This window comes from Rutilus rutilus (genome assembly GCF_951802725.1).
Source record: "Rutilus rutilus genome assembly, chromosome: 1".
NCBI classification, from domain to species: domain Eukaryota; kingdom Metazoa; phylum Chordata; class Actinopteri; order Cypriniformes; family Leuciscidae; genus Rutilus; species Rutilus rutilus.
In genome coordinates, this window is record NC_140209.1 from 56,295,959 (window position 1) to 56,440,137 (window position 144,179).

At 38.7% G+C, this 144,179-nt stretch overlaps 5 protein-coding genes across 7 annotated transcripts in view; 2 read left to right on the forward strand and 3 right to left on the reverse strand.

Moving 5' to 3' along the window:
• Positions 1-6,601: 6,601 nt before the first annotated feature.
• On the reverse strand, positions 6,602-16,615 carry LOC311290038 (uncharacterized protein). Of its 2 annotated transcripts, none has more exons than XM_084408330.1 (3): positions 16,506-16,615; positions 11,001-12,717; positions 6,602-7,343 (listed from the first exon to the last, which is right to left on the reverse strand). In XM_084408330.1, the coding sequence occupies exons 2-3, from the start codon at positions 11,389-11,391 to the stop codon at positions 7,147-7,149; spliced, it is 588 nt and encodes a 195-aa protein (XP_084264456.1). In that variant the 5' UTR covers positions 11,392-12,717; positions 16,506-16,615; the 3' UTR covers positions 6,602-7,146. The 2 variants fall into 2 exon arrangements, with proteins under 2 accessions (XP_084264456.1, XP_084264455.1); XM_084408329.1 differs by lacking the exon at positions 16,506-16,615 and adding an exon at positions 10,736-10,889 and having other exon boundaries at positions 11,001-12,167.
• A 4,192-nt stretch (positions 16,616-20,807) lies between these two features.
• On the reverse strand, positions 20,808-49,088 carry LOC311304861 (dynein regulatory complex subunit 3-like). Its single transcript, XM_084432207.1, has 12 exons — positions 48,357-49,088; positions 47,154-47,270; positions 46,905-47,071; positions 46,605-46,751; positions 23,371-23,490; positions 23,076-23,174; positions 21,951-22,121; positions 21,725-21,856; positions 21,556-21,628; positions 21,361-21,482; positions 21,084-21,215; positions 20,808-20,942 (listed from the first exon to the last, which is right to left on the reverse strand). Exons 1-12 carry the CDS (start codon positions 48,508-48,510, stop codon positions 20,832-20,834), a joined length of 1,545 nt encoding a protein of 514 aa, XP_084288333.1. The 5' UTR covers positions 48,511-49,088; the 3' UTR covers positions 20,808-20,831.
• Positions 49,089-49,223: 135 nt separating this feature from the next.
• Positions 49,224-97,309, forward strand: tom1l2a (target of myb1 like 2 membrane trafficking protein a). The gene is made up of 14 exons (XM_084405852.1): positions 49,224-49,299; positions 69,724-69,808; positions 74,030-74,108; positions 74,387-74,536; positions 77,441-77,575; positions 77,656-77,817; positions 78,751-78,867; positions 79,318-79,451; positions 79,660-79,702; positions 80,941-81,133; positions 81,674-81,791; positions 82,189-82,264; positions 92,566-92,617; positions 93,873-97,309. Exons 1-14 carry the CDS (start codon positions 49,248-49,250, stop codon positions 94,019-94,021), a joined length of 1,545 nt encoding a protein of 514 aa, XP_084261978.1. The 5' UTR covers positions 49,224-49,247; the 3' UTR covers positions 94,022-97,309.
• Positions 97,310-99,817: 2,508 nt separating this feature from the next.
• Positions 99,818-125,963, forward strand: srebf1 (sterol regulatory element binding transcription factor 1). 2 transcript variants are annotated; one of them, XM_084428958.1, is made up of 19 exons: positions 99,818-100,236; positions 104,087-104,563; positions 110,097-110,287; positions 110,396-110,542; positions 112,110-112,328; positions 112,527-112,644; positions 113,537-113,691; positions 113,865-114,042; positions 114,465-114,649; positions 114,757-115,018; positions 116,747-116,913; positions 118,164-118,332; positions 118,424-118,532; positions 119,959-120,068; positions 121,178-121,310; positions 121,584-121,749; positions 122,730-122,912; positions 123,371-123,479; positions 124,481-125,963. In XM_084428958.1, the coding sequence occupies exons 1-19, from the start codon at positions 100,134-100,136 to the stop codon at positions 124,699-124,701; spliced, it is 3,402 nt and encodes a 1,133-aa protein (XP_084285084.1). In that variant the 5' UTR covers positions 99,818-100,133; the 3' UTR covers positions 124,702-125,963. The 2 variants fall into 2 exon arrangements, with proteins under 2 accessions (XP_084285084.1, XP_084285085.1); XM_084428959.1 differs by having other exon boundaries at positions 99,909-100,236; positions 112,530-112,644.
• A 3,567-nt stretch (positions 125,964-129,530) lies between these two features.
• Positions 129,531-144,179, reverse strand: part of rai1 (retinoic acid induced 1) — a 56,655-nt gene continuing 42,006 nt past the window's right edge. The window contains exons 2-5 of the mRNA XM_084430011.1: positions 138,075-143,819; positions 137,412-137,505; positions 134,366-134,415; positions 129,531-129,973 (exon numbers count right to left, since the gene is read on the reverse strand). Of these exons, the coding sequence (XP_084286137.1) occupies positions 129,965-129,973; positions 134,366-134,415; positions 137,412-137,505; positions 138,075-143,801 (5,880 nt within the window). The 5' untranslated portion in view covers positions 143,802-143,819 and the 3' untranslated portion in view covers positions 129,531-129,964. The remainder of the gene's footprint in view (positions 129,974-134,365; positions 134,416-137,411; positions 137,506-138,074; positions 143,820-144,179) is intronic.

The following is a 144,179-nucleotide window of genomic DNA, read 5'->3' on the forward strand; positions in this document are numbered from 1 at the left end:
TGCCGGCCCAGATATGGCCCACATCTCCTTTGCCAGAACTGAACCAAAGGACTGCCATAACTCCACCAAGCATGAGCCAAATACAACAAATTCATGTGGCCCATATGTGGGCCTGGTATGCAACTTTAGTATGGTTGAGTTCTGTTAAAATCTAACGGCCCTTATGTGGCCCACATGCAGCTGACAGTATTTAAAGGGACACCAGGCAAGTCTGAGTGTTTTTTTCTCTACGAAGCTCCCCCTAGTGTCTGGTAGTAAATGCTTTCAAACACTCTGTCGTAAAAACGAACTGTTGTCCCTCCCCCCTCGCCACGAGCAACCCAGCTGATCAGCTGTCAATCCAGCTGAGCAGAGGAACCGGCTATTTCAAAACCAGTTATGTCTACCGAGGCAAGTAAGGCAATATTTTATTTCCAACTGATGGCGATTTTTATTTTATTTTATTGTGTTGTCATCATAGACTGTAAAAAATAGGTTGTCATGCATACTAACTTTAGTATTTTTACTGGGAACGAACGAAGAGTGAGAGAGTTTTGGGAGAGTGGGCATGAGCATAATATATATATATATATATATATATATATATATATATATATATCGGAGGCTAATATTTGTCTAAAGTTATATTAGCAAGGTCTATAAGTTCATCTGGTAGAATGACAGTTTACCTTTGCTTGTCTAAGAAAACATCAGAACGTTTTTTCTAGCTCGATCATGATATGTGCTACATGTTTATTGCCTATTATCAGACGCGTTGACTTAGTGACATAAAATAAAAGTGCAAGTTACACAAATAAAACCTACAGAGGAACGGCCAAACTACTACAGAAACCAAACGTGTTTGCTAATGACAATGCCTAACATCAAAGTTATAGTATCAAACGAAGCGTACTAGTAAGCCCGTAACAGACAGCGATCATAATAAAAACATTTACAGACAATAGCAAACATCCTGAGGTCACAATTACTTGAAGTTTAACACAGTTTATTCCAAAGATACTTACAAGTGCAACAGCAGCCAGGTCAGCATCCGTTTTGCAGGCTTCTGTTTCTCTCAGTTCTCACCATTCTGAAAAAGCTGGTCCGATATATTTACTCGAGTCTGACTTATTGCTCGGTCAGTGTCCCGATTCCTCTTTCGTTGGTCCTCCGACAAAGATTTCCTAGCTTTCTGCTTCTTTTTTACAGGCTCAGCCATAACTCAATCTATCGTTGCCCTTTGCTTATACATAGCCGGTGCTTGAATGGGGGCGTGTACGTGTGCAGTGCCGTCAAGCAATTCGTTGCATCGCGAGACCTGATATCACGCGATACTTCCTGGAACACGACCCGCGTCCCAAAGTTGCAAGTGAGTTTTTTCCGCTCTCGGGCACCAGGGGGGTGCGAAACCACCACCATTCAACCCGAAATAAGTAATATAACCATTCCACTGACTCCGAAGCTGTTCAGTTAAGGTAAAAAAGTTACATAGCTTCCCTTTAAAGTCTTAACTCACAGGTAAATTAAACACTCAACAACAAATGTACTCAAAACTATTTATTTTGACAAGCATTTAAATAATTACAGCTAAAGTGTTGTACTTAATTACAGCAGTATTCAGTTGAAAACATTTCATAAAAATAAATATAATTACAGCAAGAGTTGAATAATAACAGTAGTATTCAGTTGAAAACATTTATCAAAATAAATATAATTACAGCAACAGAGTTGAATTTAATAATTACAGTAGTATTCAGTTGAAAACATTTAAGAAAACATAATTACAGCTACTCAGTTGTACTTATTTTAAGTAGAATTCAGTTGAAAACATTCAATACAAATTAATAATATAAATAGCATTCAAAGCTAATTTTTTACTCCAAAGTTCAAAACACTCGATCAAAGCTTGTATTAATGTTATGTTTAATTAGTCCAATGAGAGTAATACAAATAAATCACAGTTGGTAAAGAGAACTTTAAAGAGAAATTGAGAAAGTTAAAGCAAACTTGAAAGGTAAAGAGTTGAGAAGTGTGTTGATGTGCAGAGAAGTCTCCAATGAGGGTCGGCAATGTGTTGGCCTTCTCCAGTAAGGGGATTCTGCCTGACTGCACCTGCAATAAAGAAGAATTTAAATAATGTTAGCAGCAATACAACCTGGAAGCTAGAGCTGCAGGAGAGTGAAAAAAATCATTAATGTAAATATCCTTTAATATTTTAATTGCAATTATTAACAAATTAAACACCTCTGAATTACCAGTGTATGAAAGTTTTTTTCCAGTAAATTTTCAAAAGGAATTGCAAATTGTATTTTTCAATATGTGGGCCAGAATTATACCGTAATTCCTTATGACAAATTATTTCGATTATTATTTCGATTTCGATTATGCACAAACAACCGGTTAAAATTTACAGCACTGCATGTATTCTGCTTCTTTTTTTAAAAAAAAGACATGCACACTCTAATGTAAAAACACACCAACACAGATAGTATTAATGTCATGTTTTAGTCCAAAGACAGAGTCTACAAAAATAAGTGTTTTTACTAACAAAAAATAAACTCAAGATAATCTGCAATGATGCGAGACAATTTGGAAGCAGAAACACACAAACAATAATGGGCCAAGTACTGAATGCAAGGAGGAACATAAAGGGTTAGTTTGCCCAAAAATGAAAATTCTATCTGTAATTACCCTCAAGTTTTTCCCACTTCTGGGTTGTACGTCAGAGCGTAGACTCACTATTGGCCGACGCTGGTCATGTGTGGGATGCTGGCCAGTCGTGAGCCTACGTTCTGACGTACAACACAGAAGCGCTGTGCTGTTACACTACGTTGAATAAAGTCTTTATTTTAGCTTGTTTTGCGCACAAAAAGTATTTTCGACACTTGATAAACTTAAGGTTCAGCCACTGTATTCTTGGACTATTTTAACAATGTCTTTACTAACTTTCTGGGCTGGCAAGTTTCAATAACAGAGAAGCCTATGGAGGAGTGAGACAGTTCTCAGATTTCATCATAAATATCTTAATTTGTGTTCCGAAGATAAACGAAGGTCTTACGGGGGTTGGAACAACATGGGTGAGTAATTACTGACAGAATTTTCATTTTTGGGCAAACTAACCTTTTAAATACACAGTGATAATGAACTAAATACAGATAGTTGTAGGCATGCGCTGGTATGAGACTTTGACAGAATGATAATCTTATATTGTGATTACAGCTTTAAAATGTATGATTGAAACAATATGATTCGCAAAATATAAAAAATAACTTTCTTTAAAAACAAAACATAAAACTTCTAAATAAAAAAATGCAGTCACTTAAGTGAGCCACGGATGTGATCAGGTAATGACAAAAAAAGTTGTTTGGTTCGATACTGAGATAACAGAAATAAAAATACAATGTTCTGTAAAGCGGTTTTGAAAAGTTGTGAATTGTGCAAAGTGCAATACAAATAAAAGTGACTTCTAAAAAAGGTCTCACCAATGACAACTTCCTTTACGACCAGGCGTTGGACACCAATCTTCCCATTGACTTCTCTCCGATTCATAACGTGCCACAGCAGTTGTAAAAGTGCCTTTCAGCACTCTCCACACGGTGTTATCCAGGTCAAAGCCACCAACCAAACCCACATAGGTAATCTGATAGGAAAAAAAACATTGTGTAAGTGGTTGAAATATGCATTTAAATAGACCACCCTAAAATGAAAGTGCTTTTATATTCAAAAATGAACTATAAACTATTATTTACTCCATCTCAAACCATATTTTCTAGGTTTTTAATATGGAAATTATTGTCATTGTCCCACCCATACCAGTACCACACATTAGGGCTGGGTGGTATGACAGTATACCATAGCATGGTATATAAACTATATCGTGAGAAATTAGAGTAATTATAAAAATGTCCTGCCTCTTCCAAGCTTTATAATGGCAGTGAATGGCTGCTCAATTCATTGATAGTTAACAGAAATACAGCAATTCATTGTTTGTTCATGTTAGTTCACAGTGCATACTAAAGTTAACAAGTACAATTTTTTATATTGAATGTGTTAGTAAATGTTGAAATTAACATTAACACATATTAATATATGCAGTAGAAGTGCAGTTCATTATTAGTTCATGTTAATGTTCAGGTATTGTATCGAAAGTCATAATTTTGGTATTGTGACTTGACACTAATAGCCTACATTAACATTAGCCTACAACTTTAATTTTAAAGAGGGAAAGGTCATGAGAAAAAGTCTTTGTTGAATATCATTTCAGAGTTAAATAAAGATACAATACTGCACACGTATTAATGTGTTTATTCTTGGCATTTTTATATTATTATGATTAGTTGAATGATTGTGAACACAAATTAGGATTTAACGTTAGGTTTTCTGACAAACAGTAACACCGACATTGGACCGCGTCGCCTTAATTCACAAATAGGCTACTACACAATGACAAACTATACTATTTTATTGTGTACGACAGTGAGCTGTTGATTTATAAACAAAAACATCTTAATTTAAAACGGCAAACCAGCGAACTGCTATAGCCTAAGTTAACGGTTAAGTTACATTAAACTTTATTGTAAGTTATAGCAGTAAACTGAGGAAAATATTAGCTAGTTCAACCCCTTCCTCGATGGAACGAATAACTAAACGCATAATAACATGCAATATTGACACATAATGCTGCATATTTCATTTATATGACTTTAAAATGCCAAAACATCACTTACCTGAATGTACACAGTCGTGAGGAAAGCAGAGTAAAAGGCGTCAGCTGGCCAGCGTCGCAGTTAAACTCGCGCCGTAGTCTCACTCCACCAATAGGAGGGAAGATGCAGAGCAGCCTGAGGTGTGGAACGGCGGATGTTTGCCGCACTTGATTTCAGGATTCCTGTGTTTTTCCACGTATAAGCCAAATGTTTACCACAAGTCGGTGTTTCTCACTGTGTGCCATAGCTCAACCACATATGGTCCTCATGTGTTCGTTGTTATCTGGGCCATATACCTCAAAATCAGTTGTGAACCAAGAGAGCATTTCCCGCAGATTTTAAAGTCATGGCAAAACAAATATGGCTACGATTTGGCCCATATCTGTTCAGCCATGCCACATCTAGGCCATATGTGCCAGATAATACCCACATGTGGCCCACATGTAATTGCTATCTGGGATGTGGAGTCCTCGGATTTAATAAATCGAAATAAATAAATCGGATCGAAATAAATAAATGTTCTTCCTTAAAATACAGGGTGCATAAGTTTGGACACCCCTATGTTAAATTCCCATAGAGGCAGGCAGATTTTTATTTTTAAAGGCCAGTTACTTCATGGATCCAGGATACTATGCATCCTGATAAAGTTCCCTTGGCCTTTGGAATTAAAATAGCCCCACATCATCACATAGCCTTCACCATACCTAGAGATTGGCATGGTTTTATTTCAGTTAGCCTAATAGCTAGTTTGATTTGCATTGAGAGATGATCTTATGGAAAGTACCCCATGCCAATCTCTAGGTATGGTGAAGGCTATGTGATGATGTGGGGCTATTTTAATTCCAAAGGCCAAGGGAACTTTATCAGGATGCATAGTATCCTAAAAAATAAATAAAAATAAATACTTAAAAATAAAAATCTGCCTGTCTCTATGGGAATTTAACATAGGGGTGTCCAAACTTATGCACCCTGTATTTTAAGGAAGAACATTTATTTATTTACGATACATTATTCATTCACAAAGAAAATTGGTGTCCTTAAAGGTTGGATTTTTCCTAATTTTTTAAATTAAGGCATTAAGTTCAATTTCCAAAAGATGATTTTTTATTCCTCTTTTTAGTCAACTTTAGCATGGGTGTCTAAACTTATGCATAGCACTGTGTATATATATATATATATATATATATATATATATATATATATATATATATATATATTGCTTAATGTCATGCTAACATCATAAGGTGTGACAGGGTTTTCTTGTCACACCATATGATTATTTTGTCACACTATATGATATGAACTGCATTTAAATACATAAATAATGCTATTAGATACATATTTTATAGATAGCTATAGAATATATATTTATAGAAGCTAACAGTTAAGTTTATTGAATATTTCATCCTTTTAACACATTTTGATACTATATTATTCACACATTTAATATCTATACACCATCTCAATTTGGTGAATCCCTACTTCCCGCCTATCCCATTTTCAAGCTGAATCAGTGTTAAACTACAGCATTTTGTCACTCAAATGTTTCTCTTTATTTATTTTTTAAAATATTTTTTAAAATATTTTTTTCAGTTTGAGGTAGATTTCAGTAGATGGCGAGATATGGCGAATACAGAAAGAACAAGGAAATGATACATCATCATCTTGCTGTCGGTCATTGTTTTACTCATCCTCATTTTGAAATGAATTTATGCATTAAATAAAAAAAAATGTTCAATGATTAACTAAAGATTATTAGAATTCATGTAGTTAATATTCAGCAGATTAAAATAAAAAGTGCAACATCAAATGAATACAGTAAGTGGATTAATGAATGTTATAAACATATGATTCTTTGCTACTTTGAGTAGAACTCAGTGTTTTAAACAATTTTGTGATTTTTGCTGTAACTGAAACAATGATTCACTTGTCAAACTACGTTTGGTTGATTGTTAAAGGTGCCATTGCATGGATTATTTTATTATTTTAGAATGTTTCCTGGGGTGCCCTTATAATGTTAGTAATACTTACTATGTTAATACTTAAGCCTGAGCCAATTCACGTCATGCCCACTTTAATGTTGGCAACTCCAGTGCTCACACCGCTGGCCAGCGCATTCATGCCAGAGCCTCATCCTGTCATGGCCGTTGCCGAGCCTGAGCTTCTCCTCGTCAGCCCTGCCGAGCCTGAGCTTCTCCACGCAGCCCTGGCGAGCCTGAGCTTCACCTCGTCAGTCCTGCCGAGCCTGCGCTCCACGTCAGCCCTCACGAGCCTACGCTTCACGCCAGTCCTGCCGAGCCAGAGCTTCACGACGTTACGTCTGCCGATCCTCGGACAAGATGGTCTCCGCCGAGCCAGTGTCTCAGGACAAGATGGTCGCCGCCGAGCCAGTGTCTCAGGACAAGATGGTCTCCGCCGAGCCAGTGTCTACGAACAAGATGGTCGCCGCCGAGCCAGTGTCTCAGGACAAGATGGTCTCCGCCGAGCCAGTGTCTTCGGACAAGATGGCCGCCGCCACGTCGCCAGAGCCCTCAGCAGAGATGGCCGCCGACATGCCTGAACCTGAGCCCTCGGCAGAGATAGCCGAAGCCACGGTGTTCCTGAGCCGGTGTCTGTTCCTGAGCCGGTGTCTGTTCCACCCTGGCCCTTTTGTAAGTACTGTTGATAAGAAACAAATGGCGCTTTTCCACTACACAGTACCAGCTCGCCTCGGCTCGGCTCGACTCGACTCGGCTTTGTTTGGTTTTCCACTGTGTAAAAGTTGTGCCTGTACCTGCTTCCAGGTACTTTTTTTCGTACCACCTCCGGCGAGGTTCTAAGCGAGCTGAGGCGATACTAAAATGTGACGTGAAAACACGGCAGACTGCTGATTGGTCAGAGAGAATCGTCACTATTCACGCGCCAGACGGAGTATCCTGAATAAAAAACAGCAAAAACAAAAACATCCAAAAACAGCATACACTCGATTTCCTCCATTGTCCTGTGTGTGTGGCAGCGGATGTATCTCACGGAGAAGATTAAGTCACGGCAGTTTCCTGCGGCGTCGCTATGACGACCAGGTACTATTGTGGAGGTACTATCTGCAATGGAAAACGGAGCGAAAAGCAAAGCGAGCCGAGCCGAGTCGAGTTGAGTTGAGCTGGTACTGGTAATGGAAAAGCGCCAAAAGTCTCACTTTTCAAATGTAGTCATTTTTTAGAGACATTTAAACAATAAATACCGTTTTGTGACTCTTTAATGTGTCTGACAGATCGCTGTAGACTCGAGGCTCAGTTAAAGCTGCTCGTGAACCGATCATCTCTTCCTTCTAGTTAATTTATAGCATTAAAGGAATGTTGTTTTAAAGTGCTAAGACGTCAGTACACTTTGTTTTTCAAATTTAAATCCTCCAATGTTAATCTACTAACTCTCCTGACTGCTTTGTGGGACAAAATGGCGGATTATGATTAGTCAGATCGCCTGTCAATCAAACTCCCTGCGAAGGGTCAATTGAGAATGCCTGTGCACACAATCCTGATCTAATCGACAACTTTGCAGTCCTAGGCCTAACAATGTGTTATGGTGCGCTGTCACCAGTGTTTTTTTTTTTTTTTTTTTTTTGGTGAGCGTAGGCTCCTCCTGATTTTGTTAGTCATCTCATCTCTTATATGCTGTGTATGATCATATCCTGCCCTATTCATGGTAGCCTACTCACGGACATTGCGTCATCAATTGCGTCATCAAGGGGCCCGCCTTGATAATCCTACTTAAGGGCCCGGTGTTGGCTCGTTACGCCACTGAATATAATTGTCTAAACTCCTTATCAAAATGACATATTTACAACAAATTTGACACATATATATAGGCACACTTTGAGTACTACTAATAAAAGTGTTGGAGATCAGGCAAGACTGTAAGAAGACTTAGGCAAAAAGGTGCTATAACTGTAAAAACGCTTTAAAACCATATATTTCCTATGGCAAACTGCCTGTATTGGCTGTAAATTGACTTTTTCATCTATGATGGCAGTTGTTAAATGCTTGCTAAATAAAACGTAATGTCTATTGATGCTTGTGTGCTTAAAGGCCTTAACTGCTTGAACCCCGATAAATGCTGCTTGCAGCTTTAATTATTATTATTATTATTATAATAATAATAATTATTATTATTATAATAATAATAATTATTATTATTATTATTGGGTCATTTCACCTGAGATTTGGAGCCAAATTACAGGGGTGTAAAATGATTTTCGGTAGGACAATTAAATTAAAATCTGTTGACTTTAGCAATCTTATGCTATATGCTAACAGTGATAACCTAGTTCAAAAAGGTAAAAAAGCCGAAGGGCATGACCAAGTATTCAAAGTGCCCCCTGGGGGTGTTAAAAGCAGTCTTCTATTCATCCCCCCTCCTGATGCGGACCAAATGATAAGCATTACGTAAGTCCAATTTAGTGAAGATCGACGCTCCCTGCAACCTCTCGAAGGCCGAAGACATCAGCGGCAAAGGATAAGTATTCTTTACCGTGATGCTGCAGGGTCCCCGCGGATCCTTAAAAAGTCTTAAAAGGTCTTAAATTAGATTTTTTAAATTTAAGGCCATAAAAAGTCTTAAAAATATATATATTTTTTAAAATGTCTTATTTTTACTTATGAAAGGTCTTAAATTTTAGATGACACTTTGACTTAGACTTATCTAAATGCTTTCGAAATTAAAACTATCTAATTAGCGTAGGCCTACTTATTATTTTTTAAATTCTATCTTTGTGGATTTGCTTGTTCACGTGACAATTCGCGTCACTTACGGCAGCATATTAGCCTACGTCTGTCTCCTGCACGCGAGAGGAGAGAAGAAAACGAGTAAATGTCAGTTCAGTTGTAAGTTCATTCTTTATGTGCTTAGGAGTGTGCGATATTGTCTATGAACTATGATGATATTGTAATCATTGTTTTAACTATGTATGAGGCACTGCGAGTGCGAGCTGACATCGCGTTTCTCTCATGCTTACTTTCATTGCGTGATGTGTCAGTGCAGTTATAGATGTCCCCAAATGAGTTTTTGTCTTATATTTATATCATATGTTGTTGTATTAGAATATCACATGAGCAAGAGTGCCGTTTTTCCTGTGCACAATTGCAAATGTGCTATTTATTTTATACAGCAGTTAAATTAACAATAAAGTTAACATTGTGAGTTACTTTTTGGACACAATACTGTCAATTTTCACTTTATATCGCCGACGAGAATTTCATAATGAAGCCGTAGTCCAACAGACAGCGATGATTTTTTGTTTTTGTTTCACTGAAATCCGCGGTTTGAACGAATCATTTTAACGATTCAATGAACAATCACTTGTTTTTCTGAATGAATCAGCCATTTGAACAAATTGGTTGAATAAATGACTTCGCTTATTCTTGCCGCCACCTACTGGTGGTTTTAGTTTCATATTTAAAGTATCCTTTAATTAAAACGTTAAAATTATAAATCATTTCATATTTAAACATTGAATAGCTTTATTTATGCAATTGTAAATTAAGTGTAAATAGGCTAATGCCAATTTTGATGCCGCTTCTGTGTCACCTCTGCACTGCAAGGATGGATTTTAAATTAATGATTTATTTTGACATTGGTACTGTGTTATTCTAATATAATTTAATTTGAATGTTAGAATTTGACATAAAAGGTGATGCATACCTCTAAATACGTTTAGAAACAATGTCCATATATAGGTGAAAATGCCCCTGGAAATCAATTTAAGATAGCAAATATTGCCCCTTAATAAAAATGTTAATTTCGGTCACTACTGTGAACTGACCACTGCATAGAATATAAAAAATATGAATATCGTGGGTTTGCTGTCAACAACAGGCCTAAACCAGCCAGGGTACCAGTACAAAAACACAATCAGTAAAATATCATCTAATTATTATCAACAAAACTTAGAAAATATCGAGACATATTTTTGTCAATATTGCGCACCCCTAATGTACGGTATTAATTTTGATTTCTTCAGGTCTTAAAAAGGTCTTAAAAAGCCTTAAATTTGACTTTAAAAATTGTGCAGATACCCTGTGCTGTTCAGCCCCCGGTAGTCAATACAAGGTCGCAGGGATCCTTCCTTCTTCCCCACAAAAAAGAACCCCGCCCCCGCTGGAGAAGAGGAGGGACGGATGAACCCCGCTGCTAGAGAATCAGAAATATATTTCTCCATAGCCTCTCTTTCTGGAACAGAAAGTTAATATAACTTGCCCTTAGGCGGAGACGTACCTGGCAGTAACTCTATAGCACAGTCATAGGGACGATGCGGAGGGAGAGAAGCAGCACGAGACTTACTGAACACCTCCTTCAGGTCTTGATACTCCGTGGGCACGTTTGACAAATCCACTGCTTCCTCCTGAAACGCAGAAACAGAGACAGACGAACAAGCAGACACAAGACAGGACTCATGACATTTACTGCTCCACTCCAACACTGATTTCTGCTGCCAGTCTATCTTGGGATTGTGTTCAATGAGCCAGGGGTGTTCTAAAACAATGGGTGCAAGGGGGGAGTCCAGAATGTAGAAGGAAGTGGTTTCAATGTGGTTGCCAGATACGATGAGTGTGATGGGTCCAGTGGTGAATGAAATGGTGGGAAGAGCTTGGCCGTTGAGAGCGTGAACTGCGATGGTACGGGTGAGGGGTAGAAGAGGAGCCTGAATCTTGAGTGCAAATGTGTAGTCCATGAAGTTACCTTCTGCCCCGGAGTCCAGTAGTGCTCGACAGTCGTGAGTGTGGGCTGACCATCTTAGTCTTACCGGGAGGAGCGTAGATGTTGATGAGGTCTTCTCAGCGGAGATCCCACCCGACAGTAGCCTCAGATTTACTGCCGGGCTTTCCCTTTTACCGGGCAGTTATAAGCAAAATGTCCTGCTGCACCACAGTAAAGGCAAAGGCCCTGGGATCTCCGCCTTTCCTTCTCCTCCCGGGAAAGCCGAGCTCGCCCGACCTGCATGGGCTCGTGATCGTAGACGGGGCTGACCGCGTCCCCTCCGCTGGCTCGCAAAGTCTCAGCCACTCCAGAAACACGAGCGGGTAACATCCGACGTTCGACTCGGGAGAGTCGGGAATCCACACGAAGCGCCAGTTCAATCAACTCATTGAGTGTAGTGGGTAAGTCCAGAGCATAAATCTCTCTCTGGACGCGGTCAGCCAGCCCATGCAGGAACATATCCCACTGCGCCTCCTCGTTCCACTGACACTCTGCCGCCAAAGTCCGGAACTCGATAGAGTAATCAGATACAGAATCCGTGCCGCTTCTCTTCCCGCGACCACGCGGTCAAATACTCTCTTCATTTCGGCGGAGAGTGTCTGAAACGAGGCACAGCATGGATCTTGGTTCTCCCACACCGCCGTCCCCCATAGCGCTGCCCTCCCAGTCAGTAGCGTGAGCACAAACGCCACTTTGCTCCGTTCACTGGCAAAGGTCCTGGGCTGCAGAGTAAAGTGCATCGAACAGCGTGTTAAGAATGCTCTGCAATAGTTTGGCTCACCGTTGTATGGCTCGGGAACAGGTAGGCGGGGCTCTGACTGGGAGACGCTCTCTGGTGGTACGGGGGGAGCGGGCGGTGTGGGTGGCGCAGTGGGAACTCGGGCACCTGCGCCACAAGAGCTTGAATAGCCCGACCCGACTCATTCATATTCCTCTCCTGGGTATCCATCCGTGAAATGCTGGACTTGATGAATTCTTCCAGAGGAGAAGAGGGTCCGCTTGCTGCTTCCATCGCTTGGTCAGATCGTTCTGTCATAATACACAAAGCGGAAGCAAGGATGCAAGTAAACTCTTTATTTGGTTGGTCAAAAGACACGAATACAGTTCAGAAATTTGGTTGGGCTGGTGGCACAGGGACAAGATGGTCAGTGTGCTGGTGAAGAGTGGTGACGGTGAATCCAGTGCTGGTGAACATCCAGACGAGACGAAAACCATGAAGACACCGAACAGGAACTCGAACCAGGAACAGGACTGAAGACGGCACACGATGGACACACACTGAGGACACCAAAACAACGATCTGACAAAGAGAGGAGAGTGCGATGAGAACTTATAGGTGAATGAATTGGCAGCAGCTGGTGCGGGGAATGAGATCAGCTGGCGCACTGATCAGCTCGAACGAGCGGTAACACCCACTCACACACACCCACACACACAGAACAACAAATACACGAGACACGAAGAAACCAGTGAATTCATGAACCGTGACATTTGTATTAATTTTTTTTTAAGAGGAATATCTGAATAACAAATAATGTTAAGATTAGAAATGTATCTCGTGTTTTTCTATCAGCTCAATTGCACATACCTGTCTGATAGCCATAAATATTATTTTTCTAAAGTTGTCATGGCTGTAACTAAAAGTATTCAAGATATAATAATATCCTTCTAGATTTTCATTCTTAATAAACTTTTCTTTTGAAATCTTCATTTTTAAGGCCCTATATAGTTCAGTCCCATAGACATGGGGATCTCAAAGCAGCTCCATGTTCAAATTGTAAAATTTTACCCGTTTTTAATTTTTACACATTATATATATATTTTTATATAACTTTATTTCCCAATTATATATAACTGCCCACACCCCATTTGAGAAATGCCCTTTTATGTAATGTACCGCTCTCTCTCTGGGGAATGTGAGCGTCTCACGGGTGAGAGGAGCGTTTCTGGGGGTAGTTTTTCTTTACTATGCTCGTTTTCTTTTCCTTATAGGTTTATTTCGATTTTTTTAGAATTGAGGAAAAATAGTCGCCAGGTAAAAGGTTTTGCCTCGTGGCGGAGGGCTGAGATGGAGGTTTCACCTGTGTCGCTCCGCCATGGAGTCAGGTGTATGCCTGACACCAGTGTGACAGTCGAGGACGTGCTTGTGGCGATTGGGGAACAGACAGGATTCGAAAATATTGTATCCTCTTCCAGAATGAATGGTGGTGTTTTTGAAGGATCAAAGTTTTGTGAGTAAACTCATCGTGAGCGGCGTTTGGGTAAGTGGAGCGCTTGTTATTGTTTCACCTTTGGTATCGCAGTCGACAAGAGTGAACATTTCTAACTGTCCACCATATATACCTAATGCATGCATTGAAAATGAACTGCAGAGGTTCGGGAAAATAGTAAGCGGAATGACATTAATTCCAATTTTACTACTTTAAAATTTTACTAAGTAAAATACAATTTTACTTTAATAATTTTACTCCTGAAATCTGAGGCAGCCGCTAAAGACTAAGTGGAATTATTTTGTTTTCAAAGAACATGCTCCCTCAACTCTACCGAAATTCGTTTATGTACTTACGGACTTCTTATACTGTGTTTACTCAGCTCTTACGGTGATTTTCTGGAGTAAAACTGACGCTTCATCTTTTGTGTTATGTACAATAAACTTTATTAAACTCATCAGTATATTTTTGATCATCATTTGGACCTGGTCCGAAACAGCAGACTTGTAGGCTAATAGTGGATACATACAAGCAGATGACAAATACGTTATAACCATAATTAAACTAAACTATACATGTTCCATCTCCATATGCACTCTGACTCTGTAGGCATTATTGTCCGACACGTTACTAAACGTTACACGTTAGAGTTTCTGATATCATCATCATCATCATTCCATGAGATGAAATTGTCCTTAGACTGAGCTCATGAAACTCCGCCCCCTGTGCGTGCAGCAGCAGCTTATTTGCATTTAAAGGGCACACACTAAAACAGCGCGTTTTTCTGAGCACCAAAAAGTGACAATTTAAACATGCTTGCATGCATCTGTTGGGTATTTTGAGCTAAAACTTCACATACACACTCTGGGGACATCAGAGACTTATTTTATATCTTGTGAAAAGGGGTATAATAGGTCCCCTTTAAAACATGTGCTGTCATTTAGGCCCCGTTTACACGATGGGAAAACGCAGATATTTCCCTGCGTTTTGGCCTGTCATTTACACGAAAACGCCGTTTTTATCCCTGAAAACGATTATTTCTAAAAACTCCGGCCAAAGTGGAGATTTCTGAAAACGCCGGTTATGTGTTGCCGTGTCAACTGGGAGAAACGGGGTTTTAGGTTCTCAAACATCACATTATGCGCCAGAAAATGCTTATGTCATGTGAGCGCCCTATGTTTAGAGTTTGTTTGGCTACTGTTTGATCATGGATGCTGTTAAGGTGGTGATTTTGTGAAAAAAAAAGAAAAGAAAAAAATACTTTTGTGCAAACGCTTTTGGCCTGTTTGCATTTGCAAAACACAACTGCTGAACTATATCGAGGAGCAGAGGCGAAGGAGTACACGAAAATCAGCATTTTTACAGCAGCTTTTCCTTCCAAGACGCCGGTACATTGCCTCCCAACGTCTGTTGTTTTGAAAGGAACTGGAAGTCGCTCGTGCTATTTGTTGTTGTCGATTTTGAGGATTCTGATTGGCTTGCATGGCTTTATCCTTCTCCCTACGCTCCCTCCCTCCGCTGCCCATATGTTATGATGGCGCTCGAAGGCGAATTTATGCGGGTTGATGTAAACGACAACTTTTTTGAAAACGATGTTGTGTGCACTATGTTATTTTTGAAAACGGAGGGGGGGAAATATTCGTTTCTCTAAATACCCAGCTATGTGTAAATGTGGCCTTAGGCGGCAGCTGTTTATGGTTTTAGAATCGCCAGCGTTAGATATCTCGTTTCGGGTTAAACATTAAGACAAATCATATATGATCTATGCGAACACCAATCATTTGAAATGCTTCAAGTGTGGTAATATCGGACATAAAAAAATGGAATGCCCGCAGAAAACACAAGCTGAAGATGATATCAACAAAACAAATGAGAACAGGTGGTCGATGGTGCAGTAAGTTAGGCCAGTAGTCAGTAGTTAGTCTACTGAAAATATAGGCCAAAAGGAATCGGGTGAAAAGAAATCAGGGGGGAAAAAAAGGAAAAAAATAATAGTTGTGATGGAGGAAAAAAAAAGGAATTTTGAAGAGGCAGGGACAAGTGATGCAAAAAAAATCTGAAAGTTCGGATGATACAGATACTGTTGAGAATCGATTCGATAATATACCTCTGTCTCAGCTCTCTGAAAGCACTGATGTGACTGAAGAGATGGATGATGATGATTGTCTTTCTGAAATCTCAGATATTCCCTCAAACTATGATGAGGATCAGTTGAGGATCAGACAAAAATGTTTACAATGTTAAAATTTTTGCATTAGTTCCAGAAATGCATTTTTTTTTTAATCCTTCCAAGTATTCATTAATTGCAGGTCTCCGTTGTTGTATTTTGCGCTTCATAATGCGCCACATATTTTCAATGCATGTATTCTGGTTTTATTTACGTTTTACACAACGTCTCTACTTCATTGGTATTGGGGTTGTATTTCTCATGTTCATTTTAACCATAAAATAGTGTCCCACTTTCCCTAACAAAGTGTCCCACTCAACCTGATTGCTTCCAGTTTGCTGAAGAGGGTGTCAAATGGTGTTTAAAGATGAACAGTTTGTTAATAAATGCATAAATTGAGAAAATTTCACCATAGTGGCCTTCATTACAATCTATTTAAACAAAACACTTACAATTTTAATACATTCTAACTAATTTAGGTTGTTTAAAATGCAATTTACCAAAAAGTGTCCCACTTTACCTGACTTCACCATACTGTAAAAGAGATTCACGCTTTCCTTGATGAAACATTTGGAAGAAAAGCTGAAGTAAAGGAATTTTTTCCTGATGTGAAAAAAGTTTTTGGCTTCAGTGATCAAGATACAAAAGACTGCCGGTTATGAAGAGTTAAGTTGAAGAAAGAGATTCAGATTGAAAAAAATGGTAACAAACCTGAGAAAAGAAAAAAGTTCTTGAAAATTCTTTATAGTTTAGTTATGAAAGAAGCACAAGTGGTGAACTATCTGTCCCTTTTTGTCTTGTCCTCACTTTTTTCTCTTCTTCTGTCCTCTTTTTTCATGGAGAGCCTTAGAATAGGATCCAATAAATATCAGTGGGGGAAGAGATTACAGGAAAAGAGCATGTTTAAATGAAGATATACAAAACAAGAATATTGATGTAATATATTTTGTACAAGAGACACATAGTGTTGTGAAGAATGAAATGGGAAATGGTGATTTATATATGACTCATGGTACAAATGTTAGTGGAGGAGTTGCTATTTTATTTTCAAAGATGATTAATATAACCAATGTGTCTGTTAATGAAATAGAAAGAGGAAGAATTTTGGCTGTTAAAGCAAGTATAAATGGTTTTGTTTTTGTTTTTATTAACATTCACGCATCAAATACTGGAGCAGAGAGAATACAAATATTTAAAAAGTGAGTTTTTAAAACAAAATTGTGATGAAAATGTATGGTTGATCTTAGGGGGGTGATTTCTTAGATAGAAATGGAGAAGAACCTCATCCCTCTTCTGCCAAATTTTTACATGATGTTATTAGTAATTCTAATTTAGTTGATGTATGGAGACAGCAACACCCTTCAGTTAAACAGTATACGTGGGTAAAGGTTTCTCATGGTCATATTAGTACTGCCAGATTAGACCGATTTTATGTTAATAAGAGTAAAAGTAATAGAATTTTAAAATCTACAATTTGTCCAAAAGGGTTCTCTGATCATCATTTATGTATAATTGAAATAAATGTAAGAAAGTCACAAAGTCATAGCTACTATTGGCATTTTAATGTGAAATTGTTACATTATGTGCTTTTTTGTGAAAAGTTTAATGTGTTTTGGATGGAGTGGAAAAAACTAAAAAGTAATTATGATGATATAGTTCAGTGGTGGGATATAGAAAAAGCACAAATTAGAATATTTTGTCAAAATTATAAATATAACAAATGGTAGGATAAAAAAAAAACTGTTTTTGAACTAGAAGGAGAGATAAAACAGATTGAAAGAGAGTTAATTGTTGGAGATGTGACAGTTGGGAGATGTGACCTTTCCAACCTGATGACGTAATACCTGGCGCATCTCAGAGATGGTACACGATGAGCATTTGTGGTTAAAAAGTTATATATATATTTTTTTATAATTTTTTTTTTGAAAATGGCCGTTCGTTTCGCTAGATAAGATCCTTATTTCTCAACTGGGATCGTGTAGAGACTTTGAAGCTGCATTGAGACGGACATTTGAACCTTCTTTGAACATTGGTATAGTTGGTTGCCATTGAAGTCCATTCTGTGTAGAAAAATCCTGGAATGTTTTCCTCAAAAACCTTAATTTCTTTTCGACTGAAGAAAGAAAGACATGGATATCTTGGATGACATCGGGGTGAGTAAATTTATCAGCAATTTTTGAAAGTGAACTAATCCTTTAAGTTTGTTGCATATGCTAATGATGTTACAATATTTATTAAGAATGAGAGAGATGTGTCTGGTTTAATAGAAACACTGAAGATTTATGAAAATGCATCAACAACTAGAGTGAACTGGGAAAAGTGTGAAGGGTTTTATTGTGGAGAAAATAAAAATCCACCAGTGCTTCCAGGTGTTGTTAAGTGGAGTAAAGAAGGGTTTAAATGTTTAGGGGTTTATTTTGGGACTGAAACATTTAAGATGAAAAATTGGGAAGGAATGGTGGTGAAGATGTGTAGCCGGTTGTCTAAGTGGTCATGGGTGCTACCACAGCTATCCTAGGGGAAGAGTTTTGGTGACAAACAATCTAGCAGCTTCGGCACTGTGGCATAAAATGAACGTCTTGGACCCGCCAGATGACATCATTCATGAATTGCAAAAAAGATTAGTGGATTTTTTTTTGGACTGGACAGCATTGGACTAAAGCTGCCATTCTTTTCTTACCAGTAAATGAAGGTGGACAAGGATTAACAGACATTAAAAGCAGAATTTAAAAGCAGCACAGAAGTTGCTATATTCAAAGAGGTGCTGGACTGAAACCGCTAAAGCCCTGGTACATAAAGTTGATGTTTTTTAAATAGTGATTTACATTTGTTTTTAATTAATCTGACAGAAATGGACTTGAAAGACACTTCTGCTTTTTTAAACAATGTTGAAAACATGGACATCAAATTTTCGAGTGAAAAGAAAATGGTCTGATTCTGAATTCTCAGCAGAAATGAGTAATCTGACAGGAATTAAGTCCGTCAGATTTATGAAATATGTAATGGATGGGTTTTTTTATCATCTTTTCCTTCTGCATATCATCAGAAGTCAAGAGAAGAGATTTTTAACGAAGAGGAGAATTTTCCTGATCTTATTGTTTCAGCTTTTGTGGAAGAAGAACCACGAGAGGAATCAATGCTCACTTTTAAGACTCCAGCCATGCATGGTTTCAAAGAGACTTCAAAGAAAAGTTTGTATTGGACTTGTGTAAAAGTCGCTCACCAATCAGCTCTGAAGGAAAGTAGAGAAACAAAGTGGACAGATGTGCTAGGGCCAAACTCTTCTCCTAGAACAGTGGTTCTCAACGAGTAGGCTACAGGATTAAAAAATAAAAATCAGAAAAAATAGAAGAAAAAAAATTCCCCCCATTTTGAAATGCAAGTGGTTGGACTATTATAACTAAGGTTGGGTACCGAAACCGGGTACCGAAATCAGGCACCGATATAGAACCGGTACGTAATTGGACCGAATCAAAACGCCGGTTTCGGTGCCTCATTTCGGTGTCACTTAAATGCCTCAGCTCGTCAGCTGTCGGTTGAAATATTTGCCATCTGGTTCTCCAAAACGAACATAAGAAGCATCATCACCACATGTGATCGCTAGTTAACCATTGGACGCGTACGATTGATCACACTGATTAGAACGTTCAGATCGCGTGTTCATCGACTTCTAAATTCAAATCTGCGTTCGCGCGTTAGTTGGCGCTGAGCCAGAGAGAGACGCGCTCAGCGCTGTCATATATCACAACTATTCAGTTTTTTGGCCCAGCCTTTGCAAAAGGTTGAGAACCCCTGTCCTAGAAGAACCAATCAGATTGTTATCTCACATTCCCTTTAAAAGCAGGCGCGCTTGTTCCATGGCGGTTTGCTATTATAACGGCGGTTTTGCCAGGCGCGTGCCAGTAGCGGTTCACAGCCGAGGAGACCGACGTTCTCGTCAGGGCCATAAAACACAGAGAAGTGACATTGTATGGGGATGGGAGAAACCCACCCAAATTAGCTTCGGTTAAACAGGCGTATAATAATTTGGGTAAATGTGTAAGCTAGATTTATGCCTATTTTTTCACATCTTCATGGACACAACAATGATTTCCCTCGTGTGTTAATATTTTTCCTTGTAATTATGTATGATTTGCAAAAATGAAAACTGCTGCTTCTGTGTAGATGAGAGAATCAAAGTGCATGCGCGTTGTGCACACGCTACATTGATTATGGCCAAGCATGCGCCCTTAAAATAGCATATGAATAACATGTTTTTCCTGGTCAGTGGCGGAATTGTTTTCTAAACCTGCAAAATAGTAAATTTTTTAACTTGCAGCGCAAGTTAATTTCCTAATATACCGACGTGCGTCTGTGGAGGGAAAAGTCCGCTGTGCGCAGGTGCAAAATAGGAATGATACATGCGTCGGTGTACAAAGTCAATTGCGCTGGGTGCAAGATAGGGCCCATGGGGTTTAAGTGGAGTGTTGTGCACTATAGATCATGAGGAAAACCTATTTCTGAATGTTTAAAAATGGTGGTAGGTAATTTTTAAATATGTTGTGAAGCAATATATGCACGTAAAATTATTGTATTTTTTTGAGTGTCTTGGAAATTATTTTTTATGTGAGATGTTTTGTTCAATTGTAAAAAAAAAAAAAAAAAAGGGGGACATTTTTAAAAACCAAAAACTTTTGGTTAAAAAAAGGAAAAAAAAGAAAGGTTTTTTTTTTTTTTTTCGTAAATAAAGAGATTCAAACAACTCTCTCTCTCTCTCTTTCTCTCTATCTCTCTCTTTCTCTCAACAAATGGAATTGCTGCAGCACTCTTTACTCGTCTGTAGATGGAAGCATTGCATAAAGTACAAAAACAAACCCTACAACATTCTTGTAAAACTGATGATCTCAAAATGTAATAAACAAAACAAAGTTAATTCAGCTGCATACTTATCAACATCTAACAACAAAATTAGCAAAAATAGTTTATTATATATACATACAATAGCTATATATATATATATATATATATATATATTCTGGATCTGACAAGAGAAACATTTTAATTGTCCTCAGATGATGCCATGTCCTCCAGCTCATCCTTTACAAAACGAATGTAGTTCTGGATCTCTGAGATGCGCTTGCGATTCCTCTTCACCTCATCATTGTGTATCTATTAACACAAACAAAAAAGATTTACATTTTATTTAATAATAAAAGGTTGTTCTGATCCTGGACAGCTGCACGGTAGGACACAACGTAATATAATAATATTGTTAAGCAGTTCACAGGAAGCGTGTTCATAATCAAGTACCGATTTCAGCAGATCGCTCATCCAGCTTTTGACCCGTGCCAGTAGCTCATCCTCCCTGTTATCAATCTTCTGAAGGGCTGAGTCGTGAGAAGCACTGACTGCATTGGTCACTGTGTCTTTATCTACCAGGAGCTACAGGGCAGCATAGGAAATGAGGACGAAGGATCAGTCAATACTAAAAATAAGTGTCTGGCATGTAGTTACGATGGCTTTTGACTTCTTAATTATTCATAATTATACACAAATTAAGTGATCATGAAGACAGTTTTCCACTGACCATTAACAGATCATCCGGTATTTTCTCCTCTAGCTCGCCTTTAACCACCTTCTCCAGTGTTGCCAAGGCAATCACAAGCTGGTGTTCATGGTACCGGTTCTCCAGGTCTCGACACAGTGCGAATGTGTGTCAGAGTTAAAGAAGCCTTACCAATAAAATAAAAGTATTTTTGTTTTGCTTTGTTAGATAAAGGATATATCCCTTGCACATTTTCAATGAACCCTCCAACCATGTCTGAGATGTTCCTCTCAAAGTCTTTGAAGATGTCCTTTAAAAAAAAAAAAAGCATTGTGAAACTTCCACTCATTTAGGTGATATGCTCCGTAATTAATATTACATTAACAATAGGTATTTTTATTCTGACCTCCAGCTGGTCCACCAGTCGCAGTTCAAGACTCATGAGGGTTTCATTCAACTGGTCAGCCTGTTCATGGCAGGAAGTGATGTGAGCTTCAAGAAGCTCGGCGTCTGTGATCTGTTGCATTTCTGCAATCTTCTGCAATAGAACAGAATTTAATTTGTGAGCGTTTTAATGTATTCAACTGGTGAGAAACAGGTTGTCTTGTGTGACTGAGGGAGAAGAAACCAACCTGTCTCCTGGAGTTTTCAAAGTCAGCTGTTATTTGCGCTGCTTTGCGCTGATTGTCAGCCACTGCCTCATGGGAACAGGTTAAAAAGGATTCCACCTCAGCCGTTCTCTGAGCAAGCTGAGCCAAACCCGCATCAAATATCTGCACACATAGAACTTCCATTTTGCTCCTAAATGTAAATGGATTGTCAAGGTAAATGGATTATTCTGAGTCATTTTTAACAGCTGTTCCCTCATCTGCACTCTTAAAGAGGCCATTTTACAGTCTTGATGTTGCTTTTGGGCTCTACTAGAATAGGTTTTCATGCTTGGAAGTTCAAAAAACACATTTTTTAAAACATATTTGACATTGTTTCAGCACCTCTCTTCCGTGTCTGTCAGCAACACACTAGGATGTGTTTCCCGAACAACGACATAACTCGCTGTTTAACTACCAGAGTACGATGCATTGTTGAAGAAATCAACTAGATCGTCTCGACAGTTTCCCTGAAACTGTATTGTCGCAAATTTGTCATTCAACCACGTTTTTAATGATGTCACGAACATGGTGGAATAATAACGTTTTTTAATTAATCCACTTGAGATCGAATCAATGCTAGATTTGTTCTATAAATTACAGACATGGCATCTGAGGACAAATATTGAAACTAAGTTTCAGATTCAGTCATAGGCTCCTTCTTACGTACTAGAGCACGTTCGCACATGTGCACACTTCAAAAACGGCACTTTGACAAACTAAAAGACGTAAATTATATTTTTGATATTTGCCCTAAAAGTTATTATCACAAGGAGCTCAAAATATAAAAAGCATAATAGGTCCTCTTTAAAAATAAAGGTTCCAAAAGTTTGCAGTGATGCCATAGAAGAACCATTTTTCAATGGTTGGTCAACGTTTCAGGAAACAGTTCTTAAAATAACATTTTTTTTCTTAGTTTGAAGAGCTTTTTAAAAATCTAAAGAACATCTAATCTAAAGAAAAGCTCCATGAATGTTAGAGGTTCTTCAGGGAAACTTCAATGCCAAAAAAGAACCCTATGTTTAAGAGTGTATTATAATGTATTGCTTTCATTTGTGGTTTGATTTGTATATTTTGCTATTCATAATAAGGATATGTCTGCAGCAGTGCTTCAATTTCGGGGAGGAGAGCCAGTTTCTCTGCATCAGGATCCTCAGCAAACATGCTGTCGAAAAGTTGAGGTCCATTTAAGAACTCCACGAATGCGTCCTGTGAAAGAAGGAAGCAATATTTATTCACTACTGTCAAGAAGAGTATATATTAAGTTTGTATGTTCAGTAGAAAGAAGATTTTAATACAGTGCTGCGTTTCAAACACTGTAGTGTAAATCTGACTTATTAAACCTCGAGTATTTAAGATCAGTGTTGTACTTGAATGAGATGGATGGCATGGTGATGTTGGTTACCTTGTGTAGTTGAAGCTCCTCGTCGCTGTTCTTCTGAGCCTCAATTGCCTCCTGCTCCTGGAGCTCATTGTGTTGCACTTCTTCTACAGCATACTGATACTTTGCAAAGGCAGTTTCACGCTTTATATGTAGGCGCAAAAAATATGAATTATAAATTCATAAAAAAAATAAAAAAGATGCTATTGAATGTGCACTTGTATGTGTAATTCGAATCTCATATATTTTACAAAACTGTACTTGCAGATAATTTAACATAAATGCATGAAAAAATTCATGAATGTTTCTTAAGTCAACTTCTAAAAAGTGCACTTTGCAATAATGTAAAGTGAAAACTTTACTTTGAAGTTCATTTTAAAACATTTTTTTGGTCATGCTTTAAATAAGTATGCTTATTTTGATGTGTTGACTAACATTTTAAAGCTCATGCAAAGTAATTTAAACTGTGTTATTCAATATGACATTTTAAAGTTAACATATTTTAAATGTACTAAATTGCAACTTCAACATTACAAGTGTGTAATTCCAAATATATTTAAATGCGTTTTTCAATAGAAATTACTGTAACGACAATGGGTAGAAACCAACCACCAACTAATCTTCTTCCAGAAAATTAGTTCAAACTTCCCACTTCCTGCCGCACAAAGAGGAAGATTTGTTCAGAACACCTCATGATCGTCATCAATCTTGCCATCGGGTCCGGCATCACCGGTCTGACTAATTAAAGGAGCCCCCAGCACTAACTAAATAATGAATGGACAATGCTAGATTTGTGCCAAAACACTGACTGGTCAAGAGATGACGTGAGACCCAAGGTCCCACGAGAGACAAACAGATTTCAGCAGGAAATACCCGTGACCCCAGGGCTGTCTTAAGCCCATAAACGTTACACACAAAGAGACGTTAACCTATCAAAATCCTTGAAACTCAACCCAGAGCCATGAATCATTCACAGTCTCCAGCTAGTCTATGCTAACCAACGAAAACCCCCAACAAAGAACTTTTATGAGCCCAGCTAAAGGAAGAACTTGTCAATGTGAGATAGCTTGGAAAAGAATGATTGGTTCAGAGATGACACAACTCGAGCCCACAACATTCCAGACCCCCTCCTCCTTAAGGACCTCTGAACGAACAAACCAATTCTCTTCTTTTCAAACCAGAGAACTGAGATTTTACCTAACTATACATAAAATCATTCAAGAACAATTTTCAACGGACTTATAAATCAAACATCATGCAACTACAATGATTCGATTTTGTGTCTACAATAAATGTGTGTCTAATATGCTTAGATCCCATATAATTCATGTAATTGTTATAACTGTTAGATGTTTGAATGAAAGTGTGTTGTGTTTCATATCAATATGATCGTATGCTCATGATTCAGAAGATGGCTTGATTGAAATCTGTGCAAAATGTTTCGTATTCTTATAATACTGACAATGTCTAAACTGTGGCCTCTGTTCTCTCTGTTAGTAAGGAGAGCACAGATAAGCATGATTTACGATCAGAACTGAAAAGAACGCCACCTCCTAAATTTAGCCAGTGTCTAATTGGCCAGAACTCATCCTGGAGGTTGGACAAACTTTGAGTTTAAAGTCTTAAGACCCAAACAAAGTTTTAGAAGAAGAACTCTCTCAACAAAGGCAGAACAAAGATGGGCAGAAAAAGATGAAGATCTAAAGCAAGACTAGTAACCATGTAACTGAGGAGCAGACCAACCCAAATTAAGATCAGATGGGTTAGATTCATTTCCAGTCATCAAACTACTCTCCATATCTCATTTCATTTCTTTCTTTGTGTTATTTTTCTTTTCCGATTGAAAGTCTCGGTTTTAAGTAAAGTTTTGCGGCAAAGTTTCGGTCAACTATTCACGGCTGCAACGAACACTTTCAACTTCAAAGACTTTTCATTCAGCAGCTCCAGCACACCACGTGACTGGAACGCCACAGACATTTATCCAAGCACGAGGAGGCCAGCCGACGAAGGAACAAAGGGAAACCCCCCTTTTATGCAACAAAAGGAATTCCCAAAAGGAAAAGCAAAGACGCAAGTACCTCCAGGCTAAAATCTTAACTGGTGCATTGATACATTTAATAACCTGTCTTAAAACGATAGAAGGGTTAAATTAATGTTTGATGGTTCATTCAGATTGTGTCTTATTAGTGCATAGAAACTTGGGATTTAATCATCTCATCTCTTAAAACTCTCTCTCTCTCTCTCTCTCTCTCTCTTTCTTTCTGCAACTCGTATGAATGTGTATGCGTGTGTTTGTGTTAGATATTAGCTTTATGTGTTAGTAGCCTATATAATCAATAAAGTATTGTTTGTATTTAAAAGAGATTACTCATGTGTGCTTATCAGATTTATTGTCTTGAACTTCGATTTAAGTTACCTATGCTGTTACCCTTAATTTACTTCGTAATTTATTGTTAGCTGGGGATTAATTCTTTCTTGGCCAGGAAGATATTATATTTCCTAGAGTTAATACTTGTTTATGCTTTCTGTTCATTGGATGAACTGATAAAATGATCATACTATTGATTCTGCTACAGTAAATTCTGAAAATAATTAAAAATAATTAAAATATTAATTATTGGTCATATTCCGTTATGAATAATACTTAATAATATTTATACGTGGGCGTATAAACGCTACATTTTATGGTGGAGAGAATGCGGGAAGTTTAACCTAAATTGTAAGCATATTACCAAGTCATTTATCTTTTCATATTGTGCGGATAAGGGATCCGAACCTCTGAGAGTCTGTGTGTGACGTATGGAGAGCGCGCTGTGCGCGCGCCCTGTTTGAATGCTGTTGCCTGCTACTCGAGCTGTTTAGTCTAGTCTAGTTTGCCTCCCTATTTTTATTTCTATTTTCAACTGCAGTAAAATAACCCAAGATATAAAATCTCACACAACAATAAGGTAAGAATTGGGCGTGTTCCCTCAATCTCTGAAATACTTTGATTATAGCTTAGGCTACTGACGTCTGCGTGTTCCAGCGTCTTTCAAAGCTGTAACTTATGTGTGTTTGTATCAGCCAGAGAGCTTAACGAAATTAAAACTGCAGTAATTAAAATAACCATGTAAAGAACGGATGAGCGTGTTCCTCGTCTAACGTTAACGTTAACTTAGTCCTTATTTATCTGATTGTCACTCAGTGCGTGTTCCACTGCAAGGACGAATATTCTCCTCACAGATTAGTCTTTATTTCTCAGGTTGTCCGTGCGTGTCCCACGGCAATCCCCGTGATAAACTATAAACTTATCTGTGTCTGTTCAATTCATTCTCGTGTAAACACTGCGTATGTCCGAATGTAGTTGAATAGGAGTTATTTAAAGTTGTGTCAAGTAAAGCTTGACGTTGAAACTTAACCAACAGTTTACAACCCTGTTGTTTTCGTGTGCTCAGATAACATTGCACAGAGACGATCCGCCGAGATCGCTATTGTTCCATCTATTACAGCGCAAAGCTGCCCTTTAAAGCTAATCTCACTCTTAAACAACTGAGTGAAGCCCCACATCGTAAAAACGACTTTACTCGTAACTGTACTTTAGTTGTACAGTTTGAAATGCGCCGACATTTCACGTAATATGATCGACTGTACGTGCATATTCTTTGAACAGTGTTGAAATCATACTGTCTATGGTTGAAATGTGCCGCCAGTTCATGTAACATGCTTAAACAGTTTACAAACTGCAATTCACGTGTTTGCCCACTAGCGTTTGTTTTGTCGCCATAGTTACAATCGTGACACGGAAGTCTTAACCAACGCTTCCGGGGGAACTCTGACCCTCGTGTGACGTAGTGATTCTAGATAGGCCTGTAACCCCAATCACGCTTCACAGAACAATACAAATGCCAAAATAAGCTCACTTTTACAATTGAAAAACGTTCTTTTTTAATTTAACTCAAAATGGGGACTCGTTTCCTTTTTTCCTACATCTTGCTTATTCAAAGCATATCAAAGTGCAAAAACAATTACGAGAACACATTTTTTTATCTTATGACATAATCATCAAATGACCAATCATTAGATCACAATCATCTTTCAGAACAGATAGAAGAATTTACGAGTCTTCAAAGATAAGTGACCTAAACAAATCTAAACAATGTCGATCAATATTCAGACACAATGCTTGTGAAGGTATCAAGTCATTTTTCAAGCAAACCAAACAAAATGCATTTGAAAGTTTTGTCCTTAAGCAAAGCGTTCAAGAGAAGGATGCTCGATGTTTGTGGGCTTGTGTAGATGTGTGTGAATGTGCTGTGTGAAGTATGGGATAAAAGTCCGCTAAACCCATCTTTTCCAAGAGTCAGTTGTGATTTAAGGCTCCGTTTCGGAGTGAGGATGAACTGTTCAAGGCCTACCTGAAGTCCAATGTGCAATCAGAATATCTGAGGCCTGTCCAAAACTAGATGAAATTCACTCACGGTCACAGCATTCCAACCCCACGCAGTTCAAAACACAGCCGATAAACGAATGGCATCGCGAACATCCGAACACTCGTTCACTGTGTAGCTGGCGCAAGTCTTGTGACACATAAACTTTCAGTCTCGTTGGTTCATGATCGGCATCATACTTCACAGTGCTTACTGTCTGTTGATTAAGCATTTGTATATTCCAAACACTGCTATGGAAAGGAGCAGCTCGCTGGAACCTTTGTAGTCGAAACTCTTCCGCAGTGCAGCAACAAAGCTTTTAAAACACAGTAATCTCAAGTCTTGACTAAATTCTGGCACATTTTAAACGTCTGAAGACTCCAGGCAGTTCAAATTGCTTCAACTTTGGCTCTTGGTGTACTGGGAAAAAGCCTTCAACCACATGCACATACACCTGCATCTAAATTAACCTGATTCCATTTCCTTCTGGCTACTGACTCCTCCTACTTGTTGCAGTGCATTATGGGTTCTGTAGTTTTTTTCCGTCACACTCCCCCTTCATTGGACAAAACATCTCATGGTTCCTTATGAGATGTTGAAACATTAAAATCCTAAGAATTCTTCGTCCTCATCAGAGGATTCTTGAAAGAGGTCGACAAGCTTTTGTCTGTTTTGTGCTTCTAATTCAGTGGATGTTGGATAACAGGGTTTTAAATTACAAACATGAACAACACGAACATCTTCGCCAGTAGACTCCAGTGCTATTCTGTAATTTACTGGCCCCATTTGTTGGATTACCCTGTAGGGTCCTTTCCATTTTAGTGCAAGTTTGGCTGTGAAATGGTCCTTTGCACTGGACTGTGGGAAATGCCTCATCCATACCCTGTCTCTTTCATTGAATAGAATGTCCCTTCGATTCTTGTTGTAATTTCGAAGCTGTCTTAGATGGGCTTTCTTACAGTTCTCTTGTGCTCTTGCCTGCAGTTGCTTTAAATGATATACAGTGTCATAGCGGGGTGCATTTGGTGACAGATCATGGCTTCTACCTTTCAGAATCTTATCCATTGGCCCCTGTAGCTTCCTTCCTATGTGGAGTTCTGCAGGAGACATTCCTGTGGTTTCCTGCACTGCAGAATTTATAGTCAACCTGATTTCTGGCAGGTATTGGTCCCATCGTTTATGACTGTCCTCTACATATGCCGCAATCATACTTTTAAGAGTTCGATTTACCCGTTCGGTCATGTTTGTTTGCGGATGATGAGCGGTTGTCAATTTTGGCGTGACATTCCAATTCTCACATAGTTCTTTAAATATTGCAGATACGAATTGGGTACCTCTGTCGGATATAAGAAAGTCCGGTACTCCCCATCTTGTTAGTATCTCTTTTCTGAATACAGTTGCAACACTCCTTGCTGTAGCTGTACGTATAGGAAACAGTTCGATCCAACGGGTGAAGTAGTCAACAAATACTAAAAGGTATTCATTTTGATTGGTGCTACGGGGTAGTGGTCCCATGATGTCCACACCCATTATTTGATTTGGTCGTGTGCTGTTAATCTTCTGCATTTTTCCAGCAGGTTTCCGTTGGTCTGTTTTTAGGGTTTGGCACTTTACACATCTCTTTACAAATTGTTTTATATCGGACCACATCCCCGGCCAGAATGCGACATCCTGAATTCTTTTGTAAGTTTTAAAGATGCCAGCATGCCCACTTGTGGGGTCACTGTGATAGTGTTCCAGTATAGGTGAAATAAGATCCCTAGGGAGGAAGATACGGTAGTGTGACTGCTTGTCGGACAGCGTTTTTAGGTACAGCTTGTCTTCGATGACTTCATATTTTGTCTGCTGACTCCCTTTATCAACAGCCAAAGTTTGGAGTATTTTCACAATCACTGTGCTGTTTCTCCCATATTAGTTCATCTGTAACTGGAAGAGTATTCACATCCTTTTGATTTGAATACAAATTACAACTTGCATGGGGGGTAATTCGTGAAAGAGCATCCGGTGCTGTATTTAATTTCCCTTTCCGATATTCAACAATGAAATCGTACTTCTGTAACTGCAGAGCCCATCGAATGAGACGGCTGGTGGTTTTTGGAGAATTCATCACCCACTGCAGAGCAGAGTGATCTGTAACGACAGTGAACATTCTATGTTCAAGATAGTGCTGCCACTTATCTAATGCCCATATTACGGCTAAGCATTCTTTTTCTGTTGCAGAGTAGTTTGACTCAGCAGGATTAAGATTTCGGCTGGCATAGGCGATTACCTCCTCTGTACCTTGTCCTCTTTTTTGGGTCAAGACCGCACCCAGTCCAGTCTCACTGGCATCTGTATACACAATGAAGGGATGCTCAAAATTGGGATGTCCGAGGATGGGTGGAGTCATCAAGCAGGTTTTCAGTTCTTCGAAGGCTTGTTGGCACTGTGGTGTCCATTGAAAAGATCTGCCTTTTTTCTTTAATGAATTAAGTGGTTCGGCAATTCTGGAAAAGTTTGCAACAAACCGGTGGTACCACCCGGCTAGTCCAAGAAATCGTTGGACTTCCTTCAGATTTCTTGGAACTGGATAGTTTCGAATAGCTTCCACCTTACTCGGGTCAGCTGTAATGCCGTGGATGTTAATTACATGACCTAGGAATGTCACTTCAGGCAAGCAAAACTTACTTTTCCGAAGATTTATGGTTAAGCCAGCTTCTTGTAACTTATGGAAAACAGCTTGGAGGTCAAGGAAATGCTGAGTAACAGACGAAGAATAGACGATAATATCGTCGATATACACAAAACAAATACTTCCTCGTAGTTCTCCCAAGACAGTCTCCATAAGACGTTGGAAGGTGGCTGGGGCGTTTTTAAGCCCAAAGGGCATTACATTGAAGTGAAATAGCCCAGCAGAGGTGGTAAAGGCAGTCTTTGCTTTACTGGAAGCATCCATAGTAACTTGCCAGTACCCACTATTAAGGTCTAGAGTGGAGAAGATAGTAGATCCTGAAAGTGATTCCAAGATTTCAGTAAGGTTTGGTAGTGGGTATGCATCACTGTCAGTTATAGCATTTAATCTGCGATAATCAACGCAGAATCGAAGTTGTCCATTTTTTTTCGGTACTAGAACTACCGGGGAAGACCATCCTGATTTTGAAGGTTCCACAATGCCGGTCTTCAACATTTCCTGGAGCTGCTGGTTCACAATGGCTTGTTTGGAAGGAGACATACGATAAGGTCGTTGCTTTATAGGTATTTGATGATGTGTGTAGATTTGATGTTGGAGTACATCCGTCCGTCCCAGACGAAGGGTGCACACCTGAGGATTTGTTTGTAGGATGTGACTTAACTGTTGCTTATGATCAATTGGTAAGTAAGCTGCATCCACTGCTTGATTGATGAGTGTTAGGTCATCCTCATTGCCACTATCATTCAAGGATAAGGGTAACATTAAGGGTGGAACAGAACTTAATAATGAAATACTTGGTATAGAACGATGAGCTGTATTTCCACCTGGCAGACATGGAGACCCCATTGGTGAAGGTAAAGGCACACTGGCATGACCAGGCTGAAAAAAGTAGTCCACGTCTGGATCAGAGATAAATGAATACTGTCCCTGAGAGACGTTTATCTGCATTCCACTAAAGAAGATAAAGTCTAGTCCCAAAACAATACAATAAGCAAAAACTTTGGTTGTCAGCACAGCAACAGGTAAGGGGCAAATTTGATCATGTAATTTAAGTGAAATATTCAACCATCCCAAAGGCACTTCAGCCTTTCCATTGGCCAAATATAAAGGTCCAAGAGTCCATGGACTCAGGCTTTGTTCTGTGGGATCTAGATCTTTCCATAAGCTTTCATGGATTAGGGTATAGCTTGCCCCCGTGTCGACGATGGCTTTACCTATCCAAGTACCAATACTGACAGGTACAATTAATTGTTGCAGTACAACAAAATTTTTTTGTCCAGGTGTGGAACTGACTTTTGTAGGTAAGGCATTTGCAATAGCTACAGAATTGTTACTAGGTCTACCTCTGAATTTTGAAGGAAAGGTTGGTTGCGTATTAATAGCATGTTGGCTAGACGGTGGAGCAGACTGTGAGGACAAGGTAAACCGTGGGCAATTACCAGGAGCATGATGGCCCTTACACCTCCAGCACTGCACTTGGGGTTTGTCTGCAGGTCTGTTGACATTTGGACCTTTAGACCCAGCTTGACTGTGTTTGGAACTCAAACGGTAGTCATACTGTAACTGTTGAAGATGATCCTTTTCCAGTTGTTGTCCAAGTCGTACCATTTCTTCCACAGATGACACCCGACCACGCAGCTGGCTGGCCAAGTAGGGTTTTAGGTTTTTTAGAATCATCTTAACTAATTCAGGCTCTGTTAAACTAGGGTTCCACCTTTTACAAAGTGCTCTGTACGTAAAGGCAAAGTCCCTTACCGACTCTCTCTCACCTTGAGTTCGAATTCGGACACGTTCAGCGAGTTCATCCTCATAGTCTTCAGAAAGAAAAGCAGTAAGGAATGCCGATTCAAACTCACCCCAGGTAGTTATCGTAGCTCTGGCTACCTCCCACCAATCTCGGGCCGTGCCATATAGGACTGTTCTGAAAGTAGCTAGAATTTCTGGATCAGACAGAGGATGTAAAGCAAGAAAATCCTTACATTTGATTATATACAACAAAGGATCTGAGTCATCTGACGGTCTTCCAAACGTAGGGAATGTTAACTTGAGATGGTCACTCTTGACAGCAACAGCATTTAGTGGAGGTGATACAGCAATGGAAGGCTGTGACAATTCAGCTCCCTTCGGAGGGTTCAGAGTAGTTTTGTGTTCGGGACTCACTGGCAGTTCATTTACTTTATCACTTAGGCGGTCAAGCTGAAGGGTCCAATGTGAAAAATCTTTAACAAATTCGTCGTGACTTTTTTGAAAGTTTTTTTGGACAGCTTTAATGCCTGAGAAATCTTTAACAAGTCCATCATGACTTTTTTGAAAGTTTTGCTGGACAGCTTTGATGTCTTCTTGGACTTCCTTTTGAAGTTGCTCTACCATGAATCGAATATCGGATAGCAGGGACTTTTTACTTTCTTGAAGTTCATCGGTTGTTAACAACTTCATTGTCTTCACCATTTGGTCAGTCTCAGATTCAGTCTGTTGTTTGTTATCTGACAAAATCTTTGAAATTTGTTGTGTATGGTTGTCCACTTTATCAGCGAGACTTTTTAATTGACTTTCATGTTGTGAAGAACTCTGTTTCAATTCACTAGTAAGCGCACTTACAGCTGCCTCTTGTTTCTCCAGGAGATCAAACAATTTGTCCCAGTTAACCTGGACCTGGGTGGTAAGATGTCCAATCTCCCTTGCAGGTGTGGGAAACGTCCCAGGTAATTCATACTGGGCCCCTGAAGACACTTGAGAACCATCCCCTACTGTCCCTGCTGGAGAAGGAGTACACAGTTGCATTTGGTCTTGGTTTCCATCCCATACAAGAGGTTGCACTGACGTATTAGGGGAAAAGGTTGAGGGAGCGAACTGTACATGGGTTCTTGATTGTAATGCAGTGGATTGAATGGGGGTATAGGGATAGTTGGACACCTGAGTTTGCAGGCCAGGCATCCAGACTGGAGTGGCAACATCTGGAACATCAATATCCACAAAGGTTGATGATGGGTGAAAAGCATCTGCCATTATGTATTGTGTAAGAGAGAGATGGGATATTGTATATGTTATCAGTATATGAAGTGCAAAACAAATAAACAATTGATCACTTCACAATAATACCACTCACATATAAACACTTGTGATAACCCATAGTTCACAACTGAGATTACACCCTCCTTGGTTATTAATTACAAGCTTAACTCCACAAATTCAAAGACTTGAGTTAGTTTCTACACAATTCACATCTAGTAAATGCACTTAAATAAGTTTCAGTTACATCTTACAACTTAGTTCATCACGGTTAGACTCAAGCAGATAAATAAACAAAAAAGCATTTCATCAAAATAAGGATCATCCTATACTTTGCTTCAAATACTATAAGGTTTACAAATTTTCAAGTTTTCAAGTCCCTGTTCGGGCGCCATTTTCTGTGACGTAGTGATTCTAGATAGGCCTGTAACCCCAATCACGCTTCACAGAACAATACAAATGCCAAAATAAGCTCACTTTTACAATTAAAAAACGTTCTTTTTTAATTTAACTCAAAATGGGGACTCGTTTCCTTTTTTCCTACATCTTGCTTATTCAAAGCATATCAAAGTGCAAAAACAATTACGAGAACAAAAAAAAAATTATCTTATGACATAATCATCAAATGAACAATCATTAGATCACAATCATCTTTCAGAACAGATAGAAGAATTTACGAGTCTTCAAAGATAAGTGACCTAAACAAATCTAAACAATGTCGATCAATATTCAGACACAATGCTTGTGAAGCTATCAAGTCATTTTCAGTTCAAAGTCCATAAGGGAAGCAAACCAAACAAAATGCATTGGAAAGTTTTGTCCTTAAGCAAAGCGTTCAAGAGAAGGATGCTCGATGTTTGTGGGCTTGTGTAGATGTGTGTGAATGTGCTGTGTGAAGTATGGGATAAAAGTCCGCTAAACCAATCTTTTCCAAGAGTCAGTTGTGATTTAAGGCTCCGTTTCGGAGTGAGGATGAACTGTTCAAGGCCTACCTGAAGTCCAATGTGCAATCAGAATATCTGAGGCCTGTCCAAAACTAGATGAAATTCACTCACGGTCACAGCATTCCAACCCCACGCAGTTCACAACACAGCCGATAAACGAATGGCATCGCGAACATCCGAACACTCGTTCACTGTGTAGCTGGCGCAAGTCTTGTGACACATAAACTTTCAGTCTCGTTGGTTCATGATCGGCATCATACTTCACAGTGCTTACTGTCTGTTGATTAAGCATTTGTATATTCCAAACACTGCTATGGAAAGGAGCAGCTCGCTGGAACCTTTGTAGTCGAAACTCTTCCGCAGTGCAGCAACAAAGCTTTTAAAACACAGTAATCTCAAGTCTTGACTAAATTCTGGCACATTTTAAACGTCTGAAGACTCCAGGCAGTTCAAATTGCTTCAACTTTGGCTCTTGGTGTAGTGGGAAAAAGCCTTCAACCACATGCACACACACCTGCATCTAAATTAACCTGATTCCATTTCCTTCTGGCTACTGACTCCTCCTACTTGTTGCAGTGCATTATGGGTTCTGTAGTTTTTTTCCGTCACACTCGCATGATCAGAGCCACAGCAAAGCCCTGACCACAGTGTAAACAAACCCTTTGGTGGCTAAGCTAGCTGCTAACCCTTGGCTAAGCTAACCTAACCTAGGCAGTTGTTTACAGTGAGGCCTATATGCTAAAGCCTTAAGCATTATTTACGTTTGTCATTAGTATTAACATCAGTGGATAAATACAGTGTCTGTTTGAAGAACGTTAAAGTGATTTAACCATTTAAACACCTTGACTTTTACACCTGTTGGTCTTTTCTTCTTTCCTATTTTACCTGTCTCATTTTATACTTTACCCATATTTTTCTGTGAAAAGGAAAATTTTGGTTCACAATTATTAATTTCGTTTACCTGCATTTTACTTGAAAAAGAAAATGCTGGTTTGTGATTATTAATTGTCAAATTCTAATTTGATTTAAAACAAGGAAATTTAAAATTGAAATTTTATTTTCCTAAACATAATTTCTAATGACTTTTAGATTTATTTTAATAAATTCTAATTTCATAATTTTCCTAATTTCTAAATTTCTCTTTTAGATTTAATCACTTCAGGTGAATAAGTCTTAAACTTTGAAAGTTAAGTAAACTTATTCAACCAACATTTTCCCTATTACAAATATTGTTAGACTCCTACTTGCTCATTTATTGTTATTGCGTTGTAACCTCCTTCTCAAGTTGTGGTTATAAACTTAACCATTCTATTTTACTCATTTACCTCTTTATTTAATTTCCCTTTTTCTTATTTTGTCCTTATTACTTTCTTTCATTTTATTCTAGCTTGGGAGTGAAACACCTGAGCCTCAATAGGAGACATTGGTATCTCACTACAAGTTTCAAATAAATCAGAGATAACCCTCTCTTTACAAAGTTTTATTTTTGAATGTTTAGTTGGTTGGCAACTATCAGTTCTATACTCGTAGTTCGACAAAGGCTCCAGAGCCATTTGTGGATCCAATCTCCTTCCCTCCTTTCCTTCTTACATCTTTCCTGTTCTGTCCTGCTTTATTCCATCCCCTTTCTTCACATTTGTAGGGAACATACCTGGAAGAACCATCAATCGAGTCTAAAGGAAGAGAAAGATAATTTTTCCAAAGAAAACAATTATTAGGTATTTGATTTGTAATCAAACCCTCTCTTGTTCTCCATACTCTCTCTGTCTTTGTAAACACAATTTACAATTTAACATCTTATCCAAGATCAATTAACAGAGACAAGTGTTGAGCAACCATCGCCTTCATAGCATCTCAGCTGTAAGCGGTCCAACTGACGGTGTGTGGTGTCAATCCTGTAAAACTCGGAAAAAGGTGTCAGCATTATTATTGTATTATTTTTCCTTGTAAACATAAACAATAATATTGTTTACCTTTCTGGAAACAGATTCTCACCGATAGGCAGCATTTACGAGAAAAATAATTTTTCTCCTACTTAAGAATTTTCTTTCTTGTTTTTTATTTATTTATTGGAATTGGTTTTAACCTCTCTCTCTTTTTCCCTTTACTCAGTTGAGTGACACAGTCCTCACATCACAAGTTGAAACCAGCTTTTCCTTGATAGAAAATATTTATAAAAAAAATATTTCTCCCATTGAAAAAAAAAAAACTTTCCCTTTCAATTGAGATTTGTTTTAACCTTTTTCTCTCTCTTTCCCTCACTTAGTTGAGTGACGAAGTGTCCACATCACTAGCCTACCTATCTACACTGAGACCAACACTTAGACATTACAACACTTCACTATTGTTGTACAGTCACTGAAACGACACTTAGCTGTTCAACCACATATAGGCTTACGCCCCACACAGATCTGTGTCAGTCTCTTCACCCCAGCGTGCCAACATGTCGGGGACAACAAACCCCACTGACGTGGACGCCTGGCTCAGAGGCATTACAGACTGCCTCACACCAAAGACAATTGAACTGTTATTATTTTTAATAATAATCATAATTCTGAGAAGATTCCTGACAAATGATTCAAGCCAGAACCACAACCACGTGGAACTAACCAAGATTACCTGTTCCCTAAGCAATGCCTTCACAGCCCAGCTGAAGCTAAGCGACAAGCACATCACCCACCTGCAGGAGGAGCTGACTCGTGCCCAGAGCCGCATAGACAAGCTGGAAGTGAAAGTACAGGATGACTTCAAGCGTCAGACCACTGAGTTCCTGAGAGAGCTGATGCACACTCAACTCTGCACTGACCAGCTCAAAGTGAAAGCTCAAGTCGAACTCGAAGGGCCCGACAAAGTGAAGCAAGAAACAAAGAAACAAGGTGACAAGCTCCAAGAAGCCCTTGCAGTCACTGAACGTGACAAACAAGAATTAAAGACTGTCCAGAAGCACCTGGTAAACCAACTCCAGTCTACTGAACATCAGCTAGAGAAAGCCAAAGCTGATATTAAAGATAAGAACTCTAAAATCACTGCTCTGAAAGACCACCTGGAAAGGTGCAGTGCTGAAATCGACCATCTGACCCAACAGCGAGATGACGTCAATGACGAACTCTACGCGGTCAGAAGTGAACTCCAGCACATTTTCAAACAGAAACCAGAGCCAAGAAGCAAGAGACCTCCCTCAGCATCACCACTGCTGAGCAGAACAGAGTCCTCCGTCCAAGAACTGGCATACAGTGAAAGAAGTGAATGGCCACAACCCGAAATGTCACCAGCCTTCACCACAGAACTGTTCACTGCCAACAAACAAAGAGAGCTCATCCAGGCAGATTCTGCACAGGGGATGACCTTTAAAGATCTCAACAAGCTGGTTAAGAATATCACTCAGTTCAACCCGAACTCCACGGAGGGCCAAGACATTGAAGCCTACATCCGAGATATCAACTTCCACCTAGAGGTGAGACCACATGTGACTGACAGAGACAGGTTCTACCTCCTCAGATCGACATCCAGTCCAGAGGTACGAAGCTTCCTAGACCGACAACCTGCTCATGTCAAGTCAAACTACCAGCTGCTATGTGAGACACTGAGTAAAGAATTCACAGGCCCAGAGTCGGAACATGGTGTGTTAATCGCTTTGGAAACCAAACAAGGTCGACAGGAGACTCCTCAAGCCTACTACCACCGTTTTCGACAAGCCTTCTTTGGTGCACATAACTCACCTGAACATGAAGAGGATGTGAACTTCAAAACCCTCTTCCTGAGGAACCTGCACCCTGGATTAAGTCATCATCTTGGTCTTGTGGCCTGCGCAGACACAATGACAATTCAACAGCTACGTGACCTGACACACAAGGCCCACATCAAACAGAAGATGTCCTCAAAGAAAGGTTTGAAAACATCCACAGTTTCAAACTCCTTCAGCCAAGACACAAGCCTTGTACTTGAAGACAACCAGTGGCATGACAACACCACGGTTCTTCGTAAGAAGCACAGAGAACGTGACTCCCATGCCGATGACAGATACCACACCAACCGCATGGAAAAGTCATGGAACCAGCCATGCTTCTCAAGAAACCCACCTCGGCACCACTCAGTTAAGCACAGCACTGAGTATGCCCAAGAACAAGACAGTTTACCCTCAGAAGACATGGAGCAACTAATGAGGCAACTGAAAGTTCTCATCGGAAATGAGGTAAACATGGATGACGAACAGGATGGCGATGGAACGGAAGACCACCGATTCATCTGATACACCTTCATAATGAAGATGACAACCACTTGTTCTACAACAACACAGAACAAAGTGGTCTCTCACAGTCAACCACTGACAAACACCCAGAGGTACCAGGAAACACCATCCTGGCTACCCATCACTCATAAAGAAACCACCAAACGAGCTCCAAACTCAAGAACCATGTGTGTGCTACAGCAACAACAGTAAGCACAGAAGGCCAGAAAGTCTGTCACAACCAGAAGGCATCATCGGAGGAATGCAACAACGGAGACCAAGTCTCGCACTACAGCTTCACGCATCCATGCCAAACTACCTCCCCATGTCTGCCAGAGAACTTCCTGCCTTACTGGTTTGACCCCCAGCAGATCACAGAAGATCCTTTCTCCAAGGCAAAGAGGCAACAAGCTCATCAAAGCTAAGCCATCAAGCAAAGGGGGGAGCAAAACAGACTGAAACAGATCTGACCATACATACATACATACATGCATACATGCATACATACATGCATACACTACACAACACCCCTAACATACTCACTAACATACAGAAGTTAACCACCTCTACCATGCAAACCATGCAACAAACATGTTTTCCCACACAGGTAGAAACTAACTTCAGAAACTAGCTTAACAACTTAGCTACACTTACCATAGGAAACATGGTAACTAACTATCCATCCAACAAGTACACCTGAGAACACCTCTCATTACATTGTGATACCTTACACCTTAGCTGCGCAACAGTAGTTATAAGTCATGTCAGGAAACACTCAACTGCTTTGTTTTGTTTTACCTCTTCCTTCCTTTCCTTCTTTTATTAGGTAAAATGCCTGTCCACCCCATTAGGGTCAATGTCGCAATAATAGGATTGACACACCACGCCTAATATTTGTAAGTCACCTTAAAACGAATGTGAGCCAGAGAACTCCCTGCATCATTCGTATCACAAATTGAAAGGTAAATTGGTCCAAACCTAGAACAATTTAGAAGAGAATAAAACAAACAAATCAAATTTAATCACAAAATTGATTAATCACCGTCCCAAACCGAACTAAATTTGAACTAAACCTTGTTCAATGTGATTAACTATATTGAGAGAGTGAACCTGTTTATGCCTAGATAATCTAATGCCATGCACCAGTAAAGTGACCAGTCATGGAGGTGTTGTCTTGTTGTTTGCTGTGTGTGTTTGCTTCCTCTACCCATTTCTCCAGCGTTCACCGATGTCTTCTACTCAACACATCATTGACCGAGGGGGGATATGTAACGACAATGGGTAGAAACCAACCACCAACTAATCTTCTTCCAGAAAATTAGTTCAAACTTCCCACTTCCTGCCGAACAAAGAGGAAGATTTGTTCAGAACACCTCATGATCGTCATCAATCTTGCCATCGGGTCCGGCATCACCGGTCTGACTAATTAAAGGAGCCCCCAGCACTAACTAAATAATGAATGGACAATGCTAGATTTGTGCCGAAACACTGACTGGTCAAGAGATGACGTGAGACCCAAGGTCCCACGAGAGACAAACAGATTTCAGCAGGAAATACCCGTGACCCCAGGGCTGTCTTAAGCCCATAAATGTTACACACAAAGAGACGTTAACCTATCAAAATCCTTGAAACTCAACCCAGAGCCATGAATCATTCACAGTCTCCAGCTAGTCTACGCTAACCAACGAAAACCCCCAACTAAGAACTTTTATGAGCCCAGCTAAAGGAAGAACTTGTCAATGTGAGATAGCTTGGAAAAGAATGATTGGTTCAGAGATGACACAACTCGAGCCCACAACATTCCAGACCCCCTCCTCCTTAAGGACCTCTGAACGAACAAACCAATTCTCTTCTTTTCAAACCAGAGAACTGAGATTTTACCTAACTATACATAAAATCATTCAAGAACAATTTTCAACGGACTTATAAATCAAACATCATGCAACTACAATGATTCGATTTTGTGTCTACAATAAATGTGTGTCTAATATGCTTAGATCCCATATAATTCATGTAATTGTTATAACTGTTAGATGTTTGAATGAAAGTGTGTTGTGTTTCATATCAATATGATCGTATGCTCATGATTCAGAAGATGGCTTGATTGAAATCTGTGCAAAATGTTTCGTATTCTTATAATACTGACAATGTCTAAACTGTGGCCTCTGTTCTCTCTGTTAGTAAGGAGAGCACAGATAAGCATGATTTACGATCAGAACTGAAAAGAACGCCACCTCCTAAATTTAGCCAGTGTCTAATTGGCCAGAACTCATCCTGGAGGTTGGACAAACTTTGAGTTTAAAGTCTTAAAGGTATAGCGGAGGATTTTCTTTTTCCGGGTGGGTAGTGTAAACTATTGGTCCACCTAAGTGTCAATCATTCTGGTGATATGTTTACGTAAGGCCGTCGTACGTGCTCGTCCCTTAGTTTTCGCTTTCTGCGCATGCGCACTTTCAGGTGTTTATGTGTGGTGAGCTAGAGCTCAGCCATTCATTGAAGCTCGCCGTTTCACCGGGTCCTTTGAAAATGTCTGAGGGTCGCAAGAGAAAAAGTTTGTACGAACTGTATGAGAAGAAGAGAGAAACAAGATCAGAGTGTTTTTGGGAGATTGTTTCACACGATGGCGTGCGCTGAAAACACAGGTTGGGCTTCCCACTGATGCCTCAGTCGCGAAGTTTCTACTCGACAGGTAAAGTTTGGCATGCTATTTGGAGAAAAAGTGCAAATCTTCTTTTGGAAAGTAATCTTGTATGAGCGATGCCGACAGCAACTTGTAAACAGAGCGTGCACGAGGAGAACCTCGCACACGTTTAATAGGCGTTCCCTCTCGGGAGCAGGTAGAGCAGGGGTGTCCAAGCTCAGTCCTGGATGGCCACTGTCCTGCAGAGTTTAGCTCCAACCCCAATTAAACACACCTGAACCAGATAATCAAGGTCTGATTATCTGGTTCAGGTGTGTTTAATTGGGGTTGGAGCTAAACTCTGCAGGACAGTGGCCCTCCAGGACTGAGTTTGGACACCCCTGAGGTAGAGTGTTGCGCATGTGCATTTTTTCAAAAAGTGGAGAGGGCGGTTCTTATCTAAAATTCGGAAAGATCCTCCGCTATACCTTTAAGACCCAAACAAAGTTTTAGAAGAAGAACTCTCTCAACAAAGGCAGAACAAAGATGGGCAGAAAAAGATGAAGATCTAAAGCAAGACTAGTAACCATGTAACTGAGGAGCAGACCAACCCAAATTAAGATCAGATGGGTTAGATTCATTTCCAGTCATCAAACTACTCTCCATATCTCATTTCATTTCTTTCTATGTGTTATTTTTCTTTTCCGATTGAAAGTCTCGGTTTTAAGTAAAGTTTTGCGGCAAAGTTTCGGTCAACGATTCACGGCTGCAACGAACACTTTCAACTTCAAAGACTTTTCATTCAACAGCTCCAGCACACCACGTGACTGGAACGCCACAGACATTTATCCAAGCACGAGGAGGCCAGCCGACGAACAAACAAAGGGAAACCCCCCTTTTATGCAACAAAAGGAATTCCCAAAAGGAAAAGCAAAGACGCAAGTACCTCCAGGCTAAAATCTTAACTGGTGCATTGATACATTTAATAACCTGTCTTAAAACGATAGAAGGGTTAAATTAATGTTTGATGGTTCATTCAGGTTGTGTCTTATTAGTGCATAGAAACTTGGGATTTAATCATCTCATCTCTTAAAACTCTCTCTCTCTCTCTCTTTCTTTCTGCAACTCGTATGAATGTGTATGTGTGTGTTTGTGTTAGATATTAGCTTTATGTGTTAGTAGCCTATATAATCAATAAAGTATTGTTTGTATTTAAAAGAGATTACTCGTGTGTGCTTATCAGATTTATTGTCTTGAACTTCGATTTAAGTTACCTATGCTGTTACCCTTAATTTACTTCGTAATTTATTGTTAGCTGGGGATTAATTCTTTCTTGGCCAGGAAGATATTATATTTCCTAGAGTTAATACTTGTTTATGCTTTCTGTTCATTGGATGAACTGATAAAATGATCATACTATTGATTCTGCTACAGTAAATTCTGAAAATAATTAAAAATAATTAAAATATTAATTATTGGTCATATTCCGTTATGAATAATAATTAATAATATTTATACGTGGGCGTATAAACGCTACATTACATTAAAGTATTGTGACTGTTTCAGTGAGTAACTCGTTATTTCTGAGTTGCAGGTGATTGGCTGAAGGCAATGGTTGAACACCTGAATGTAATCATGACGCTCTATAAAAGAGATGGGAGCGTGGGGCTGTTTTTGTGCAGAGATTGGGGCTGTTTTCGCTTTGCTCTGTACCTTGGGTCTCTTGTCAAGAGGCTAACGGAGAACTCATGAGATGTGAGGGATATGGGGGATCACCGCCGCCTTTTGATCCATCTCCTTTGGGATGGTTGTTGTTTTTGGAGGTTTCATGGACTGAGAATGGTTGGACTGTTGTCTTTCATAAATGCTACACCTTTGCACATATCTGCTGACACACTGATTACCATTTATACTGATCTTTAATGTTGTTCTGTCTTATACTGAATAAATTCACTTATTAATTGGCTGTGGTGTGTGGTGACTCCCTTATTTTGTTGCGATTCAGAAGAGATTGTAACAAATAGGGGCTCGTCCTAAAGCGAAATTACATCATAAGATGAAATTTGATTAATATTTGATATTTTTATTGAGCTTTCGGTATGCACGTTGTTTTGAGACACGTACATAGATATTGGGTCTCATTCATGAAACATTCGTAAATATACGAGTAAATAGGTGAGTGATTTGCACGTAAAGAGACCTTCCCGAAAACTCTTCTCCTGATTCACAAATACTTCGTAAACGTCAGATGTGATAGTGAAATGTGTGTGTGTGTGTTAATGAATTCCAATCAGTCGTAAATGGGACGCGCGTGCACGCTCATTCTCAATTACCATAAATCCCGCCCATTAAATCCGACTGACAATTATATATGGGCATCATATTATGACACCAAACGAAAGATTTCAACGTGTCTTCTCAAAAGCGAAGGAAAAAGAGAAATTTCTCAGATGCAGAAATTGAAGTTTTATTATCAGAAGTTCATTCAAAACGCCACATTTTATTTTCAAGCGTACATAGTGGCGTATCAGGTCCTAAAAAAAGGAAGATTGGCAGCATATTACAGATGCAGTTAATGGAGTTTCATCTGTTAATCGAACAGTCCCAGAAGTGAAAAGAAAATGGTTCGACATGAAGCTTGACTGCAAAAAAACGAATTAGTTCACTTCGAAAAAATCGTATTCAAACTGGAGGAGGTCCTATTGAAAGCAATTAATTATTTGATTAAAGTGTTCCGTTTGCAGATGCTATTACTGGCTCTCGTAATAAAAGTAAAAAGAAAACCCGTATGTAATTACTATATATAATATTTTTTCAAAATGCTGTGTAAATATGTACCCGATTAAGGTGAATTAAAATTCAGCCTTATTAATGAGCAAAACGTTCGGATGTTAAACGCACTATTTACGCGTGGCTGGGAGCAGGTTTCTTTCGTACCAACTAACATTTGGAAAATAAGAACATTTTAATGAATCCCAAAATTTACGCCAGAACCACTTTACACACGATTTACACAAAAATTCGTTCTGCTCGTGTTTCATGAATGAGACCCATTGTGTTTAAACCGACTCGTGAGTTCAAAAGTAGTCATCATTAAAGGGTAAGTGCATTTTTCTTTTTTACAGGGGATACATTGTTCATTTTCTCCCAAGTAGAAATTAGCAACGCTTGGCGTTGATTTGTTATTTTGCCTTTTTAATTTTTGTGCAGGCTTTTGGGTGAAGTACACCGTCGTGGTTTCTGATTGAGCTGTTTGTTCAATTTTTAAACCATCGGTATTTTGGTGTTTAATGGCGCTTTACTCTTGAAAGCTGCATGAAGACTAGGCATATGTTAGCTTGGTGGGTTAGTAGGCAGTTTAGAAGGGGGAGAGTGAATAATTGTTTCACCTGTTTTGTTCCGAAAGGGAAATAAATGCACTTGCTTTTTGTTTAAAAGTGTAACATTTTGTGAGAACAGAATGTCGTCTATAGAAGAATTGATTAAAGATCCTACAGAGGAGATATTAAATTCTTTTGTAAAACAACAATTATGGGAACTTGTAGATCATTTTAAAATCAGTGAGGTAGACAAGAAAATATGGAAAAAGGAACTATGTTCTGTTGTGAAAAATTGGTTATGTGAAAATAGCCTTATAGTGGCTTCTCCACAGAGAAAACGCGACATTGATGTAAAAGGTTCTTTAGATATTTTCTCCGGGTTATCTTTCGAGGAAAGAAAAGAGATTTTACAAATCAAAGAGTTGATTAAAGAAACTAAACGTTATGAATTGGAGTTTGAAAGAATAAGAAACGAGAATGTGCTCAGACAACGCGAGATTGATTTTGAAAAAAAAATAAAAATAGAGGCTGAGAAGTCCGTGTGAGATCATGAGCTGTAGGTGGAGCGGTTGAGATTGGTAAAGGAAGGGAAAATTATGTCAGATGTTGGGGAGAGAGGTTTAAGTTTATCTGGAGGGTTTGACTTGGCCAGTAATTTAAGGCTGCTTCCCAAATTTAATGAACATGACCATGATGTTTTTTTTTCTTTATTCGAAACTATGTCCGAAGAAAGAAATTGGCCGAGGTCTATCCGTATGGTCATGCTTCAAACGGTGATCACAGGCAAGGCACAGGAGGCATATGCAGCGCTCACAATGGAGGACAGAAAGGATTATGACAAGGTAAAAGTAGCTATTTTGAAGGTAGCTATTCTCAAGTTGGGCTTCACCTTGCTTGTTAGTGAGGAAACTAAACATCACTAAGCCCGATGCTTTTCCACTTCCTCGAATGGAGGATTGTGTAGATCAGGTGGGTACAGCTAATTTTACCATTTAATTTTACGTCTACCAAGAAAGAACTCGTGTTTTTTGGGGATGGTCGGTTATTACCGGGGTTTCTGTTCAAATTTTTCAACCGTGGTTTCTCCTCTGACTGACTTACTTAAGAACTCAGTGAAATTTGACTGGAGCGAAAATTATTATTGACCACTGCTCCTGTTCTAGCTGCCCCGAGGCTGGATATGCCATTTAAACTACAGGTGGATGCCACTCAGATTGGTGCTGCTGGAGCTGTCTTATTACAGACAGGGGAGAATGGTTTGGACTATCCCGTAAGTTTCTTTTCTCGTAAGTTTAACACTTATTAGAAAAAATACTCTGCGATCGAGAAAGAGGCTTTATCTTTCATTTGTTTTATTGTTTGTTTAGTTGTTTCATAGACTGACTATTGTCTTTTATAAATGCTATACCTTTGCATATATCTGCTGACACACTGATTACCATTTATACTGATCTTTAATGTTGTTCTGTCTTATACTGAATAAATTCACTTATTAATTGGCTGTGGTGACTCCTTTATTTTGTTGCGATTCAGAAGAGATCGTAACAGTATATTTTAGTTTACACTCTTAAAAATAAAGGTTCTTTATTGGCATTGATGGTTCCACGAAGAAACTTTAACATCCACGCAACCTTTCCATTCCACAAAAGGTTCATTATAGTAGAAAAAGGTTCTTTAGATTTTAAAATGTTCTTTATACTATAAGAAAAAATAATGGTTATTTTAAGAGCTGATCACTTAAAGGTTATTTTAAGATATATCAGTGCAAGTTGCTTTCAGTTAAAAAAGCTCAAACATGCATTTTAGTCTGGGACTATCTTAAGCCTTGTCTGTGAAATTGGGCAATAAGCTAATTTCATTTATTATAGATTTAAATTTAAATTGCAATTAAGTGTCAGAAAACATTACATTCAGTTTGCACTAAAAATATTTTCTTCCAAAGTATAATATTTCAATAATAGGAAATATTCTCTTTCTTTTTCACAAGTGGTCAGCTGAAAAACGAAGTCAAGCAACTGCAATTATATGCGAAAATATGATATGAGAAATGTCTCACTAACCGTTTGTTCATCCAGCAGTCTGTAGTCCAAATAGACCAAGTCTGGAAGATATGCCGTCACAAATACCTTAAAGTCCTCTTCATCACAGATGGGATTTCCCGCAAGGTTGAGTGTGCGTAGATTCTTAAACTTTCTGAGGTACAGCACCTGCAGGGTCAGATATGATTTCCTTCAGCTTTATGTTTGAGTGACACTAAATTAATTAGTGGGTGGCTGCATATTTTGGAGTCAGACTCATTTCCATCCTTCTGGGATTCCACATTTTCTAAAAATGTATCCTCTAAAATATAGTTGGCTTACATTATCCAGTTGAGCAATGGCATTGTTTCCAATAGAGAGGATGTGCAGGTTCTGCAGCGTATCCAGTTTTTCAATGACAGAAATGCGGTTGTTGAACAAACTCAAGTCCTGAAGTTTCACAAGAGAGTCCAGTCCTTCAATCACTTCAATATTATTGAATGACAGATCTGAGGAATATAAGAATTCCGGCTTAGTATTTGGAGATACTCCGGATATGTTTTTGATATCAGTCGGACAGTCTGTACTCACCCAGCCAGGTCAGATTAGTGAGGTTTTCTAACCCTTCAATCCTCTCAATAACATTATTATCCAGCTGAAGTTTTGTTAGAGAGGTGAAATGCCACAGGTGGGAAATCTTTAGGATGTCTACAAAAAACATAAATATTATATTAATTATATTTTGCAAAAAAGTACAATGAACTGTTATTGAAATTATACCAATCTTGATAATGAAAATTAATGAAAAAATAAATAAAATAAAAATCCTGTCATTAATTGCTCACCTTCATGTCGTTCCAAACCGTTCATGTTCGAAACAAATATGAAAACCTTTTTGATGAAATCTGAGAGATTTCTGTCCCCGCATTGACAGCTACGCAACTACCACTTTAATGCTTCAAAAAGTTCATAAAGAGATCGTGCAACTAATCCATATGAATTGAGTGTTTTTTCCCAAATTTTCTGAAGAGACTCAATCGCTTGATATGATGAACAGAATTAATTTAGGCTTTTATTCACATATTATAAACATTTATCAGTGAACAGAAGCTCAACCGAACCTGCTTGATGCTAGAAGAAGCTCAAACATGTGTAACACTACACGAGATTGAACCTCAGTGGTTTTTGCATGTCAAGCGAACAAGCTTGAGCTTCAGTTTACCACAACTGATGTGCGAGTTAATAAATGTTTGTATGTGAATGAAAGCCTAAATTAAATCTGTCCATCATATAATGCGATCGTGTCTCTTCATAAAATTTGGACTAAACCGCTCAATTCATATGGATTAGTTTTACAATTTCTTTATGAACTTTTTAAAGTGTCAAAGTGGTAGGCCTAGTTGCGTAGACTGTCAATGGAGGGACAGAAATCGCTCAGATTTCAATAAAAAGATCTTCATTTGTGTTTCGAACATGAACAAAACTCTTATGGGTTTGAAACGACATGAGTAAACGATGACAGAATTTTAATTTTTTCTATCCCTTTAACACTGATTAAAAAACATTATCTGTGTGAGAGGGGGATGTATTTTACTTGTCATGAAAATAATGTCTAAATAAATAAATAAAGTGGTTTTCACTTTTTAAATAATTCAAAATATATTATTATTTTTCTCTTGATTTTGGGGTGAAATATGACCCAGGAAAGTTTGCATGAGATTCACCCTGAATAAAATAAAATTCAATCAGAAATGTTTAATTTTACATTAAAATTAATTCAATTACGGTTCTTACTCCTGAAGTCCAGCCGCAGCTGAAGCACCTCCTCGTACTGGATGCCCTCTTTCTTGGCTATTTTTCCAGCTTGTCCTTGAGGTCCCTGTTCAACAATTGCTTGTTGTAACATCTCCTCATCCATTACTTTGGGTTCATCCTGTTCCCTGCTCATTTTCCAACGCTTCTGATGACTGGACCCGTTTATTACCTGCAGTAACGGTGATTAGCAGTGCAATAACGCAGCATCTAGTGCAGTTGCTTATCTTATTTTGCAGACCTGTCACCATAAACTCAGTCAAAACACTGTATCAGTCACCTATTTCAAATGTTATTACTAAAAGCTCGTTCATTTGACAACAGACTTAACTTACCTGGAAATATATCACTGAAGTAACTTACTCGTGTGCTGGACGCAAACACTGTTGCTCAGCAACCACAGACTACCGCCATCAACTTCCGGAGTTTTCAGGAGCTTTGAGGCGATCTAAAGAACTTAAAATACATTTTAGTAATAATACTCAGTAATATAACCTTAGTGATATTCTTCGAGTATTTAATTTGTAAGATTCTTCGTGAAATGGAAAATTAAAGGAAACTTTGGCAATTTAGAAGAAAGAGCGAAATATTCCACATGTACTAAATGCCTCCGCTATTTCTAAACTAAATTTCGAAAAGCAAACATGTCCATAAATTCATGATTTTATAACGTAGTTTCCATACGTTTTTGCACATTAAGAGTATTTTGTAAATGAACGCTGCCGTGTTAAGACTTTGCCCATGATTGACAGCTTCCTCGATCAATAAATGAAAAGTTCCGCTTGTTTAAACCAATCAGACAGCTCTCTGGGCGGGGCTTATGCGCGCTGTCCGTCAGCCTCTCACCATCGGAGGATTGTTGTTGTCATCAAGATGGAGTTCTTGTTGGGGAATCCGTACAGCACTCCCGTTGGCCAGTGCATTGGTGAGTTAGCGGCTTATAGTAGCCTGTTCTTCAATGAAATATGTTTTAATAACAGTTAATGGACCATGTTTGTCCACTGTTCGTGTTAAAAATGCTTGAAATGTGTGTAGCATCTTACAGGAGCGTGAACAGTCATCACTGTTAGCTACATTAGACGATGTGCTAGCCAGCCTTTTTAATCTGGTTAAAACACATAACATTTATGGAAACTCTAATCATGTGTTTCTATAATGGAAAATTCATAACTAGCGAGTTAGAGTAAGTGTGTCGTCAGCAGATCTTCACTGTGACTGAGTGTGAAGCTGCTGAAGTCTCACTGGCTTTAATCAGAGCAGCATCTGTCTAATATTTACAATTTAGGAGTTACAAACTTAGTCTATACGGAGATATCACTTATCTCTGCTTATATATTTTATATCGATTACTCTCAATCATGTAAAACTTTGCTCAGTAACGTTACATCATTATAACAAAAAAAATCTGTCACATTCGTGTTCATGAATTAGCCTATGCAAAACAGTTCTATACTGTTTAAAAATAATGAAAAATAAATGACAACATGTCAATATCCAGGGCACCAAATCAAGACATATATATATATATATATGTATATACTAAATGTCTCCTGAGTTTGTATCACAACACTGTTACATTTTTCAGTATAGGATTTTTCCAGGTTAATAATTGCATTTCTTTCACAGTATTTTCACAGTAAGACTTCTCATGTATCTACTGCACTCTCAGACATTTCTTGTAAAAGACTTCAGTACTTTACTGGCAATTTTAGTCAAGGTTTTACAATTGTAATGTAAAAAAAGAAGAAAAAAAGCTTGGTTTTATTGTGAGTTTACAGTATTGGAAAATCATACTGCTTTTCTACAGTCCGTAATGTACTATGAAGTTATGAATAGATTATGCTGTGGAGTTTTTTGATTCTTGTTGGTTTTATCTGTGCTGATGAACTTATTTCTGCTTCACTTTTAGTATTTTGTGTTGTTGGTTTATTTTGTAATGTTCAGAGTTTATCTGTATTAATATTATTATTATTATTATTATTATTATTATTGGGTCATTTGACCTGAGATTTGGAGCCAAATTACAGGGGTGTAAAAATGACTTTTGGTAGGACAATTAAATGAAAATCTGGTGACTTTAGCAATCTTTGTTGCATTATATGCTAACAGTGATAGTACAAAAGCACTTCTTTTTTTTTCTTTTTCTTTTTTTGCCTCACGTTTGCATGCCTGTAATGCAAGAAGTATTAGAGATATCTTAATATCGTTTTAGATTCTGGTTCTTTCCAAACTTTTCTTTTGGTATCTTTAAAGGCCCTCAATGGTTCAGTCCCAGAGATATGGACATGTTAATGTGGCTCCATGAGTAAATTGGTAAATTTATCTTATTTTCAGTGGTCAAAACCCGAATGTGGGTCTCTTTGCAGTTTGCACACAGCTGATACTTTATTTTATTTATTTTTAAGAGGAATATCTGAATAACAAATAATGTTAAGACTAGAAATGTATCTCGTGTTTTTCTATCAGCTCAATTGCATAGAACATACCTGTCTGATTATTTTTCTAAAGTTGTCATGACTGTAACTAAAAGTATTCAAGATATATTAATATCCTTCTAGATTTTTATTCTTAATAAACTTTTCTTTTGAAAGCTTCATTTTTCAGGCCCTATATAGTTCAGTCCCATAGACATGGGGATCTCAAAGCAGCTCCATGTTCAAATTGTTGAATGTTACCCATTTTAAATTTTCACACCCCTCTAATTTGTCTCCAAATCTCAGGCGAAAATGGTCATTTTGACCCCCTCTACAAAACAGTGGATTACTCAGTAAATATACATCTGTGACATTTAATATTTTGGCTTTCATAACTATTTATGTGTGTGGTACAGAAAAAAAGCGATGTAATCGGTTGAACACCTCGTAACATCGGTAACACTGACTATCGCATCATATATTAATAATATATATATATTAATCAGATATTTTTAAATAGACAAATTAGCCTACATTTTATTTTGTTAACTTGTCTATTCAGAATTGTGGGAGAATCGTGATCTTTGTTTTTCACACGTAAGTTCAAAATATTCTAGCTTGACCCCTCAGTTTTTTAAGGCAACCGTTATTTTAGAATGTATCACCTTATTATTTCCATGGCGACTCGTCATGCTTGTCATGTGACACACCGCATCCACAATAGCGCTGTATGACAGATGCATCGCTTTTATTTTGTTTTTCCATTATTCAAAATGTTCACATGTCATCAACTACCTGATATTCCGATTCTCAAATATGTGGAAGTGAATGTGTTTTGTCATTTGTCGTGTGTCACTCATAAACATCATTTTATTTGTTGACAACTAGGACTAGTATTGAGGTTTGATTGCAATTGCTAATAGTTGAAGTGTTACATATTGATGAATCTTAAAACCAGTTTGTGTTGGCATGTCTGGTCCTAAACTTGCTTGCAACCATTTTCCAGTCACATGACTTTCCATTGGTTGCCAGTGCAGGTTTTGTGCAAACTAGTGCACATGTGGCATCTTTAACCACTCTGATTTAGCTTTCCCTTTTTTACATGAGCGGTTCTGCAAGGGAATCTATGTATGGCAGTTTATTTGCTTGCGTGTCTAAGTTGCGTGTGGTCACGGTGCATTTTCCTAGGTAGAGTTATCGCATAGCCTAGTAAAATCTCTGAGACCACAATATATTGTATTTGTGTAACTGATACAGTGGCATTCTGTATGCCCTGCATTTGCATGTTGCCTGCCTTTAGCACTGCCCTTTCAAAGGTGTCGTGACATGGATTTTCTAATGGATTATTTTAATATACCCCTTAAAGGGATAGTTCACCCAGAAATGACGATTCTTTCATCATTTAGGCTACTCAACCTCAAGTTGTTCCAAACATAAATTACATTCGTTTGCTGAACTCAAAAGAAGATATTTTGAAGAGTATGGGTAATCAAACAGCTGATGGGCCCCAGTGACCTCCAACTCTGTTGTTTTCAATCTAGTACATATTGAAATAAATAAGCTATCCCTCATGTGGACTTACACCAGGTTCACGTAAATTGATTGTTAATTATCACCCTGGTAATAAACAGGTTTAGGAAAAGACTATTAAATGAAATGTAGGCACGTGAAAGAAACGCTCTTAGCCTTCGCAGCTTCTTAAGTGGGCAAACTGCATTATCGCTACTCTGATTTGATTTGGTATTTTGCGAACAATGGCTCACTACTTTTCAGCAGCTCACTTCTCCGGCCTCGGGCCTCTAGGTCATAAGTTGATCCTGCTGGTTCAGGATCTGCTGACCACAGGACAATATCTCAGCAGATGAGCGTTTCATTATGAGGCAGATCATTATTTTGTTAAAGCAGATGTCTTCTATTAGCCGTTCAGTAGTTTGGGAATCTTACAGACCCCCAAAAAGTTATTGTAAAGCCCTATTCAGATCGATTTTTTTCTTGGAGAAATCTGTGTTTCACAGGCTAACTTTGTTATTTTAATCCTGTTTTTCTCACACAATTTTTCTGACCTACTGTTTTTCGGGCAACTCAACTCAACGGTCCTCTGAAAAATCCAATCCACTCCGAATGCAAATTGTCTGTTTGCGCAACAAGCATTCATGCTTTCCGTTCATTTCAATATGGATGTCATCCGACGAAAAAAAATGTATTACAAAATTAATAGCCTAAATATAGCCAAATTGTGGAAACTGTGAAGACTGCTGTCACTTTAAGAGCTTATGCACGGATCCAATATACTATTACACAGCATGTGTTTTCTCAACTATGTTTACCTGAATACTCGGCAAGATAATAATAATAATAATAATAATAATAATACATTTTATTTATTTGCCGCCTTTATGGACACTCAAGGTCGCCTAGAAAGATGGCCATTTTGACGTATTAGACCGCGCAATAAGCCACGTAAAAAAAGTAAATTTGGCTCTTGCGAGTTGCTTGAGAGGCGGCTTTATGTGCGCGACACTTAAATAGATCAGTGTTGCATGTGCTTTTGGTGAGAGTGTGAAACCTGAGGGAATGACTAAAATCATGCGCAATACAAGCACTATTCAACCAGAGCAAGTGAGAGGAGGCGGTGTGTGTCACTTCGCCGTCAGAGAGAATGATCTGTGTATCAATACTACAGAAAAGTTGAAACCGTTTCAGATATTTCAGTATCGAAATGAGTGAGGAAACCGACAAGCTAGTGATCGTTTGGTACCAAAATGGGCAACACAAGTTCACAGTTACTGATTCATTTCCTGTGTCATAAAAAGTTGCACCTCTGCTCTGAAATAGACATGGTTGACAATAACAAAAGTCAATGCCAGTAACCACAACAATAACTATATTAACATAAACATTACGAGATTCAATTAAATCAATGGCATCAATAGTGTTTTTCAATAAATAAGCTATGCTTTATTTATTTTAAATAAGAAATATTAATATTTCTTATGAATATTTATAATATAAGTACAGTATTCTTTAGATCCTTGCAGTTTTGTCACATGTGTCTTGAATATGGGTACCAAATTGAGTCTGTATTACTGATGCTGTGGATTCTGGTATTGCTTTTTTGTCATATTAGTTTTAGTTTTAGATTAGTACTGACGTACCAGTACCTTTTAGGTCACTTAAATAGTTACCTTAGACATTTCTGGCTGTCAATTTAATTTTAGCTACCTGCTGAAGTGACAACAAGATTATAGTGTTTGTCCAACTCCTCCGAGAGATTAAAGGATGATGGTGAAAGTGTTTCATCCCCTCCTCTCAGACCAAAGTGGACTATATTCAGGATTGATACTGGCCCACTGAGGCATGAACTTTTAAAGTCCCCCTGTGGTGAAAATCAAGCTTTTATTGTTGTTTGTAAGTCTGTGTGGTGTTTTTAATATGCTTTAAGACAAACCATGTGCAAATGCATAAGTCAACACCATTGCTGAGTATTTTCTCTTTAAAACCAAAGACAGTCTCAAAAACGCGGTTTGAAATCGCAGGTGTTCCTTACGTCACAAACTACCTTGTAACCAATCATGTCACGAGGGCGGGCTTTAGCATATCATTAACTATGACCGCTCTGAAGCAGTGGAGTCTCAAGAGTAGCCAGGTTATTCTGGTATATTTTTCTGTTATGAAAAATCATGTAGATTTAGCAATAAAGCAGGTGAATTATGTATATGATGTAAGCCTATATTACGATGCATTGATGAACTATATGGCTTTCTTAGACGGCAGCTGTCTTGACTCTGAGATCGCGAACGGGAACATGGTTTGTGTAACATTAGCAAAACATTATTAGCTGTTTGATAACGTAGTCAAGCTATAGGTTAATCATTTTAATTACTGTTATGTGTCCAATGTTAGTGGTGCAACGGATCATCATTGATCCGTGATCCGTTCGGATCAATATCTTCGGTTCGGCACACACGTGATCCGCGGATTAATTTATGAAAAAAAAAAAAAAAGTTGTGCGCATGTTCAGTCCACACACAGCGTGGTCATGGCGAGCGGAGGAACGGAGGAACTTGAACGCCCCGCGTCATATAAATCCCCTGTATGGGAGCATTTTGGCTTCCCTGGAACACGCGTCTATTTCGCTTCAAACGCTCGCTTTATCATTATACGCGCGCGGCGCGTCCTATTCGCTTTGGACGCGCGAAAGGATTCAAACTGTTCAAGCATCGAACTAGACGCGAATTTGACTCTCTATTCGCGTATGGTGTGAACCATAGACTGTAAAAAATATGAACGCGGCAAAATGAACAGGCTGCGATGTATGCTGGAGTGTGTGTGTGTGTGTGTGTGTCAGACAGAGAGACAGAGAGAGAGAGAGAGAAAAAGAGAGAAAGAGAGGGAGAGAGAGAGAGAGAAAGAGAGAGAGGCACGGGCGCGATCGAACAATCACACACACACACACACACACACACACGCTGTTTAAAAGCAAAAAATATCTCATCTTTTGGACATTATATTGCATTGGTTTTCATTTCTTGTCCTCAAACAGAGTAATCTGTTTATTTTGAAGTTACACATTCTACATTGATTAAAAAAGAAAATCAAATGTGTTTTTAATGGTAGTATCATTTTATACAGAAATAAATGATTTATAATTCAGATGAGAATAACGTTAAAGTTAATTAAAATTTTAAGGAAACAAATATATTGATCTGAAATATAGCAAATTAATTTTAAATTCATTCAGGTAGCCTACAATTACCAAACATATCTCAAGGTCATTTGAATAAAGGGTGACAGTCTTTCATTATCATCTGTTGTTGTGGACTATATACTGGAGAAGTATTTGTTCTCCATTTGAGTGAGATGTTTTTATGTGGCTAATTGAGCAAAGTGCTTCCATATATTTTATTATTAGTAGTATTAGTTCAAGAATAAAATAAAAATATCGGATTGATATCGGTATCGGCAAATAGCCGATATGCTGCGGCATCGGTATCGTATCGGAAGTGAAAAAGTAGTATCGGGACATCCGTGGAAACACATCAAGCATGGCCACGCATTTGAAGCGACATCACCTCAGTGTTTCACTGACAGGAGCTCAACGTTGCACAATCAGACCGGGCTAAAGCCATCACAAACGCTATCAGTGTGTTTATAGTCACGCTTCATGGAATGAACCCGTCGCACACCCACTGTTGATTTTATATATTTTAATTTAATATTTTAAAAATGTTAATAAACAAAAAGACAAAACTTGTGTTTATTTGTCTTGTCTTTTTTTTTTTTTTGATCCGAAAAATGATCCGATCCGTGACTCTGATCCGAGAAACGATCCGAACCGTGAGTTTTTTGATCCGTTGCACCCCTACCAATGTTGTAGAGAGCGATACATAAAACGCATTATCATTCTGATGCATCGGCTTGAAGACGAGCCTGTATGAGTGAGTGGAGGCGGGACTCATTTGCACATTCATGGGTCCACGTATATTACATGAAGCAAGGGTACATTCAAGCTATTTTAAGGCATGAATAAAAAAAAAAAAAATTCACAGTAAAAAGCGTTTAAAGGGATACTCCACTTTTTTCGGAAATATGCTCATTTTACAACTCCCCCAGAGTTAAACAGATGAGTTTTACCGTTTTAGAATCCATTCAGCCGAACTCCGGGTCTGACGGTACCACTTTTAGCATAGCTAAAAATGAGCATATTTCCGAAAAAAGTGGAGTATCCCTTTAAATATGTCATTTTGGTGATCAAAGATGAGTTTTAAGGGATAAATTTATTGACTACAGGGGGACTTTAAGGAACTCACAGAGAAGGACTTAATGAGTCTCAACATAAGTAGCTTTGGAATCTGAAGTGTTTACTAAGTGTTCAGCTTTACTAAAATATCACGCTGACAGCCAACTTTCTCATGAGATTTTGTCGTTGAACCTCTGTATGCAGTTGTTTTCCCCCCCCAATATGAAACCAATTGAGCTACATGCAGGGAAACATTTGAGACAGTAACTGGAAGTACTGTAATGACTTGTGGTTAGTATTATTTTAAACAAACTATTAAAAATAAATAACTAAAATGAAAGCTGAAAATAATTTAAAAAATACATTAAAAATAAATACTATAACCGTCAATAATAATAAAATAACTGCTTGTGGTTCAGGAAGTTCTCTGATATATTCAGTCAGTTCATTCAATGATGGATTTGTTAGTGTAACAATGGTGGCAAAGGGCAGGCGAGGATCTATATGCAGCAAAAGTTTATTAAAGCTAAACATAAACAAAGATAATCCAACCAAGAAGCGGAACATAATCCTGACCAGGAACAAGAATGCAAAACGCAAAGGCAGCGACTCCCAAACACAGACTGAAACACAGGGCTATATATTTATACACACAGGGAAATTAACAAGATGACAAGGAAACAAGAAACAACCGAGGGACTATTAAGAACTAATCAGTGTTGCTATGGTAACAAACAAGGGAACCAGGAACTAAACACAAGAGGAGAACACAGGAACAATAGAAACAGAGAACACTTAAAAGTCCTTGCAAAAGCACAACACTGGGATCGTGACAGTTTTTGACCAGTTCATTAAAAGAACCTTCTCATTGAGAATCAAGAGTCATTTGTTCATGAATCACTCTATATCCAGTAGAGTTAAAGCACTGCAACTGATTAACATTACAGCAAGCACTGATACAGGTCAGGCTGTGGTGTTAAGGTCTCCAATGTGTGTGACTGTATGGCCGTGTGGTGTTTGGCTGAGGTTGGTACGGCTGAGTCCATGTGATCCAGACTAGCACTGGAGGGCCAGCTGGACTGAGCTCTCGCTGTGTGTCTTGCCTGTTTTCCACTTGCATTCTCTACCTGTCTACCATTTTCTAGCATACAATATTGTCCAAGTTTCATTTTCCTGCTCTTGTTTGTTTACTTATTGCCTCCTTTCGTCCTCCCCACAAATCTTCTTGAAGAGATTACTGGAGGATTTTCCATTAGAAGTCGACGGATAAAGGAATATTCTGGAGAAGTTAAGCTCAGTTAACTTGACAGCATGTGTGACATTAATGCAAAAAATTATTTCATCTCCTTCCTCTTTTTCTTATAAAAATGTTATCATGAGTTACTTGAAGTGAATGAGGCTGGCTTTGGATAATTTAAAATAAGTGTGATGCTTATAATTTAAAAAAGCATACACATTCTTCTGCTAAAACTTGTGTATTATTTGAGCTGTTTAAATAATTTGTACAGTTTATAAGTTATAAAATTATAGTAAAAACAGTAATAAAGTGAAATATTACAATTTAAAATAAAAAAACAATTTAAAAATTCTTTTTTAATATATTGTAAAATAAAATTTGTTCCTTTGAACAAATGTAAATGATGTATTTTCAGCATAATTACTCTCTTCAGTGAGTCACATGATCCTTGACTTCACATGATCCTTGACTCCACATGACAGTCTTCAGTGTCACATGATCCTTCAAAAATCATTCTAATATGAACATTTTATGCTCAAGAAACATTTATTTTTATTATCAATGTTGGGGGGCACAACGAGGGACACAGTCGAATGCCTTCTCCAAATCCACAAAGCACATGTGGATTGGTTTGGCAAACTCCCATGAATCCTCCAGCAACCTGGAAAGGGTATAGAGCTGGTCCAGTGTTCCACGGCCCGGACGAAAACCACACGGTTCCTCCTGAATCCAGGGTTCGACTATCTGCCGAATTCTCCTCTCCAGTACCCTGGCATAGACTTTCACAGGGAGGCTGAGAAGTGTGATCCCCCTGTGGTTGGAACACACCCTCCGGTTCCCTTTCTTGAAAAGAGGGACAACCACCCCGGTCTGCCAGTCCAGAGGTACTGTCCCTGACTGCCACACGATGCTGCAGAGGCGTGTGAGCCAAGACAGCCCCACAACATCCAGAGACTTGAGGTACCCAGGGCGGATCTCATCCACCCCCGGTGCCTTGCCACCGAGGAGCTTATTAACTACCTCTGTGACTTCAGCTTGGTTGATGGACGAGTCCCCGTCTGAGCCCTCTGCCTCTGCTTCCTCAATGGAAGACGTGTTGGTCGGATTGAGGAGATCTGCTAAGTATTCCTTCCACCGTCCGACGATATCCCCAGTTGAGGTCAACAGCCGCCCACCTACATTGTAAACAGGTTGCTAGGAGACTGCTTCCCCCTCCTGAGGTGCCGGACGGTTTGCTAGAATCTCTTTGAGGCCAACCGATAGTCCTTTTCCATGGCTTCACTGAACTCCTCACAGCCCCGATTTATTTTATTTTTTTATTTTATTTTTTGCCTCCACGACCACCGCTTGGCCTGCCGGTACCCGTCAACTGCCTCAGGAGTCCCACAAGCCAATCAGGCCTGATAGGACTCCTTCTTCAGCTTGACGGCATCCCTTACTTCCGGTGTCCACCACCGGGTTCGGGGATTGCCGCCTCGACAGACACCGCAGACCTAACGGCCACAGCTCCGAGCGGCCACGTCGACAATGGAGGTGGAGAACATGGTCCACTCGGACTCAATGGGTCTCATTCATGAAACACGAGCAGAACGAATTTTTGTGTAAATCGTGTGTAAAGTGGTTCTGGCGTAAATTTTCGGATTCATTAAAATGTTCGTATTTTCCTGCTCCCAGCCACGCGTAAATAGTGCGTTTAACATCCGAACGTTTTGCTCGTTAATAAGGCTGCATTTTAATTCACCTTAATCGGGTACATATTTACACAGCATTTTGAAAAAAATATTATATATAGTAATTACATACGTTTTTCCTTTTCACTTCTGGGACTGTTCGATTAACAGATGAAACTCCATTAACTGCATCTGTAATATGCTGCCAAGCTTCCTTTTTTTTTAGGACCTGATACGCCACTATGTACGCTTGAAAATAAAATGTAGCGTTTTGAATGAACTTCTGATAATAAAACTTCAATTTCTGCATCTGAGAAATTTCTCTTTTTTTATTCGCTTTTGAGAAGACATGTTGAAATCCTTCGTTTGGTGTCATAATATGATGCCCATATATAGTTGTCAGTCGGATTTAATAGGCGGGATTTATGGTATTTGAGAATGAGCGTGCACGCGTGTCCCATTTACGACTGATTGGAATTCATTAACACACACACACACACACACATTTCATTATCACATCTGATGTTTACGAAGTATTTGTGAATCAGGAGAAGAGTTTTCGGGAAGGTCTCTTTACGCGCAAATCACTCACATATTTACTTGTATATTTACGAATGTTTCATGAATGAGACCCAATGTCTCCAGACTCCCTCGGGATCCGGTCGAAGCTCCGCCGGAGGTGGGAGTCGAAGATCTCTCTGACAGGGGACTCGGCCAAACATTCCCAACAGACCCTCACAGTACGTTTGGGTCTGCCGAGTCTGTCAAGCTTCCTCCCCTGCCATCGGATCCAACTCACCACCAGGTGGTGATCAGTTGACAGCTCCGCCCCTCTCTTCACCCGAGTGTCCAAGACATACAGCCGGAGGTCGGATGAAACTATCACAAAGTCGATCATCGACCTCCGGCCTAGGGTGTCCTGGTGCCATGTGCACTGATGGACACCCTTATGCTTGAACATGGTGTTCGTTATGGAAAAGCTGTGACTAGCACAGAAGTCCAATAACAGAACACAGATCGGGTTCAGATCAGGGGGGCCGTTCCTACCAATCATGCCCCTCCAGGTATCACTGTCGCTGCCCACGTGGGCATTGAAATCCCCCAGTAGAACGACGGAGTTCCCAGTCGGAGCACTTTCCAGCACCCCTCCCAGAGACTCCAAGAGGGCCTGGGTACTCTGCACTGCTGTTCGGCCCGTAGGCACACACGACAGTGAGTGACCTGTCCCCGACCCGTAGGCACAGGGAAGCAACCCTGTCGTTCACCAGAGTGAACTCCAACAAATGGCAGCTGAGCTGGGGGGCTATTAGCAAACCCACACCAGCCCGCTGTCACTCACCATGGGCAACTCCAGAGTGGTAGAGAGTCCAGCCTCTCTCAAGGAGTGTGGTTCCTGAACCCGAGCTGTGCGTGGAGGTGAGCCCGACTATCTCTAGTCGGTACCTCTCAACCTCCCGCACAAGCTCAGGCTCCTTCCCCGCCAGCGAAGTAAAGTTCCACGTCCCTAAAGCCAGTTTCCGTGTCCAGAGATCGGGTCGTCAGGGCCCTCGCCTTCGACTGCCGCCCGATCCACTATGCACCGGCCACTTAGGGTCACTGCTGCAGGTGGTGAGCCCACAGGAGGGTGGCCCCATGTCATTCCTTCGGGCTGAGCTCCAGGGTGGGGCCCCGGCTGTGCCATGCCGCACGATGTCTTTGTCCTTGATAGATTGTGTCTCATAATGGGCTTCTGAACCGCTCTTAGTCTGACCCGTCACCTAGGACCTGTTTGCCTCGGGAGACCCTACCAGGGCCATATAGCCCCAGACAAGTTAGCTCCTAGGATCATTCGGGTACTCAAACCCCTCCACCACGATAAGGTGGCAGTTCAAGGAGGAGTGTAAGAGAATTTTGTACATTTTAAAGTTGGTGCAAAGTTCACAATTAAGAGCTCCAACCCATATTCAGTGTGCAACTTGAACAAAGAAAGAGTTTGTCCATTGTGTACCTGAAAGTTAAATGGGACTCAGACATCTTTTTAGTTGTGATATAGTGTCTCAGTCTACATTACACCACATACTCCTATGACTACTACTAAAAATAATATTATAATATTATTCCTATGACAGTAATATAGCTATATTTTGTAAAACAAATGCATTGAAAAATTAAAATAAACTTTCATAATTAGTTTTGTCTATTTCTGTACATGCAGAAAATGCAGTCAAGCTTTTATTTTGGCGGAAAACAAAGTTTATAAACGTCTCATCACAAATGCTGAAATGTTTGAAAGTGTAGGCCTATACTTGCATTATCATGCTATTATATAATGATTATATATGCAGGGGCATAAAATGGTCTTAAAGTGACAATAATATACTATTTATGCGACGCTAAAGGCTACGTATGCTAACCGTTGTGATAATAAATACACATATGTTTATGGAAAATACATGTGACTGCTTGAAGAATGTAGACAAATCATATATGATTATAATCATAGTGGTTTTGTGCTTTATCGTATTATTGATACCAGACTAATGTATCCGCATATGTCATAACATTCGCTCCGGTTAACTTTTTGTCCGTGATCTCCATCTGTTGATCTGACTGAAAGGATAACAGTAAAGTGTGACGGAGAGATCGCTAAAACCTCCTCAGATCGCAATCATCACATCATTTCATGGTAAATTAATATTTTATCTTTATATAATAAGATAATAAAATATAATTTAGGCTATCTTTTTTTATGTGTAATCCTTTGGACTTAAATGCCTTGATGGAGTTGTTTTGTACATTCATGTGATAACAAATAAATGGAAGCAGGTGTGACTGAATACGTATGTTTTCTCTCCATATGTGAAATGTTCAATACCAGTTTGATTCAGCATGATTGATGTGCACTACTGACACAAATTGATAAATTATTGTCACTGTAACATTTTTTTATTGTAAAACATTGGATATTGATGCTGGAAGTCTTTAAGTAAAGACCAAATGTTCGCTCTGTCATGCTCATTTTGCAATTAGCTAGCTTTCAGTCAGCTGATGAATTGGTGGGGTTTCAAAATAAGTACCTACTCCGAGAGTATGCGATTGCGGACGCAGCCTGTGTCGTCTTAACAAAGCGTCTCACAGCCACAGCCAGCCTACAGGAACATGCTGTAGGACAGGAGTGGAAGAAGAGGGCTGGTATGAACTCTGCTCTGGTGTCTGGCAGTATCTGTAGTCTTCTCTCCGCCTCGACACATCTGTCAATTTGATAGAAGAGCAGCTCAGGGGTATGAATTAGGAATTAAGTATTTCCTGCGGCTCGGCAGACTAAAGGAAGCGGCCTCACCCATCCGTGAAAGTGGTGTTATGCTCCAGACACTTCCCAGTTTGTTGAGGGAAAGTTCACTGGCACTGGCAAGCTAATGTCCAGTGCTGTGCCATGTGTTACCGGCGTTACATGGTGTTCAGCCTTACACCAATTATATTACTTGGCCACAGCGGCACCACCCCCACTGTCATTTTGCTTTTTTTCCTAATAGAAATAAAACCCATTTAGTTCAGTTGGACAACAGACGCTACAATTATTAACTGATAGCATCTGCTTTGCTCCATAAAGCACAAGCTGCAGAGTCACAGCACAGTGCAACAGGAGTTAAGATTTCACTTATCACGTGACGACAGTATGGAGAGTTGACTGACAGGACGATGTTGGTGCACAACAGATCCTGAGCCTCATTGACAAATATCCCATCTTGTAAAATGTGTGTTCAGTACTGCCGCTCCCTGTACACAGAGTACTCGGGATCGTGAATTCGACAGTGAAAAGTGAGCATGCATTAAAAACTGATGTAAATACCCCACATATTGATAGCGGCTCCCTTATGCCTGCAAAGGGAGCTCAACGCTAAGGATTTTTTTTCTACTTGCCTGGCCGGCCCAGTTGTTCAAATTTATACTTGCCCCTCCAAAATTTTCACTGACCCACCACAAAAAATAAAGGCATAGTTATTGTCTTCGTTGTTTTTGACTCATAACCTTAATAAATAAGGTAACTTGTGACACCAACAACTACTAGACTTACTCGTATAAGTTTCAAATATTGTTAAAGACAAGCAAACTGTCAGTAATAAAATAAAAACATATAATCAAATCACGAGCAATAGCACAAATACAATAGAACAAACATACAAATAAAATAAACACCGCTTTTAATGTTTTTCAGGTAAGTCTAACAGTAATTTTCAGGTAGAGAAAATGAATAATCAAATGTAAAATAGCACTGCATAGTCTTCACTGTATAATTAAATATAGAGTAATCCTTATTAAAGTTAGAAAAGTTTTTTTTTGTTTAATTAACATTAAAACAGAGCTTTAAGAGCTGCACGGATCTAGTATACTGTTACACATGAGTTTTATTTCTGTACTTTATGTTCACTTAAGATATAACAGGCTATGTTTACTAGGACACTCGCCTAGACCAGAATTTTGTTGATGTAATTTTGTGTGAATATATCCGTTTAAGCGCAAGAAGACATGAAACAGAGCTCAATTCAGCTTTCACATATGGTTATGTGTATGGGATTTACCTGTTAGATTCATAGATGTAGTAGGCTCAAATGGATCGCTTGTACAGAATCGCTTAAAGGTGACACATTATGCCCCTTTTCACAAGAGGTAATATAAATCAACGGTGTCCCCAGAATGTGTCTGTGAAATATCAGCTCAAAATAACCCCTAGATCATTTATTATAACTTGTCAAATTCGCACCTTTTTGGGTGTGAGCAAAAACAAAACACGTGAATCTCACTCATCCAAAATCCCAGAAATAACCACTAGCGGAGTGCAGCCTTACAGGCTCAGGAAGAGGTTGCAACTTTTAGACGGCACCTGGACATTTCTGAATGGTTATTGGATACATTTATTGATATGTCACCTTTAAACTAGTCGATTTGGTGTTTGCAAAATTTCTGTTGAAATGTTATGGAAATTAGACTTGGTGCCCTTGATGTGGGGATGAATTCTACATAATCTGTGTGGAGAGATGTAACTGCTGCACCTTCCACATTTGGTCGTGGTGTTTCACTGTGGCCAAAGCACCGATCTGTGGTCAGCCACCCTTAGTGACTCAAATGTAATTGGAACTGAAACTGAAGTAGCTTTTTGGAAATGTATGTTGCCTAAACACATACTTGAAATAACACCAAATATCTAGATGAACAGAAGTTTCAATGTGTATTTCTGTTGTTTGTACGGATGTTCATTGGCGCTTTGCTGCTCATGCATGCAGCGTTGAGAGCTTTTCATGTAATAAACACACGAGCACTCTTAAGAGCAGTCCCTAAAAATAGGATCCAAATGTACTGTTTATAAAGCAATTTCCCATATTGATTTTTCATGGGTTTTATCCATATTTTGAATTATTCATTGCATTGGTTTTATGTCGTAACAGAAAATTACCAGAACTTGGTGAGGACTTTTCACGTTATTTTGGGATCAGTGCAATTGTCATGAATTTTGTCAATGCCTAAAATCCGCATGAAATGGAAGTTGTGATATTCTTTCTTCCCTATTGTGTGACGTAATATGCATATATTATTTAAAAATAATCATTTATTTAACACAATTTTTACAAATTGTACAGATTTCCCCTTAAAATCAGCACAGAAAGTGGCAAAAACAAAATCCAGATTCTACTTGTGTCTGATGGTGAAACTGACAGCACGGTTTCCAAATGTCTACAGGAAAGTGTACAGGAAACAGAAGTCATTTTGAATGTGGAATGTGCTGATGGCCAAATTGTGAGCATTTCACCTTGATCATTTCTACTTTGCCATATTTTGTCACCGGTCCCCGCCCTTATCCTGAGTCACTCACCAGGAAACAAAGCCAGCTTCATGTTGTGCCACAGTGAAATCTCACTGAAGTGTACATCCTCAATAATGTGCCATTAACGGTTCGTTCTAAAGCTTCTTGGCTTAAAGGGGACCTATTATGCCTCTTTTTACAAGATTTAATAAGCCTCAGGTGTCCTCAGAATGTGTCTGTGAAGTTTCAGGTCAAAATACCCCACAGGTTCTTTATTATAGCTTGCCCTAAATGCCCCTATTTGGGTGAGAGCAAAAACACACTGTTTTGGTGTGTGTATCTTTAAAATGCAATGAGCTGCTGCTCCCCGCCCCCATTTCCAGAAGAGGGCTGTGCCTTTACAGCACATGCTTCAGATACTCGGGTCAACAACGAAACAAAAAGTTGCGTTTATGAATTACACAGACGGTGAGCGTTTTCGGGTTAAAAATGAAAATGACAGCATAGCTCTGGGGCCGGTTTCACAAAGATAGACTTTGACTATGGCTTAGCTATAGTAGATAGTCAGACTTCAGATAGACATCTAAATCAGACCGTCGCACAAAGCACTTAAGACTCTGACTATCTTAAGTAGGACTACACTGCAATGCATTCTGGGTAAAATAAGACACTTTTCAAAACAAAAAACATGGCGGACCGAGTAAGCGCATTCAACCGCTCAGTGCAGTTTACCCCAGCGGAAAATATGTGTTTGTTGGAGGAGTATAACAGTTACAAGGACATTTTACTTGGGAAATTTAGCGGAGAATGTAGCAACAAGAAGAAATGTTTAAATTATGAGCCATTTTCCCTTTTCTTTTGGCTGTTTGTAATGTAACTGATTGTTACTGCTGGTTGCCAAGGTAACATAGAGTCTTAGACCTAAGTTAGCCTGGGGGTAAGGTGTCTAATTTTTTTGGTCTATATTAAATCAGTCTTTTTTTTGTGTGTGTGAAACAGTCTAACTTGCATTAGACTAGTCAATGAGCAAATTTTAGACTAGTCTAACACTATAGACCGGTCTAAAATAGCTTTGTGAAACCGGCTCCTGGTCTGTTCAGAGATAATGGTTACTTTAGCCACATTAGCTATACAATTTGCAAAGATTCACAAAATGTAAAATGCGATAGGTCTGGATATGAAGTTGGATCACAAGCAGTTGGTATTGATCCATTTGATCCAATCACATTCCCTCAATAAATAAAATTAATCCACTGCGTCCTCGGTCCTCAGATGTCAGGAGTTTATGGAGACTCTTATGGTCATTATTATTACAGCCAACAACAGTTATAATGTTTATGTAGCTGAGACATATCACTTGCTGCTCTAGTGGGGATATAAACACGGCAGATTGTGTGTGGCTCACTCAGGGCGGGATCTATGCTAATAGGGCAGAGATCGCCACCCATCGTGGGCGGGGCTTGCCCTAGGGAGAAAACTGGGACAGCTCATTTTGAGACACTGTTTCTGTTTCATGGGGATTATAAAAAAAAAAAAGAGTGGGTGAATTTTTACCAGTATAGGGAGGTTGTTTACACACACTGACACACATTGACGTACAAGCACCATGTAAAAGTGAGTTTTGCACAATCTGTCCCCTTTACAAAAAAGCCAGTCAGACGTGTGAAAGCACATTTTAGCTGTACCAGAATCACTCCCGAGTTACCTCACACCTGATTTCAAAAGATTGTGACACTAGATATTATTTCATCACACTCTTCCGTTTTATTATGAAACGCATAATGGGGATTTCTATTTGCTAAAAGTACAACTGTAACTCCTCACTGTCCTATTACTGTGTAAACTGACCCCTTTTGACCTGAAGAACACCAGAAGTTGAATAAGATTTAAACCTTATCTTTGTGTAAGCAATGAGGAAAATGACATCTGACAATAGAGTAATAATCCAGCCTAGGTAAATTGAGGTCAAGCCTCCCTCACAGATGGGTGGCAGTAAAGCTGACATCTCTCCTGCTAGATGCTGATCCCCTCATCGAGTGTTTCAGGTCAGCAGTGATAGGGAGTAACTGAAAGTTTCATCTCAGCTACTTTAAAGGTGCAGTGAGTGATTTCTGAGAAACGCTGTTGAAAGTGGATCAGACCGAGCAGTACAACACACTTGTAGCCAATCAGCAGTAGGGGGTGTGTCCACTCATGATGGGGCGGAGAGAGTGTGTGCCAATCAGCAGTAGGGGGCGTGTCCACTCATGATGGGGCAGAGAGAGAGTGAGCCAATCCGCAGTAGGGGGCGTGTCCACTCATGATGGGGCGGAGAGAGAGTGAGGCAATCAGCAGTAGGGGGCGTGTCCACTCATGATGGGGCAGAGAGAGAGTGAGCCAATCAGCAGTAGGGGGCGTGTCCAATTTTGATATATATTATGTCTATGTAGTATTTTACATGTTTCCCACTAGATCCATTTGTTCGACCAATGTCAGATGGGAAGTATTCTCAAAACCTTTATGAGAACAGTATATTTTGCAAGAATTTTTTATGACAGTAGTGGTGCAGAAATGACACATTTCACATTTATTTGCAATTGATTTTTTTAATAAATATTTACTCTGGTTTTTAGATATTTTAGACATTTTTGTAGGGCCCTATGATTTCTGCGATGCGGAATATAGAAAAAAGTTAATGGAAAAAATGTATTTGGAATAAAAAAAAAAAAAAAAAAAAAAATTGATTGAATGTTGGTTGCTATTGTTAGTATCTTATTTAGTCTGTCTTGACAAACTACAGTTTTGAAATAGCTTCCCCAGAATCAACTGTAAGTGCCCTGCAAAATGGACTTCCCAGGGTATTTCACCGTCTTAAAGGGATACTTCACCTCTGGGAAGATGAATGTGTATTTAAAATAGGTCATTTAAGTAGAAGAAATGTGAAGAAATTTTTGAATTTGGAGCTTTCTAGACTGAGAAAAGCCAGAAAATGTATTTTTGGCTTATGTGGATGAAAGACAACAACTCCCAGAATGCACTTGCTTCGCTGCCTTAGGAGGCCACGCCTATCGGTAAGAGTGCGCAGTTGTTGAAAACAACAAAGCTAGCCTACGTGATGAGTTTGCGAGGGATTTAGAGATCGTCCAAAATGTCCGGGATTCGGCTTTTGCGTTCTACAGTCGCCATTCATCATGTTTACTGTGGCGAGCAGGACGAGGCTGACGGCCGCGGGAGAACGGCGCGAGGCCGGTGGCATGATTACTGAGACGCGCCGGGTCTCCCATCTCTCACGGAGGAGCGGGAATGTTTCTTAGCAATGGTAAAACGCACATCAACCGATCACTTGTTTAGCGTTCATGTAAACACTACATTCAAATTCACCAATCGGAATGAATTCAGTTAGATTGAAAGGTGTGCATGTATGTAAACAATGAATGGCGACCGCAGAAAGCAAAAGCTGAATCCCGGACATTTTGAACGATCTCGCCCGCCGGACAAGTCCGGGAAAAGGAGGATGGTTACTTACTCAGCTTTCTCCTACTATTCAGCTTTCTCCACAGAACAAGAGCCTGCTAGCTTAGCTTCCAAAGAAAGGCTGACTGTGTGTAACTGTACATTCTGTGAGTGAGATCCCACCCTGTATGGGCGGGCTGAAAACATGCGGAACAACGCCATCTACTGCCTGTAGTCTTTAGCCTCTGTCCAGAAAATCCTCCGATGACGCAAAATGACGATTTTTGCGTCATCGGAGGATTTTTTCTAGACAAAAAATACATAAATCTCTTGTCTCAGGGTCATATGAGGGTGGAAAGCATGGTAATTCGAAAATACTACAGGTTTTCTACTAATACAAAGCTTAATGCTAAATCCTGAAGTAACCCTTTAAGTGACATTTCAATATGAAGGGAGCGAAGTTCAAAGGTCACTGCGAACAGCATTGGCATCATCCCAATACTGCAAGAACGTTGACTAAAGGTGGAGAAGAGTTAATGCTCCACCATATTTATAAAGTTCAATTAGTCCCAGGTGTAAGTTGCGCATTACATCACATTTACAACGCAACTATCATGATTATGGTTAATTAAGATAAAAGACTAATATCTAATATAACCAATTGCATTTATTTTAATTTCAAACATCGCAACAGACCTTTCAGATCACTCAGTTTAGCACTTTCAAATTATAACAGATTCTATTAACTGAAATTTATAATAAATTTATATTTATATAAATACACAATGATCTATACAGTACATGCATAAAAGTATGATATTTATACTATATTTATAGATGTATATTATCTCTATGTTTGATGTTGCTGCAGGGTGTTGTTCTGTATGAACACATTTGAACACAGTGAAGTGAACTCTAACAGATATGCCATGCTCAGGGAATAGTGAGCAGTGAACACTACGTAGGGACCCTGTCGATTTGAGTTCTAGACGTGGTCCTGTGTCTGGAACTCATAATTGAGTTTTCGTCAGTATTTGAGTCGGCCTGCTGATCCGTGTGTGATTTTGTTTCTCACAGAAAAAGCCACAGATGGCTCCCTGCAGAATGAAGACTGGACACTCAACATGGAGATCTGTGACATCATTAATGAGACCGAGGAAGGGTGAGAGACCAACACACACATAAACACATGCGCACAGATCTTGCTGATGACTCACAGCGACTCTCGCGGACTCATTCAGAGCAGACTGACTGGGAATGTGCTGTCGTAGCGTTGTGCTCCAGCAGTAATGGGTTCTCACAGTTCCTCTTGGCCTGTTTACAGCTGACGTTGAAAAGCATAAAACGTCTGAATTTCTTTCGAAAGAAGAATGTTTACAACTAGTTTTGTCTGCACAATGAAATTCAGTGCGATCCAAAACAATTGTTTTTCATTTGATGTAGGGATGCACGATACATCTGCCACCATATCGGTATCGGCCGATATATGTTATCGATATCGGCAGTTACCAATATAGTAAAGCCGATAAATATTAGATTATTTCCTTCAGCTGTGCACTGTCGTGATGGTTTTGAATTGCTTGAAATATGATTTGAATCACTTCAAAAAAGGAAAATACAGTTAAGTGCAACGTGCGGTGCAAGTCTGTCATATAGGCTACATAAAATTATAATGAGAAGAACATTATAATTGTGTGCTTAGGACGTGGCTTTTAATGGTGAGACTTTTGTTTTTGTGATCAGGCTCTCAAAAAAAATTCGGATTTAGATTTATCGACCAATAAATCGGTTATCGGCTTTCAAATATAGAGTTATCGATATTGGCCAAAATGTTCATATCGGTGCATCCCTAATTTGATGTATTAAATGATGTACACTACCGTTCAAAAATATGGGGGTCGGTAAGATTTTTTTTTTTTGAAAGAAAAATCAAACACATTTATTTAATCAAAAATAATACAGTAAAAATAATAATATTGTGAGATATTATTACGATTTAAAATAACTGTTTTCTATTGTAACATATATTAAAATGTAATTTATTCCTGTGATGTAAAGCAGAATTTTCAGCATTGTAACTCCAGTCTTCAGTGTCACATGATCCTTCAGAAATCATTCAGATATGATGATTTGCTGCTCAAGTAACATTTCTGATTATTATCAATGTTGAAAACAGTGCTGCTGAATATTTTTGTGTAATTCTTGCTGAATTAAAGTATAAAAAAAAAAAAAAAAAATCGTACTGACCCCAAACTTTTGAACGGTAGTGTATATACTCGTGACTGGATCACTCCAGACGAATGTTCATACCAGGTGTAAACAGGTTCTTCACACAGAGTCACGGTGCTTTTCCTGCTCCATATGATTCTTCAATTTCTCTTTTTCTCTCACACTCGTCAAACTGGCACTACAGGCTTGTCTCTGTTCTGTGTGAGGGAACACAGGACTCTGTTGTGTTCTTCTTTGTTTGGGCTGGTTGTTTCCTGTTGTATTAGAAGTTGTGGGTGTTTTCAAGAATTTAAACAATCTTTCCTGTTGTTAATTATGCATTCAATTATTTACATAAACGTCCTTTTAAGCAGATTATGCCAAAGAGTAGATTTGGACTTTGTAAGAGTAGTCAGGTCTGATATGATTGATAGAAGGTGACCATCAAGTATTTAGCATTCAATTTCCCAGTTTTAGTTTTTTCCCCCTTCAGTTTTGTTTTTCAGTTCTGCCATTTTATACTTCCCATAATGCAAGAGATTATTACTACTATAGTTCCTCTTCTCTATTTACGGCACATGATGGTTGCATCTGAAATTGCATACTTCCGTACTATATAATTGGTGATAACAGAATGTGAAATTAGTATGTCTGAATTCATAGTATAAAAAAGAGGACTGAATCAAATGGATACTTTACTTTCCGGTACTTTCCGGTAGAGAATTTGTGAATGACATTATGAATGTAGTACGTCCAGGTTACATTCATACTAAGTAGAGTAGTTAGGCAGATTAGGCAGGTAATGCGATTTTGGATGCGGCCAATTGCTTTCCTCCATTTCTCCGGTCTAAAGTTTGAGTCTGAGCAAAGTCCCTCTTAAAGCGTAACTCTCGCCATAATGCAGCCTAGGGTCTTTTTGTTAATCTATCCGAGGCAAACTTTCTGAGGCAAACATAATTAGAATGGAAACACCACTTTTAAGTTTGACTGTATTTTCGTTTTCGGTCAAATTGCCTTTTGAAAGGGAGTGCTTGGGGCACGACTTCGCTATTTTTAAAACACTAAGAAGGCTCGACACAACATGAAACTTTGCTGGAAGTATCACCAGGGGCTCTACACATGAACTCAAGCATTGAGAACATTGTTTGCAGCCTGCTGCAAAAAGTGGCTTTGGTCTATATAGCTTATTTTGCCCTTCATGACAACTGTGAGGGGGGTGAATTTTTTTATAACTCATCCGTTTAAATTATATTAAGCCTTAAAATTTCTGCATAATTAAGGGTGTCCACTTTAGAGTGAGGGTGGATTCCCGCTGCTGTGGTCATTAGTCATCATTAGCCGTTTGTCTGCTGTCTGTTAGCCGTCATGTTACCTCAGTTCATTGTCTGACTGTAAAAATAAATAAATTCGGGAGTGATGCGCTGCTAAGATGGCGACGGTCGGCCACGCCCACTTTAGGCTTCAAAAACGGTCTTCAGAAACCTACGGGTGACGGCACGGACACTACGTCCATATTTTTTTACAGTCTATGGTTAATTCGCATTCGGAGATCGACTATTTTTGACTGTCAAAATGCCGGCGGACGGAAACAACAACAGCTACAGTTGTAGCTGTAGAGTTGTTCAAAATCTTTCTTTTTAGTAAACTCTGTGTACACAAACAATGTTCTCAATACTCGAGTTCATGTGTCGAGCCCCTGGTGATACTTTGAGCAAAGTTTCATGTTGTGTCGAGCCTTCTTAGTGTTTTACAAATAGTGATTTTGATGCTATCATAGTCGTGCCCCAAGCACTCCCATTCAAAAGGCAATTTGACCGAAAACGAAAATACGGTCAAACTTAAAAGTGGCGTTTCCATTCTAATGATGCTTTTAAACGAAAGTTTGCCTCGGGTAGATTAACAAAAAGACCCTAGGTTGCATTTTGGCGAGAGTTAGGCTACCCTTTAAGACAAGTCATTTGTTGGCCATCTATGTGACACCCTGTTACAAAAATAATGGTTGGTTCTTTTAACTATGGCGCAGTGTTGAGAATAATTTATCCTTATTAATTTGTACACAAGTTAAAATGTCTTTACGTTGAGTTCAACTTTTAGTAGCTGATGTCGTTGTTCTTGCTTATAAAAAGCTCCTTAGATCTGACTTGGAAGAAATGGGAGCTTTGATCACACCACAGGAAAAACAAACCCAATTGCGGCTTTTCGTGTAAGCTTAGAGATAATGAACTTTCTGGCCCTGAATTAGAGTGTGTTTGTAAGAGGGCTTTCAGTACTGGCGCTCTGGTGGTGTCTAGTTAAATTGAGTCTTTTAATTCCTGTCCTGAGCTCACAGACTGCTCTGCTGAATTGTATGTTATAAAATGGCTTGTTGCGGTCCTGGATAATTATGGTCGATGATCCAATCGTGCTGAAATACACAGACGCAAAAAGTCTATGACACAAAACATCAGATCAACTTCAGTAGCTACAGTTGGGGATTTGTTCAAATCCCTAACCGTAAGTGGGAGCAATGCCACCAATAATTGGTTATTTGTGATATAAAGTAGGTTTAAATAAACAGCTGCTTCAGTAGAATATACTCATATCACTAGCCCTTTAAGGCCCATTCACACCAAGAACGATAATTATAAACATAAAGTTTATGCTCTAACACTAAAGGAGCAGTCACATTTATTGATGTTCGACCAATTTTTGCAGGAGAAATCAAGTCATTTCAATTAGGAATCCATGCAATTGTGAAATTCGCTTGATGACGAAAAATTCACATGTTCAGGTTGGTTTCACAGATTTGTTGCATTGACTAACAGAAAGCTGCTTGGTCATGTGAGCTGTGCTTCATACATCACTACACTATTGACTAACAGACAATGCACCTTTCTTGTTCGTGACATTTCGCCAAAATTTCGCTAATGAAATCACACCGTAACAGAATAGCGGAATCCACAGTTTCTCAGAGGATTTTTTTTTTTTAAACTGATGCATGTTAAAAACATTGAAAGCCAATTAAATCCTCCTTTCTTCAAAGTGCACACTGCAATTATGGCAGAACATGACTGAAGAATGCACTTAGAATAAACATAACGTTATCGTCCATTGGTGTGGATGGTAACATTGGCGTTTTTGGGGAGAACGGGCCTTTAAGCTGTCGTCAAGTCATCTACACTGTTTTCCCCAACAGGCCCAAAGATGCCATGCGCGCGGTGAGAAAGAGACTCAACGGCAACAGGAACTTCCGTGAAGTGATGCTGGCTCTAACTGTGAGTTCCCTCACTTTCACATAAACCCTTGTGCTCATACTGTCTAGGAACACAATCTGTTTTACAGTCTGATGCTGTACACCTTTAATAGTTAATGACGGCTGAGTACTTCTCCTCCAGGCTTGCCGGAGGCTATTTTGACATTTAAATAAGGTCTTTTGTGACTATATTTGGATGCATTATGCCAGCTGGAAGTGCTGTTTTATGCTGTCATCTGTGAGTTTTGGCATGTCTAAATGATCGATAATCTCAGCTTCTTATGTAATTGTCTTTTCTAGGTGCTGGAGACTTGCGTGAAAAACTGTGGTCACCGCTTTCACGTCCACATCGCCAACAGAGACTTCATCGAAGGTGTCATGGTGAAAATCATCACTCCGAAGAACAACCCTCCTGCTATAGTGCAGGAAAAGGTTCTGTCACTGATTCAGGTAAACTGAGTGAGGCGAATGACTCAGTCCCCCTGAGCTTTTCCTTTGTTTTAGCAATAAGGGCCTTCAGAAACCACTGTTGATGACCGTTCAGAATGGCGTGAGGTGTGTGGTAGGGCTAGAAGACTGCTTTTGATGATGGACACTTTCACTTGGGCTGGAAACTAGGTCTGGTGGTCCTGCTCTATGAGGCAGCTTGCAATTGCATTAATTCTAGTTGACTGGAAGCCATTACAGAATCAGATTGACTCAGTGTAAAGTAGATGTTTCCAGAATTGTATACAGTGCACAGGTGCATTTTGTCTGTTCTTGTGTCCTCCCAAATCCAATAGTCCAGTGGTTCTCAACTCCAGTCCTCAGGACCCGCTGCTCTGCACATTTTGTATGTCTCTCTTATCTGACACACTCAGTTCAGTTCATGGAGTCTCTCCTAATGAGCTGATGATCTGATTCAGGTGTGTTAAATAAGGGAGACATACAAAATGTGCAGAGCAGTGGGTCCTGAGGACTGGAGTTGAGAACCACTGCAATAGTCACATTGTTTTTCAGCCTGTAAAATGTCCAACCATTAGACAGCAAGCATATTCTTCCAAATTTTGTAATTACAGCCATTTTCTAACCCAGCGGTTCTCAACAAGGGAGTCGGAACCCAATCGCAAACTTCCTTATGATGACTTAAGAGCCAAACAACAAAAAATCAAGTTATTTCAAGTTAAGAACCAGGGTTCACTCAAAAAAATATAAAATCGGCCGATAAAAGCAATTATTTTCACTGTTGTTTAAAACCAGCAAATGATCAGGGCCTATTAAATCCTGTCAATCAAAAGGGAGAGACAAACATGTCAGACTGCAACCCGTACTGTGAAGAAAATCTCTCTTGTGTTGAATTTAGGGCTGTCGAAGTTAAAGCGACAATAACACATCAACAGTTAAAAAATAGCGACGTCAAATCAGGCTCTATTTGACCCTATGAATCACTCGTAGCTCAAGCAAGGGTTGCCAGGTTCATGGTTTTTCACTACACCAAACATTATTTGTAGTGCGCCTCCCATTCAATAATCACAAAGAGCTTTCTGCTTGTTTCTTCTGATATAAATAAAGTCTCAGCTTTAATATTTTGCCTATTTTTATCACGAAATTCAAACAATAAATGGCATTTTGACGTTCTTAAAGCAACACTATGTAACATTTTTTACCTTAAAATAATGTTTCCAAAATCGTTTCAGTGGTTCATCAAGTTGTAACAGGGTGAAAGGCACTTATGCCTCCACTTTGCGGTCCTTTATCTGCTATAACCACACTATGTGAGATTGCCAGATCGGGCCGCGTTTCTGTAGTTCTAATGAGACATAAGAAAACTACAAATTTGACTTGCTTTACGGCAAGCGCTGCAATAGTCATTATTTAGTTTTTCTTCGTTTCTGATGCATCATACTTTCATAAAATAATGCATCATACTCTACCTTGTCTGTGGACATCGTTCATTCCAAAGCCGGTGCTGGATAAACAGTGAGTTGGAAGAGACTTTTTTCCTCAAGAAAATCAAACTATCTGTATCAGTATCGGCAGATGTCATTATGAATAATCGGCTATTGGTATTGGCTGAGAAATTTAGTACCGGATGTGGACAATGGGGGTACTGCAGTCAAAATGGATGAGAATCACTACTTTAACCTTTTCCATCTGCTTGGATCCGAATGATTTCTACTTGTGGCTACTGTATATTTATAAAGAACGGCCATCAGCAACAGTGATTAACAAAATTAATTATGCAATGTAAAGGGATTTATAGTCAAAGAACCAGATATGATGAATGAAGACCCGGAGTCAGAATTACAATAAATTGAAGAAAAGTTTTACTGAAGATAGTTTGCAGTTTCATCAGCAGAAGTCAGCTTCAAGACTCACAAGGAGTTCGTAGGCCGCCCCGCTTACAGTTACAAAGATCACAGCACTTATACCCTTCACCGAGGTCTAAGCTACATCCTTGCTTCAGGTTGAATGATTCTGATTGGCTAAGAAATAGATAAACATAGTAATTTTCCACACATATACAGATAGACTGAAGCATATCTCCATCGATTAGGCGGCTGACACTCGGACCCTGAATTTAGGCACGTCGTGACCCTCCAGGTCGCAGATTTGGGTTGCTGGGTGCCAACATGTCCAGAACAACAACTCAGTCAATCTCCAATAATGCCAGTGGTTCCTTAACCTGTAACCAAGAAGACTTACACACACACCAACACACAGCTTTTCCAATGTTGGATTTGGCCAGGCTCTAACTATAAACAGGAGTCTTCTCAAAACATCAAGATCATTCGTTCTTTCTCTCAAGGAGAGGACACTTCAGTTAACAGTAATAACTTTAGCTAAGAAATGGACACTTAGACTATTGGTTCCAATGACCACAGTTGTCAGGGTACCCTAGAAAAGCCCTGTATGTATTGACACATGTTGAAGAAGTCCATACTTCATTTCTGGAAGCCGGGCTAAATGAGCAAACACTGTTACTGCATTCAGACATCAAATACAGACATTCGAGAATACATGAAAAGAACATTTCAGTAATCACACTGCTAACTTCTATAACAAAGTCAAATCTCACAAGCCTAGAGAAGTCATTCAACTCATGTGATGTTTAGAAGGAAAAGTATAGATTAATACCATGATTATAATCACTCATTAGATATACATTGAAGCAGCAGTGGATTCCAGAATCAACCCTCTTCAGCAAATACATGGTTCCTGTTACCTGCTATTGCCATGTATTACTAATTGCTGAAAAATAGTCGGATTTGTCCCTGATAATACCCGGTTAGGTGTAAATTTAGAGCCACTTTCTGCGGGACAGCTCTTTCAGCTCTCATCTGGTCATCTCTCTGTGTTTGTGTTTCACCCCAGTCATGGGCAGATGCGTTCAGGAGCAGCCCAGACCTCACCGGAGTAGTGCACATTTACGAGGAGCTGAAGAGGAAAGGAATCGAGTTTCCCATGGCAGACCTGGACGCCTTGTCACCCATCCATACACCTCAGCGGGTGAGAAACACGCGACACGTGCTCTTGCAGATCTGTTTTTACATTCATTTCGCTTCATCTCCTCTTGTGTGTCATTCTAGGGAGTCCCAGAGGTGGATCCAGCCATTCACAAGTACAAAGCACACACGCAGCCCAACACAGCATCTCAGGCGACCCCTAAACCTGCAGCTGCTGCGACACCCGACTTAAACCCCACCCAGATCCCAGCCGTATCGGGACCAATCACAGCAAACCCAGAGCAGGTCACAACTCACCTTAGAGTAGACTTTGCTCTATTCAGTGTTAGGGGTGTAACAACATATCGTGTCACAATATATCGCTGTACAAAAATGCATCGTGGATAGTGACAATATGTATTGTGTATAATTCACCCAAAATAAAAATTACTGTATGTGAGAAATTCAAGTTAACAGAGGTTTAGTGTCAGTACTACATTATATAATGTTGAATACAATGTATAATAATGCAATGGGGGAATATTTATGGGTCCTGATAATGCCAAATGTCTTATGTTACCAGTAAAAAGTGGCCTACATTATTTTAAATATATCTAGCCAGTGACAGTGCAAGCATAATCGTCTAAAATAATTCTGTATTTTCAGCTTCAGAATCATGAATATTTTTAGTCACCATTGTCCTGTGCTTTGGGTTTCCAGCATCCACAATGCTATATCAAATTTAGCATTTTAATCAATAGTTAATTTTTTAATTTTTTTATATAGCTTTTACCATATATCTTGGAGTATCGCAATAATATCGTATCGTGAGTTCAGTATCGTGATATGTATCGAATCGTGACATGAGGGTATCGTTACACCCCTATGTGTTAAGCTGAAATGAGGTAAACGGAGGCCTAGTGAGCTGCTTTACTGCTGAGTAAAGTTTTTAGTGAAATAAAACAGTCTATCTACACATTTTCCTATCTACACTACATTAAAAAAATAACTCTTGCTTTGATGAGCATGAAAGACTTCTTTCAAAAACACTCAAATCTTACTGACGCCAAACTTTTGACCAGTATTGTACATTTGCAGTTCTACATAAAACCATATGTCAAATATAGATCATTTAATGTGATTATGGCTAAACTGGGTACCGATTATGTTTAGTTCCAGATGTTTTCACCGCTATGTTTATCTATAGTTAATTTGGAAATGCTTTGTTTGTGCGTACAGATCGCAAGACTGAGAAGTGAGCTGGACGTTGTGCGTGGGAACATTAAAGTGATGTCAGAGATGCTGACGGAGATGGTGCCGGGCCAAGAAGAAGCCTCTGATCTCGAACTTCTCCAGGTTTGCGAGTTTTACCACTACACTCACTCCTTTACAGAGAATTTATGCTTTGGTGATGGTGTATTACATTTTACCAGGGCTCTGAACTGGTTCAAGGAACGAAAAACGAACAACGGAAACAAACGAAAATTAATTAAGAGCAATGATTATCCCATTTAATTTTACATTTATTCATGCCATTTCTAAAGTGAGGCATGTTGCAGAAAAGTTACTCTCACAGAACTTTATCACGCTTCTGAAAAGTAAATGATGAGAGAAATGTCATTTTAATACTTACTCAAGAATCCACATGCCACCACAAGGGGGTGTAACAACACAATATACCTCATTTAGCCTAATGCACGTCTATGAACCCGTGCTTTATATATTTTTTTGGGGTTGGTTCTTTCTGTACTCGTCTAGTTTAATGTTCCATAATGCATTTCATGTATTCATGTAATGCATTCTCAGGAGCTGAACCGGACATGTCGAGCCATGCAGCACAGGATAGTGGAGCTCATCTCTCGCGTGTCTAACGAAGAGGTCACCGAAGAGCTGCTACACGCCAACGATGATTTAAACAACATCTTCCTGCGCTACGAGAGGTGAGCAGAGGTGTCCGTCACTCAAAAGTTTCCCTCATCAGCCTTTATCTGACAGTCGAGGCTGACACACAACTCTGCAGTCAGCCTTTGATTTCACTCGCTTTGCTTTAGAGCAGAGCGCACAGGGTCTGAAAACACATTAGCATTTCTTTCATCTCCATCTTGACGAGTGTTTTTGATATTTCACCAGAGCTCTGTGTTCTAACAGGTACGAGAGATACAGGCTGGGCAGAGCAGCTCAAAACAATGGGGTGAGTTTGACACCGCAGGACTGCTTTCAGCATCGTTTTTGAATATTGTTTCTTGTAGGGTACATGTATGCCTTGTGGTAATATTTGTCTGTTAAGCGCCTGCTCATGTGTTTTTTGTTTTATTTTATTGTTTGCATGATGCTTAGCTGAGAGAGGCAAGTATGACGCATCGCTGTCATGTAGAAAGTGTCCTGCGTCGTCATCACATCTCTAGAGCTCTAGACCCTAGAAATAAAAATATGATTTCATGTTGTCTTCTGTTTCCTATCTTTTACACACACATTATAGGCCTTAGTTCTGTTGCAACTAATAATAAAAAAAAGATCTCAAACTCTTCAAAAAATGTGTGAATTTGGCTGTTTATTATTATGCATTTAAAATAATCCATGAATTTGTTTAAAAATGTTAAATTAGTAAATATTTAAATTATTTAAATTTGTTAGACTTGAATTCTTAAAACATGATTTTTACTTTTAATTAATGTAAATATGATAATATAGGCAACAAGCATGTATATAAAATATACAATAGTAAAATAGTATGTAATAATACATAATATTAATTATAAATGGTTTCATTATAAGCAAAAAAAATACATGCTTAAGTTTTATTATTATACTTGCATAACCAATATAACTTAAGTATAATAATATACCTTAAGCATGTATTCTTTAATTTTATTTGTATATATATATATGTGTGTGTGTGTGTGTGTGTGTATATGTGTATGTATATATATATGTGTGTGTATATATTTGTATATATATATATATATATATATATATATATATATATATATATATGTATATGTGTGTGTGTATATATTTGTATGTATGCTTAAGGTATACATTTTATAATTTCTATAATTTATTATAATTTAATAAGTTATCATTTATTCATAAGTTTAATAATCTTTTCTACCAACTATTTATATATTAATCTAAATTACTTGAACATAATGCAGTGTCCCTGAAAAATTTAAATGCAATGGTATTCAAAAACTTCTCTTCTCTTCTCTTCTCTTCTCTTCTCTTCTCTTCTCTTCTCTTCTCTTCTCTTCTCTTCTCTTCTCTTCTCTTCTCTTCTCTTCTCTTCTCTTCTCTTCTCTTCTCTTCTCTTCTCTTCTCAATTAAGCCGAATTTAATTATCCTTATGGTGCGAATTAATTTATTATGCCAGTGTATATAATAGGTAATGCTGATTGTTAATGTAGATAAGTGTGTGTTGTGAATGCACAGGTCCTGAATGAGGCTTCAGAGGAAGACAATCTCATAGATCTGGGTCCTGGTTCTCCAGCAGTGGTCAGTCCTCGGGCCAGCGCTACACCCTCTCATACGCCCGCATCCACCCTTCAGCCTCCTCCTTCTGCTTCTGCTCCTGCTCCTGCTCCTGCAAACACAGCCTCCCTCTCCACACAGCTGGCAGGACTTGGTGAGGATCTCAAACACTTCTGCATAAGGATTTTTTCAAAATCATATTGATAAAAGTATGCTAGCACTTTATTTGGTAACTTTATTTTACAGTGTCCTTGTTACATATGCCACATGTACTAACCGTAGTAAATTATGCATAATTACATGCAACTAACCATCGACCAAATCCTAATCCTACCCTAACCCTAGGGTAAGTACATGTAGTTGCTTAATATTACTCAGTACTTAAATATATAATTACACTGTAACAATGACACCTTAAAATAAAGTGTAACCCTTTATAGTGCTGTTCCACATGTACATACTATGTACTTATAGTAATTACAATAACTAGGTACTAACCCTGAACCTACCCCTAAACTTAACCGTAACCCATGTAGTTTCCTTATATTACCCAGTACTTTCTTAGGTAAGTACACTGAGAGTACACATAAGGTCACGTACTGTAAAATAAAGTGCAAACGAAAAGTATTTAACATGTTAGTTTTATTCCTCTATGAAACTTTAAGTTGACTTTAAGATGATTTCCTCCTGGTAGATGTGAGCGCAGACAGCGTCAGCGGCACTCTCAGCTCTCTGACCGTTCACAACCCTCAGGATGACTTTGACATGTTCGCCCACACCAGGTCCAGCTCTCTGGCTGACCAGCGCAAAAAGTGAGTGTCCACTACTATGACTATAGAGCTTATGAACCAGAGAAACAAGCGCACAGCCACCTTTACAATTGTGTCTTTGAACTTCAGTTTTTGCTGTATTTCTGTATATTTCTATGGCATCGCTGTTGAAGAGTGATTAGCTCGTGAGGTGGATTTACTTATTGTAGAGGTAACAAAAGTTATCAAGAGCATTGTAATGTTTGATGCGGATGTCATAACAAATGTCAGCAGACCGGGAAGATTTAAAACCGAGCGGTTCATTCATAAACCGTAAGATCTGTGGAAATACGAACCGGATTGAACACAATGAGGCCAGTGCTGAAAAGGGGCGGGGCTACATAAGGTCGATACCATATTAAAAATCAACTCTAAACTATTGTCTTTGCTTGTTTTTCAGTGTTATATACGAGGAACCTCAGGCTCTGGTTAGCCTGGCGTCTGCTTTAGACATCAGACAGCAAAATGCCACTGGGGTGAGTTTCCTAAAGCATGTTGTTTCTCTGTACTTTCATAGTGATGAAGGGTTTGGGTTTTGTGTGTTTCTGATCACTCAGTTCTTACATGTTATCACTTTTAGGCCCTGTTTACACCTGGTATTAAGATGTGGATCGGATCACATGTGGACGACACTAAATACAAGTGTAAACTGGGTCTAAAACGTTTTGAGCTTGTCCACTTTCGATCACTTCCAGAGGTAGTTGAAAACGCATTCCCCTGCATTGCTTTCATAGTGTAAACGCTCATGTGGTCGAATGTTTAAACAGCCACTAAAGACCGTCTTCAGACTGAATGCGCGAACATTAAGGGAAGCGCGCTAGCCGGACGGGATTTAAACTTTGACGACTGAAGACCCAAGTTTGGTTTGAAGATGAAAAACGCACTGTTTCTCTCACCATTCCTGATTTGTAACACACACTCACAGTGTGATCTTGTGTCTGTCAGAGCAGAAACGAAAGCTGTTGCTCTCTGTGTTTCCGTGTGTGTTCATATGTGAATTGCGCAAGCTTATTTTGTCCATTAGATTAAAAGATCTGAAAAAGCCCATAGATTTACCGACCCATAGACCCTCCTCTAAAATGAAATCAGGACAGAAGTGGTCAAAAGTGGACAAAAGAGATGGATTAAAACACCAGGTGTAAACGGGAACATGTCTCCCCGTCTACTTGTGATCCGATCAACCAAAACAGACCTTTAGTGTGCTGAAGACCTCACTGTTTCTCAGAAGATGGGAAATCGCACTCGTCTTGAATGGCAAATAGAGTGGTGCAGGGATGATGTATTTTTGTAAACCAACCCAGTTGTTAGCATCACACTAGTTCCCACGACAAAATCCCAATAGGATTTTTCTTTTGGATTACTGCCGAAAATAAGCTCTGTGACTAACAAAAGCTTATGACTCTAACAAGTTTTGTTCATCCTGATAATCTTCACAAATGAAGACAACTTTTATGAATATATGAAGCGTTTGCATGAGCACGATTATAAACACAATGAGGCTGTGAAAGCGACTGGTGAGGAGGCGAGTTTACCTGTTCGTCTGATGACGTTTCATTTCAACCTGTCTCCCATATAGACGCTTGTTAGCAACTGCCTTTTACAAGACAAATAAAAGCTTTAAAACAGTCGCGAAAGTGCACGTGTTACTGATGCATTTTATGTCATCGAATAAAACGTCACAATATCTTAAGCTTGTGTTCACTACAGACCTTTTTTCAGGCATTTCACCAAAAAAAACATCAATAAACCCATTGACTTCAGGAAGTGCTAAAATGCTAACTCGTTTTCTGGGTTTTGGCCTACCATAATATGTCCCCCCTGCAGCACTGTGACACATTTATAGTCCTCTAACTTTGCATGTCATTCATAGTCTCTTTTAGCATAAAAATGCTCCTGTTGTTGCTGACTCATATTGACACTACGAAGCCTCTGTGCCAAAACACAAAATTACATAATCACAATTAGTCTTCAACATGCCACAGCTTGTTAATGCCCAAATTGGACTGGAGAAGTGCTGGCAGATTAGCTTGGGTTTGGTTCGGCTGAAAATAGCTGTGTGCACAAGAGCGCATTGTTATAGAAATTCTTTACAAATACCACTACAGTTACTGTTGCTATAGTAAAACTGCGATGTTTGGTATTAGCCACCATTAAGCTTAATGGCAGAAAATGCTGAAAGCATCTAACACAGTTTAAGGGTCAATGACAAATAAGATAGACCACGATACAGAAAAGAAAAACCCTTTTAAAATGAATGTCAAGTTCTTTAGAAATGAACTCTTTTAATTCATGTTGCTTTGATATGGTTTAAAAAAAGAAAAGAAAAGACTTTTAAACCATTTTCAAGAAAAGTTTACATTTAATTACTATACAAATGGGATTTGGAATCATGTTTTCCTTACACCTTGAATACACAACGAAGTGTACTACGCATCTTAATCATTATTTATTAAAAAATAAAGGTAAAGTTAAAAATGAAGGTTTTAAATATTTTTTTTAATTCCATGAATTAGTAATTCATTCAAGTTTTTTGGTAGTCACACTATATTATTGAAAGGCTAAATTATCTGGATCTCTTTGAAATAATTTCCTGGGGTTTTTTCCCTGCATGTTCAAATCTTTTGAAGTTCAAGTAATTTCAAGTTTTTTCAATTATTAATAATCAGTGAAGCAGGTTTTTTTTTTTTTTTTTATATATATACATAATGATTAAGGCATACTAAAATCTTTACTATAATCTTTCAAGAATTTCATTCTTTTAATGAGCCTTTTTTCATGATGTTGTAGAGTGCATTAGTGCCCTCCCCCTTTTTTAGCGGCGCTGATTATGGACATATTTTTCCATTCATTTCTCCCATAGTGATTTCAAAAGTCTTTGTTAAAGCATTATAAGCCACGAACCAAACCAACCAGCTACAGGGTGAATCATAACAGTGCAAACTTTGATTTAAAGCAAAGAAGTATTTGAAAATATAAAGGTACAAGACTGTGTACTGTGAGGGAAAGAACTACAATCCCATGAAGCTTTGCGAAAAGCATAATTGAATTAAAAACGATGAAAAATTTCGAACTACTCTGGGAGACCGACTCGATTACATCATTCGCAGTGCTTTATTGGAGTGGAGATCTATTGATGCGTTTTGCTTGTCACTGCTCTCTGATTGGTTGAATTTCCTGTACAGCATCATGGGTAATGTAGTTTTTTATCACGAATCCTGCTGTTCAACACGATTATGTAAAAACTAAGTCGATTTACAGCTTAGTAGCTCACAGTAGGGCTGTCTTTAAAGGTTTGCAAGTTATCGTTAAAAAAATATGATTTTCCTATGGAGAAAATTAATGGAGTTTTTGCTTCCAGAACCCAAACTGTTACACTCTTTAACAACAGATCACCCTTGAACTTAATATAAAGAAGCATTATGAAATCTTCAAGAGTGCGATTAGGAAATCAATTTTAGACTGATTGGATCTCTTGTACCAGACATACTTTGTGTTGAAATCGACCAAGGTTACATAACAGTCGTGGATTAGAGGTGCAATGAATAGCGATCAGCCCATGGGTCAAAGTTTACACTTCTTTCTCCTCTCTCTTTTTGTTTGTTTTCCCACTCCATCTACCTCAGTTCATTGACTCAGAGTTACATTTCTCTTGCCTTAAACGACACCCGCTTCAGTTCTCCTGAAGATGGAGGTGGCCACATGTCTCTGTGCTTGTTTTGGGGTGGGTGCTTTGCTCTTCTTCACATGTGTACGGTGTTTTCTGTTGTTGATTTAGCCGAATGTAAAAGGTCCTAACGCTGAGTTGGAGCCCATAGACAGCTGGCTCATTACCCAAGGAATGGTGAGGATTTCACCAGAACCACTGTCCCCTCATGTCCACTCAGCCCTGACCTCAGTCTCATCCCTTACACCTCCCACCTCCACTAAAACTCACCCACAGTAAAAGGGAGAGCCGCTCTCTCAAAAGCCTGATTTGATTTGCGGAGGAGCCGACTTGAAATGTGTTAAGAGATCAACCAAAAGTTAAAATTCTGTCTTTATTTTCTCCCTCATTCCAAACTTCCATGCTGTTTTTTCCATGGAAGCAGCTCTTTCTGTACAACGAGAGTTTATAGTGACCACAAAAGCAAAATAGACCACTTTTATGGTGTTTTTTCTTTTCGTTTCGTTGTATGGAAAGAGCCTTAATGGTCAGCATCTCTGATCTCTAATAACTCTTCTATGGTTCCAGGGCCATTTCTGGGCTCTTCTCTTTGCTCTGTCCCTTTTACTGTGAATCACCTCATCTCCTCATTTCCGTCACAAGTAGGAAACACCAATGCTGCTGCATCCGAAATCGAATACTTCCCTACTATGTGGAGGAAAAAAAAGTGCACGGCAAAACAGTAGTATGTCTAAATAGATAGTATTCGACAGTAGGCGAAAAGTACCCGGATCAGCTACTACTTCCTGAAGTGTGTATTCATTGGACACTTTACTGTCCCATGAGGCTACAGGAGAGGATTTATGAATAGAAGTGAGCCGACACTGGTAGGTCACATGACAGTAACAGCATTTCGGATGTAGTACGTCCGAATTTCATTCATACTACCCATATTCATACTAGAGCGTACTTTTTTTTTAAGTCACAAAGTATATTCAAATTCAAATGTAGTACATATTCAGAAAGTATGTGATTTTGGACGCAGCACTACTTTTTTCAGGGGAAAAGCAGTAGAATTCATCTTCACACACTAGCTAGACCCTGGACTCTAACATGAATTAACACGATCATAATCTCCCCTCGGCTCGTGGAAGGTTCTGGATCTCCAAACTCCAAACTTAAGGCTTGGAGTTTCAAGAAACGTTCACACCTGACAGAGATTTGCAGGAAGAAAGTCCCCAGAAGTCATTCTTTTTCATTCACTACGTTTACATGTGCACCGATAATGTGATTATTCCCAATAATCAGAGTATGGACTTTATCACAATAAAGCAAACACATGCAATTTTCATTATTCTGATTATTCATCAAGAATTGTGGTTATTTTTATTTAAATACCCCAATGCACAACTCGCATACAGGTGTGTTACTGGCCACTGTTTTAATCTACTTGCGTCAAATGCAAAACACATTTCTATGGACGTATTGGATTTTTGCAGTGACGCACCTAAAATCTCTTCATTTAGTTGTTTTCGATCATCAATATACTGTATTATATTCGTCGCGCAACATCGTCAACATGAACTCAGACCCCAAAAATGTGATGCCATTTACGTTTACAAATCTGCACGTGAAAATGTAATTCGTGTACGTAGATGCACTCTTTGATCCAAGTGGAAGAGGTGCAATTAAAATGTTTACATGCCTGTTTATTACGATTAAAAATGCCATACGCCTCATATATTACTGAAGTCACGTGAAGGCCAAGTATGGCAACCCATACTCTAAATTTGTCCTCTGCATTTAACCCATCCAAGTTAGTGCACACACATTAGGAGCAGTGAAAACACACACACACCGCAAACCGTGAGCACAGCCGGCGCCCGGGGAGCGATTGGGGGTCAAGGGCACCTCTCCTGCCGGTATTGAGAATCAAACCCGCGACCTTCGGGTTACAAGCCTGACTCTCTAACCATTAGAACACAACTGCCCCCAATTATGGTTACAGCAATTATGAGCTTATTCGCATCAATTTGATTGAAGTACGGTAAAGTTTAATCACAATAATGCCTTAATCTCACTATAATCGCATTATGAGGGTGCATGAAAAAGTAGTCAATGAGAGCTGCTGATCCGAGGTAACAGGAGCAGCTGTGGCTGTTGGCGATGCATTGTGGGCGCATCCAGTGACGCAGCAAAGTTGAACATTATGCTAATGAGCTGCAACACGATCTGATGACTACCAATAGGAATTAAGGAGATCCTGCACTCTTTCCCCTCAAGAATCACCCCATTTGTGATCAGATTTGCCAAATTGTGAAGCCCATCAATAACTTTAGGGCATCCAGCATTATGAACACTTACTTTCACCAAAAATACACTAGTAAGATTTTTACTAAGAAAAAAACCCTAAGATTTTTAATATTCTTTTATGATTACCAAGGCTGCATTTATTTAAAACAGTAAAAACAGTAATGTTGTGAAATATTACAATTTATAAATAAAAAAATATGTTTTAAAATGTAATTATTCCTGTGATCAAAGCTGAATTTTCAGCATTTTACTCCAGTCTTCAGTGTCACATGATCCTTCTTATACGATGATTTGATGCTCGACATTTCTTATTATTATTATCAATGATGAAAGCAGTGATACGTTTTTTTTTTCAGGATTCTTTGATGAATAGAAAGTTCAAATTACAGCATTTATTTGGAATGGTAAAGACATTTATAATGTTTTCTGTCACTTTTGATACATTTCTATGCATCCTTGCTGAATACAAAAGTATTAATTTCTTTAAAAAAAAAAATCTTACAGACCTTAAACTTTTGAACAGTACTGAATATCCACTCGTAAAATCGCTGTCAGTGTGAATGGGCTTTACACTGTCCACGGTCCTCGCCTATAGAAGATCCGGTCAGAGCCTTTCCTTCATAATCTTCATCATCACTACTATTAAAACAACCCACTTCACCTATTAATTTACATCATTCTAAGCTGTTCTGTTCTAACAGATTTATCTTAACCAAAAAAAAAAAAAAAAAAAAATATTGTAATATTATATATCACCTCTTCATTCTCTATTATTACTGTTTCCTCATGTTATGATACACTTTGAAATACACTAATGGATGAATGGGAATTATGTAGTGACACATTTTTTTTATTTAATTTTACTCTTTGTCTAGAGTCCAGATTTTGCACACACTTTTTCGCACACTTTATTCTCTCGACCAACTTCATGAGGAACATCCTGAGATGGATTTGAAACATTATTGAAGGAGTTCACATGTATACTGGCTACTTCTCTTTCTCTACCTATCAAAAAAAAAACAAAAAAAAAAACATAAATTTTAGTTTTGTAAAGAAATTCATTCATTGGCACAATTTAAATTTGTCCACAAGACTAATTTATTATTTGTGTCCAAACTTTGGACTGGTAGTATTTAAAGTGCCCCTATTATGCTTTTTTCTTTCTTTTTTTTAAAGATATTGTCTTTCATGTAGTGTGTAATATAGCTGTTTGTGAGTGTAAAAGATCTGCAAAGTTTCAAAGATCAAAGTGCACGACAAATAAAGCTAGTCTCCCAAAAGAAAACGATTCTGAACTGCCTGAAACAAGTCCTCAGTAATTCAGTCTTGCTTAATAAACGGTTTGTAACACATTTGAATAATGCCAGCCTATGGTCTTTATTGGCTGCCGACGAACAACGTCTACTTTCACCCTCAAACACTAGTTGTTGCTGAGGCCTGGAAGAGATTTGGTTCGTGTTGTCGACATGTCGAGAAGACGCTGTTTTCTGCACTGCAAATCCACATTACTGCACTTCTAAAGGATGAGGACTCAGGCTAGAATTGATGCGGTAAAACCAACGCCATTGTTACTGTTCGTATCACTGTGATACAAGTGCTGAGGAAGATCCAAAGCTGAATTTCAGATTTGGTTATGGGAGTTTAGTTTCCGACATGTGGTGTAAATGGTAGACCAATCACAACAGACTGGGTCATCTGACCAATCAGAGCAGAGTAGACCAATCACACCAGACTGAACCTTATGACCAATCAGAGCAGAATAGACCAATCACACCAGACTGAACCATCTGACCAATCAGAGCAGAATAGACCAATCACACCAGACTGGGTCATCTGACCAATCAGAGCAGAGAAGACCAATCACACCAGACTGAACCATCTGACCAATCAGAGCAGAGAAGACCAATCACACCAGACTGAACATCTGACCAATCACAACAGACTGGGTCATCTGACCAATTAGAGCAGAGTAGACAAATCACACCAGACTGGGTCATCTGACCAATCAGAGCAGAGTAGACCAATCACACCAGACTGGGTCATCTGACCAATCAGAGCAGAGTAGACCAATCACAACAGAGTGGGCTCTCAGAAAGGAAAGGTTTAGAGAGACTGAATCCTTTATCGAACCATTTCAGACACTGATAGAAAAGAGGTGATGCTGCAATGTATATAATTTGAAAATTAAAGTTTTTTTGTTGTTGTTGTTGGTTGGGTGCACCTATTGTAGGAGACCTTCAAAACAAAATTAGGAACATTTAAAATAGCATAATAGGGACAATTTAAATGCTCTTCAATAAAGGCCGTCCTTTTCTGATTCTTGATCTCAACAAATACAGTAGAAGAAATGTCACTGCAAACTTCTTGTGGCTGTAATATTTGATTGCGCAATAAAGCATGCAATGTGCGAAAAGTCCAACAAACAGAGCCCTGTAGGGGGAGCCCTTGTGCCGCTGCTCTGAAGTTGATGTTAAAAAAAGCAACCATCTCTTTCATCATAATCCTATATTTCTATGGATAAAAGGCTAGTCTTATAGTCGTTCTGACGCACACATCACTGCATCTTTCCTTCAGTGTCCTTTCATTTTTCACTCTCACAGCATGTTGCTCCAGCTCTATGTGCAAGCCGTGTGTGTGTGTGTGCGCAAGTGTGTGTGTGTGTGTGTGTGAGGCGTGTGGCTCTCTTTGGCATTGATTGCATTTTTCTGTTGTTGTTGTTTTCCTCTCAGACCTTCTGGTGATTTTATTGTTTGTGTTTTTGTTTGTTCGGGATGTTTTTCGTTCTTTTGTGGCTTTCGGGGTCTTTGGTTTGTCCGTGGCTTTGCTCCATAGATCCCCGTACCGCAGTCCTCTGTCATGGATGACATTGAGGAGTGGCTCTGTGCCGATGTGGTGAGACTTCTTTACCTTGATTTCATTCTCTCTGTTTTTGTTTCCATGGTAACACCATGTCATCTTACTCACTTTCATTTATCCAAGTCCTTTTTGTTCTATTTTTGGATTTTTTTCCTCCCTACCTCAGTAGTACTAATCATTCATTTCCACCAATCATGTTGTCGGTCTACCATATGCCACCCATTCACATGATACTAATGAACATTAACTAGGGATAAATTATTACCAATTTAAGATGTCAGTTAACGTGTGTTGGTGGTGTTGGAGCGTCTTCAGATGCAGATGAGAGTGATGCCGTTGAATGTTGCAGTTCACTGGTGACGGATGCTTTCGTTCATCTGTTGGTTATTGTGTTGTGTTTGTACTGATATTCAAATAATTGTCATTAAATGTCATGTGATATATGTCCATTGAACAGAGTTGGGAAAGTTACTTTGACGAAATCTACAGGTATTCAGAACAGAGAAACAACTGAGCAATGTAGCCAATACCAATTTATTGATAACCTACAGAATTCTGAATATAACTTACAGAAGTCTACCAACAGACCTGCAGAAATGAAATAAAAATGTGGACAATATTAACTCAAAATTCATATACATCTTCGAAATGTTCAAAAACAGTTACATTTACCATCGCATTTACTGACAAAACTGAGACCGTTAGTTTCAAAATGGCCAAATAATTGATTTAATTGGCCTAGTTTTTGAAAGAGTAGTTAGCAATACTACAAGTTACTACTATGAAGATATTTAAGCGGACATTTGGCTTTGGGTAATTGTTAGATAAGAGTATATAACTATAAAATATACATAAGATTGTTTAAAAAACAGCTGGATTTTTCAGGGTTTTTTCAGGATTTCCTGGGGCAAAATCAGTCTTCAGTATAAAAAAGTGAACAACAAAGTAACACATTACATAGAAAAATTGGCGTCTATTTTTTTGCATTAACGCTCTTAAGGGCCAGATTTACTAACTTTTTTCGCCAGCGCAAACCCTCTTTTAGCATTAAAAAACTAGTTGTTAGTGTAGAGCAGAATGAAAAATATATATATATAAAAAAAAAAATTTCAGAAAGCCAGCAAAGATCACTGAAGCTGTCAATTACTTGAGTTCAATGCGAGATACACAAAGCTGAACTCTTGCGAGAACTCCCGTTATAATCAATGAAAGGATTGGCTACAAAACTCAACGCTGACAAAAAAAAAAAAAAAAAAAATTGTAAATAGAAGCCTTTGATGCTCTTCACAGTCAGAGTGCTAACTCAAGCTATCAGCAGGTACCGTTACTGCAGAACATTAAATGATCAAATGAATCTTTGGCAGGACCAAGATTCATATTAATGGCCACCAAAATATTTGACGATGCTGGAAAAATCCTGATAATCAAACTTGAACACATACCCCAGACAGCAACATAGTGTCGGCCCAGATCCGGCCCACATCTGGTACACGTTGATTCCACATCTGGGCCGACACTATGAAGTTAAAGGGATAGTTCAACCTAAAATTAAAATTAAGTCATAATAAATAACATTGATTTCCCCAATCTTCTTCTTATAGGCCATTATAGGAGAATGTTTGGTCATATTACACTTCTGATTTGTTGTAAATATTAGCATGTTAATGAAAAGGCTAGATTATTTCAAAAACAGCTGAGCGACGATCACACTGAATTTTAATGAATGTCAAGTTAGCGTCATTACGTTCAGTCAGTTTCTCCCCAACACTGATCTGTCGTCATAAATAATGTGGAAAATGCATACACATGTACTTTGTTTATAATAACGTCATGTTGTGAACTGGTTTTATTGCTGAATGGTAAGTAGTTGTTCAACTTGTTCATTCTGTGTTTGTGGCACAATGTGGTGTACAAATAAATGGTCTGACATGTAAATAATGTTGTTCTGTTTGTTTTCTGAAACAGAAAGGTGAAGAAGAGCCAGAAGAAGAGCCAGAAGAAGGAGTCACGAGTGAAGGTACAGTACAAAAGCTTAACGTTCGGATTGTAACTGTAAAAGTCTAGCCTTGCATATTTTTCACGTTTCACTCGGAAACACTCGGTTTCCTTATTACGGAAACAGAAATTGTGTTGGAAATGCCGTTTCAAATTGACCAGTTGTAGAAAAACCTGTTTTACACAATCTACTGCATGCCTTCTGTCGTGCGATTGATAGGTTATTATTGTTAAGCAAGAAAAAGGCCTTTTAGTATCATAGTAAAACGTCTCCCTTCAGGTCGTGGTTCACGTGTCTTTTTGATGTGAAATCTCTACTGATTTCTATAATGTGAAAGTAAGAATTACTTTTATATCGTTAGCACTATTTCATGATGAACACTTACTGGACTGAAGCAACCTAGGTTTACTTGATTATCCTTTTTTTTTTTTTTTTTTTTGAAAAATCTTGTTAAAATGTGATTATCAAATATGATCCATCAGGCTCTTGAATGCTCATCATCATTATATTGGATTGCATTATATGTTTAATACAAAACACCTCACTTCGGTAGCCGTTGTTTTTTTATGCTCTTGTGAAGTCAGTCACTAATTCCGCCTTCTCGCCTAAAGATGGCAAGCGATGATTGGCCGGGAATCAACGGTGTAATCTGACGTGTTTCTTGTCCGCGACACAACAAGAATTTAGGAGGCAAAATCACATAATCTGAGCAGACAAAAGGTCTCGTTGATTTACATTACATTTCATCTTACTTTTTGGTCATAGAAGAATCAGCAACTGCACCAAATTGCGTATTTTTGCTCAGTTTGGGTGTCTGAATAAAACGAGTATGAGCTCCGTATTCTCACTGTATCATCCTATATGAGCCTGATGGATCAAATATGATAATAAACAGTTCCATTTAAAGGGTTAGTTCACCCAAAAATGAAAATTCATGTCATTAATTACTCACCGTCAGACTTTCGTTGATCTTCAAAACACAAATGAAGATCTTTTTAATGAAATCTGTAATCTGTTAATCATATAAAGCTATCACGTCTCTTCAGAAAATATGGACAAAACCGCTCAATTCATATGAGTTTATGAACTTTTTGAAGCGTCAAAGTGGTAGTTGCATAGACTGTCAGTGGAGGGACAGAAATCTCTCTGATTTCATCAAAAAGATTTGTGTTTTGAAGATGAACGAAAGTTTTATGGGTTTGAAACAACATAATTTTCAGTTTTGGGGTGAACTTTCCCTTTAAAGGCACCCATTGTTTTCCTGGTGTCTCTTCAGAGTTCGACAAGTTCTTAGCGGAGCGGGCCAAAGCTGCAGACAAGGCTTTACCGTCGGCCGCTGGTGGAGAGACCAGGCCTCCCGTCAGCGTGTCTAGCAGCAGCCGCAAGAAGACCGAACAGACGGAGGACAATCTCTTTGCCCTGTAGACCACTGACGGTTCAGCCCAGTGACCGCAACCATATTCCCTCCAACTTCCAAACGCTTGCTGTACTTAACACACCTACTGATGTTACACGGCAGCAAGGCTTCTGTCTAACATCCCCCTTCTGATAGAGCACTGTGAGAATCCTGCTTCAGTACTGCTTTAACCACAACCTGTAAGCTGAACGGCGCGATCAAGCGATGGCTTAAGCCAACATGTAGCCGAAATAAGTCTCTATAGAGAGCTCATTCATTTCGATTAACAGATGTGCAGTCGAATAGAGCTGTTTGCTTTCGTATTTATTGTTCAGTAAATTAATGAACTAATGGTCTTAAAGATGGCCAGTCCATGAGGTTGAGGTTGAGGTTTCGTGTGGTGCATCCGTTCTTTTGTAGGGCTGAGTCAACTATGGATTGTGACTCAATCTGTCCCTGTGGTAAATAGAGCAGGAAAACATTAGATCTTAATCAGGCGTAGGAGCGCAGAGACAACCGTGCCAACGGTGCGCTGCTCGTGATTGGCTGTCTCGTGCTTATGAGGGTCTGGCGAGGGATAATGGCTACATTCTCGTAATCATCGTGTGCGAATTACCAAAGACAGAAGAATAAGCTTGATTTCCATCGATTTGTTCAAATACGTTGAGGTTGTCTAAGCCGTTATAGACTGGTTTAAAGGCACTATTTTAGGGCATTTTAAAGGGATCTACAGAGCCCCGCACATGATTAAGCAAAGAAAAATTGTGTATCATGGACATTAATTAACAATTCGTTCTCATGACTTACTAATATGACAGAACGTTTTATAAATTCGTTCCCTCATTTTAAGTAAATTGTGCGCAAGATATAACAATTTGTTCCCTCAATTTACTAAATTGTGGCCACGTTGTAAAAATGTCTTCCCTTGCTTTAGTTAAATACATAAAAAACGAGGGAACGAATTAGTTGGCCACGATTTAGTAAATCATTGGAATGAATTCTCAATTCATGGCCACGATAATATATATATATATATATATATATATATATATATATATATATTTGTGTCTGCATGTCATGTGCGGGGCTCTGTATAGATCTGGGGCCTGATGTATAAACGTTGCGTATGCACAAAAAAGGCATTGAAATGCGTATACGCAATTTTCCACGCAAACCGGATTTATAAAACAAGCCGTAAATATGTGCACACCGTAGGGACACGTACACACTCTTTTACTGGTGCGAGTGAATTAATAAAGTAAACAGAATGATTTTTTAAAAAGTTTTTATTTTGATATAGACATTTAGGTTAAATATGCCACTCTCATTAATGGAGTTACGCAGTCATGAAATCATTATCCAGAAGTTACAATATTTTCGTATTAATTTAAATAGAAATAAAAAGTATTTTATATAAATTTGATTTAATGACTTTAAAACAAGACAAGGATACTGAATGGTTTTTAGTAATGTAATTGGCATTTATAGTCCGTTTCTGATATTTTCCTTATGTCTTAGCGTTACACATGGCATCAGGTGGATGGGAATATTCATATGGAAATGATATGCAGATGAGGATATGTATAGTAAAACTAGCTCCTTATATGGTTATTTCGATGGGGTGGAGACGCATGTACGCACAATCTTCCGCGGAATTTTGCGCAGGTTCCGGCCTACGCACACTTTTAGGACGAAATCTACGGAAAGTTTTATACGTGAGGCCCCAGGTGTCTACAGTGATACAAAAACATATGCATCTTAATTTTGATTATGATATATGATTTCCTGGAACAGGCTCATTTTAAAAAAAGAAAAAAGAAAGAGAAATCAAGAAAGGTGTGGGTCACATTTCATCCCAAAATCAAAAGAACTTGCTTTCTGCTTTGCTAGACCTAACCAAGAATTATATTCGCCTAATGGCTTTTGTAAAATATGTATCCATACGTATACATAAATGTGTATATACAGTAGGAAAGTGTGTGTATAGTACTAAAGATTTGTATTAACTTGGTGTAAATGTTTAAAGGTACACTATGTAACTTTTTGTTTTGTTTTGTTCAACATTAACAAAATTGACAATACATCAATCCTTCTTTCATAATGTGTTTTTGTCTTACCCCGATTCACTATTGCAAGCCTATTATAAGCGTTTATATTGTAGACCTAGTGGGATGGACTTTGTGTAAAATTGCGTACATGCTAGCAAAAAGAACGGGACAGCTCGTAATAAAACAAGAATCAACATCGGCTTGGCTTTTCAGAGATGGCGAGAACTGAGGCATTTGAAATGTAAAAGCGATGCGGAGATGTCGTTTTTATTACTCGACAGGTGAATAAGGTATTTTATTGAACAGATAAATTGGCTTATGTAGCTCTCTAACAGAGTTCATTATAAAGGGTATTGTGAAGGGTCGTTTCATCCACACAGTCACGCAGAGCCGAAGCACAACCAATGACAAAAACAATGTTCTTCCGCAAAATGCGCACAGTTTTGTTCTTTAACCACTAGAGGGCCAAAAAGTTACATAGTGCACCTTTAATTGCATCCCTCTTTTTTTTTTGAGATTCGTCATGAAATATTTTCCACGTGATTTGCAGGATCGCCGTGACTCTTCATTCCAGTCGCTAACAGCTGTACCGTACAGTTTTAATCATGCTAAATGTTGCACTGCTATCTTCCCAACAAAGTGAGGTTAATGTTTCAAGGAAGATGTTCACTTCAGTCTTACATGTTTATATAAAGTAACTGCAGCTAGATGCATTTTACAGTCAAAGACCTCAAATGTTAAACGACTAATGATGGGAAGGCAAGAGCTTGAACTTCGTTAACCGAACCTCCATCATTTCCCCTAAATCTGTCAAATCAGCAGTTAAAATGTGTGAAACACTGGAGGAGTGTGTATGTGCTTTACTTGAATTGAAGGTGTAAGTCACTGGCTTTGATTGAAAGGAAATTGCGGCATGTTCAGAGCAAAATCAATAAAGGCCAGATGAGTTTCTTAACCAAGGCCATTCGAGATGTATCTATGAACAGCATTAATTCACGTTAATCTGCAGTATCTATTTGTGATCTATTTCTGATTACTTGCGAGAAGGAAAGTGTGTAATATCTGCTTGTTCTTTCATCATTATTTGGATTAACTGCTTCAATGGATGTTGCCATCGTGTGACATTAAAAGTCTTAACTATTTTGATCATTTACCTCATAATGTCTTAAATGTATTTTAGAATAATGACATGTAATGAAGTTTCCTATTGCCAGATTTATTGTTTAATCCAAACTATTTTATTAAAGTGATTCATTTGCTTAATGCAAACATTTCCCTGTGTGATTCATTTTAACGAGCGTAGCTAATAAATCTTCCATCATTTTAATGGTAGCTTTGAAAAAAAAAAAGTACATTAACTATTTATTTTTTTACAGCAAAATAATTAAAGGTTTCTTAACCTGCCTTTTATTGTGTTCAGTCTTACTGTCAGTTCAACTTTTTGTCTGACCGTTCAGTTAAAGCTTCATCGGCTGCTTCCATGAGATCAACGTGTCAAACTATAAGTTTTAAAATTAATAAATGGAAAAAGCAGTTGGCATGAGGTTGTGAAAATGACATTTTATTGGTTTATTGTTATATTTGTTGCAGTTAAGTGCATTTGAAAACAAATAAAAACTTTCAATGTCTATTCAGATTTATAATTTTATTTTAAGTGGCTCTTAAAATATAACATGATGATTAAATCACAAATAAAAATGACACATTGTCAGTGGTCATATTGGGGTAAGATGATCTCTCTCTCTCTCGATATATATATATATATATATATATATATATACACACACACACACACATTATATACTTTATTTGATACCACATTACAAGTCAAATTTCATTAGGACACACACACTACGGGTAATTTTTTTTTTTTTATGTTTTTGAAAGAAGTCTCAATGCGTTTTATCAAAAATACAGTAAAAACTGTATTACTGTGAAATATTATTACAATTCAAATGAACTGTTTTCTTTGTGAATATATGTTAAAATGTGATGTATTCCAGTGATCAAAACTGAATTTTCAGCATCATTACTCCAGTATTCAGTGTCACATGATCCTTCAGAAATCAGTCGTGTGTGTGTGTGTGTGTGTGTGTGTGTGTGTGTGTGTGTGTGTGTGTGTGTGTGTGTGTGTGTGTGTGTGTGTGTGTGTGTGTGTGTGTGTGTGTAAATCATGATACAGTGCCATTCAAATGTTTGGGTTAAGTAAGATTTAAAAAAGAAAGAAAGAGAAAAGAAATTAATAATTTTATTTAGCAAATCCACATTAAAAAAAAAAAGACTGTAAAGAAATTAATGAAATGATTAAATATTACAAAAAAGTTATATATGTATAATAAATGCTGTTCTTTTGGCCTTTCCATTCATCAAAGAATCCTGGGGGAAAAAATCTGAGTTTCCACAAAATTATTAAGCAACATGAACGTGTTTAACATTAATAATAATCAGAAATGTTTCTTTGGCACCAGCATGTTATAATGAGACATCGCTCTGGGGCATCACCATGCGCATTGTGATTCATAACTCCACACACAACTTCCCATATTATTTCAAAAACTTCCCTCTGTCTTTGATATTTTTCTGAGACAGAAAAGTGCATTAACTTAATTTTTGCTAATTTCCTGACCAGTAATTTGTGGTTAGTACACTTGGTGTTTAGCCGTTTTGGACAGCTGCTGAAGACCTCCATGGATAAATGACTGAAGCCTCAGGACTCTCTCTCTCTGTGTGTGTGTGTGTGTGTGTGTGTGTGTGTGTGTGTGTGTGTTTAACAGTCATGCAGACATGCACCTCACAAACATGCCATAATAACTACACGTATGTTCAAGCTCCATGGTTTCATCATTTTCCCTACAGTCAGTCGGTGGTGTTACTCTCGGTCATTGACCCACTTCACTTCTGTTTGTTGTTATCTATGTGTGTGAGTTCAGTTCACAGACATATAGAATGACACACATGACTTAACTTTGTAAACACTGTTGAAGTCAGCTCAATCCATCCTGCTTAATACCTTGACCAAATTGTGCATTTATATAAAGTTTTCGAGTGTAGAGCATCAATTGTGCTTAAATTGGATTTAATTTGTTTATAAAGATATACATATATATATTTTTAGTTTGTTTGTTTCAATAAAAGCTTCATTTTTATTTCAGCTTTTCATATTAATCCCCGTTCATATAGATATATTATCCTTATTCTACGAGAAATACATGATGTAATCACGGAGCCACATGTGTGACGTCACATCACCCCACTCTCTTTCTGACTCCCGATTGGTTGGTTTCTCTGGTTCTACAGGCGGAGTCATCACTGCGGCTCAGACTAACATGATGTCCTAGTGCCCACCTCTGCTCAACTCTGATTGGCTGACGGAGACAAGCCCACTAAAGCTCAGACCATGCAGTTGCCGAGTGAGATTTTGTAAACAAAAACGGGGGTGTAAATTCAGGACTTTATAGTAAAATATATCGATTTCCTATTCACGTTTAACACATATTGACTCTCAGCGTACTAATTGAACAGGTCGAAAATAACTGTTAACGTGTTTAAATAGCTTTTACACATTTGTATAAATAACATACACTAATACTAAAATAATAATACAAGTAAAAACAACAATGATACATAATAATAATCCAAACGCTACTGTATCGTAAGTTAAAAAAAATATACAGTAAAAAGTAAATCTCAAATAAGTGACTTCAGTTGCAGTTTTATTTCAATGCGAGCCATGCGAAGGAGACGCGACAACTAAAGGAGCGAGTTCTGATTGGTCGAGGGGCGTGTCAATCACCCACAGCCGTCTGGGGTTTGCCTGGCTCTCGCTGCTAGCATGCTAATGTGCAAAGCAAACTCTTAAGTCAACTTTGCCTTGTGCGGCAGTATGGAAACGAACGCGAGCAGGTTCAGCTAGAAAGTTGAGTTAGTCGAAAATCAAGTGGACGTATCCTACGAAACCTACGCCAGCAAATGCCCCGGCATATTTGCCTGCTCAATGAGTGCAAGAAGTTCCTAGTTTCCATGGAATACCGCTTGTTGTGTGAGTGAGTGATTTAATACTTCTGAAGTCAGCTTGAAAGAGCACTCGAGGACAATGAATCTGTCTTTTGACGACCCGTCACTGGAAACCCTGGACTCCAGTATGTCTTTACATGATCCGAGTGATATTGACTCGGCTCTGCTCAGCGACATTGATGGTAAGAGATCGTTTGTTTACACTTGCAGTGCTGGGTATAGGCAGGTTATATGGTTGGACGATGTGAATCGTGTGTTTGCAGACACATATTTACATTGATCGATGGTGCTGTCAGACGCATACACGTGTTTAAAATAACGATACAAGTGGGAAAACAATCATCTGCTATAAATGAGCTATTACATCTATGCACTTTGTCGTCATATATGATGCTTGTTTTGTTCCGAAACAACTGTGTCGTCTTTTAAACACACTGATATACTGTGAGCAGATCTGATCAGGTGGTGTCAGTGAAGCTCAAGCGTGGGCGTGTGTTAGTTTCCTGCATGGAGAACAAATATCACATCTATGGGTCCTTTATTTGCACGTATTGTAATGATGCTTTGTGTGTTAAATCTGATTAAAATGAGACTAAAATACAGGGTGTCATTATATTGTGGGCGTTTCATTAGAAGTTGCATTGTGAGAAGCCCCGCCCCCTCCAGCCTGGACTGGTGACGTCGCACGAGGTTACAATCGGCCATTCCCTACTAACACAATTCTCCGAGAACTGGAATATTTAAAATAAAAATATAATATAATATAAAAAAAATAAAATAAATGACAAGACAAAACAAAACAAAACGCCATCAGTCCTGTATCACATACCGAAAAGCATTTAAAAATATTTAGACACATTTTTAATGTTTGAATATATCTGAAATTGTGTTTTTTTTTTTTTTTTTTTTACATATTTATCCTTTGCGTTATTAGACCCTTTAGTAATTCACCTTTGTAATGGTTAAATGGTCCACGCACGGTGAAGTAGTCTGACCGAAAGTAAACCCTGCTGCTGAAGCGGACAGTGCCCGATAGTAACCTCTAGCGCGAGGCGCTTTCTGGGCCTCTGATTGGTCGAGCGCGATCACCTCATACAAACACACCGGCCGCCGCCATGCCTGTGCTCACTGATGGAGTCTTATGTTATATGAGGTCACATGCATGGAAAACACCACTTTTGACCACTTCACTTTTTTTACACTGTTGGGACTTTACTCTCCAGCAGAGTAATAACATCACTAACTTTATTATTATATTAGTCATATTGTTATTATACTGGTTATACTCTGATTTAAGAAAATAATATCATGAATAAAATATTAAATTGGATGTGATATTTGTGTATAAAATAAAAATTCAGATCCCAATTATATTAACGTGTTATTTTATAATTATTATTATGAAGAGACTCTGATTCTCTGACTCTTTATCTCAGTTCCCAATATTATTAATGTATTATTTATAAAAACAAATTATTATACTCTGATTTAAAAAAAAGTATATTAAATTATATAATATTTGTGCATAAAGTATTTTTTATTTCCTTATTTTATATCCCAATAATAATGTGTTATTTTATAATCTAATAAAAATTATTATACTGATTATAATCTGATTATTTTTATTTCTATATCTCAAATCCCAATATTTGTAATGTATTGTTTATTTAAAACATAATTATACTCTTATTAATAAAAAATAACATGATTAATATATGAAACTATATATTATATTTGTGCATGAAATAATTTTTTATTACATTATTTTAGATCCCAATAATAATGTATTATTTTATAATCTGATAATACTGATAATAATTATACTGCTTTTCCTCTCATTCTTTTTATTTCTTTATCTCATATCTCAATATTATCAATGAATTAGTTATTTAAAAAATTATATTTTGATTTAAGAAAATAATAACATGAACAATATATTCAGTTGTATATTTGTGCATAAAATACTTTTTACTTCCTTATTTCAGATCCCAATTATATTAATACATTATTTTATAATTATTATTATTATTATGAAGAGACTGTGACTCTTTATCTCAGTTCCCAATATTAATGTATTATTTATTTAAAAAAATTATACTCTGATTTAATAAAAATAAAAAGATGAATTGTATATTAAATTATTTTTAAATGATATAATATTTGTGCATAAAGTATTTTTTATTTCCTTATTTTATATCCCAATAATAATGTGTTATTTTATAATCTAATACAAATTATTATACTGATTATAATCTGATTATTTTTATTTCTATATCTCAAATCCCAATATTTGTAATGTATTGTTTATTTAAAGCATAATTATACTCTTATTAATACAAATTTATTACTAATAATTTTTTGTTCATTATTTTAGATCCCAATAATAATGTATTATTTTATAATCTGATAATACTGATAATAATTATACTGCTTTTCCTCTCATTCTTTTTATTTCTTTATCTCATATCTCAATATTATCAATGAATTAGTTATTTAAAAAATTATATTTTGATTTAAGAAAATAATAACATGAACAATATATTCCGTTGTATATTTGTGCATAAATACTTTTTATTTCTTTATCTCAGATCCAAATAAGTATAATGTGTTATTTAAATAAAAATTTGATGATAATAATAATAATAATAATAATAATAATAATGCTTTGTTCCGATAATAACAAACTGTAATGTACAAAACCCTTTTGCTTTCAACTCAAGATGTTGAATTAATTTGTGCCTTAGGGTGTGTCTAAAGTAAATCGCCTATTTAAAATCAGGATCATTAACGTCATTATGCCGGCATAACGTGTTAAAACGATCCCGATAAATGGTCACCTACTGTTATCATTAATTATCAATATTTTATATTAAAGACTGTTTTTGTAGCCTACAGGTTTTTGAGGTTCGTAATTAATAGTTTAAACGTGATTTCCTCTCATGCGTGTGTTTTATTCATTGGGCGCTCAGTGGCGAGGGCGGCTGTGAAGCGCAGGGTCTTGACTGGTTCTTCTGTGCGAGAGGAATGATGAAACTCTGTAATGGGTCACTCTGCAGTCAGATCACCTTCTCCATCCTACAGCTGAGTGAAATCCAGACTGAATTTGCCATGGGTTAGTGCAGGCGTTTAGGTGGAGGAGTCGCTGTGTGTGCCGATGAACTTGTGCTCTGTGGATCCACAGATCTCAGTCGCTTTGAGATCAAACTCAAAATAACAAGCAAAGTATACAGACACTGCAAACACAAATCTGATCCTTGTAGAGAATAACCAATCAGCTGTATGCAGTGTGACACTGAAAATGTGTACAATTTAAAGACCCCCTGAAATCAACATTTTAGTTTTTTAGCTTTTAGTATGAATATGTTAGCGTTAAGGTTATGAATAAGCTGGTGTGTGCCAAAACACTGACAAAATTCGCATTTAGTTGATATAAGCATTCAAAACTTACAGTGTCTCACTTCTGACTGTCGTCCTGCTCGCCACAATGACATCACCGTGGACTTCAGGTTCTCATCACATCTTCTGTCCAATCAAATTCTCTCTATAATCTAAAGCTCCGCCCCCTATGCTTTAAATAACACCTGGCAAAATCGACCGTTGACACGTCACGGAGCAATATGGGTTGGAGATGTGTGTTCGGTTGCTCAAACGCTCGAGTTTATTCCGTTTTCCAACTGTACGTTGGTTAGAAATGAAATGGCTAGACTTTATTCACACCTCTACTATTGAATGCAACGTATCATCAGCGCTCGGATTCACTTCCATGGTGCTGTCAAGTACCGACTTGCCTTCTGTGAGGTAAACTGAACGCTATTGGCTATTTGAAAAGGGGGAGGAGCCATTCAATATGTCCCGCCTTAGCTTTCTGTTTCAGTGGAAATTACATCAAGGCAACATACAAAGCTGTGCGTTCCAAGGCACTTCAGTGGGCCTTTAATAATTTAGTGTTGTTCCCCTTGGTCCGTTCACCACAAGGCCCTCTGAAGCCCCCTGTTGCTCACTGTGTCCGTCTCTTTTTCCATGTTTCAACAGATATGCTCCAGCTTATCAACAACCAGGACATGGAGTTTGTGGGTCTGTTCGATCACACTTCCTTTCCTGGTCCCGCAGCCCCCCCGCAGGATCTGTCAGCCCTGCCTCTCTCCAGCCCTTCCTCTCCTCCACCCGCCTCTTCTACGCCCATCAACACCTCCTCCATCCTCAGCAGCAGCCCGCACCTGGACGCCCTGCTGGGCCCCCCCATCACCCGCAGCTCCTCCATCCCGGACAAGGTGTTCCTCCCTCCCACTTTCCAGCAGTCTCCTCTGGCACAGGTGAGCTCCACCGCTGCCAACCCCGGGACACTGCAGACCACGCAGCCCAAAGCTCAGCCCGCTCCATCTCCCAGCCTCCACCCGTCCCCCCCGGCCGGGAAGAGCCCGGTGTTCGGCGTTACCCAGCAGGTCCTCTTCAGCTCGCCGCAGCAGCAGCAGCCTGTGGTCACTTTCCCCATCCAGAACGCTTATACTGGTGAGTTTCATTAGCTCCATGCTTCTTCAGTGTTTATGAAATATGTGCAGGAAAAATTCAGGACCCTAAGAAAAACATAATTTTCCCCTAATTATTATAGCCTATATATTTTTTTAAATTCAATTCCATTCAGTTGTAATGTTAAATAAAATGTTTGTAATTTTTTTTCTATTTAAAATTTCCTTTAATTTTCTTTTTTCTTTTTCCGGTTTATATTTTTCTGGATACCGTTTTAATGGTTAAATAAAATAATTAAATCAAATTAAATCAATTAAATATTTAGTAATCAGAAAGCATGTTTAAATAATGAATCTTAAACTTTTAATAAATAGTTAAATTGTATAAATTTTTTTATATATATATACAATTTAACAATTTATTAAAAGTTTAAGAGATATATATATATATGAATCTTAAACTTTTAATAAATGGTTAAATTGTATAATTATATATATATATATATATATATATATATATATATATATATATATATATACAATTTAACAATTTATTAAAAGTTTAAGATATATATATATATATATATATATATATATATATATATACTTATAATTATAATTTTAGGGCCCCTTGAAATCCGTTTTATTTTTTCCTAAATTCTATTTTAATGGTTTACATTTTCTTGATAATTTGTTAATCAAATAAATTGAATTATTAAAACTTGTAATCATTTATTAACATTTTCTTACAACAATGAGAAATCATTTCTCATCATCAAATGTTTTACATTTTCTAGATTTATAAGTTAATACCAATTTATTATCAAAAATGGTGGTAACAACAAAAATATTAATCTGTTAAAATGTAATCAAATGAAAATGTAGCAATTCTTTTTGATTATTTTGACAAACAAAGTGCTGCACAACAGAGATTTGCTGATAAATTTAAAACATGTTAAAAAAAAAGTGTGCAGTTCCTTAAATAAAGATTTATTTATTATTAATATTATTACTTTGAGAAGTACATTCTACTGTACAACATCAAGTTAACAAACTTTTATTTTGACGGGTTGTGGTGAAGACACTTGTCGTTTCTGTGTGTAATCTGACGATAGTTGTAATGAAATGCTGGTGAAGTGACTTCATGTGTCCATGTCCTGGTGAGACGGCAGATGCATGTGCTTCATTATGTGTAGAAGACGAAACTGTGCTGCTCATTCACACAGAGACACGCAGACTTCAGGTTTCAATAGCAGTTTAATGTTCACAGACACTAGTCCATATCGAGATTTGATTAATTAGCCCTGCTTTGGATTTATGCATCTAAAAATGGCCTAATTCTGTGATATTCCACGTCATACTGTAAATGCCATGATTATGACTGGATTACGTGATTCCGTCTGTTTTCTGCATTGTGAAAATCATAGAGCCCTACAAATGTGAAAGATCAAAACCTGTCATTCATGTGCATGAGAGGCGCCTGAGCTACTGGTAAACATAAAACTTATCTCTCTTACCATAAGTGTGTCAGTTATCTGTTGGCACTTCATCTCAAAGGGTGTAAATCACTGTTAACTGATAAGATAATTGGTCACGCTTTCTATTACGTGTCTTTAATATGTATGTAACTAAAGCATCTGATAGAATGTGGGGAAAATGACTCTAATAAGACCATCCAGATGTTTTACATGTTTTCTTAAACCAGTAGGTCTCTGAATAGTATGGAAGCTTGTTTCCGCCACAAAATAAAACATTTTAAAAGATAATTGCGACTTTTTATCTCACAATTGCGAGTTTACATCTCGCAATTCTGACTTTATTTCTCAGAATTGCGTGTTATAAAGTCAGAATTGCGTGTTATAAAGTCAGAATTGCGTGTTATAAAGTCAGAATTGCGAGATATAAAGTCAGAATTGCGTGTTATAAAGTCAGAATTCAGACTTTTTTTCTCGCAATTGCGACTTTATATCACGCAATTCTGACTTTATAACACGCAATTGCGAGTTTATATCTCGCAATTCTGACATCTTTTCTCAGAATTGTGAGATATAAACTCACAATTGTGAGATATAAAGTCCAATTCTAAGGGAAAAAAAGACGGACTTATTTTTATTTATTTTTTACCTCAGAATAGTTTATATCTCACAATTCTGACTTTATAACACACAATTGCGACTTTATTTCTCAGAATTGCGACTTTATATCACGCAATTGTGACTTTATTTCTCAGAATTGCGACTTTATATCTCGCAATTGCGACTTTATTTCCCAGAATTGCGACTTTATATCTCGCAATTGCGACTTTATTTCTCAGAATTGTGACTTTATATCTCGCAATTGCGACTTTATTTCCCAGAATTGCGACTTTATATCTCGCAATTGCGACTTTATTTCCCAGAATTGCGACTTTATATCTCGCAATTGCGACTTTATTTCTCAGAATTGTGACTTAATATCTCGCAATTGCGACTTTATTTCCCAGAATTGCGACTTTATATCTCGCAATTGCGACTTTATTTCTCAGAATTGCGACTTTATTTCTCTCAATTCTGACTTCATATCTCGCAATTGTGAGAAAAAAAGTCACAATTCTGACTTGATATATCGCAGTTGTGAGAAAAAAAGTCAGAATTGTGAGATAAAAAGTCGCAATTATTATTATTTATTTATTATTCATTGGCGGAAACAAGCTTCCATAGAATAGCCTTCAGATAAAGTGGGTATTAAATTGTCATCTACACTTTTTTAATTTTTTTATTAATTCTCTGGCCTTGTTTACAAATAACTAAACATTCAACACTGGCACCAAATAAAAATTTAAATGATTTTTAATAATGTAAAATAATTCAATTTCTCACCCCAAACCTTTGAATGATAGCATGTTAGGGGTCACTTACTGTGTTCATGATTGGTCACTCTCTTGTTGAAAAGTATATATTGATGAATGAAATCAAAACCTTTTTAAAAAATGGCTTGACAAACTGACATTTTGTTTCTCAGTCTTTAGTTGGACTACACCAGCTTAATACTTGCAGTGCCTGATTCCTATCCAATGAGACATTGATGAACAAAGTTATACTGAAAATTTCAAATAAAGTTAGTGTGTAAAAAGAAAATGTGTGGACTTGGCAATAGCGGTTAAATCAGCTTGAGCTGAGCATATGTGACCCTGGACCACAAAACCAGTCACATGTCGCACGGGTATATTTGTGGCAAAAGCCAACAATACATTTTAAGGGGCAAAATTATTGATTTTTCTTTTATGCCAAAAATCATTAGGATATTAAGTAAAGATCATGTTCCATGAAGATATTTTGTACATTTCCTACCATAAATATATGAAACATTTATTTTTGTGAGTGAATGCAACACAATCGCCAACATAAATGCACACCTTTGAAGGCGATTCTTCTCAATGTTTCGATTTTTTTTGCACCCTCAGATTCCAGATTTTCAGATATTGTCATATCCTAACAGACCATACATCAATGGAAAGCTTATTTATTCAGCTTTCAGGTGATGTATAAATCTCAAAAAAAAAAAAAAAGTACTCTTGTGACTGGTTTTGTGGTCCAGGGTCACATTTATTCTACTGTTATCATAGTTTCACAGTGATTTCACAGTGTTTATACTAGTTTTTAATCCGTTCAGTCATGACATATTGGATTGATCAGATATGTGCTTTATGGAAGTGTGTGTCTTGACTCATGAAAACTTTCTAAAAGTGTTTTGAGATTATGTAGTCTTTAAGTGTAAATGATTACTCGCATGTTATTCATGAGTAATGCACATGACGACTGCCACTATGCATCACCTTTGACCAGTCACATCATGTCAGCAGATCCTTTCAGGTAGTTGTGATTCGGTATGAAAAAGCGATTTTAAGTTCAAGGTGCAGACGGTAGTCACTGTTGTCAGTCCCTGGAAACCTAGTGACCTTTCATCGTACTTTGTGTTCATGTGTAAAAGAAGCCCAGCCCACATTCTTTCTTTGCATATGCTTTTATCGGTGCGTTTCATTCTGCTTATCGTTGCGAGGCTTAGGTAATGTCTCCACCAGGTCAAAGAGAGAAGACAACATCACACTAGCGTAGATCAAAGTTCAGTCCTGGTGAATTGAGTTATGAATTTCTATTGTGACCCTCTGCCTGCCCCCTTACTGTTATTATTACAGAAGCAAGCTTTACAGAACATCCAATCAGGAGAAACTGGAGATTTCTGTGAACAGCTTGATTTGTGTGTGTGTGTGTGTGTGTGTGTGTGTGTGCTCGTGCTTGCTCATAAAGTGTGAAAAGTTTAGTTTAATCAGATTCCAAGCAAGTTTTGTTAGCCAAGTGTGTTCAAGCACACAAGGAATTTCAGTACTTAACATAAATGCATAGAATGGAAAAATTGGGGCGCACTGTAATACCATTAATACTGGTTTAAATGCTACTTCTGTACTTCTGTAATCCGGGTCTCAGACAGCACGCAAATTCTAAATTAAGCTCCTTTTAACGTCGTCTTGCGCTTGAACAGACATATTCATACAAAATTATGTAAAAAAATGCCCATCGCTGGTAAACATAATCGGTTATGTCTTAAAGGAACGTAAACAGTTGAGAAGGAAAACGCATGTGTAACATTATATTAGATCCGTGCATTCGCTCTTAAAGTGACAGCAGCCTAATAATCCTGCTGACATCTGTTTTTGTTAATGTTAATCAAACAACAAAGGAAGAAAAAAAATCACTCTTGACTGATTTACTTTTGTAACTTTAATAAGGATTAATCTGTGAAGACTATGCAGTGTTATTTTTACATTTGATTACTTTAAGTTTCTGTATATGAAAAAAGAAAGATCATGGTAAAATTTAAGTCACTGCCCATTGGCAGATGTGGCAAAAAGTTAGTTTTAGGCCCTAGACATGCATGATAAAAGAGAAACTGGCAAACAACATTTGCTAGGACAGGACTGGTCAGTAACGGCGTTTGGTGAAGACTGGTGTGACTGTGAATCTAAATCTCATCTTGAATGACAGGTTGTTCACATTTCAACAGATTTATAACAGTGGTAATATTGCCTCAAGTGGCAAAAGGTGGTTATGATTTCTGCTTTAATGATCTTTGTTGTTTTCAGAAGGAGTTATTAGAGTTTTAGGGTACGTTTACATGACAACGATGTTCTAAAAGCGGTCGTTTTCCTTTGCATTATCCACTCACAGGTGACGACAACATTGTCAAAACCATCCTCGTTGTCACGGATCTGTGAAAACGACTAAAAGCGCTGTATTATTCATGCCAGGCCAGTAGTTGGCGATGTCACTTTGTAAAGAAACACTGTGCACCTTACGCATGTTCATGATGTCACCGTTTTCACAAATGCACGTTTTTTGTAGTTTATACTGAGACGATAACTGTATTGATTTAAAAAACGTGCACGTTTTCAGTCCCCCAGAACGCCGTTGTCGTGTAAACGAAGGGCCAAAACGCTTGAAAAGTTACCCGTTTTTAGTTGAAAACGGTGTCATGTAAACGGCCCCTTAGTGCGATTTCTTGCCATTTCTTTCCTCTCATGATCTCATTGGCTCTTGCAGCTATCACTCAGCAGAGCTCTCCTCAGCCAATCCCGAGTCTCCCCGCCTCCCCACAGAATGTTCAACCAATGGCCATCCAAGCACATATGCAGAGCCTCTCGGCTTCCCCAATCCTGACCACCGCCTCCAGCCTGACCACCGCCTCCAGCCCACCCACACAGACAATCTCCCCTCAGGTTCAGCAGGTTCCTGTAAGTGCTTTTATTGACCCACTAATTGCCCACATGTCCAATAATTTACATATTACAGCCAAGAAACCTTTTATTATGTGTGCTGAGCGTTCTTCGTGTGTTTCGCAGGTTTTGTTGCAGCCGCAGTTCATTAAGGCAGACTCTCTCTTGCTCACAACTCTGAAGCCTGATGTGACAATGGTAACAACAGTAGCGTCACCCTGCATCACAACGCTGGCTACATCCACTGCCCCGGTCCAGACCACCTCACTACAGGTACACAAACACAGTCCCACAAGGCCTGTTCACAACAAGAGTGCAACAGTGCCAGCGCTTCACTAAAAATAGATAGATGTGTGCGAACTGTGAAATGTATTTAGGAGCATGTGTATGCATAAAAAAGGGTCCTTAAAGGCCTAAAAAAAATTCTGCTTTATAAAATCTATGGTTATAAAAAGTCTTAAATGGGGGATGGAAAAATGGGAATCGAGAAATGGCCTAGCACGATTATTAAACTTCAAACTTTACATTTCAAAGTAAAAATGTGCCCCTGTCGTGTGTTCTACAGAAATTGTGTATGAGCTATTGTTGATGAATTATGACATTATTTACTCACGATGTTTATATTGTAATGTGTTATAGATGGTTGTAAGAGTGCATAATATAGTAAATCATAGACATTTCAACTTAAGAGTCCCGGTGTATTTCAGAATTGTTTATAATTAAAAGTAATGCATTATGCAAAGGTTTTTTTCCCCCCTGGTTATTATTAGTATTTTGGTTGAATTAAATGACAGATACAGTTTATTGTGCAATGTAAACAGGAAGGAAAGACTAAGAACATTTTTGAACCCATATTATTCAATTTATACACTGGTCCGGCCCCCCCCAAAAAAAGTTACTGTTTGGATGTTTACAATATCAAGATTCATCAGACTCAAATTGTGAAAGAATGGTTGATGGAAATAAATGTTGTGATGTTATTTCCATGAAGAGGTGCATACATTTGTATTGTATATTGTATTGTATAGATCTCGTATTGTCAATGCAAGAGTCCAGCACTCTGTAAAGTCTCCTTCAGCACATCCCAAAGACTTTCAATGAATTTAAGGTCTGGACCTGGAGTTGCCAATTCATGTGTGAAAATGGTTCCTCATGCTCCCTCCCAACCATTCTTTAACAATTTGAACCTGATGAATCTGGACATTGTCATCCTGGAATATGACCATGATGTGTCTTCCTACATTGTTTAATAAATTAAAAGCTACACACACCATCAATTAGTGTTAGAAGAACTGTTACCAAACATCAACATGCTATAAACATATTTGCCTATTTAAATCCAAACAGCATTATTTTTGGCTGGCCAGTGTAGAAGTATTAAATACAATTGGTAGCAGAAGTATTGAAAGAACGAATGTACATTTTGCATTCTAAATAAGTTTGCTTGTAAATGTCTTTACTTTTATCAAGGAAAAACGCATTATTTGATCAATATTCATTGCAACCAAATGTTTTATTAATGCGCTCCTAAATTTTTCAACTTCAGTACGTTAGAAGCCCATTGAAATTTGAGCCGATTCTCCACTCAAAGTTTAAAAAATGTCTCAGATTCGCTTCAATTTATTGCTTTGTTCTTGATATAAACTGGCCATCAATCGAATTGTAGTGCTATACATCAATGTTCAAGACATTTGATCTTAAATGTCACATTAAAATCTTGCCAAAGTTAATTAAATAACCAAAATTCTTACTTTTAGTTAAAAAGGCGCTCACATTACATTTAAGGCATTTCTGAAGACCTCAGTTTTTATTTTGTCGACCTGTACATCTCTCATCTCAGGCGCTGATGAGCGGAGGCACCATCCTGACCACCGTTCCACTGATGGTGGACACTGAGAAACTGCCCATCAATCGCATCGCCATCAGCGGGAAACCGGGCGGCCTGCCACCTAAGGGCGAGAAGCGCACCGCCCATAACGCCATTGAAAAACGCTACCGCTCCTCAATCAACGACAAGATTATTGAGCTCAAAGACCTGGTGGCTGGGACGGAAGCTAAGGTTGGCTTATTGTCTGAGAAAGTCTGGTTATTTAGTCACCAAGAGAAACTGTGCTCATGGTAGTGACTCTTGAAATTCATCTGAAAACTAACCAGATGGAATGATCTAACTCAACCAGATTTTGTAGCTCTTATCTTACCTGTAAGATAGTCTTAAGATGTGTTTGCTATCATCCTAAAATTAATATTCTCTCTTAAGCAGCTCAACAAGTCGGCAGTGTTGAGAAAAGCCATCGACCACATTCGCTACCTTCAGCAGTCCAACCAAAAACTAAAGCAGGAGAACATGGCACTCAAAATGTCCATCCAGAAGAACAGTAAGCTCACCTTCAAAGTCAACATGAAATTAAAATGGACCCTTTTTACATTCCTAATACATGTACTTGATGAATTGCTCCACCTCTGAAACGGCACTATTGGCTAATGTTAACATATCCAGAATGTTAAGGATTTAAATAAGAATATTTATGTAGTTAGCTGAACTTTTTTTTGTTTACTTAAGTGCATCTTTATATGTAATCTCACAATTACTTCTATTGTCTTTTGAAATATGGTTAAAGTTACTGCTGAATTTACTGACAAGCATTTATGGTAAACTAAAATAATCTGATTTAAAAAGGTCCATTTCTTCTGAAAACTTGTTTGTGATATTTTTTAATATATTTGTAATTACACATTTGTAATGATGAAAATGCAATTTACTACATTTTAAAATATGTTAACTTGAAATGTAGTATCTAATAACACGCTACAGTTAAAATGATACTTTACATGTGTTAGTATGTTAGTCAACACATCAAAATAAGTGTACGTTAAATCACAACAGAAGATTATTAAAACATGATTTAAAATGTACTTTAAAATAAAACTTATAATTTGACGTTATTAAAGTGCACTTAAAGGGATCGTTCACCCAAAAATGAGAATTAGCCCATAATTTACTCACCCTCAAGTCATCCTTGGTGTACATGACATTATTCTTTCAGACGAATACAATCGGAGTAATATTAAAAATGTCCTGGCTCTTCCAAGCTTTATAATGGCAGTGAATGGCCGTTTCCATTTTGAAGTCCATAAAAGTGCATAAAAACAAATAAAAAATTATAATAATATATATACTTCAAGATTTGAAGTACACTTAAAGTGCACTTCTTTTTCACAAGTGGGGTGTGGGTGTCTTTGCATTGACCTGTCTCTTTGCCTCCTCAGAGTCTCTAAAGGACCTTGTGACCATGGAGGTGGACGTGAAACCAGAAATCCCCACCCCTCCGGCATCAGATGTCGGCTCGCCTCAATCCAGCGGCACCTACTCGCACCACGGCAGCGACTCTGAGCCGGACAGCCCGATGGTAGAAGACAGCAAGGTAGCAGAAACTCCGATGATCTGCTTATCCTGTCATGCCTTTAATGAATTGGCTTTGGTCATGAAGCAATTGAATGTGTTAGCTTGTAGTGGATAATTCATTTGCTTGAGGTCAAGAACCTGGAAGAATAAGCGTATCACGGTTTAACACCATCATCCTGTTCTCTCGCGTAGCCTGTGGTGGAGAGGGCTGGAGGAATGCTGGATCGCTCTCGTATGGCTCTGTGCGCCTTCACCATGCTCTTCCTGTCCTTCAACCCGCTGGCATCTCTGCTGTGTGGCGGCTGGAGTAGCTCTGGGGCGTCTGTCTCAGGACACACGGGAAGGAGTATGCTGGCAGTGGAGGACGCAGGTACTAATACTCAAACCTTCAAGATGCTTTTTCAGTCTTCGCTTAGGGGTAAAAGAAGTTGAAATACCGATATACTGTTAAAGAAGGCGGGGCCTCAGAGCCACACCCACCTATTATGCGATCACCACAGAGTTTGAATGTGTTTACCAGTTCGCTTTGGCAAACTGTTTCGAACTCCAAACGAACTTCGTTTTGGCCTGATTTTGTTGTTGTTCTTTGTATATCAGGGCCTTTAGCTCATGAGAGGCACAATATGTTCAGAATACCATTCCACCCAAAACAGCAACTTAGTGTCGGCCCAGATCCGGCCCACATTCTGTACACGTGGATTCCACACGGCCCGGATGTGGGCCGGATCTGGGCCGACACTATGTTGCTGTCTCTCTGACGTGGACAATCCGATCTTGTTTTGATATGTGTAGCCGATTCTTGGGGCTGGATGGATTGGATGTTGCCCACTCTTCTGGTGTGGCTGCTAAACGGTGTTCTGGTCGCTGGAGTTTTGGTCCGACTCCTCGTGTATGGAGAACCTGTGACCAGACCTCACTCAGAATCATCCGTCCTCTTCTGGAGACACCGCAAGCAGGCCGATCTGGATCTAGCCAGGGTATGAAACACACTCTCGCACGTATCCACGTTTGATCTGGGAGTCCAAGTTCACCAGATCCCTTTCTGCGCTTCTGTTTCTATAATATTCTTTACGTATTTCTGCAGGGAGACTTTGCACAGGCCTCTCAGAACCTCTGGACGTGTCTCAAAGCTCTTGGTCGACCTCTGCCCACGTCTCAACTGGACCTGACCTGTGCTGTGCTGTGGTCCGCCCTGCGTCTGTGTCTGCAGAGACTGTGGGTGGGCCGCTGGCTAGCCAGCCGCGCCGGAGCCCTTCGTTCCAACCGCCCCCTTCAGGAAGACGCCCGCAAGAGCTGCCGTGATGCCGCCTTGGTCTACCACCGTCTACACCAACTCCACATGACCGGTGAGTCGCTTTAGCATATAGAGGAATCAACCTAGTGGAGAGCAGCTGATAGGGCAGGTTCACACAGAACGCATTTTTCCATTCCACTGCTCTACTTTTCCGTTGTTTTTCAATGTAAACGCTCTAGGCGGACGTGTTTGACTGTTGCTTTTGCTTGTCGTGTCTTTTGCAGCATCTCGTACCATTCTAAAAACGTGGTGCTCGAGTTAAAATAAGGTCAGCTTAAAAAAAAAATGCATCTCTAGACCTTGCTTTTTTCGCTTCACTGACCTGCATCTCACTTTTTTAACCGCAAAAACAAGTTCTGTGTGAATGGCCCCTTGAGCCGCCTTTTTATTATCTCTGATATTTGCGCACGATTGTCGCATTTGGCCACTTAGTGGTCGTTGCACAGAACTTTTAAATTGTTCATAAAGCAGCCGTCACCCCCCCGCCTAGATTCACCATGGTAAAATGACAGAATAATGAATTTACGAATATATCCACACAAAACAAGCAACCAGCAATACGTTTGAAAGGAAAGCATAGTAGGTTTTTTGGGGCTTATCAATGCAAGTGATAATTGAACAATTATGAAAATGTTTGCTGACATAATTATTCTTTATTGCCCATTTTACAGAAATTGGCTTTAAAGAAGACAAAGCCCATGCATGACATGCGGGTGAAAAGATAGAAAAAGATATTGTGACCACGAATTAAAAATTAATTCCCAAGACTTATTAATTTTATTCCCTTGTTTTAGTTAAATCATGGCCAAGTTGTGCTGCTTCATTCCCTCATTTTAATGGTTAAATTGTGGTCATGGTCTAGTCACAAATACAGTTTAAATGTTTTATTACAACCGAACAGTGTTACTTTATTATCATTGAGATACTGTTAAGAGTTTTTTTATTGATATTTTGAATATTTTTTTTTCTCTGTGGTTACACTTTATTATGATGGTCCACTTTAGACATTCTACTAACTATAAGTAACTAAAGCCCCTTTCACACAGAGATTCCGGACAATACACGGATAAAGTGACCCGGGATTTGACCCGGGTTCGTTTGATTTTGGTTCATTCACACTGCCAGTGATTTTCCGGAATCAGAGAGTGCGTTCACACACAACCATCGATGTGACTTGTACCACGCTTGTGCATTTTTCTCTGATTCGATCATAAACTTGCACATTACGTACCGTTTCACAGCTGGCGAACGATCCCGCGCTTCAGTGTCATCACTACGACACGGTATTATTACGGCTTTTGTTCACACAGCGCGCGTTCCGGGACTGAACACGGCAATGTTACTAGGTCCCCAACCCGGCGTCGATCCCTGCATCAATACCGGGTCGTGTTTGCGTTCACACAGAAGGCACTCTGGCAATTTACCCGGCAATTTCCCGGGTTCAAAGCGCTGTGTGAAAGGGGCTTAACTATCATTAGAGCCTGTAGTAGGTTGTTAGGTTAGGGTTCGTAGAATAAGTTGACATGTAGTTGCAAAGTGACTTATAGTTAGTAGAATGTCTAAAGCAGACCAATCGAAATAAAGTGTTACTTTTCGGTTTTAATTTTAGTTTTTTTATTAGATTTAAAATTCCACATGCGCATTTGATCGCAATGAAATTGCAGTTCCGTAACTCTCCACTGTAAATCAATGGCTTCTGTTCTGTCGTTTGTCAAGCTCGTGTTGACAAGTCTTCTAGTCATTAATCATATTTGCTCCTGATGTTGATCTGTGTGTGCAGGTAAGCTCGGAGGAAGCCACCTCTCTGCCATCCACATGGCTCTGAGCGCCCTTAACCTGGCCGAGTGTGCAGGAGACTGTCTCCCTGTTGCCACACTGGCAGAAATCTGTGTGTCTGCAGCCCTCCGGATTAAAACCAGTCTACCCCGCCTGATTCACTTCACTACTGTTAGTACACACACATTCACACTCACAGGCCCCGCTCCAATATCTAGTGAGCCGCACTGCTGTCAGACACATGCGAATCTTGATCAAGACGGATCCTCAAACGTGTTGTTTTTATGTGTACGCTAGCATAGCATGCGCATACCCTAGACGTGCAACCTGACTTTTCTAACCGCGCGTATGCTCTGTACTCATTTAAACTAGAGTTACGAATATACAAAGGCATTTTTAGCCTTCATAACTTCTGGAGAGAAATTGCACAGACACTGGATATTTTCATATTGAAAATATGTTTTCGTGCACATTAGCAAATGGAGTATGTTATGAAAGGCAATGTGAAAAAAAATCGTAATTATGATATAAAAAGTCAAAATTATGACATAAAAATGTGAAATTATGACATACTAGGGTCATAACTGTGATATACCAAGTCATGATAATGAGATAAAAACTCAAAACTATGACATACTAATTCATAATTAACTTTTTTAAGCATGTCAGAATATCAGTTATTTTCTTATTATTTTGACTTTTCATATGCATGTAAATTTTGACTTGATGTCATAATTATGACTTGCTATATCATCATTTCTTCTAATAAACCTTTTGTCTCATATGACATAAGATGACTTGAAAAGTCGAAATTATGTGGCTGAAATGGTCTTCAATAGAATACGCCAAGCGTTCTTGTCAAACCTGGAGATGTATTACAGAAATTTCTGAATTCTTTAATGTCCTAAGTGAAATTAGCATGGCTACTAAACAGACATGATTTTGAGTTGGGATGTTTCTGTTATACATCCCCAGAGCAGCTTGCCATTAGCATGTTGCTAAGCTAACAGTGTGATACTCTAAACAAGCATTAAACTGCACATCACGCATACACTTACCCAATATACACACTGGGTAAAATGGTCCTTTTAAAACTTGATTGTAGTATTTTTATCAGTAATTCCCAGGATTGAATGAATTATATTCAGACTTTGGATTTATTTTAGCTTGTCGTAGTGCATTCTGGGATTGAATTTTATGCCAGGATGATAGCAATGCTACCAGACTTGGCAACGTCAGTGTTCATGTGGCGCTTAAAATGCTGCCTTCATAGAGAGCTCGCTAGGTTTTGGAACAGCGTCAGTCTCTTTTCATCCAGTACTGTTTTGTTCGTCTACTCTTGTTTTGATGATGTGTCCATATTTCGTTTCTGTGCTGCATATGGTAAGCGGAGATATGATGTTTCCTTTCATGTTCTGCAGCGAGTGTTCTTAAGCAGCGCTCGGCAGGCCTGCCTCTCGCCCAGTGGCAGCGTCCCTCCTGCCATGCAGTGGTTGTGTCACCCTCTGGGTCATCGCTTCTTTGTGGATGAGGACTGGTCCATACGCAGCACCCCTAAAGAGAGCATCTACAGCCAGGCAGGAAACTCAGGTCAGCACTAAACAGAGAAAACCAGGCTTTAATATGCTCGTGATAATGATTCCCCGGTCTCACCCTTGTGTGTATTTGCGTTTGTCTGCAGTCGACCCGCTGGCTCAGGTGACCCAGGCGTTCCGGGAGCATCTGTTGGAAAAGGCCCTCTACTGTGTGGCGCAGCCTCAAGGCGACAAGACCCTCGCTGATGGGGACGGGTGGGTGTCATTCTCAGCGCTAGTTTGCACGAATCTCTATAGGAAATAGAGCTGCACTGGTTTCTAGAAGAGATGTCTATCTTTTCTATTCTGCAGTTATAATACTGATGATGTCTGCTTTCACTTAAAGGGATAGTTCACACAAAAATGAAAATCAGCCCATGATTTACTCACCCTGAAGCCATCCTAGGTGTATATGACATTGTTCTTTCAGACGAATACAATCAGAGTTATATAAAAAAATGCCCTGTCTCCTCCAAGCTTTATAATGAGAGTTTATGGCTGGAGAAAATTTGAAGCCCAAAAAAAGTGCATCCATCCATTATAAAAGTAATCCATATGGCTCCAGGCCTTCTGAAGTGAAGCCATGTGTTTGTGTAGGAAAAATATCCATATTTAAAACTTTATAAACTATAATCACTAGCTTTCCGATTGAGACGGCCGTACGCATCGATTTACGGTGGAAGACTAACCCCTGACCCGACGCCCAAAGCAATGATGAACGCGGAAGCTGAAAGAGCAAAACAAAACACCGGTCGTGAATTAGCCATTTCGAAGAGAAATGTCGGAAGATTTCTATATAATAGAAGAGGAGCTTGAGTTTGTTGCACAGCCCTATTTGTTTAAACCGTGAGAGGCATCTAAGCTTACGATACTCCTACATCCTACATCATACATGCGTCACTGGTTAAGCTACTCTTGTGGCGCAAGTCAATTTGCGTAGTATGCGTACGGTCGTTATTTTAGATTATAAAGTTATAAAAAAAAAAAAATCCTTTATTAACCCTGTGTAGAGTATTTTTGTTGTTGTTGGATAGATGCACTTTTATGGACTTCAAAATAGAAACGGCCATTCTCTGCCATTATAAAGCTTGGAAGAGCCAGGACATGTTAATATAACTCTTGATTGTATTCATATGAAAGAAGAATGTCATATACACCTAGGATGACTTGAGGGTGAGTAAATCATGGGCTAATTTTCATTTTTGGGTGAACTATCCCTTTAAAGCATGTTAGGCCCTGTTTACATCTGGTATTAAGATGCGTTTTGGTCGATCAGATCACAAGTGGATGACGCTAAATACAGGTGTAAACGGGGTCTAAAACGTTTGGAGCTTGTCCAAAATTACGCTGTATTTTACACTATATACTATAATTATTATGGCAAAAAGCTAAATCTTCAATTGAAACATTAAATCATAATGTAGACTTTGGTTCATTTCTGTAAAACAAGATTTTCTTCCAATCTTTTTTTTATTTTTTATGTTTGTTTAACTGGCAGCATTGGTTGCTAAATATGACAAACTTGAGGATTTGGTTGCACTTAATTTTACATTTGGTTCCCCATACACTTTTGAATCAGTTTTAGCACTTTATCTTGTGGTTTGAGTGTGAATTTGAGTTGTGTGTGTGTTTGTTTGGACAGGGAATACTCGGACGCTCTGGAATACCTGCAGTTACTCACCAGCGCCTCAGACGCAGCAGGAGCCACAACACAGTCCTTCGCCATCGGATCAAACATGGCCACCGTCACAGGTCAGCTTCACCTTAGATTCCATTCACGTCTGCTTTGACCCTCGAGCTGCTGTTTTGAGGACTCCTGGATCATGTTCTCAATAGCCCCTTTCACACAGCAATCCCAGTAAATTACCGTAAAATTACCAGATTGACTTTACCGGTAAATACACAAATATGCTGTTCACACAAGCAACGGCGCTCTGGCTTTTTAGAGACCATTTACACATCGGCACCAAAATACCAGTAAATTCTGTGATCGGAAATTATCTTTAAATGCCGCGCCGTTGTCTTGGAAACTTTCTGCGACTTTGTGCGCACGCTCCGAGACGAAGGGGAACACGGACAAGCAAAGTGAACTTTTGAGCTTCAGGTTCATGCCTAATCGGATAAAAACACACAGAAATATGTCAAAACACCCGGTTTGGTGAGTGTTTGCTTAAAACACCGTCAGTTACATCTTAAGTGAACACAAACAGCTGGGAAATAAGTAATAAGTGGCATGTGTATCAGTATATTGGATCTGTGCATTCGGTCTTAAAGTGACAGCAGCCTAATATTCCTTCAGCCGTCTGTTTCAGTGTTAATCAAACAACAAAATACAAAGAGAAAATCACTCACTCCTCTTTAGTAGATTTAGTGGGATTAATCTATCTTTAATTTACACAGGGAAGACTATGCAGTGGTTTCACATTTGATGACTTTCTGATCTGTCTATTTATATCATTTATTTCACTCGAATGCTATATTTGGTAAGCTCTAAGCTGTTCCTAATCACCTCTATGGGAGGGAATGGAATGTGTTGCACGCCAATAAATAAAGAGTTGTCTTTTATTTATGATACTTCCTCATCTCTTCATTTTTTGTTCAATAAACCCAATGGGTCTATTTGAATGTATCATGTAGTATTATTTGTTTCCTTGACTGGGATCGGTGATCCGTATCGGCTGTGATCGCGCCCCAAAAATCCTGATCGGAGCACCCTTAGTATATAATTAAATTACCGCTTTCCGTTCAGGTCAGCACATTTCATATCTCCCAGCATTTATCTCCGCATGTTTCCATTGAAGCACGTGTTAGTCAGTCACTTTGTGTATGTGTGCTCTCACCATCGTGTCTTTGACCTCCAGGCTGTGACCCTCACTCCAAATGGTGGTCGTCGGTGGCCGTGGTGGTCATTAACTGGCTGCAGGGCGATGACGTGGCGGCGGAGAGGTTGTACCCAGCGGTGGAACACTTGCCCCTCAGCCTTCAGTCCGCTGAGTGAGTGACATTTGACATGGTCTCCAGGAAACTTTGTTGCGTCCTAATGCCACTATATTAAAAAATATCATTACCACAAGTAAATAAAGATGAAATTGGTTGAAAAGAGTTGCCCATCAGAGTGGTTTTCCTGGCGAATCAGTGTTTTGTTGATACAGCCCAGTTTATCTTTCCACCGGCCGTCCGGGAACAACGCTTCATTTGGTGTGCACTTTGCGTGGGTTTATTGCTTTTAGCTCGGCCTGTGCTAAACACGTCCTGTTTGTGTTGCAGGAGTCCGCTGCCCAAAGCCTGCCTTAACACTTTTAAAGCGGTGCGCTCCCTGCTGGCCAAACCTGGGAGTTACCAGCTCAGCCTCAGCTACTGCGAGAAAGCCAGCGGCCTGTTCAGAGACAGCCTCAACCTCGGCCCACACTGCACCAGCAACACTCTAGACAAGGTAATGGCACGCTTCGGCTAGGAGTCGTTTAGATTCGCATTGGTTTGGCTGCCAGTTTGCGGTGTGTGTGTTTTGTCTTGGACAGGGCTGTTGTGCATTGTAGTTGCATTGCATGTGCTTCAACTGTGCAATGTTCCTGCAGTGCAATACAGAGCTGCGCCGCAGTGCCTCTCCTGAACACACACTTTTAAACGACTGGTGTCAAGATGATGTATGAAGTCACTTCTCCTCAAGTTCACACAGGTGTTGTGGTAGGAGTTCATCATATTGTCTATGGACAACCACAAACCAGTGTTGTTTATATAGTATTTATTTATATTTAGAATTTAGCTATTTATTTATTTTAATTTTAGTTCTGTTTTAATAATTTGATTTATTTATTATTAGTTTTTATATTTCTATTTAGCTTTAGCTTGTTTTTATTTAAGTTTCAGTTTGTTTGGATGATTTTAGAACTTTTAGAACTACCATTAATTTTTTTTTTTCATCTAATATTTGTATTTTAATTTCAATTAACACAACCATTTTTTTTAAGGTTTTAGTAAACGATAACAACACTAGCACAATGTGTCACAATGCTTTTTGTCTTCATTTTGAACAGTATCTGTTGTTTTGTCATTTGAACCCTTTAACAAACTTTTTTTTGTGTGAAGTGTTTTGGTTTAAAAGTGTGTTTGTGCTGTCTTTTTACATTTTAATATTTTAATAACAATAATAACTAGATTACAATTTTCAAGTCAAACTTTGATGGATAGAAAGCTCTCTGTTAGTATAAACTAATGTTTCTAGCATTAATTAGCACATTGCTAGCATGTTTCAACCTAATTTGAATGGTTTTAACATGCTAAAATATAGTTTAACAACACATTAAAATGTTCTTTATTTGAGCTTGTTGTTTTTGCTGTGTGCCACACACACACACACATACAAACATCTTAAGGCTTTCCTCTGGAATGAAGCAGCATGTGTGTGTGTTGCAGCTGGTGCAGTTGCTGCTGTGTGATCTGCTGTTGGTGACGCGCACTAGCGTGTGGCGGGAGCAGCAGGTGGTGTCCCAGCAGAGCTGTCCGACGGCCGCCTCGCCTGTGGAGCTGCAGGGCTTCCAGCAGGACCTCAGCTCCCTCCGCAAGCTCGCTCAGAGCTTCAGACCGGCCATGCGCAGGGTGAGACCGAGTCCACACCAAACAACACACCTGCTCATACTTACACCTCCAGTTCATTCAATTAACAAATGTTGTATTGAAGACATACAACTTGTCCTGGGTCAGGCAGTGCGACCGAAATATTATATGACCATGTTTTCACCCGTCCTCTAGCTCGGATAGTTAATTATTATAATAAAAATATATATATATATATCTTTCTTATACATATTCACCTGCTTAAATTAGCTTCCAGAAAAGCTTGGTGCACACTTGTTCAGTAAGGAAGTACAGATATGGTTCTTGCATACTAGGTTTAACTGTTGTTCTCTAGCGTAGGTTTATTTGATTCCCTGTGTAACTCAATTGCTGTGTTTCTCTCTCTCTCTCTCTCTCTCTCTCTCTCTCTCTCTCTCTCTCTCTCTCTCTCTCTCTCTCTCTCTCTCTCTCTCTCTCTCTCTCTCTCTGTCTGTGTGCAGTTGTTCCTGCATGAGGCCACAGCTCGGCTGATGGCGGGCGCCAGTCCAACACGCACACACCAGCTCTTGGACCGCAGTCTGCGCCGCCGCACGCCTGGAAGCAGAACAGGTGATTTCTGTTCACTGAGCCGTGCCAAGACCGCTCTCGCTCTAGCTTCTTTTCTCTTGTCACTTATTTTCATTTAAAATGTCTTTGTTTGAATAGAATTGTTTACATCAGAGAAGAAGGGTTTGTTTGATATTTATATGTGTGTGTGTGTGTATTTATATGCTGAGCAATGAATAATCGTGTCCAAATTAAAAGTTTGAGTTTACATAATGTGTTTGTATTATATATAATTATTTTGTATATATAAATACACACACATGCATGTATATATTTAAGAAAAATGTGTTATTTATATATAAAATATAAAATATTTACATATAATGTAAATTGTGTGTGTGTGTATATATATATATATATATATATATATATATATATATATATATATATATATATATATATATATATATATATATATATATATATACATACATACATACATACATACATACATACATACATGCAAATATTTCTTAAATATATACATGCATGTGTGTGTGTGTATTTATATATACAAAATAATTCATAATTATGTATAAAATAATAATACATAGTACAAACTACACAAACTTTTAATTTGGACGCGAATAATTGTTGCCCAGCATATAAACACACACACACACACACACACACACACACACACACACACACACACACATATAAACACGTAAATATCAAAGAAACATTTCTTATGTTAAATGGAAAAGGTTATATATATAACAGTTTTTTATATATATATATATTTTATGTATTTATAATGTATAATCATATTATATATTATATATTATTTTCCACTTATTTATTATATATATTATTTTCAACAGTTGGTAAAAAATGTGCAGATCACAAAATTATTAATTGATGGTTTAATTTGAATCACTTCATCATTCAATTTAAATAAATTAAAATAATGTATTGTATTGCAGTTACTAATAAAGTAACTCAGCTAACATTGAGTGTTAGTTTTGCACCCTGCTCAAGTTTAGTGTGTGTGTGTTTCACAGAGGAGTGTGAGACTCATCCAGGCCAGCGTGAGCAGGCAGAGGCCGTGATGCTGGCGTGCCGTTATCTGCCCCCCTCCTTCCTGTCCGCCCCGGGCCAGAGGGTGGGCATGCTGGTCGACGCCGCCCGCACGCTGGAGAAACTGGGCGACAAGCGCACCCTCCACGACTGCCAACAGATGATCATCAAACTCGGCAGCGGGACGACCGTCACGTCCACCTAGCCGACTGCACACCATCACACAAGAGCACTTTTACAAACACACCCCAACATCTCTCCATTGAGAATCAACACGCACTTCGTTTCAGCCCTCAGTCAGTGACATCCGGGAGCGCAAAGACGTTGTCTTTAGTTTTTCTCCCCAACAGTTCACGACTGCACATCCGATAACAAGATGCACGGGACCCTATTCTTGACATTTTTGATATGAAATTAGCTATTTAACTTATTTATACGCCCTACGCAAAGATTGAACGGAAGGTATTTTTATTATTCCATTTCCTTTGTGAAACGATGCACTGCGAGTGCTGACTTTGGCCACAAGATGGTGTTTTGGTGGGGTGAGCCGGACGCCGGTCCAGTGGGTGCTTGAATCGGACATGTATTGTAGAGCTTTGCTTTACCGTTAGCACCTTTTGAGACAAACGAACATTACGATAGAGGGAGAAAAAAGAAAAGTGCTTCTCTCAACAATGAGTTGAATAAAGTAGTTCCTACTTACCTGTTATCGTCTGGGATGAATTCTGCATATTGATTAGACAAAATTAAGGCTTTATAAAAGTTCTTTCTTTGTATATATTTTAACGGAGTGTATTTATGATTCGTCTGACGCTGTAGGTGAGCAGTATTTGAAGAGGGGCTGATGGTCCATTTTGTCGTGCTGCTGAAACTGAACCGGTTTGAATGATTTGAAGTAGTCGGCAGAAGAAGAAAACAGAAATACGGTTTCTACCTGTAGCCACAGTATGTTCACTGGATTTGTGTCCATTTGCACTTTTTAGTGAGTGGGCTGCACAGTCACCTACAGACAAAAAGAGCCCACCGTTTGCCATTGAATCCACTGTTTAATTTGTGTTTCCAACCAGTTTGGTTGTTAAGTCTTCCATTGGAGTCGGTATATCCTAATAATTTCATCTGTCATCGAATGTCATTGAAGAATTGATCATAAAGCAAAGACATCAGCGTTAACATCTTTATCCAAAGATAAGATTTGATACCTGCAGCTCTTGTTAGGGAGAGAACCATATTTATATTTCATTTCTAGCCACAGTTATGTACGAACTCTGATTACTAGACATGTTTTATATCCGCAGTAACCGTGAGATCTGCAATTGACATTCATTACTTGTACGCTAACTTTTCTGTAGTGCTTGTGATCAAGTCTCAAAGATGAAATGTGTTTAAACTTGCAGATATGGTATATCCTATATTGTCTTCTATTTGATTTATTCTTAAGATTGTAAATAAAAGACTTTTGTAATGAAATACTGATGACTCCTGATGTTATGGGCAAAACCTGATTACCATTTTTGGGTGAAAACAGAAATGTATTTTAGTGTAAAATGTGTAAAAGGACGTGTTATTCAGGAGGAATAACAAACTATTTTAATATCAAATAAATGCATTTCTTTTGAACTTTCTATTAATCAAAGAATTTTTGGAGGAAAAAAGGCATGGTTTCCACAGAAATCCTGTGGCTTTCAACATAGATAATAATCTGAAATTTCCTGAGCATCAAATCATCATAATAGAATGATTTCTGAAGGATCATGTGACACTGAAGACTGGAGTAATGATGCTGAAAATTCAGCTTGGATCACAGGAATACATCACATTTTACAGTATATCCAAATAGAAAACAAGTTATTTTAAACTCTAATTATATTTCACAATATTACTGTATTTTTGATCAAATAAATGCAGCATTGAGACTTTTTTTTTAAAGACATTAAAAAGTCTTGCTGACCCCAAGCTTTTAAGCGGCGGTGTAATTCCAGTTAGTTCTACAGAAATATAGTTCTAAAATTAGGATCATTTTGTGAATTCAAACCTTTGAGCTAAAATTACAGTTTCATATTTTTGCTATAACTGTTGAATAACACAATTTATGACAATGACAAACATTTTTAGACGAGTCGGTTTCCTAATAAAGTGAATTTTAACCAAGGCTTATAAACTGTGTTCTCAAGATGGGTGTTTTATATAAATAACAGTGAAAATGTTTCATGCTGTGCATGTATGCAGAAATTTATTTCGAAAAATAAACAAACAAAAAAACGGAGAAATATTGAGTAAAAAGTGTTGTTTTTATATGCATGGCAACTTTTTAACATTCCTTTGATAGTCTACTAGAAAATATATAAACCATGATGAAGTGCTTTATTTATTTATTAACTGAATTTACTTTTTTTTTGTTTTGTTTACAATATATTATCCGAAAATTAGTATATGTGAATACATCATATCATTATAGGATGTAAAAATTAAAGGGTTTTTTTTTTTTACTGTCAAAATTAACTATTTAAATAATGAGTAAATACATCATCAGTCCTTCATCCAAAAGGTGTTTACCCTGATTCACTATGGTAAGCCTATTATTAGTGTTTTGGACCTATAGCTTGATGTTTTTTTCGCGATAAATTACGTACATTCCAGGAGGAGAGTTTACTGGCAAAAAAAAAAAAAAAAAAAAAGATTAGAAAAAAATATCGCAACAAAGAAAACCCGGAATCAACATTGGCTCGCGGCTTTTCGGAGATGGAGAGAAGGGTTTTGAAATGTTATAAAAGGCTAAAAGCGATGCAGATATGGCGTTTTTACTATTCAACATGTGAGTTGTTTTACTGAACAGATAACGTAAATTGCCATAATTAGCTCTGACAGAGATCATTGTAAAGCATTATCAATTGAAGGGTCGTTTCATTATGGTTGTTGTTGCATGCTTTTATTTTCATTGAAGTACCGTGTCTATTAATGTGAAAAGCTAAAGTACTTAGCTAGACAGCCTATCCTTTCTATATAAACTGGTTATAGTCGAGTACTGAATGTTTTATGAACAGTATGATAATCATATTAATCCGCACAGTCACGCAGAGCCGAAGCACAACCAAAACAAGGTCCTTCCGCAACATGCACGCAGTTTTGTTTTTAACCACTAGAGGGCAAAAAGTTACATATATACCTGGTAGAATATTCCTGTCATGCAAGAAAAGTATAATTTCTCAAATAAATTCAGAAAGTCATGTGTACTGCTGGTGGTTGGGTGATGATGAGATGTGGCGAACTCTTTAACTTGAAATAGAATGGGTTTGTTTCTACCTCGCTAAACCAACAGAAGCCCCAGCAGAGTAAATAAAGGTGTTAAGAAAGCAAGAAGGCATGGATCCGTTTCTGCATGCCTCCAGATGTAATTTCAGACCACTGGCTGTGAGACAGAGACATCTTTAAGGATAATAGCACTGAATTGCTTTGCGTTGAGCGCCAACAAAGATGCACGAAAACAAAACAAAACGTGATTTTGATCTCAATTCCAAAGACATCTGTTCATGTTCACACATCTATTATATTTCACTGCAGCGTTACATAAAAAGAAGATGCCAAACACACAGAAACTCTGCAATATGAGCTGTGGACAAACACAATTCCAAAAACAGTCCTTTTAATTCATTGTTTTAATAACTTTTGTAAGCAATAACATATTTGTTTTATAGAAAATAAACATCTCTAAGAAATACTATACACAATTATAATAGTACATCACATCTTACATTTAAACAGCATCAAATACTTATATACACAATTACTTAGAATTAGGAATCAAATAATTACGTGATGGTTCTGTCATCTCTATGCGCGGTCTTACCTGTAATACTGCAGTGAAGTGAAGCATATAATACTGTATGTTAGTCACATATACATCTGATTAAATGACTATGGATTCTCATGTTCAGTTTTTCACGTTGTCTTTTGCATCGTTTCACCAATAACATGAACAGAAATGTAAAATCTGTTTGTGGTATATGGATCTCTTCGGTGTGCTGAGGCTTTCGTAAGCTCAACGTTAATCCAAAATGACAATTTTGCCATTATTTCCTCATCTAGATTTTTTTTTTTTTTTTTAAACTCATATGACTTTCTTTCTTCATTTGAGTGATTTAGAAGAATGTCCAAGCTGCCCTTTTCCACTCAGAGAAAGTGAACGGGGACTCGGTTTGTCAAGCTCCCAAAAAAAAAAAAGAAAAAAAAAAAAGTATCATAAAAACCTGTTCGAAGAGTGCTATATTCCAAGAAAATTTTTATTTAAATGTGCTGTTGCTCTACAATATGCCATTTTGGTTTGTTTCACAGAAGAAAGAAAGTCATAAGGGCTTTGAGAAAATGATGACAGAATTTTTATTTTTGGTTCAACTCTCCTAATTCTGAGAAGCTGATACACATAATACGAACGCAGTGTTGGGGAAAGTTACTTTTAAAAGTAATCCGTTACACCTTAGAAAGTAACTAATTGCATTACTTTTTATGGAAAGTAATGCATTAAATTACTTTTGTGTTACTTTTTCTTACCTGGGCTGGGCTTGCTTGCTTGTTTATCGAAAAAAAAAAAAAGTTATATTTTTGGCTAATCTAAAGGTCCTTTCGCACCAAAAAAAAAACAAGAAACGGATAAGCTTCAGGCTGAAGGAAATGCAAATTCAGTCAATAAATAGGAAAACAAAGTAACTTGCATTACTTATTTGAAAAAGTAGCTCAGATATGTTGTTGCAAATTTAAAAGTAATGTGTTACTTTACTAGTTACTTGAAAAAGTAATCCGATTACATAAGTCTGATTACAATGCGTGACCCCCAAACACTGTACGAACGCAGGATATTTTTCCATCCGGATGCACTGATGGACATCTCAGTGATGCTGTTTTGTCTTCAAATGCACATAAAAATAAGCCTACACTTGGAGTAGCAGTATATTAAAATAATGCATTTTTTTTCCCGCATGATATCAGAATATTTAGACCTGTAAAGCACAGCATGTACAATTTTTTTTTCTTTTTTTCTTTGTAACATGTAAGTGTCCATTGAAATACATCCAGTGTTGCATGACATCTTCAAATTTCAATCCCCCTTCCACAGCGGAAGCACGCGTGTGCCAACCAGCGCTTGGGGCAGCAGGCCAAATCCACCACCAGGTGTCCCCGACTGATAACATCCGCTCCAGAATACGGAATAAAATGGAAGAATGGCACATTCAGATTCATAACAAAAGTGTCTTTCCCTTTTTCAGCTTTTGGTCACGAAGGTTCTTCTGTTTGAGCCGGGCCGGATGGATTCGGAGATGATCTGATCTTGGGTGAGTATTGCTACAGTATTTTTGTGCTTCGACTGAAGCCCCAGATTTTCTCTGTGTCCACAGCAACTTACAGCACACAGGCAAACGCATGTCCTTGTTCTACTGCATAGCTGACATTCACCAGTCTTCATGCGCCGGTATATATTACAACGCCTGAAAAACAGATCCGTTTGAAATGCGTAAGAGTGGAGAAATATTCCTCATTCATATGCATTATTAAGCCACCTCATATATCTTAATGTATGGATTTCTCCATTTTTAAAGACGGAAGTCATTTTAACAATATCACAGTTATTTCACTATTTAGCTTTCCAGGTGTTCATTTTTCCTTACTCCAATGGAAATGCTACAAACAAAACATGTTTACTTGGGAATATTGTGTCATTTTATGTTTTACTGCATCCCCATTATTACTTTCCATACTTTGAGTCTTATGTAATATACCTTTAACAAACATGACATCATCATCCAGGAAGTGACATCATTTTGGAGGGAAAACAACAGCACAAATAACAGTAAGTATAAGGAATGGATTTAATGAATTCTTTGATGATTTGATATTCATTTGTTTCACTTGGAAACATTCCATCTGTTTGATCATTTCAACATCAGTCTGATATATACATTTGAAAAGATGTTTTAAAATGTCCAAAAGATCCTCCTTCATGAAAGTTGATTACTTACCACAGAGCAATGGCTAACTAGCTTGTTATTTCTATTCTGCACATTGTCTTGGCATATAAATGTTATGCTAAGCACGTCATTATTGATTGATTGATTCATAACAAGATATTACCAAAAACTTATTGGATGACTGACATAATGACCATGGTTGTTGATATAGCCTAATGACGAAAAATGTGATGTAGCCTACACAAGTTTGCTGAAATTAAATGAACTAAGTTTACACAATAATAACTAGTAAAAATATTTTACAAAAATGTTTAATGTACTATAAGCTGCATTGAGTTGGGATCGGAATCGAAAATAACACTGCAGGACCGTTTCCTAATTGCGCTGACATGGATGTTATAGTTGTTTTATGTCTCTCCTCCTCCGCAGCTTTTCATGCTGTTGCACTCGTTCTCTTTCCCTCCTCTGCTCTGGGTCCAATCTCTCGCTTTCTCTCTGATCTCTGAACTAATCCTTCTGCTTTTCAACGCTGGTAATCAGTATCTCTCTTACAGCGCGATTTAACCGCAGCCCTGGTTACAGTGTTTGTTAGGCAGGACTGCATTGATATTCATCACGTTCTCGTGTTCCAAACAAAGGTCTTAGTTCAACGCTTAAAGGGACAGTTCACACAAAAATGAAAATTCTGTCATTAATTACATCTTTTTGATGAAATCTTAGAACTTTCTGTCCCTCCATTGACACTCTACACAACTACCATTTTGATGCTTCAAAAAGTTCATAAAGAGATTGTGAAACCAATCCGTATTAATTTAGCGGTTAAGTCCACATTTTCGGAAGACACTCAATCGCTTTATATGATGAACAGAATTGATTTAGTCTTTTATTCACATATAAACATTACTCGACTCACACATCAGTTGTGGTAAACTGAAGCTCAAGCATGTTCGCTTGACATGCGAGAACCAATAAGATTCATTCTTGTGTTACGCAGCACGTGTGAGCTTCAGCAAGAACCAATGAGGTTCATTCTCGTGTTACACAGCGCGTTTGAGCTTCAGCAAGAACCAATGAGGTTCATTCTCGTGTTACACAGCGCGTTTGAGCTTCAGCAAGAACCAATGAGGTTCATTCTCGTGTTACGCAGCACGTTTGAGCTTCAGCAAGAACCAATGAGGTTCATTCTCGTGTTACGCAGCACGTTTGAGCTTCAGCAAGAACCAATGAGGTTCATTCTCGTGTTACGCAGCACGTTTGTTTAAATTTGCTGATCAATATTTATATGTGATTAAAAGCCTAAATTAAATCTTTTCATCCTATAAAGTGATCAAGTCTCTTCAGAAAATTTGGACTATACTGCTCAATTCATATGGATGAGTTTTACCATCTCTTTATGAACTTTTTAAAGCTTCAAAACGTAGTTGCGTAGTTGTCAATGGAGGGACAGAAATCTCTAAAATTTCATTAAAAAGATCTTCATTTGTGTTCTGAAGATGCACAAAAGTCAGGACAGGAGGGTGAGTAATTAATGACAGAATTTCGCTTTAACTTAGAATCTGTTTACATCTGGTGTTAACACCATTCTCGGTTAACTTTGGATGTGCTTCACATGATCTGCCTCATATACAGGTGGCTTTTCCAGGTTTAAAATGTGAACTTTGAACACTGTTTATTTTATTTAAGAGAATCTCTTGACTCACATTGATGGAACATCTGCCATGACTTCATTGCTACATTTGCTTTTGTGTTCTTTTTCTTACAACTAGTTGCATACTGAATTGTGATTGGCCAACTTAATATGAGATGAGTGCCGAGTGTCAGTAACAATGGCAAAACGGCTCTGATGCAGAACCTAAATTTACCCAAAACTTTAAAAATATTCTTTTGTTGCCTGACAAGAACTGGTATTTCCTTGAGGAAATGCAAATGGAGTTTTTCTCATGCAAGAACAGGGGAAAGAACGGTATCCTTCTCTTGCCCTGCCTGCTGTGCTGCCCTCTTCGGCCTGACTTAAAGCTCTGCCTGTGCTGCTTTGCTGTTGTCATGTTCTCAAGCCACGTGAACCTAAAAGAGAGCTCGCCGCTGAGTGCGTGTGAGCACAGAGGAGAAGAGGAAGATGAAGAGGAGGTGGAGGAGATTTCCTAGGAGACTTGGACGGGGGTGGTATCTCTACCGCTCGCTTTCATTAAAGCGGCAAATTGGCATCCCAGAGACCCAAAGCCTTTAGATCCCCCTGCTGATGTGTGCTCTGCTTGTTCTGAACTTTCTCCTCTGCTCTGTTTGTCTGTCTGTTTCTCTCTCATTCTGTTCTCCTCTCCCTTTGTCGTGGGAGGGCGAAAAAGGAAGGGAGGGGTAGAGCTGGAGAGAGGAGGGTGGGGTGTTTTGATCTCCATCCAGGTTTTGCCTCACGGTCTCAGACAGGAAGCTGCTGAATATCATTTTTCTTTCTCGCTTTCTACCATGCCCATTTTCTCAGTCTTTCTAGTTCAGTCTATCGCTTTTCCTTTCTCTCTCCCTGACCTACCTCAGTTGTAGTTCACAGATTGCCTGTAGGTGGCGAATACACAAGCAAATGCAACAGTATAAAAACGAAGAGGCATGTGAAACTAAGCTAAGGTGAGCATTACTAATATTCGCCTGGTTTCACAGACAATGTTTTAGACTAGTCCTAGGCATGTTTGAACTGTTTTAACTGAAAGCTACTTGCACTGACATATCTTTAAAAATTGTCACTGCCATTGTTTTGTCTCAAGATGCACACCAGTAATGTTTTTTTTCTTTTTTTTTCTACGGCACATTTATAAAAGCTATTTGAATGTCCTTATTGAACCAAGGCCTAATCCTGGCTTAATCTAAGCCCTGTCTGTGAAACCAGGCCTGCATTTCTTAATACAAACCCTAAGTATTAAACTTTGGCGACTTGGCGTGAAACTTGCCGTATTGTTTTTGTTTTACGAATATGAATGATACCCCAAGTGGTGTGGATTGGTGAGGAGGGGAATGTTATTACTTTCCAATCAATTCATACTTCTCACTGCGTTCCAATCCGTGCCGATCCGGGCCAGCTGGTACGGTTACGGTTTCATTTTCCACTGTGGGGCTGTTAACGGACGTTCTTTGGAACGTAACACAAAAGCGTCAGTAATTGCCTTGGTAACGCAAGAGTTTACAGAGAATATGAGATGTGTAGCGACCGCGTTATGGAGGATGATCAGATATTTCTTTTAAAATTGTATGATTCATTTGTGGTTTACGTCACTCAAATAGAGCGCTTAGCCAGCTACAGAGAAACTGGTAGCCAGGCAACACACAAGTGACCAATCCTTTGTTGTGACATCACTTTATGGATTCTACCAGCACGAGAATTCCGGGCCGAGAACGGTTTGTAATCATGCCGTGCCGTACCAGGCTCAAGTTGAAACACAACTGGAACCATTCCTTAACATTCTAAGAACCGCTCGGCCCGGTGAAAAACTTGGGGATGGCTTTCTGCTTCATGCAAGAGCCAAGACCTTGAGTGAAAAATGTGTCTGGTCCCGATCCAGTAATAATCATCAGGCAGCACTTCTAAATGTCTTCTCTTTTTTCTTCTCGTTAATGTTTGTGGCTCCTAAAGGGGAACAAGGAGACTGAGAGAGCCTAGAATGTCTAATTAACATCCCTTCACTAATTTCTGCTGTCAGTGGTGAGCTGCACAGTCAATAGCAGACAGATAAGGGTGAGATATGCTCAGGGCTCTTCTGCTGCCCTGAGAGATGGTGCTGATGAGGAACTGTGCTCTGCTGTCTAGTTTCACTCCTTGCTGTTGTTTTGGAGGTGGTAGAATGTAACAAGGACACTGAAGTTCATGATACAATGTCTTTTAGATCAGAGATGTCCTTTGCTGTGTGCAAAACCAATTCACCTGCTTACCTTGTGATCCGGACACCTAATGGAGAAGGTCTCTTCTTGAAACGTGCAGCCTGGAAAAAGAAAAGAAAGGGAAGAACCAAAGGCATAAATTAGAAAATGCCATTGAAAACGCAATACAAGATCAGCTTGCCCTTTTGTTTCTGACTAGATCCATCTCCAGTGGTGTAACCACCACTTTCTATGATGGCAATTTCTGATGGAAAAGAGCAATGCATGATGGAGGGAATCTAGTCTCAGCCTCGGATGACACGCCACGGAGCATTAATGGACTATCTGGTGGATATTGTCTAGAGCAGACGATATCTGCCACTTCCAGTTGAGTGCTTGAATGGAATAAATAGTCTACTACTAATACAATTGTAATAGGTAAAGTAGATATCATCACGTTTGCCTACAGCGTAAGAGGTTAATTAGGTGTACTTCATAGAAAATTTATTCTGTCAGCGCCGTTGTCAGATTTACCTTCATCTAACCGTCGCAGAAAATCATAAAATGCATAATTGGTTGTTTTTACTTGTTGGTCAGAAACTTCCTGTCATGATATTATGAACATACTGGTTTGGGAGACGAAGGGTGTGTTCACACTTGGCATGTTTGGTAAGATTAAAATGAAACCTGGTGCGATTGCTCTGTTAGTGTGGTTCATTTGAATAAGTAACGCTGCCATCTGAACCCTGGTGCGCACCAAACAAGCAGACCGAGATCGCTGAAAAGATGAGTCTCTGTCTGCTTCCAAACAAACTCTGGTGCGGATGGACTGAAAAATTAATGCAATACGGACCAAAGAAAACAACTAAAGAAAAACAGGACATGATGTCACAAGATGCGACCCTAAAAAGGACAGAATGCTCAAGCACACCTGTTTTTTCTCGTCATAGTCGTGATGTTGCCCATCTCAGTTCGGTACAGGTATCAGAACCACGTCTCCTCGCAGCAGATCTTTATATGTGTGTGTGGGACGGAGGGATTCCTGCCGCTGTTTTGTCTCATTTACACATTTTATAAACTCTTGAGTTCTCAGCTGGTCAAAATACCATCATATGTACACATAGTGAGCACATTTAGCCCAGCACACAGCATTGTTTTGGATTTTCGGTAAGTCACGAAATATACGTAATAAAAGCCGACCAATCTGATTGTGAACATATCCCTATGTCTTTAGGTTTGGTATCTTTAGGTTCGGTGTAAAAATGCCTATGTGAACGCTAAGCGGACCAGGACTAAATGTTTTTAGTCCCAAGTGTAAACACACCTTCAAAGGACTAGTAATTATAGATACCCAAGTACATATAATTACTAGTGTACTAGTGGTCATTTGATTTTCTACTTAAAGATAAATGTATTTTTTTAAGAGATTTTTCGTATTTTTTGGTTCATGGGTAGAAACATTAGTTTATGCTTTAATATTTGTTTTGCATGTGTAGGCGGCCCTGAAACACCACTTTAGTCAACCCTCCCCGGTCTTCTGTACTATATGGTGTACGTGGCAACTGCTAACTCAATTCATTTTCAATAGGAGAGACGCGGCAGACGAGCCAAGCTTGTTCACGAGAATCCTTGTCATGTACTAGCGCCACTTACAAAAACTTTTAAGAAAAAAATCTATATTTTCACGGCTGATGAATGTTATTGACAAATCAGAGATGGCTTAATTTATACCCAATAAAACAGAATTTTGCTTTTATGTGATCTAAAACAACATGGAGGAAAGTAGGTCTAAGAAAAACCGCAAATGAAAAATAACTTCATTTGTGTTTCATAGGAAAAACCCAACCCAACATAGAATAACACACAATTAATAATAAAACTTTTCTTAAATTTTTTACTCTAATAATTGGTCTACTGCAGTGTCTTATGGCCCAATTATAGGTTGAACTTTGGAATTATGAACTGAAGCATAATCATATTAATGCCTACTATCGCTCTTCCAGATCATTTAAAGTCTTCTACATAGGATATAGTTAGGGAAAAGCCCAACTAGTAAAATGTGTATACGTTTATTTAAAAAAAAAAAAAACACTTTAACTAATGTAAGTACCTCATCATAAATGATATCCTCCGCTGAATCAAGCCACGCTTCGCATCTTGTTCTTCCTCTGAGGTAAATTTAAGGCTTATTCTCCACAGCGCGAATTATTCCAAAAACGATGAAAAGTAAGCTAGGTGATGGGGGCGCTTACATGTTCACATGGATGATTACCAAATGAATAGCTTGCTGCATATATTATAATCAGCTCAGACGGGAACAACTGTACCTCTCATTGGTTTTTATACCGATTACATAATCAGAAAATTTGAATCAAAATCTTGAATCAAACTTTCAATAGACATGTCTCACGTCTGTGAGGCAAGTATTCGCTGAGTTTCGGTTAATTTTTGTGTCGCGTTTCAGAAAGTTGTTCTGTACGGAGACAGAGATGGCAGAAAGTGCACTTTGTTTTCTTTTTTTGTACAAAATCATTATTGTGAGTGTATATTAATAAAAGTAGACTTATGTCTTACTCTTATCTGTATGACCAAAAATGACGGAGTATTTGATGTTTTTTTTTCCACCGCTGTTACCAGGAAACAATGCAAGAGATCATGCCGGCACCTCCGCCTACCCGAGAAGTGTGTTGTTGTGCTCTAAACAAGATGTAGCCTAGGCTATTGGCAACAAATATATGCCAAACAGTATGAAGAAACGTTGTTGTAACTAATTTGCAGAGCAGTATATCAGATGAACTCTTATTCTGCGTGATAGGAAAGGCAGTATACAAAAGACAGAATGAGTTGAAAGGGGGCATTTCAGGGCTGCCCACACATGCGAAATAAATATTAAAGTATAATCTCCTTTTTTTCCCATGAAAAAAATATGAAAATCTAGCTTAAATTTGATTATTATTAAGTAGAAAATCAAATGACCAGAAGGTACACGGAGCGACCTGCTTGCATACCCTGTTTTGTTTCTACAGAGCTTCATGTGGAGTGGAGGGTGGAGTCATTGGATGGACAGTAAATATTGTAGACAAACAAACAGCACATTTCAATATGTCAGAACTCTTACCCATCTCTTTGGCGCAGACATAATGGTACCTCTGTGTACAGCTCTTCCAGCTGCAGCAGATGGAAGCTCCTTCCCCTTGGCACCTGGAGCATTTCTGTGATGAGACAGAAGGCCTGAGGAGCTTCTCTCTAAATTATCGACTCTTTCCTTCACAGCCCCCTGAGCCACCACAAGTTGCAGATAATATAGTATAACTAATATAATGCTATGCCCACTAGACTCAAAGTATATTATTAGTATCATTATCATTATTATTATTTGGTTCTTTTTGAGTATTAATCATTGCAATGTTATATTACACTGTTTGGAATGGAACCTTAATATATTCCTTACTGTTTAATGTGTACTAATTTATGAAAATAGTATACTGTTTCAGTATACAGTAGTGTGCTACATCTCAGAAATACATTTGTTTTGAAATTTTGACATAATTATGTGTAAAAAAAGAAAAAAGGATTTTGTTGGTGTCTAGAAAAAAGTCACGATGATATCACAGTTGAGTTTGTTTCCAGTTGAATTGTGGTGGGATACAATGTGGTGTATATAGCTATTTCTGAGTATGCTATTCCAGACATGTTCTGAGATGTGCTCTTGTCTCTTTTTTTTTTTTAACAGTACAGGAAGTTATTAATGTAGGGTGTTTAATATAAATGAAACACTTACTGCATTTGCAGATTTCTGAACAGCCTCCTTCAGCCCAAAGAGTTTGCCTGCTACCAGGATTATGCCTGTGGTCCAGACAGCACAAGCTTCATGAGCCCAGTGCTCTTTCGCCTCAGCCTCCATCTGCAATCTCTGCAGAGCCATTCCACTGCCCTCCTCACCAGCAGGGGGAGAAGCTCCACTAAGTCTGCTCTGCAACTGCAGCAGTCTTTTGAATCTCATCCGCAAGGTGGGGCGGGTTCTTAACGGTTCCCTAATTGCCCTTTTCCCCCTCCTGGGATGCCAGCTGTGTCCTTCATTTGCACTATCTTGATAGGCGTCCTTCGCACATGCACTCTGTGAGTTGATCTGCTCTGCGATGCATCTGACCTCTGTCTCATTTGCACAGTTGCTATTTTGCCTAAAATCATTCCTGTGTGTTGAAGACAGCATTTTTCGTGGTATGCAGTCCTCAGGATAATAGGGGCCGCACAAGTCCCCAAGCTCTCTGTAATTTGCTGGCTTTCCACATAGGCAGCACGTTAGACACCTTTCAATTAGACTTTTGTTAACTAAGGGCCCCTGGAGCATTACTGAGGAGTTTGATACTGCCTTGGTAACAGTGACTAGATTTTTCAGTTTAGCTGCACACTTTTTTCTTGCCTGGCTGAGCATCTGTTCTTCCTCAGGCCTGTTGATGATGGTACAAAGAGATGCTAGCTCCAAAGGGCTGTCAATGTGTACATATGGTCTGAAAGAACATTTGCCATCTCCTAGTGCTGGATGCAAGTCTGATAATGTCCCCTTCACTGTTGGGGGGAGATCATTGCTGCATTTTGTCTTGATCTTAGGTCTCCTCACTACAACTTTGAGGACATTCAGAACCTTTTTTTTCTGGCCAGCCTTTTTTTTCTCCTTTACTTTGTCATCTTCTGTTTGACTTGAGAGTTCCTCCTGTTTCTTTTTGAGTGATGGCCGCCTGCCTCGTTTGGGTTTTATTTGTGGTAAGCAAAATTCTGTTGGTGGCTCCTCATACTGTGTCTGTTCACCTGTTTCTGGTAAAGAGAAGGAGGGTGGAGGTGGGGGTAATATATCAGTCTGGTTAGGCTCCTGTTTCTCAACAATGGGGATGCTTTCTTGTGGTTCAGTGCCTTTTCTTCTCCTCTTTCGTTGCTTCAGATGCATCTCGTGGTTGTTTTTAATGGCTCTCTGTTTGGCTAGTCTTGGTGTGTTGATAACTAGGCTCCCGGCCTCCAGGGCTACATCTGGTGCATCGCTGCTCTCTACAGTGGCCCAGGTTCTCCTCTTTTTCCTTGGAGTTTGAATTCCTGTGTTTTGGGTCTCTTGTGTACTTATTGTGCTTTCGCCCTCCATGTGAGTCAACTCAGGGACGTTCATTGTCTCCTTTGGCTCTGGTGCCTGTGGCACTGATTTTGATGTTGATTCATCTGGTACAATATCTGGTTGAATATTTAAAGGTTGCTTTTTGGACCCTGGGGATGTGATTTTCTGAACCATTGCCTCATATTTAAGTCCCCTGCCTTTCCGAGGAGGCAAATATTTGGTTTTAGTGGGACACTGAGGAGGTACAGAAGGCATGTCACTTATGTCATCGGTGGGAGGGTTATCAGCGGTTACAGTGGTGCTTACAGATTCTGCTTGCAAATGTTGTCCTCTCTTTCGCTTTCCCTTTGCAATACAGACTCCTGTGACTGTATCTGATGGGGGCTGCTGTGTCTTCACTTGACTCTCTTGCACACCTTTCTTCCTCTTTTTGGTGTCTGATGATGGTAAACTGTATTTTCTTTTGATGGAAACAATCTCTTCATTTGGTTGTTGAAGTGAATCTGTAGAGACATCCTTCTGTTTAGGTAATTCAAGATTTGAAGATTCGGTCTTACATGACTGATCCACAGTAACATTCTGTATTTGTGAGTGTAAGAGCATTGCTGAAGGTGTCTCATTTGATTTATCACTCTCTTGCTCCTTATCTTCAGTCAACTTTTCTTTTGTTTGTTTTCGTGATCTCAGCACCATGGACTTTTGATCTCTTGCTAAAGACTTTACACAACTGCTTTCTAGAGTGGACTCCAAAGTGGAACCCACAGTTTCATCCTTAGTGGTGTCCACCACACCAACAAGTGTGTCCATAGTTAATGCTGTGCTCACATCTTGCAAAATAAGTTCATGTGTTTCCTTGGTAAGGTCTTTTGTAATCTGAATATTTTCATCTCGTTTTATTGATTTTATCTTGGAGGTGATGCCTCTTGGTCTACCTGGACCTTTAGTTACTGACCCCTCAATTGGCTTTGACTCTGTGGTGGTTTGACTTGGCTTTGGAACAAGCATTTCTCCTGGTAAAGCCCCAGGCTTTGAGCCTTGTTTAGAACCAGATTTTGGACCAGGTTTAGGACCTGGCTTTACTCCAGGTTTTGGACCAGGCTTTGCATTTTCTGTGGACCCTGTGCATTTTAAACTTAGTTTGGGACCAGGTTTTATACTAGGCATAACTTCAGGTTTAGGACCTGGTTTTGGACCAGGTTTTGAAATTGATATTGGACTAGGCTTTGGACCAGGTTTTATATTTGATTTTGGACCAGCCTTTGGACCTGGTTTTGGACCTGGCTTTACACCTAGTTTTGAACCTGGTTTTGGACCAGGCTTTGGACCTGGTTTCCTTCTCTCTTGAGGGCAGACCTTTGGGCTACTTTGTGAACCGTAGGACCGAGTGCACATCCGCGATGGTAAACTCTCTGTCACAAGTTTCTGTGTTTGACTACTAATATTCTGGTGGGCAGTTTCCATCTGATCAGGAATAAGAGCGCTTTTGCTGGAGGGCATACTGGGATTTTGGGCAGAAGGTGGAGCACTGTCTCCTTCTACACTTAGCTGCCTTCTGATTCCTACACTTGAATGCATTGGTCTCCTCCTGCCCCGTGCATGTTTCTTACCGAACATTCTCGTATGTGCAGATGGGGCCAAAGGCTCTGGTTTGGCTGAGGGAGTCACTGCACTGGGACAACTTATCCCCGGTTCCATATCCTCATCCCCTTTCTTGGGAGAGGGTGGTGTGTCCGCCCAAGATGGTGCAGAGTGCAGTATTGACTTGCCTGGCAACTGAGGAGAGTCAGGCTCCAGTACCTTTGCATCACTACGATCAATGTGATGATCCCTTGCCTGAGCCAAAGGTGTTGTTTTCTCATTGAGAGCTGAGAAGCCACTCTTGGCAGTGTGAGGCTGAGGTGCAATGTCACATATGGTTGACCTCCTTTCACTGCCTCTGTGTGGTACATCCTGGTTAAAGCTTTCTGCAGGTTCTGTGTTGACTTGTGGCATGTTTCCCATCTCCTCAGATGTACTTGCTCTATTATTAATGACCTCCTCTGAGGTTGTCAGATTCTCCTTTTCATCTCTCACCTCAGTGGAATTATGGGAGAGGACAGACGGCTGCTCCTCAAGGGTGTCCACTGGTCCCTCAGTGCATGTGAGGCTATCTACTGAATTCTCACTCTTTGAATTTTCTTCTTTATCTGGCAAATACAGATTAGTGCCTGAATTGCTGGGTGATGTTTTCACAAGCATTTCAACAGTGGTCTGTGGCTCTGATTTGAAATGTTCTGATTTTATTTCTGTGTCTTCATTACATTTGTGATTAAGTTCAGAAAAACAGTCCATCTCTTCTGAGTTTCCTTTATCTAAACTGTATTTGTTTTGCAGACCTTGGTAAATATTTGTTTCTGTTTCGTATGAGTAACCTTCCTCTAATACTGCTTTATTTATTTTATGAAATATAGAAGGACTTTTCTCATCCTCCAACCACTTCTCTTGCTTTTCAGTGACCTCCCCTTTGCACTCGTGGTCTGCAGACATCTTTCTTTGTCCAATTTCCTCTTCATCAACCATCCTCTCAGTCCATGCTGTCTCCTCAAAGTTCTCCTTTAGAGTACTCTCTGAACGCTTTATGTCTGGTGGTGAATTACTCTCTTGTTTCATAGGACTTGGAGCTGTTACACTGATGGGAGACCTCTCATCTCTAATGCAACGGAGAGAGCTGTTGGGCTCCTCTCCAGTCAATACTCTCTGTACTCTGGGGTCACAGTTGAGATTATCTTCAGAGGCTACACTCTGGAGGCTTCGAACTGAGTCACCTGACCTAACTGATACATCATCAGCTGAGTTTAAGGAACAAGTGGACACTGTGTCAAGGCTGAGACGCGGGTGTGTCTGGGTGTGTGCTTGACCTTTGTCCTGACCAAAATAGTAATAGCTCCTGTCCATCTGGTCCTCAGTGCTGCTAGAGTATCCTCCCTCTTGTAGTTCTGATGTCATGGACCTGGGAATGCTATATGCATCAGATGGAGGAGGACCATGTTGGTTATCAGGACAAGATGACTCTTCCATACCCTTTAACTGACCTCTATAGTCTTCTCCCTTTTTTGGATGGTTTCGCTTGCTGGTCTTTTTGTTAGCCATAAGGGCCTCTGACAGCAGCAGCTGCTGAACATTGTTAGAGATGTTTTCAACCTGAGATGTCAGGGCATTGAGGCTCCACAAACTGGGGTTGGACAGGAGCTTTTCCGAGAATCGTTCTTTCATGGAGCCAGAATAGCTCTGGGACTGGTGGTTCACACTGGGTGATGAATGGGTATTAGGAGGCATCAACATATTTTGGTCTTGCAAACTTGTGGACGAGGAAGCTCCAGGATTAATGGGAGGTTGGCCATATTGGAATGAGTCAGGATTTGGCATTAAGGGGGATGGTGTAGAGTTATATGAGGGAGATCTTCCCACAGACCTTGCAGGTGAATGACTGGAACTTGGACTGCAGGTCTGGTAGTATTGTTCTGGTGACCTTACAGAAATGTCTGTAATGCAGTAGTTTTGCTGGGGCTGATTGTAGTGCTGGAATTTCTGAAGGTTCTCCTGTGTCCCAGACATTCCCTGCAGGGAGCCTTGTTCAAATCCAGATCTTGAGGGAGTTTGTTGATAACCATAATTATTCTGAGGCCTGTATCCACTCTGCTTTAGACTGCTGTGATTGCTGAGTTGTCTTCCGTACTGTGCATTAGTTGGTATACCATAGCCTTTGTAGCCATGTGGCATTGTATTACATTTCTCCATGTAAGATGATGAAGATGAAGAAGGGGGCTGCGAATGCTGAGGGAAATGGAGGTGGCCCTGTGGATACATTAAAGGAGATGGTGCTGGATTGGGTGGGAGGCCCTGTTGATGGGAACTTGTATAGGTTGTGGCAGAGGACTGGGAGGGGAGATGGCACTGACTTTGAGAGATAGCGAGCATGTTCTGCTCTAGGTACTGGGATGACCCACTGACCCCAGACTCCAGCCGTCCCACCATGTCCTGTTCAAATTGGGTCATCTGAGCTGACTCATCCCATTTTTGCTGCAAGTGACCTTCACTAATATACTGTGCTGTGTATCCAGGGCCCATGTGATTGCTGTAGCCAGCCTGCATGTGCTGGTTTGGAGTTTTGGCTCCTCTAAATGGTTTTTTAGTCTGAGTAGCACTGCTGCTGGTGTAGACGGGATAGGTCTGCTGTCCATAACAGTCCTTAGAACCTGCTCCCGCTGTTGACAACCCTGCAGCAGCTAGAGAGTGTGGCTCATAGCCCTGTCTGGACTGGCTGTGATGATGTCTATAACTCTCAAGGCGCGATAATTCTTGGGGTTCCTGCTGGTAGCAGTGCTGGTTGCCATGGAAACCACTCCGCTCTCTGAAGGACTGCATGACTCCGGCTAGGGGGCTCTTTGAAAAGAGAGAGAAAAGATAGAAAGACAGAGGCTGTGCTTAGTGGCTTTGTTTTCTTATCAGTGATCATTCTCTCATTCAATTAATTTGAATTTATTGCTGCATTTGTCCTAAAACAAATCATATTATAATGTACATATCATTCATAAAATCAAATCATATATCTCTCAATGAGCACTATAAAATTTTACTCTCCCTTACTGCAGCTGCAATCAATCATTATTGTATCATATTGAATCTAGGAATCTGAGCCTATCTATTCCACATTTTGGTGGTTTCATCTTCTGTGATAATATGTGCAGCTACATTATTATTATTATTATTATTATACATTTTCTCAAATACACGTGATGGTTT

Coding starts and splice junctions, on each gene's coding strand:
- LOC311290038 (XM_084408329.1), bottom strand. CDS start 11,391: ATGGACTACACATTTGCACTCAAGATTCAGGCTCCTCTTCTACCCCTC. Junction 10,890..11,000: donor AGACCTGAAGGAGGTGTTCA/GTAAGTCTCGTG, acceptor TTTCTGTTCCAG/AAAGAGAGGCTATGGAGAAA. Junction 7,344..10,735: donor CGGGGGCTGAACAGCACAGG/GTATCTGCACAA, acceptor TCTTATCAACAG/TACTTACAAAAGGGCCAGGG.
- LOC311304861 (XM_084432207.1), bottom strand. CDS start 48,510: ATGAGCAGGGAACAGGATGAACCCAAAGTAATGGATGAGGAGATGTTA. Junction 46,752..46,904: donor CCATTGCTCAACTGGATAAT/GTAAGCCAACTA, acceptor CTGACCCTGCAG/GTGCTGTACCTCAGAAAGTT. Junction 23,175..23,370: donor AGGAGCTTCAACTACACAAG/GTAACCAACATC, acceptor CTTCTTTCACAG/GACGCATTCGTGGAGTTCTT.
- tom1l2a (XM_084405852.1), top strand. CDS start 49,248: ATGGAGTTCTTGTTGGGGAATCCGTACAGCACTCCCGTTGGCCAGTGC. Junction 49,300..69,723: donor TCCCGTTGGCCAGTGCATTG/GTGAGTTAGCGG, acceptor TGTTTCTCACAG/AAAAAGCCACAGATGGCTCC. Junction 82,265..92,565: donor GACAGCAAAATGCCACTGGG/GTGAGTTTCCTA, acceptor TTTCTGAAACAG/AAAGGTGAAGAAGAGCCAGA.
- srebf1 (XM_084428958.1), top strand. CDS start 100,134: ATGAATCTGTCTTTTGACGACCCGTCACTGGAAACCCTGGACTCCAGT. Junction 104,564..110,096: donor CATCCAGAACGCTTATACTG/GTGAGTTTCATT, acceptor TGGCTCTTGCAG/CTATCACTCAGCAGAGCTCT. Junction 113,692..113,864: donor CGATGGTAGAAGACAGCAAG/GTAGCAGAAACT, acceptor TCTCTCGCGTAG/CCTGTGGTGGAGAGGGCTGG.